The 125,675-nt window shown below is 40.9% G+C and overlaps 3 protein-coding genes and 1 long non-coding RNA gene across 5 annotated transcripts; 3 read left to right on the top strand and 1 right to left on the bottom strand.

Annotated features, from left to right (window-relative positions):
- Window positions 1-24,020: 24,020 nt before the first annotated feature.
- On the top strand, window positions 24,021-81,986 carry tinagl1 (tubulointerstitial nephritis antigen-like 1). 2 transcript variants are annotated; one of them, XM_034160206.1, is made up of 12 exons: window positions 24,021-24,170; window positions 36,426-36,736; window positions 40,841-40,907; window positions 53,991-54,083; window positions 54,329-54,443; window positions 60,298-60,424; window positions 60,885-61,035; window positions 61,124-61,310; window positions 64,479-64,524; window positions 66,541-66,663; window positions 76,478-76,524; window positions 78,905-81,986. In XM_034160206.1, exons 2-12 carry the CDS (start codon window positions 36,433-36,435, stop codon window positions 79,046-79,048), a joined length of 1,404 nt encoding a protein of 467 aa, XP_034016097.1. In that variant the 5' UTR covers window positions 24,021-24,170; window positions 36,426-36,432; the 3' UTR covers window positions 79,049-81,986. The 2 variants fall into 2 exon arrangements, with proteins under 2 accessions (XP_034016097.1, XP_034016098.1); XM_034160207.1 differs by having other exon boundaries at window positions 24,055-24,149; window positions 36,422-36,736.
- A 6,272-nt stretch (window positions 81,987-88,258) lies between these two features.
- Window positions 88,259-96,173, top strand: LOC117501354. The gene is made up of 3 exons (XR_004558021.1): window positions 88,259-88,272; window positions 93,429-93,432; window positions 96,066-96,173. It is a non-coding gene; the product is annotated as an uncharacterized LOC117501354 (long non-coding RNA).
- Window positions 94,133-97,152, bottom strand: LOC117501353 (lens fiber membrane intrinsic protein-like). The gene is made up of 5 exons (XM_034160208.1): window positions 97,076-97,152; window positions 94,953-95,161; window positions 94,705-94,854; window positions 94,490-94,624; window positions 94,133-94,372 (listed from the first exon to the last, which is right to left on the bottom strand). The coding sequence occupies exons 2-5, from the start codon at window positions 95,125-95,127 to the stop codon at window positions 94,311-94,313; spliced, it is 522 nt and encodes a 173-aa protein (XP_034016099.1). The 5' UTR covers window positions 95,128-95,161; window positions 97,076-97,152; the 3' UTR covers window positions 94,133-94,310.
- A 13,634-nt stretch (window positions 97,153-110,786) lies between these two features.
- On the top strand, window positions 110,787-123,290 carry ubqln4 (ubiquilin 4). Its single transcript, XM_034160434.1, has 11 exons — window positions 110,787-110,930; window positions 115,760-115,911; window positions 116,093-116,238; window positions 116,339-116,601; window positions 116,878-117,036; window positions 117,221-117,446; window positions 117,552-117,691; window positions 119,733-119,816; window positions 120,399-120,514; window positions 120,618-120,774; window positions 121,899-123,290. The coding sequence occupies exons 1-11, from the start codon at window positions 110,787-110,789 to the stop codon at window positions 122,049-122,051; spliced, it is 1,740 nt and encodes a 579-aa protein (XP_034016325.1). The 3' UTR covers window positions 122,052-123,290.
- Window positions 123,291-125,675: the final 2,385 nt, after the last annotated feature.

Raw genomic sequence — 125,675 nt, 5'->3', positions numbered from 1 at the left:
GTTAATGAGGGGGAAGCAAAATTATGGTTTTGGCCATATTTTTAGCAGTACCACACAGTGTACAGTTCGCATTTACACCACAAGTACCGCCATTGCATCAGAACATTTATACCATAGCCGCTTCACATTATAGTGCTCAGAGGATGTGCAAGAACTTTTGGGAAAACTGCAAATAATTGTGATTTGCATTAATTATTCATGTTTGATGCTGGGTTTTGTGGTGATGGTGTTTTTATACTACCATATCTCACGGTATTTTGTCATTCAGCATCACGAAATTGTCAGGCGGCAAGGGTGATCTGGCACAAACAGGAGATGGTCAGAAATGCAGACTCACAAATGAAGGTGTTGGATTGTTCAAAAGGCTTTATCCAGGAAACACAGGCTGTGCAGTACACAGGTAGGCAGGCAGCGAGGCAGAGGTACCGAGGATCGGTGAGCAGAGACGAGGTCATACAACAAGCAAGGTTCAGGCAGAGATCAAGGGCAGTGACAAAAGCAAGGTCCAAAAAACAAGGCAGGCAATCAAAGACACTCCAGACAAGGCTGTGGAACAAGGCTGGAATGGAGACATAAAGGTCAAGACTAAACTAGAATGGAACTCGCATGTGACAAAAGTAAAATAAACAGATAATTTAACACATGACAAAAGTAAAACAAACAGATGATCACAGCAAGCAAGGGAAAAAACCATGACATAGACCAGGTACAGGGCAAAGCACGACAGAAATATATACATTAATCTACTGGTTCGTGATATTGTCACGAGAAGTGTCACATTTTCATAACGGGAGCACAAATTCATTTAACATTCCATGATGGGAGCACGAAATGAAAAGTAATGCGGGGGGGGGGGGGGGGGGGGGTGTTAGGAATGGTAAGATCAAAAACACCCCGCCATGAAAATGTGAATCATTTTGTGATGGGAGCACGAAAAAAACTTGTGAGATTGGGTTGGTTTTACAACCCCTGGCAAAAATTATGGAATCACCGGCCTCGGAGGATGTTCATTCAGTTGTTTAATTTTGTAGAAAAAAAGCAGATCACAGACATGACACAAAACTAAAGTCATTTCAAATGGCAACTTTCTGGCTTTAAGAAACACTATAGGAAATCAAGAAAAAAGATTGTGACAGTCAGTAACGGTTACTTTTTTAGACCAAGCAGAGGAAAAAAATATGGAATCACTCAATTCTGAGGAAAAAATTATGGAATCACCCTGTAAATTTTCATCCCCAAAACTAACACCTGCATCATATCAGATCTGCTCGTTAGTCTGCATCTAAAAAGGAGTGAACACACCTTGGAGAGCTGTTGCACCAAGTGGACTGACATGAATCATGGCTCCAACACAAGAGATGTCAATTGAAACAAAGGAGAGGATTATCAAACTCTTAAAAGAGAGTAAATCATCACGCAATGTTGCAAAAGATGTTGGTTGTTCACAGTCAGCTGTGTCTAAACTCTGGACCAAATACAAACAACATGGGAAGGTTGTTAAAGGCAAACATACTGGTAGACCAAGGAAGACATCAAAGCGTCAAGACAGAAAACTTAAAGCAATATGTCTCAAAAATCGAAAAATGTACAACAAAACAAATGAGGAACGAATGGGAGGAAACTGGAGTCAACGTCTGTGACCGAACTGTAAGAAACCGCCTAAAGGAAATGGGATTTACATACAGAAAAGCTAAACGAAAGGCATCATTAACACCTAAACAGAAAAAAACAAGGTTACAATGGGCTAAGGAAAAGCAATTGTGGACTGTGGATGACTGGATGAAAGTCATATTCAGTGATGAATCTCGAATCTGCATTGGGCAAGGTGATGATGCTGGAACTTTTGTTTGGTGCCGTTCCAATGACATTTATAAAGATGACTGCCTGAAGAGAACATGTAAATTTCCACAGTCATTGATGATATGGGGCTGCATGTCAGGTAAAGGCACTGGGGAGATGGCTGTCATTACATCATCAATAAATGCACAAGTTTACGTTGATATTTTGGACAATTGAAAGGATGTTTGGGGATGATGAAATCATTTTTCAAGATGATAATGCATCTTGCCATAGAGCAAAAACTGCAAAAACATTCCTTGCAAAAAGACACATAGGGTCAATGTCATGGCATAGGGTCAATGTCAATGAGCAGATCTGATTTGATGCAGGTGTTAATTTGGGGGATGAAAATTTACAGGGTGATTCCATAATTTTTTCCTCAGAATTGAGTGATTCCATATTTTTTTCCTCTGCTTGGTCTAAAAAAGTAACCGTTACTGACTGCCACAATCTTTTTTTTCTTGATTTCTTATAGTGTTTCTTAAAGCCAGAAAGTTGCTATTTGAAATGACTTTAGTTTTGTGTCATGTCTGTGATCTGCTTTTTTTCTACAAAATTAAACAACTGAATGAACATCCTCTGAGGCCGGTGATTCCATAATTTTTGCCAGGGGTTGTATAATGTCACTGTCTAGGGTATTAAAGTGTAGAACGGCAACGTTTTCACCATGACTTTGATGGTGAATGATGGTGAATGATCTTCACCTGTCGGGTATTTTTGTTGCGTTGCATAAAAAGGTTCTCCTCAGGATCATGTGGTGTATGAGATAGGAGAGTCGGTGCCATACAACCACACGCTCTGCTGTTCTTGTGATGTACGAGGGGCACTTTTGGGAAGAGGATCGGGGTCGGGCAATTTTGAGCCCGACCCAGAAAAAGCAGGTGGTGGTTCTCCATCTTTTGCACTCTGAGAAACCAACATTTCTTGAGAATATTTGAAGTTTTGACTCACTGGGTGCAATATTGAGGAATGTTAATTTCTCAGAATGTATAAGATGGAGCACCACGCCCTATTTTTACTGGGTTGGGCTCAAAACCTCTCAATCGCCCTTCGTACAGTGCCTCTGGAAAGTATTCACAGCGCTTCCACATTCTGCTATGTTACAACCTTATTCCAAAATGGATGAAATTCCTTTTTTCCTTCAAAATTCTCCACACAATACCCCATAATGACAATGTGATTTTTTTTTATTTTTTTTTTAGAATTTTGCAAATTTATGTATATAAGAAAACAACAACAACTAAGAAATCACATTTAAATAAGTATTCACAGCTTTCACCATGAAGCTCAAAGTGAGTTCAGGTGCCTCCTGCTTCCACTGATCATCCTTGAGATGATCATCCTTAAGGTGTTTTTACAGCTTAATTAGAGTCCATCTGAGGTAAATTCAGTTGATTGGACATGATTTGGAAAGACACACACCTGTCTACATATAAGGTCCCACAGTTGACAGTGCATGTCAGAGCACAAACCAAGTATGAAGTCAAAGCAATTGTCTGTAGACCTCTGAGACAGGGTTGTTTCGAGGCACAAATCTGGGGAAGGTTACAGAAACATTTCTTCTGCTTGAAGGTCCAATAAGCACAGTGACCTCCATCATCTGTAAATGGAAGTTTGATTTCACTAAGACTCTTCCTAGAGCTGTCCGCCCATCTAAACTGAGCGATCAGGGTGAGAAGGGCCTTAGTCAGGGAGGTGACCAAGAACCCGATGGTCACTCTGTCAGAGCTCCAGCATTCCTCTATTGAGAGAGGATTAAATATAGATGATTTTTTAGTATTTTTGTGGTAATTATTCTACGGAAACAATAGCGATTCAACAGGTTATAGCCAAATTTACTGGCCGTGATTATAATAAAGTATATTTTATTTATTAACTCATATTTCAAAAATAATATGACTAAAGAAACCAAAACTTTAGTTTGTGTTATGTGGGAGATTTTATATACTTCATTCATTTAATACAAAACATTAGTAAAATACATATTTTAAGTATTTTTATTTTGGGAATTTTGACTACATTAGATCCATAGGGATTGCCGTAGTAATTCCATAAATGTGCACGCTAATATACACTAATTTCAGATTACACCATAATGTGTATTTAGCTCTTTCATTTCAGAGAACTTCCAGCTGTAGATCGGTGTCTTTCATCTTTTATTGACACTTCTACAGAATTCTTACAATCATGTTTGAGTTTCACTGATGGTATGAAGGCAGAGATGGAAAAAACATTCCCCATGTCACATGCAAGAAAAAGCTGCATGTTTGATTTAAAAATAGACTGTGCATATATGATAGGACAACGCCTTGGAAAAGCAGGCGGAAACTCGGGAAAGAGCTTTGCCTGGACTTGAAGACAATGGAAAAAACCAGCTGGAGCATTTTGATACTGAATCAATCGGTATGCAAAACTTTTCCTAATGATGTCATAGTGACTGTGAGATCTGCTCCTATTTTCTTCATGGTCCAATAGTTCAGGACCCGAGTCCCAGTGGGACTCTGATAATTGTCCATGTGTTTGTGTGCCGTTCTGTTGTTATATTGTGATGTTGACGAGCAGTTAAGTTCCACGAGGTCATCAGATAAACAGTGAACCCAACCAACCAAATTCAAGCTGCTTTTGAATTTGCTTTTTATAGATTGTGAGAACATTTTTATTGCAAATGTTTCCATACACAGTTTGAACCCAATTTTGAGGCGTTTCAAATCTGTTTGTACATTTATATTTTGAGGATACCATCAGTGCAGGGTCTGTACGTGCAGTAGAATGTACTGTTGCTTGTCCAAACTATCAATAATGAAAAGTTCCCTTTAAATTTGATAGTTTGTGTGATCAACATTCCATAAGTGAAAGAGATCATCAGCTTTTGCACTACACTGAACTGACGTAATTCCAGACGAGGCCATCACAAACTAATGTTATGTCTTTGCCTTTGTTTTACTTTTCTTCATTTATGTTTTCTCCTGACGCTGAATGATAGCGTATCTAACAAATTCTGGGAATTCTGGAGGAGCCACGCAGCAGCACACCAAGAAGGACGAGAAGAAGAAGCTGAAGGGAAATGGACCGCAGGTAAAATCACACTCCAGATAAGACCCTCACTGGCTCTGATGTTATCTGTGGGGCTTTCTGCTCCGTGTCTGCTCACCACACTCTCCCACTTTAAATGCATCCTTTTGCACAAAGTGCAGTGATGCTTAGCAGCTGATGCCACCAGATATCGGTGGTTTTAGTGGATTATTTATGTGCATTTAAGGAAGGTTTTAAATCAGTGGCCCAAGAAAAAACAAAAACACCAGACAAAATATCATGATGCGTAATTAGTAATGCTTTCGTTTCTTGCCTTTTATGGTTGTTTTCAATTCAGTTTACTTTGTATAGCACCAAATCACAACAACGTCTCGAGGCGCTTCACAGGAGTAACGTGTGAAGCGCGTGTGAACTTGCTCACATGCAACACTGGTAAGCAAAAACTCCCTCTAGTGATAATGAAGAAGAAACCTCAAGCAGACCAGACCCAAAGGGGTGAACCACTGCTTAGGCCATTCTAACAGTTACAAGGTTTTTACAGATTGCACAAGAATTTCTTAACCATCAGGAGAAACTGAAAACAGACAGAAAAACAGAGGAGTGGAAAAGACAGTCCTTAATTGAAACTAAAATAGATTCCATCTTGGGTTTCAAATACATGTTCAGCACTGGTAGGCTCCAGAGGTGATGTCCATGTCCAGTCACTGGTGCAACAGGGAGGGCATCCCAAGGTCAATCTGACACCCTTGTTGTGTGGGCTGCCAGAAGAGGAGGTACTGCTGGCCCACTACCAGAGGGCACCCTGCCTGAAGTGCGGGCTTCAGGCATGAGAGGACGCTGCCACCACGGACACAACCGGGAGTGACAGCTGTCACACATCAACTCGTGACAGCTGTCACCCATCTTCATTTCATCACTCCATAAAAGCCAGATGTCATCTCCACCTCGCTGCCGAGATGTCATCTACCTGTAGAGGTAATGACTCTCAGCCGTTCGTGTGCTTACACATAAGTCTTTGTTCTGTACGTGTTTTGCAGGAGTACCTGTTTAATCTCAGGACAGCAGGAGCTGGTGATTGGGAGCTAGGACTGCATTCCTTTTCCCCCTGAGAGATAACTGCATTACTCTGCACGTTCTTGTATTAGAGGTGGAGGTGATATTTCCACCATTGTTGTTACTGGGTGTGCACGCACCCACCTCTTACTGTTTTTGCTCCTCGCCAGCAGTACCAGATCCGACATCCGGAGACTGTGGCCACCTGGGAATTCGGGAGTTGGCGGCTCCAGTATTCTCCAGGTTCAGTGGCGGAGGAAATCGTGTGGTTCCGGTCCTTCTCAGGACAGACGTCTTCTATCCTCGTGCCTGCCCACACGTCACCTTTCTAGATTGACTGTTTGCATAAATTCTGTAATCATCTGTGTTCTGGTTGTGCTTGTTTCACAACAGTAAAGTGTTCATATTCGACTCTTTCATTGTCCGTTCATTTACGCCCCCTGTTGTGGGTCCATGTCACTACACTTTCCCAACAACCCTGGGGTGCAGGGCTAGCATCCATCCTAAGTATTGTCAGTGCCTCAAACAGAGAGAAAAAGAGCAGAATCAGTCTGCTGTAATTAACTGCACCTAAAGCTGGGTTTACACTCTGTGAATTTTTGCCCTTTTTGAGCTGATTTTTCACTCGCGCAAGAATTTTTTGGATCACTCTGAGTTTCAGCTTAATCATGCGTCCTGGATCGTATAGTATACATGGAGTAATGAGCTGCGTTTAACCTCTCACGACCACCTCCCCATCGGCAATCGTATGGTCGGATGAAAATCAAACCTGTTTGATATTCTGGTCGGCCCTCGTGAGGGTATCGAGCTGTTGAAGCAGCGCTAAGAGTGTCTACAAGCTGATTTACCTCTCGCACTGTGCATGTGCAAACACCAATGCGGAATTTGAGAGAGCATAAACCTTGATCATCTCTTTGGGAGAGAGCAGCTTCTGTTTACATTTTGCTTCTGGAAACACGAGTCCGACGTCTGGATTTTGAACGTACAATGTGAGTAGTCAGATTGCATCAGAGCATTAGGCTGTATAGTGTGAGAACATAAATTGTGCGCTCTGAACTTTTACACCCTGCGGTTTTGTCATATAGGTTGAGCTGGAGCCAAGTACAACAATTGAAAATATCGTACAGTGTCTGCCCATCTTAAATAAACAAAGCTTAAATAAACAAAGCAGTAAATCAACAAAGAAGCAGAGAGATAACTAAGGTGGTCACTGGCAGCGAGGCCTGTGCTTCATTAACAGACCCATAATTTAGATGTAATGAGGCCGAGACCTGTTCCATTGATAATAATATGAATTAAAAGGAGAGGAAGCATAGTTCCATACAACACTGGTATGCTAATCATACAAAAGGGAGAATAGATGTGTCTTTAGTCTGGACTTGAATGTCTCTACTTTTTATCTCCAGAGGGATATGATTCCACAAGGCAGGTGTTATTGTACAGGGCACAGTGAGAGCAAATAGTAAGGGAGGATGTCAATCATGCAAGGACATTCCCAGTAATCCCAAAGTGATTTTCCAACCTATCGAGTAGTATACAATGATCCACCACGTCAACCGCAGTGCTAAGATCTAATGCTAACAGAACTGTGGTGGTGTCTGAATCCATTGCAAGCAGGAGATCAGTTACCACTTTCGTAAGAGTTGTCTCTGCGGAATGGTGCGTTCTAAATGCAGGCTGCAGTGGCTCAAAGAGGTTATTCTCAGTAAGGTGGTCCATGAGCTGCTGTGAAACCACTGTTTCAAGAATCTTAGAACAAAATGATTCTCCTCCCCCACTCTCATCGTGTTCAGGCACAATCCGTACATCAACCGGCTGACTGGGACAATCACTTAGTGGAGTGAGAGGTGTCTGTCCCACTGCCTTCGATCTGCCATGCCCACCACTCTTCCCGGTCCTCATTCCTCAAATACCGTTCCTGCTGATTTGTCTTTGGTTCCCTCAGTTTATCACAAGCTTGCTCCAGTATTTAGTAAGGACAAAGCTCTATATCCCTACCACATAAATTAGATGAACACGTGTATTAATCTAACTTATTAACTTAATTTCAAAGAACTTAATTCATTTAGGTGATGCCAACTGAAGCAGTTCAATTAAGTTGGTTGAAGTATTTTCTTTTTCAGTGTAGTTTGATCTCTTAATTTTTATTTTCTTTTAATTAATTGATGAGTTAATTTTGAACATCAGTGATTCAAACTCCATCTCATTTTCAGTCCGTTCCTCCCCCTCCGGTTGTGCACCAGCGTAAGCCATTTAGACTGCACTGACAAATGCTTTTGTCAGCTGATCTTTGACCTATGATATCAGTCTGCTTTAGTCTGACCCACAAGCTGGCAACTGTGGTTTTATAAAATGGGGAAATTTAACACCGAGTGCAGGATGAAATACTTCGATCTCTGTCACTGTGACAGGTAATATTTCATTGCTTGACACTGATCCTTCTCTGTATTGTGTTTCCTCAGCAAGAATGATGTCATAGTAAAGAAGTAGAGAGATGATATAATTATGTCTTTAAGTACAGTTGGTGGCAGCACCACATCTCATGTATGCTGCAAGGATTCAAAGTTGATGACAAATTTGCCCGATTGCCTCATGTGCTCCCTTGACATTTGTGAGACTCTCATCCCATTACGAGATGCTTCTGTTTGCCTGCTTTCAGTCCCGGTCGCTGTAGTAACGATCAGTGTGCAGCAGAGCAGGCTGACGCTGGATGTTCGGCAGACGTCCAGGAATGTATTCACCAGCCTTTGGCAGTCTGCTGTAACCTCTGATGGAGACAGTATTGCTCCTGTGACACTGCTGAGCAAAACAACAAGAAGCTCTTCTCGCACAGTCGAGCGGCTGAGGGCGCTGCACAAACACAGCATGTTCACACACATGCGCCTTTCACACGCTGTGAGTCCAGTGGAAGATAAGTAGATGTAAGCAAGTTGCTGAAATCAAGGGCACAATTTAGAACTAGAAATTGGGGGGGACAAAGTGCGAGGCCCGCAGGGCCGAAGCCCATAGGCTGGGGGTCTGGGGGCCGCTTTAGGCCCCCAAAAGCCAACGGTTTCTAGATAAGCTCAGATGCATTCTGAGGATCCAGAACAGTAATTTAATGTTTTGAGAAGACCATAAAGTGGACACCATTTGACTTATGCAATTTGAAACTGTGGATATAAGTACTTTATTCTGAGAATAGCCAGCATTGATTTTATTAACATCCTGGTGTAAATAAGGTATCGCCACATGTGTACAACTCAAAAAGAATGATAGGTTGAGTTTTCATTTAAAAAAACAACAACTGCAATGTGGTAAAATGTATTCATAAATATGAAAGAACAGGCTCTTAATAATTATTAACTATCGCATACTGTATTTTTTTTTCTCAAGATTTGTTTTTGCATAAGTTTGATAAAACAACAGATCATAAGTTTAGGATAAATTACTTATCATGAATTTAATTTCCAAAGTGGCACTAATGACAACACTCATACTGAACATAATTTCACTTGCATAGACTGATTTTGGAGATCAAGCAATAATTGCAGATGGGCTTTCTGAGGTCCAAGATAGCTTTTCTGATTTCCTTTCCTAACTTTTAGAATTTAGTAAATTAGCATATGGTCCATTGATACTTATGTGTAGACACTAATCCCTAGAGGCAACTATTTTTGGTTTCAAATCTGGGCAAATGCAGTCCCAGAAAATTCTGAACGTGACAAACAAGAAACAGGTGTTGTAAACAAGTCAATGCTGCTAAAAATACAAACTTGCAGAAACAAAGATACTATTCAGACATGGTTTTGCACATAAGACTGACATGGTTTGCACATAAGACTGGCATAGCATGTTTATAGTACACACATATATGTCAGAAGGTGGGGGGGGCATACCGTATTCTGTCCCCCCTGGTTGAAAAGGTGGGGGGGACATGTCCCTCCTATCCCCCACCAAATTGCGCCCATGGCTGATGCCATAAAGTACACTCACCAGCCACTTTCAATTTAATTCAATTTAATTAGCTTATAATGCGCCTTATCACAGCAAAAGCAGTCTCAAGGCACCTTACACGAAACAATTCAACATAAAATTTAAATTATATTAATAATAAAAATTAATAATTAATAATTAAACACAAATAAAAAATTTCAAATACATAATGACAAACAGAAGTAAAAAGAAAGAGAATAAAATAGGTTTCAGTCTTGACTTAAAAATGTCCACGGACTCCGACTGCCTCACGTTCACAGGAAGACTGTTCCACAGGGTGGGTGCACGATGAGAAAAGGCTCTTTGACCTGCTGACTTCTTCACCCTGGGAACACAGAGAAGTCCCACATCCTGCAAAGCCCGGGCCGGCACATAAAGTTCCACCAGATCAGCCAGATAAGATGGAGCCAGTCCATGAACAACTTTATAAATCAATAACAAAACCTTAAAATGTGCTCTCACAGAGACAGGGAGCCAGTGCAAAGATGCCAAAATGGGTGTGATATGTTCAGACCTTCTGCTACGTGTCAAAAGTCTGGCGGCAGCCTTCTGAACCAGCTGAAGACCCCTAATGCTGGACTGTGGTAACCCTGAAAATAGAACATTACAATGGATCCTCGCTATATTTCGCAGATGGAAAAAAGCAGTCCTAGTAACATCCCTGATGTGGTCAAAAGACAGTGTGAGATCAAAAATTACCCCAAGGTTCCTCATTTTGCCCGTATGATGTATGACACACGAACCCAGGCCGAGCGCCAGCTGGTCAACTGATGCTGATGTCTCACTGGACCAAGAACCATCATTTCACTCTTATCAAAGTTTAAAAGTAGGAAGTTACTAGACATCCAACTTCTCACTGATAGAAGACAGTCCTCCAGGGATTTTATGGGAGTGAGATTTCCCACAGTTATCTGCATGTACAACTGAGTATCATCAGCGCAACAATGAAAGGCAATGCCAAGACTTTATTAGGAACACCTGTTCAATTGCTTGTTAACACAAATAGCTAATCAGCCAATCACATGGCAGCAACTCAGTGCAGGCATCTAGATGTGGTAAGGACGACTTGCTGAAATTCAAACCGAGCATCAGAATGGGGAAGAAAGGGGTTTTAAGTGACTTTGAATGTGGCATGGTTGTTGGTGCCAGAGTATTTCAGAAATTACTGGGATTATCACACACAACCATCTCTAAGGTTTTCAGAGAATGATCCAACATAGAGAAGATATCCAGTGAGCGGCAGTTGTGTGGACAAAATACCTCGTTGATGTCCAAGGTCTGCAGAGAATGGGCAGACTGGTTGAATGAGCGACTGCGTAATGCTATCATGTCAATATGTACATGATAGGACTCTCTGGGGACTGTTTCCAACAACTTGTTAAATCTATGCCATGAAGAATTAAGGCACTTCTGAAAGCAAAAGGGGGTACAATCCAGTACTAGCAAGGTGTACCTAATAAAGTAGTCGGTGTGTGTATAAGTCTTTCTTTATTGTGCTGTAAAGCTAATCCTTGGTATTACCTTATGATGTCGCACAGTTTTATCCCACCTAACCTTAGGCTGGGTTTATCTGTATAACATCAATAAGAACCTAACCTTCTCCATTATGACATCATGAAAACATTTATTACAATATTACGCTATCTATATTTGACTGTAAGTATTGTTTTTCTTTATGACATCATAAAAAATGTTGAGCCCTTCATAGGTTTATCCTCCTAGGGCCTGGCATCCACATATGTGGACATGACATTTTTGGTTGTCTAGTCCATAAACTAAGTTTTGTTTCATGAGAACCTCCAGGTCTTAGGAGGATAATATTTATTTCTCTGCATAAATGGTCAAATTACTTGGAAATACTGAAATATCTTCTTGGTCTTGAAGGCTTTTAACTGGTAGAGGATCACTTATTCAGACCTCCAGACATTTGGCAGGATGTCATCATAAATCTATATATAAGTATAAAGAGATATAGCCATCTGTTTCTTGTCATGTGTATATTATATTGGTTGACTTTTTGTTGAAGTAATTGCTAAAATCCTGGTATTGCACATTCATGAAGGGTTTCCTTATTATGTGAGGCTGAAGCAGGAGAAGTTGAGGATAAACACAGGAGAGGTGAGGAGCGCTGTTGATGCTGATGACCCCCTGAGGCTCAGTTCTGGCTCTCCAAACTATGCTCAGCTCCAACTGAAATAAAACTCTTCCTCTGGGCCAAACCCGCCTCCACCTTGTTATGGAAAACATATATGAGAAGTATCGAGCGGTATAAAAGTCCTACTGTAGTGAGTAATGTCTTTGTGTTTACTTTGGCTTGCTTATGTTATTTACAGACAAACATGAAGGTTGGTGTTGGTCCGATGACCATACTGCGCTCCACATTAATGGATGAGTGCCGTGTTGGGAGAATTGAACATGGGTGTAAAGGTGACCACAAATGGTTTAGGCCCTGTGGGATGGATGGATGGATGGAGAAACTGGTTTTGGATTATTTGAAGTGAACAGGACCACCTGAGACGTTGGTTGTGCATTTGTGTTAGTAAAGTGACATCATGAGAGAGAGAGAGAGAGGAGAGAGAGAGAGAGAGAGAGAGAGACAGAGAGAGACAGAGAGAGAGAGAGATGTTTCCTGCTCCTCTCCCAGTGGAAACGCTCCTCTAAATTCTGGCCAGATCTTGGTACAAATATTTCCTTCACCGTCCAGAGTTTCCTCCCCTTGGAGATAAAGAATCTATGTTTCCCTTCAAACAATCATCTCAATTATTATGATTTTTAAGTTGCTATTACATAAGATGAGACAACTGCAAAACCCCTTAAGGCCCAAAAGATGTGCATCTGAAAATGACATAAAAACAAAGCAGCAGCAAGCTTGTGCTCGAACCGTGAGTTAGACTTGAATTACACCGTGCAGGGTTAAATGAAGGTGTTTGATTACTTAAAGAAACACACCTGCAGGCACTGACTTTGGTTCATGATGTGTAATCTTTGGCACTGGACTGATTTTTGGAGAAACTACAAATATTAGCTATATTGAGGGATATTAGAGGGAGGTGATGGGCTAGTGGTTAAGTGTTGGGCTTGAGACCAGAGGATCCTCTGTTCAAACCCAGCCTGACCAGAGAATCACTAAGGGATATTGGGCAAGGTCCTTAATTACCCTAGTTGCTCCCACTGTGTAGTGAGTGCCTTGCATGACAGCACCCTGACATCAGTGTATAAGTGTGTCTGTGTGAATGGGTGAATGTGAGGCATATTTGTAAAGCGATTTGATCATCTGATGCAGATGGAAAAGTACAATATAAATGCAGTTCATTTACCATTAGTTAATGTCGCTAATTACATTCTGGGCTCACATGCCATTCCAACTCATTATAGAAACTAGACTAGACCAATTTATTACCACACTTGAAAAATACCAGATACCTAGTATTGCTTTACTTGTACAAGAAAAAATGTCCAACACATCCATCCAATGGCAGAAAAAAATAATTTTCTTTATTTTAAAAATTACAATCAAACTATTCATTCACAAATTGGCTCACTGTTTTTAAAATGATGAAAGCAGCAAATGAATTGAATACTTCACACAACAAGCCTTATTCTCATGGTCTTGTCCAATATTCTTGATTTTCCCTTGGTGCATATTGAAGCTTCTTCTTCTTCTTTGTCTTTCGACTGTTCCCGTTAGGGGTCGCCACAGCAGATCAATCGTTTCCATCTCACCCTGTCCTCTGTATCTTCCTCTGTCACACCAACCACCTGCATGTCCTCTCTCAGCACATCCATGAACCTCCTCTTTGGTCTCCCTCTTCTCCTCCTGCCTAGTGGCTCCATCCTCAGCATCCTTCTCCCTATATACCCTGGGTCCCTCCTCTGCACATGTCCAAACCATCTCAATCTTGCCTCTCTGACTTTGTCTCCAAACTGTCCCACCTGAGCTGTCCCTCTGATATGTTCATTCCTAATCTTGTCCATTCTTGTCACTCCCAAAGAGAATCTCAACATCTTCAGCTCTGCCACCTCCAGCTCTGCCTCCTGTCTTTTTGTTAGTGCCACCGTCTCTAAACCATACAACATAGCTGGTCTCACTACTGTTTTGTAAACTTTCCCCTTCACTCTTGCTGATATTCTTCGGTCACAAATCACTCCTGCCACCTTTCTCCACCCACTCCACCCTGCCTGCACTCTCTTCTTCACCTCTCTACCACACTCTCCATTACTTTGAACAGTTGACCCCAAATATTTAAACTCATCTACTTTCACCACTTCTACTCCTTGTAACGGCACTATTCCACTGGGCTCCCTCTCATTCACACACATGTACTCAGTCTTACTTCTACTGACTTTCATTACCCTTCTCTCCAAAGCATATCTCCACTTCTCCAGACTAGACTCAACTTGCTCTCTACTCTCACTACAGATCACAATGTCATCTGCAAACATCATAGTCCATGGGGTCTCCTTTCTGATTTCAACCTGTCCATCACCACTGCAAACAAGAAAGGACTCAGAGCTGATCCTTGGTGTAATCCCACCTCCACCTTGAATGAGTCTGTCATTCCGACTGCGCATCTCACCGCTGTCACACTATTCTTTTACATGTCCTGCACTACCCTAACATACTTCTCTGCCACTCCAGACTTCCTCATACAATGCCACAACTCTTCTCTTGACACCCTGTCATAAGCTTTTTCTAAGTCCACAAACACACAATGTAACTCTTTCTGTCCTTCTCTGTACTTTTCCAACAGTATTCTCAGAGCAAACATTGCATCTGTAGTGCCTCTTTCTCGGTATGAAACCATATTGCTGCTCACAGATCTTCACCTGTTTTCTAAGCCTAGCTTCTACTACTCTTTCCCATAACTTCATGCTGTGGCTGATCAGCTTTATGCCTCTGTAGTTACTGCAGCTCTGCACATCACCCTTGTTCTTGAAAATAGGAACCAGCACACTTCGTCTCCACTCCTCAGGCATCCTCTCACTTTCCAAGATTTTATTAAACAATCTGGTTAGAAACCTCTACTGCCATCTCTCCTAGACATTTCCATGCCTCCACTGGAATGTCATCTGGACCAACTGCCTTTCCCCTCTTCATCTTCTTCATAGCAGCCCTCACTTCTTCCTTGCTAATCTCTTTTACTTCCTGATTTACTCTCACCACATCATCCAGCCTTTTCTCTCGCTCATTTGATTTATTCATCAACTCTTCAAAATATTCCCTCCACCTTCTCAGCACACACTCCTCACTTGTCAGCACATTACAATGTCAAATATGTTTTTGAAAGTCTTGCCGTGGCAGCTTTGAGACCCCGTCACACTAGAGACCAAATGAGCCTGAATGCAGTCCGACTGTAAATTCAACCAGCGTTTGGAACATGTCGAGGTGCCTTCAGAGAATTTAGAAAGCAGTCTGCACAGTCGTCCGGCCAGCCCGAATGTGGAGCACACGCACTTAATTGTGAAGGTGCGTTCGAGGTGGAAAAACATTGAACGGCAGTCAAAGTGCAGTCTGACCACAAGCTGACTGTATTCTAAATATTTGTATAGCATGAAAACGGCATTCGAAGCATTCTGATCCCCCTTGAGGCACAGTTTGATATGATCCGCGATGTCGAATCCTGACCAAATGTCCTGACTGTGCCTGAATGCACCATGAGTGCTGCTGGAATATATTTCTTCAACCTGCACTCGGACGTCACTCGTACTGCATTGTAAGTGCACTCGTCATATTCTCACTGCACTCCTGACGCCTGTCTAGGTACTCCTACTGTGTTCCACCTACATTTGTACTGCATTCGGAGGCTAATGCGCATGGATCATTTGGGGAAGGTCAAAGACAGTCTGAGTGTTCTTATTCTTATTCCTTCCCAGATGTGCAAGAATTATTATATTATTTTTTTTACATTCCGCCAGATTTGGCTTGATTTGTACTCACTCTTGCCTTGTGCACTGTCCGTTATCACTCTGTGCTTTTGAAACAGAGCGAGACAGAGGTGCGCTGTTGATGATCTATGTGAATAAAATAGGCTCACTGCATATTTAGCGCAGTGTTAAATTGCTTTTAAAAAGTGCATCAATCAGTTTTTGTGTTTCCCACTTTCTTTACTTACTCCTGTCCTTGCCATGACGTGTTTTGTCTTGGAGATATCCAAACAAAGGCACATCCCAAAATAGAATTTGTGCTGTGTGTCACTCAACCTGAGCAGGAATGCGACAAAGTGCAGTCGGCAAAAGTTTAGCTGTATCTCGCATTTCACTCCATGTGCATCAACACCTGTGGAGATGTTTTCTTTGAGGCGATGTTGTCGATGCCTCCAACCCAGAGAACATGTGCTGCTGTGAAAAACACAACCGTTAGTGGAACAGAGGAACACAGCGTACAGTACAATCCTGATAACCTCCCAAACGTCTGGCTTCTCATCAACACTAACTTGTGGGCGTATTCATTTTTTTTTCCACAGAGCCGCTGCTAACGGGTGCAAAACGATTTCATTTCTGCACCGCACTCCATCCACACGTGAGCTGCCCCACATCCCTTCTTGTTTACGACCAACAACACTTATTCCCACAACAGGAAATTTACCGGAGAAATGGAGAGGAATATGTGTTCACTCCTCCGTGGGTCAGGAGAGCACACTTCCACCCATGACACTACGCAGCTGGGATTCCCAGCACTGCTGAGGAGCATCATGGGCAGATTATGATGTGAGGATCGACAGAAAGAGAGGAATTGTTCCTCAGGCCCACGCCGTGCGCCTCTCACAAGCTGATGTCAAACCCTGTTTTCCTGAATCTTCCTTATGTTCAAACACGCACAAAACACACTGACTTAAATGTTTACATCCACATATAAATGTGTCTTTGTTTCTCACTTTCCTCTTGCACACAATCACTCGTCTCCTCGTGTACGTACAGAGCCAGTTGTTACCACGTGTGTCCCCAGCCTCTGTGGTTCAGTCTATTTAAAAAAAAATATATAGCTCACGCACAGAATCGCTGGTGATTTATAGTGCAGCAGAGATATTTAGAGTGGAATCCCACAAATGGTGACACAAGCATCAAATTCAGCACAAATACTCCTTAGACATTCCTCCTTAAAAAACTAAACAAAACAAAAAACAACAACAACAACAAAAAAAGCGATTGGCCACTTGAATTTTTAATAGGTGTCCAGGTAGGGGTCAACTGAAGAATTACACAGGGGTCAAAATTAAAAGATGCTCCAATCATGTTGAAAACTATATCACATTATTTGTCTGATCATAAAGATTCCAAAAATGTATAGTTTGGACTATCTGTGACTGAATGTTCTGGAGTTATGAGGTAAAACAGCAAGAATGGTGACAAAGGTCAGTTTCAGTTTGTACAAGCGGTCAAAAGTTACAAGTTGCTCCAATTTGGTGAAAAGTGGTACAAATTATTGGTTTGAGTTAATGGGTTTTTAAAAGGAATAGTTTCCATCATGTATTCATGCTCAGTTATCATGTTATGGGGTAACATATGTCACATGTCATACAATCGAACTGGATGTTGATCCTGTTTGACCTTAACTTTGGAGACCAAACATTCAACACTGTCAAAACTGTTTCATTTATTAATCCTATTAGCTCAACCAATAATTTGCATCACTTTTTATCAAAACTGGAGCAACTTTAACTTTTGACCCCAGTACAAACTGAAATTGACCTTTGTCACCATTCTTACTGTTTTTACCCCATAACTCCATAACATTCAGTCACAGATACTCCAAACTATACCTTTTTGGAATCTTTATGATCAGACATGTAAAGTGATTTAGTTTTCAATTTGATTGGAGCATTTTTAAATTTTGACCCCTGTGTAATTCTTCATTTGATTCCTACCTGCCCACCAATTGAAAATTCAAGTGGCCAGTCGTTTTTTTCAAAAGGTAATATCTAAGGTGTATTTGTGCTGAATTTGGTGCTTCTATCACCATTTGAAGGATTGCTTCAGTTATCTGCTACACTATTAATATCTATTTCCTTTTTTTCTGCTGCTGCCATGAACAATTAAGTGTCACACTACAACATCTGGAGGCGTGAGTCACAGCAGGCCAGGTCGACAATACGCGTGCACGTCCCGTGCACACTCATACATGCATCTTGCAACACTCTGCTGCCTACAGATGTTGTGAAACATATACCACCCGAAGTGATTCACGCTTCTGATCGCTGAATGACTCACAAGCACGTCTGCAGACACCCTCCATCAATAATATGACTTTCTTCTCATCCTGAACTCTTGCTGATTTACTGTAAAAGAAGCGTCACACTCTGCTGCCGCTGACTCACTGGCACTGTGATAGCATTCTTTACATCTTAGTGTGCATGACCTAAGGAATAATAAGGGCAGAAAAGACAGCAAAACACAGTAAATATAGCATAGTGCACCTTTATTCAGGTGGTATCATCGGGTTGTGCAAGTCATAATTACAGTGTTGTAGGAATGCTGAAGTTATTATGCAGCACCGTGCTGACACCGGCTGTCTGCGAATGTCTCCTCTGTGTCAGTGTTTAGAACCTTTCAGATTACTGACACAGGCTGAACAAAAGGCAGATAGTTAATAAGGAGTGACAGGTCTGACTACCAGAGTGATCTTTAGTCACCCTGTGTTCACCTGTTTGCATTTAGTGATCTGATGATGGTTGTTGAATATTCAGTTTGATATTATCACTGGGAAAATACCAGAATGTGATTTGGCAGGGCAACGACAGTTTTGAGTGTTTTGGAAAATTTTGTAAGAAATCAAACAGGGCTTTGTTTTCCTTTTATCTCATTCGGTACCTCTCCTGCCTTATGACATCACAAAGATCTGATGGGGAAATGAGTCAGAGAGCAGGTGTACCCCAGCAGATGGACAAGTGCCCATTAAGTTCACAATATGCATTTTACATCTGTCTGATCTGATCTGTCATTTGGCGCGTTTATTCTGGAACAATGCCAATTCCGTGTAACCGCTCTGGAAATATAATTTGTGGGAATATTAGCAAAGCTTTGACGATTCAGTGCTTTTGTGTTTTATATATATATATATATATATATATATAAAATTATTATTATTAGTATTATTATTTTACCCTGATGTCAATATATTTGTGCTTTTCTGGTCTTCTTAAAAAATAATCCTAATAGAATTTTGGATAGCCCCACCCTCCCCGCTATTCATGCTGTCACCCCCTGCTGTGTCACACTTATTGAATCAGCCTTTAATTTATTGTCACACAGCTGCGTCTTTTGGGGCATTTTGTCAGCCTCCGTAATATACAGTCAGCATGCGTACAAAAGGGTTTCTAAACCTGACCAGAACAAAAAGCTCAAGTATGGAAAAAAAGAAAAGAAAAGAAAAAGCAATATGAATAAGACTACGAATAATGAATAACGTGTATCTCCTCTTTTGTATGTTGTCAAATTTGTGTGGCTGCTTTATTGTTTAAGTAAAAAGTGGTTGTCTTGGGATTGTGTGGTTTAGCAGTGTTTAGCACTCTTGCTTCACAGCTATGGGCGAGTCTAAAAGGTGGCCTTGGATAGAGGTGGACGGATCGATCCTAATATCGATAATATCGATACCAACACTGGTATTGATATTGAACAATCCTCATGTAAAAAGATCGATACTCAAGCTTTTTTCTCTCCCGCACGCACTGACTGCTGCGCACGCAGATTCATCAAAGTCTACTCTCTGTCTGTAAGAGCAGCGCTGCACTGTGTCACACAACACGGAGCAGCGCACCCTCCCCCCTCTGGTCTTTTGTTGTTGCGCCATCACGTGGCTCAGTGGCGCCAGCCAACAGCCATGCAAGTAGGCTCAGCCAGGTCCGCCCACTCAACGCTCTCCTCGAGTCAGCCCTCTACCTCAGGAGATTTTGTTTTAAGTTGTGTTGAGTGATATTTTTTAAACAAAAATGTTGATTGTGATAAATAAAGTATTTTGTTGTCATGTACAATGTTTGGTGAAATTCTATCCTAGGTCTTTTGGATCCTTTGGATCTATGAAGCCTAAATATGAACAAGTATTGGTATCAGTATCGATATCAGCGATACTGGGCCTGTATTAACTTGGTATCGGATCAATACCAAAATTCCTGGTATTGACCACCTTTAGCCTTGGATGCTATGAATCATCACTGGACTGTTACTGGTCTCCCTCGGTGCCACCTGATTATTGTAAACTAAGATTACACTGGTGGGGGGGGGGGGGCACAGTGGCTTAGCTATTAGCACTGTTACCTGACAGCAAGAAGGTTATGGGGTTGCTTCCCAGCTGGGCCCTTCTGTGTGGAGTTTGCATGTTCTTCTCATGTTCACGTGGGTTCTCTCAACTGGTCCAGTGTCACTTGACTGACCGGTTCCCCCATAAAAAACTGGTCCGCCCTGCCTTCAACTTTGCATGACCTGAGACTGACATCTGAGTCTGACTCTCTACACCCAAACAGATCAAAGGGAATAATCTGATTACTAACCATCATGATGATAACTTAAAAACCTCTTAAATCATTTTAGAGTCAGTTTTAAGCAGAAACAATGCGATAATTGGAAAATCGCTACTGACCTCTGAAATGACGTAGGCGCAGCGTCACGTCAGACTCAGCGAGCTGCTGTGGTCCCAAAAATGACGTATGGCGCAGTGAAGGCAGGGCGGACACAGTTTTATGGGGGAAACCGTTCGGTTGGCGACACCAACTTTCTCCTACTTCTAAATACATCAGATTTCGGTGAATTTGAAACTTTAAATTGACCATAGCTGTGAGTGTGAATGAGCTTTTTGGTCTATACGTGCCCTGCTATAGACTGTCCGGGTGTACCCTACTTTTTACCCTATGACTGCTGGGATAGGCTCCAGCCTCCGTAACCCTAGATTGTAGTAAGCGGTACAGAAAGTGGATGGATGATACGCTGGTATACAATTTTTTTTAAGTTGTCTGCTTCAGAAATAAATGGGCTATTTATTATAGATTCTAGCATGCTGAATTCAAATTTAATGATAAAAGTGGCTGATTGGCTACTGTTTCCATGATACTTCAGTTTTTACATTTTACATCTACATACCTAATTCTGTTGTGTTGATAGTAGAGTGGAGGGAGAGGGAAGGGTCCACCAGTCTTAGGGTCCACTGGTCCTAACCTCTTTATATTATTTAATGATGTATAACCTCAAACTGATTTTAAAGTTCACAAATAAATGTAATACTTTCAAATTGTTAACTAACCAGATCCAGTTTTCTTCAATTTACAAAAATAGAACATATGATTCTGTTGCCATACATCATTAATCACCTTTAATTGTACTGGTGTCTATAATTCTGTTGAATTGAAATCAACAAATAATGGCAATTCACCATAATTATTTTTTTTTAATTTTCACACTTTTGTAACATTACTTAATGTTGTGTGTTGGTGGGGGCGTGGCTGGATGTTTTGGTGTTCTTTTCTTTTCTTTGCTCTCCAGGTGGCATGAGGGCTGATTTGTCTGTGAGAAGGTGCGGCTGAAGAGTCTTCACCTCATCAACCATCATGGAAAGCACCTGGTGCTTGGTGCTCACGTGCAACCTGGACGAGCTTGCAGCTGAAGCAGATAATTGGATGGCGTTCTGCATTTAAGGTCATGTGTGATTCAAGCAGAACTGCCGGGAACTCGACCTTGGTGACCTTCGTTTTGTGAGACGCTGAGGACCGCGCCTGGTTGAGCACATCGAGCCGCGTGAAGCAGTGGAGGGGTGAGGACACATGCTGTCAGCACACACGAAAGGTAATAAGTGTTTAGGTTACTTGTTGATAGTAATTTGGTGTTTTGTTACACAGTATACTGGATTGTAAAGAGAATTGCGCAGTTTGTTCTCACTGCTGTGGCGTGAAGGATAATTGATCCTCCACTTGTTGAGAAGCTGCTCATTTGCATAAAGTAAAAAAAAGGGACACTGACCTAGTGTGTTGTTTGGGCAGCGTTTGTGTTTATAGAAGATATAGTTTTGTATCTGTTGACTTACCTCACCGTCTCTTTGCTTCACAGAGAATCAGTTTGTCGTGTCCACCTGGGGGTGTTTGGCGGTGGTAGGAAGTCCAGGAGCGCCGGCTTTAATCCTTGCGGGCGCTGGAGAGCGAGCCACGAATCACTCCACCAGAGGGACGTTGTTTTTTATGTTTTTTACACTTTTAAACACAGTGTGTATAATAAATAGTTTTTGTTGGAACCGCTTTCTGGTTATTTTTAGCGCTGGGTCCTGTCTGACGCAGGTTCGCTCCTCAATCCGCGTCGACACATAACACTTAACCTAATTTAGTGCAACATATAGCCTACCCTAATTGTAAAAACATCAGCATGCTCTCCTTAATACTAGGACTAGGACTAGTGGACTCTAGGACTAGTGGGAAGTTCCCAGAAAAAGGATGACCTGTATTATCACTCTGATGACAAACCGGAGTGTTTTGTTTTTAATCAAGCAAGCTTTTGTCATGTGATGTGCATGATTTAATATATTTTTATATATCATCCTGACAAAAATCAGTGCCCCCCCCCATTGCGGGCCCCCTCAATCACATAAATCTGTTCACGCCACTGTTCACAGCAAGAAAGTTGTGAATTTGACTCCACAAATGTCCAGTTCCTTTCTGTGTGGCATTTACATTCTTGCTGGTTTCCTCCAGTTTCTCTGGTTTCCTTCCACCTTCAAAACATGGACGTTAAACTAATCTCCCAACAGGGTGCCGGCGGTAGAACTGGCACTGCCCATACGAGTGGAGGAGCACTGTAAAAAACAAAACAAAAAAAAAACGCTGGCAGCTGTGGTTACCAGGGAATTCCTGTAAAAAATACAGCAGCACAGTAGATAACTTTATAGATATAATATGTAAATGGATTTACAGTGAATGAACCACGGCTGACTCATGTTAAAAAACTGTTAAATCCACAAAAAAAAGAGAGCCTAGTCTGAGTATCGTATCACATTAAAATTAAAAGAAACAAAGCATGCAATGATTATGACTTGACTGAACACAAGTACTTAGACTAGCGATAATAATTTCTTATAGGCCTACTCTACAAGCTGCAAATAGCCTACCTGTAGCCTATAGGCCTACCCGAATTTGCATTGTTTCATCAATCATGTTAAAGTTAGGCTACAGCATAAACTTGCAAAGTGACTTATAATTCTTGTATTTTTAAAAACAAGTGACTAAAACTATAGGTTTTACAATGTTTGCATGTCAATTTACCACAATTGTTTTGTAATGAGTATTACAGTATTTCTCAGTTTTTGTTACAAATAGTTGTAGTTTCAACAAATACATTTGATTAGAATCACATATTGTTGTTGTACATCTAACAAAAACATTCTGTTTAATAGTTTACAAAAGTCCACTGTGATTGAAACAATAAAATATGTGTTTTTGGGTTTACAATACTTTTCTATAGTAATTTTACATTGTTTTTATGTAAATTTCACAGCATTTTTTTTACAGTGAGGGTATGGTGTTAAGATATCATCCGCACAACTAAATGTCAATCTAATCTCAGAGATACTGACAAAAAGAATTAAAATCCACTTGTATGGAAACCTGTTATATCACTTTTTATGTATTTATTCACTTACAAAAAATAAGATATAAAAAAGGAAGGTACTGCAGTGAGTGACAGGTAATAAAAATGAATCAAGTGGAAGAAAATAATAACATTTTGTGCATTCAGACTATTTTTGCCTCCCTAAATTTTTTTTGGTACCTCAAGAGGCTCATTTGCAAGTTTCTAGAAGATGGGAGACTTCCAGGAGCTGTTCCAGCATTTTTTTTTTTTTTTTTTTTGGCAGTCTGAAGTGAAGCTATGCAAGCTGTGGCCACTAGGCGGTGGACAGGAAGACAACACAACACAGCAACAAGTAGATTGACCCTGAAACCAGCAGCCACAGTGACAGTGAGGGTGGAGCGAAAGGACAAGGGGCAGAGGGAAACGGCCAGAGTGCCGCTTTGGAACAAGAGGTTCTGGTGTTTGATCAGGAAGCACGAGGAGATAACGGGACCTGTCGGAGTCACACCAGCCTGTGCTGCTGGATTCAAAACAGGAGCAAGTGGAGCAAGGGGCCGGAGAGTGAAGGGGGGCCGGGAGGGAGTGGTTAGCCTGTATATAGAGGAGAAGGCAGAGCGGATCCCGGGTCAGACACAGAAACACACACAAGTGAGGCTGACTTTTCTCTCCGATCGTCTCTACCTGTGAGTGAGTGACTGCCAGAATACCCACGGTTCCTCACACCGCATCAGGTAAACAAACTTTTTGCTTGTCTCCACTTTAAACAGGCGCAACAGGCGGACAGGTGCAAGACAAACAAACTTAATAAATGTCGAACTTTTCATCTACGTACTTGATATCCGCAGAGCGGAGCTGCTTTTGTCCTCCCAGTCAGATCTGCCCTGCTGCACCTTATTTACACTCCGGGCGGGGGATCGTGTGGCACAATAATAAACCTTATATGAGTGGCAGCCTGTGAGATATAGTTGAGGTTGGCTGGGTGCCAGCGCTCCTCTTGTGTACTCTGTAATCCTTCACTCACCTGTTTGTGTTACCAGCCACTTGCATATGTCTTCTAAATGCTGACTCTGTAGAAGTCGGGGTCCGTGTCACACAGAGAACTGGAGCTGGAAAAGTCCTTTTGCAGACTTCCTGCAGTCTGCATGGCTGGTTATTTGCTGGAGATGTTTAAAAAAAAGAAGCCGAAGAAGAGTCACAGTGGTGCTCCTGTTCCTTGGATGGTGGTGGTTCATCCTGAAGGTTAGAGGAGCTCCAATTTATTTGGTGGGTGTTTTGGACAGTATGTATGTGTGGATGACTCATCTGTCCTCTACAGAGAGGTGATGGACGGCTTGTTGGTAGCAAGTGATGTGCTGTAGTGGTGGCCTTCAAAATATACTGAAACAACACTGGACTCATGCATTAAATACTTTCTGTTTAGTATGTGACATATTTCCCTTTGTCATAAAAAAATGCATCAGTTAAACAATCAGTATTAACTGAGTTAAAAGTCTGAATTAAACCCAATGGTTATATTTTATATTATAAAATAGATTTTCAAAATATCAAAAAATTATAGATTCATATCATGAAAATTTAGTTAGTTTTTTACTTTTTGCACTACTTTTAGGGATTTCAAGTTAAACAACCTCAAAGTTCCACAATTTTATGTCTGACGACAGAGAAATTGATCTAACAAGGAAAATTTAAAGGAAAAAGTGTACTTTTTAAAACAAGAAATGCCATATTAAAACAATCAAGCCTTTCCTTGTACACTGTAAAAAATAAAAAAAAAGTCTGTGAAATTAACAGGGAAATCCAGTGAAATCACAACATAAAAACTGTGAGAAGAAAACCAGTGGATTAATATTTAGTTTACAGCAATAAAGTGTAAAATGTGGAACAAAACTGAACTGTAATTTTAACAGTAGGGGAAGCCGGGGCACAATGGATCGGAAAATGTTGTTTTGGTGGCAGCATAAACACATTATGCATATGTCATTCTGTTGTGATTTAATACAGCAAGTTATTGTTTATAAGGCTGTGTTATTTATTTCTCCCCAAGTGTAATTTACAGGTGTTTAAAATCGATTTAAAATTTTTGTTTCACTGTGCCCCGGATAACTAATTTATGGGGCAACAGTGAATCAACTTAGAATATAATGAAAAAACACGTGATTATAAAGTTTTTTTCAAAATTATTAAATATATGCTGATGCATATACAAACTATAATCCAGCAAACCAGCTATGTAATGTGTGAGTGTTTTATATAGTGATACAAGTCCTTTACAAACTATTATAAATACAACTGTCATAATTTCTGTTCAAATATGAAAACAGTTGTTTATATACACAAATTATAGAAACAATTCTTGGAAATATAAATGTATAAGCTTCAACAAGTAATATTTGTCATCCACTTGAGACTGGGGCTTAGTAAATCACTTTCTAGACTGATTCTTTGTACCCTGATTCACTGTGCCCCGGGTGCATGTGACACACGAGTCATGTTATCAAATAGCTGATAGTCTGGAGAAGACATAACACATCCTCCTCATTGGACGGGGTAGTCTTCTAACTAATAACATTTTTTCAGCCACCTTTCTTCTGTTGTGAGAAATAAATACAAAGACACTGACATCCACAAATTTACTTTTGATACGAAAAAACTGACTTCACTTGCTATTTAGTTTTACCCTTAATGTATCCAAAAACAAAACACTAATTTTAAAGGGGGATGTTTTTATGCATAAAAATATGGCATAATTGCTGCAAATACATATGTAGTTTTGCAGATATAGCTACTGATTCACTGTGCCCCGGTTTCCCCTACAAATATGTTAAAATAATCATACACCATGGTGGAATTTACATATGACTGTAGTTTAAACACGGAAAAACTTTAATACCAAAAACTGTACAGTACAGTTCAATTTTACAGATGAAAATTTTCACAAATACAGTAAAATACTGATAATTAACGGTTTGAAAAAAGAGGTGATGTGCCTGTTTAAACTACATTTTGAGTATATTTAAACACAAGGTGACTGTTTTGCAGAGATTTTATCTTCTGAATAGACAATAAAATTACAACAGGTTTACACTGTAAAATTTACATTGTAAAACCATTTACATATTCACTGTAAATTTGACCAAATTCCCCTGGCAACCACAGCTGTCAGAACTTTTCCATAAAAACAAGACAGTTTTTTTTTTTTTTTTTTTTTTTTTTTTTTTTTACAGTGTATGAGGAAAATCCCCTTTTCCATAATTGCATGTCCTCCCTGTGTTCACGTGGGTTCACTCCAGGTGTTCGCGAGCTTCCTCCCAACTTCCAAACACATGCAGGTTTGGTGAACTGGTGACTCTAAATTGTCTGTAGGTGAGAGTGTGAGTGTGTTTGTTTGCCTATATGTTACTGGCGGCTTGTCCAGCACCCCCTCACCCCCTGGCCCTTAATTGGAATAAGAGGGTATAGACAATGAATGAATGAATGCATAATTAGGGGAGTTGATGGTCTAAAGATTAAAGTAGTGGCCTTTGGCTCAGCTGATTCTTGGTTCAGTTCCACATCATAGAGGAAAATCACAAAGATCCTTTACTCCTGGTGTGTGTGTGTGTGTGTGTGTGTGTGTGTGTGTGTGTGTGTGTGTGTGTGTGTGTGTGTGTGTGTGTGTGTGTGTGTGTGTGCGCGTGCGTATAGAGATCTATAGGTGCAGTCATGCAGAAAACAGCAGAGCACAGACTGTTTCCGGAACGTGCATTAGGCGTGCAGTGTCTATTGTGTTCCGAGATCTGATTGGATAATTAATGATGCTATTTATATGTGGTCAAACCCTCGCCTTTGTCCAGCTGCATTCAGGCTTTCCATTCAGTAACCAGAGACCAGCATGGACACACAAACAACTGTACACGCGTGATTTTTGTTGTGCAATGTTTGATTGTTCAATGTGCAAACATGTAAAAATTTATTCCTAGGACAAAAAGAATCTAGTTATTTCTTTTCAGTTTATTAAAACAATAACTCAGATAACACTATAATATTGTAACGTGTTAAATTAAAAGGGAATATAACAAGGACAAACACTGGGTTAATGGGTTAATTTTGACTCATCCGTTCAATCTGAAAAGCAACTTTGTTTTGACGATGCAATATGATATCCCACAGACGTCTCTGCCACGTCTCACCCCTTTTTTCTGTGCTCCCGTCACAAAATGAGTCACATTTTTGTGACATGTTTTTATTTTACTATTTCTAACACTAACCCCTTCCCTTAACCATAACCATAACCCCACAGACCCCCCCCCACACACACATCACTGTGCATTTTGTACTCCCGACACGAAGCGCATTTCATGACGGTATAAAGAACCGTAGATTAATTTACTTTTTGTAACGCCATCAAGAAATTGGCATGAGATTGTTTTGGGATTAGCAGCAGGTGTGGTTGTCAGTGAGTGTTTAAACACAGAAAAATCACAAAAGTAAACCGACTTTGCAGTTGTTCACAACTATTAGTTGTGCTTGTCAAGAAAAACTGCTGTCCTTCCATCCGCCAGTCCGTCCATCAGCACAGCAAAACCTTCCGCATCCTAAAACTCAAGAGCTATAAAACTCTCAAAATCAAAATTTTTATACATTAATGCTGGGAGGTCAAAAATCTGCCTGCTAAAGAAAAAGAAATCATGCATTTCTGTTATTTATAAATGCCTTTTCTTTAACTTTATTTTGGGTTTCAAGTAGGATATTTACAGAAGCCCTGAAATGCTCATATTACCCACTAGATGGCAACAAAAGCTGCTCAAATGTGAAGGAAGGTCTCGACTGTTTATTCATTTGAGAAGTTCACTGCTGGAGAAAATAAGATGGGCTGACAGCCAAAAATCGTCTTACAGTTGTGTCCCTTGCCCTCATGGGAAATTTACTAGTGTCACAGTGGTTACACTTTAAAACTAAAATAACACAGACATACCTCCACATAAACCCTGTAAATTTATCCTCAAGGGAGGTACACTGTGAATGGGGTCAGTGAGTGAGAGAGAGAGAGAGAGAGAGAGAGAGAGAGAGAGAGAGAGAGAGGGAGCATTTCTGCACAGAAATGTATTAAATCATAGAGAAATAAACTGTTGCTTGTGCGGGCTATCAGATTTGTAAACGATTAAACTAAACAGAATTTTAATAATCCCTTGGGAAGACTCCCTCATGAAAATTGAGGTTCCAGCAGCACATGGGGTAAGAAGCACACGGAGTATCAAAAGTAAAAGTAAAAAAAAAAAAGTAAATACAAATATAAATACCAGAGCCAGTAAGCTACTGGCTTATTGGCTACCACTGTTTCTCTCCTTCCCGTTCTCTGTATGGCTCATACATATTTCTTATCACAAAAGAAGGCAAAGCAGCATGAATCCACCACCAAGAAATGAAAACATGAAGGGAAACATAATTGTGACCAGCGATGACAAACTGCAACCTCACCACTAGATGACATTAAATCCTACACACTGTAGCTTTTAGTATCGGGACACTTTTACATTTTTCAAAGTCCATAAATATTGCTCATGCAGGCTCACGTCCATCCATGTTTCCTCATGACAGGATGTTATTTTATTTCTGACGTTGTGGTAGCATCCAAATCTTGGATGATGACACCCTCTCCAGCATACCAACTGGGTGATAGTACTGGTCACTGGTCAGTGTAGGTGGCACGATATGCTAAAGCTTGGGACTCTGGCAAGGGTGGTCACATTCCTCCTCTCTCCACTCCCCTCACCCTGGCATCCTCCCTGCCACCTCAAAGGCAGCGCTGTTTTTCTGCTGCAGCCTTCAACCCCCCCAAGCTGGGCAGCGCAGGCCCTCCTGCTGCAGCCTTCACCCACTTTGCCTCAATTCGGATGACGGACTGCCTCAAGTTTAGTGCACATAAACAATGTCAAATGTATATGTATTGTCTTTAATTCTGATGTGTGGCATTATTACAGTAAACAAGTAATAATTGTGGATTAATTGCTGTATGTTGTCTGAAGTAATTGGAGTGTAAATGTAATTTCATTGTTGTTGCACTCGTGTAATGACAATGACAATAAATCTCATATCATATCATATCATATCATGTAATGATTTTTTTGAGTATTTAAGACTAAAATTAAACAACAGTTTGAAATTTATCCTTTCCTGGTGCACAGTTACTGAAGAGATAAATATTCAGATTTTGAACTATGCAAAACTAAAAACCAGGAACATCCGGGAGATTCCCAACATCGGAGAAGAAGGAGGAAGTGGCATCACCGCCGGAACCATCATCTTAATAGCCCCATTAATTTATGGATTCATTTATTGATTTTTACAGGCTACTGACAGCCCCATTTTCACCGAGTGGTTCGGGTCAGAGCTACACGGTGTAATACATGTCAGAACAGTTCATTCTCGCTGGAAGAATCCTTTTAATTGGCAGGTGGATCACTTATATTGACGAGCTCGCATGCACGGTGTCTGCGGCTTCTCCAATCCGCACGGAGGCAAAACTGAGTATTTTCACATTATTTTTATTGTTTTGTGGCTCATGGGATAATTTTGTTGCATGTAGAGTAGACTGAGATGTTATGAGCAGATGAGGGGCTGTGAGTCTTTCAACTTGCATTGCAAAGCGGCTCACAGTGGAACAAGAGGAGGCTCCCTTAACAGCAGAGGCTCGATCCATCAGCCGCAATAACAGATTACAGCCGGTGCTGTAACCTGGCGCCAAACTCCCGTGTGACAAAGGGACTTTTCTTCAGCCAGGACATAAGGAATTGAATTATTTTCAGACGTTTTGTAAAGGTGGATAAGTTTTCATCAGACTGAAGATGATCTCACTGAAACGAACAGGTAAGACTATATTATTTAGTCCTTGTGTGAATGGTTTTAATATTTAATAACAACGTGTTACACAACTAACGTACAGTACATGAACTGTATTCAAGAAGGAAACAATATTTATTTTAAAAATAGCTATTTTCAGTCTCTCGTGTCATTTTTCAGATTTGAAATGTATGTACCTATTTCTAAGAAGAAAAAAACAAATGAACCACACTTTCTCATCACTATTTTTCTGATGTCACAGATAGTAAAACTATTTTTTTTTTATCAGTTGATTACGACCAAAGAACTAGCAAAAAATAAAAATAAAAGCAGTTTATCATCTCCACCTGCATGCCAAAATCGCCTGTATTATTTATTTATTTTGTATAATCACCACTCTGTGGTCTGAGCTCTGGCAATATCGTCACTGTTGTCAGACTGAAGGTTTTTTCTCCAAGGTTTAGTCTCCCTCATTGTCAACTAAATAAGGCTCAAAACCACAAGGCTGTGTCCTCCAACATCTTCAGACTGGACTTAAAAAAAAAGCTCCACACTAGAAAAAAATAAGTTGTCTGAAAACAGCATGACCTCCACCGTGTTTACAATTGATTTGGACTTGAATCATCAGCATTCTGGTGATGATGTAGCAACAATATGGCTGCGGCTGAGGGCTGAAATAGAGCGCAGGCTTCAGACAGCTGTTGTTTATCCTTCACCTGTGCACTTATCGACTTTTATTGTTCAGGATTTTTTTTTTTATATCAACATTTCATCATTTTTAGTGAATATTTGTGAATATTTTTTGGTGTCACCTACACTTTAAAACCACACTTTAATAAAATATATAGCATGCACACAAACAGTAGCCCTTAGGAAACGTGGAAATCTGAGAACATAAAAGAAGCTTGAGAACCAGCCAACTTTATGACCTGACACGACAGGATCAGCCAACATTTAAAAAACTCTGTCTCTATCATTAAATCCTTGTTTTAATATTTAGTTTGTCTTGGCAAATCATAAGGAAAGTAAAACAAAAACAAAAAGGCGTTCTCCCAGGGTCGCGTGTTGTTCTCATTAGCCGGTTTGCTGCCAGCTCTATTTAAGCTTACGCCTTGTCTGTCTGCACTGTACGCAGCCGTGTGGATGTGAATGAAGCAGCAGGATGCAGATGCCATGCTGGGAGAAGTCATGCACTAATTATGTTATTCACCTCTTCACCTCTCTGCCTGTGAAGTGTGTCAGCTTCATAACCGGGTTCGCTCCTTTGCTGTGGAACAGTAGGCCAACTTCTACAATCATTTTCCCCTTCAGAAAGATAATTCCAATGGATTATACTGTATTACCTTTATCCATGATGTTTCTTAAGAGTTTGACCGATATGGATTTTCTTGGGGGCCGATATCGATATGGTACAGATATTAGGGAGCAAAGAATTTACGATACAGATATATCTGCCGGTATACAACATTTCATTATAATTCCACTATATATGCTGATGTAAAACATTTCATTCATGGCATCTTGTCCCTATTCACCCTGTTCAAAAGCTAGAATTTTCTGAAATTGAAAAAACAAGTTCTAGTAAACACAGTCAGTAGCATTCAGTAGCAAAAGTTTATATTCCACTTATTTATATCCAACATGATTCCAGAGGTAATGCTGATAAGCAAACAGCCTTGTCCTCAGTAGTTTCCTCTGCAATGAGAAACTTTTGAAGATACTGTATATCAATTTTAGCTTGACGACATGGTATGGAACTTTGTACCACTGTTCCTGCAGGACTACTTTTGGAATCTAATTCTGCAAAAGAAAGTAAAAAGGATTGAGTTTGACAGATTCATTTTGGAAAATATCAAAGTTTGGCATAAAAAAACAATTGTCTATTTAACACCTTAAATAACATTCTCGACTTTTGTGCCTATTCACCCCCGAGTCCCTATTCACCCCAGTTTACGGTACTTTTTTCTTCCAATATTGATTCCTATAAGTTTGTTTCCACTCTGCAGAACAGATTGACTTAACTCAAAAGTGAAAAGTCGGAAGTCACAATCTAAAATCATATTGTAATTATAAGTAAGTAAGCAGGTAAAAATTTTCTTGTGAAATATTTGAAATTTTAATTATTCTGTTTATCTAATATGTACTGAGACATGTTCTTTGTATGTTGGGGGTAAAGAATCAAAAATGTTTCAGTAAGCTTCACTCTCAGCCAAAGGTTTGGTGTGTTTCTCCAAACTATGAAAAGCTACAAGCATCCCGTCCATATTTTTTACATTTCAGTCAGAGATGCTTACATCAAGTAACTGATCATTTATAGTAGCGAGATTTGAACTTTGGAAGAATCTATTGTTTTAGATCACTCAAACAATCTGAGCAGCACTGAGCATTTTATTACCCGAGGCCATCAAATATGGCCATCAGGTATTGTAAAGGCTTTTCATCCGTCCGTCCGTCCATCTGTCTGTCTGTCTGTCTGTCTGTCTGTCTGTCCGTCCACCTGTTCGCCTGTCCGTCTGTCTGTGCTCAGCATGAGTTCAGTCAGAGTCTTCAACTTGACAGGGAACATTCTTGGCACACAGACCTTGGACAAGTTCAAAGGCGGCTAACCTTGACCTATTTTAAGAGGTTTTTTTAAGAGGCTAAAAAGTCACATTCTGTTTCAGTCTGTTCAGTTTTGTTTTGGAGTGGCGGGTGTGACAGCCAAGTAGAGTAGATATGCACTGTAACGTCAGTGGCTAGTCTCTCCAAAACCGCTTTGTTTTGTGTGTTTATATGTTTCTCATGTATTATGTAATAGCTAATGAGAAATAAGCACTTCTAAAATTAATTACACTAATAACTAATAACACCTCTGAACTTATTTACAAGAAATTTTGCAAACGTTAGCATGGTGACATCACAGGCTGGTAGCTAGCTGCAAAACTCTGTTTTGTTTGTGTGTAAATATATCCTCTTTGTCATATGTAAAACCTAGTGAGAAATAAACGCTTCTAAAACTGAAAGTGTTGTTTTAGCAACCTGATAACACCTCTGGAGTAATATACAAGACATTTTGCAGACAGTGTGTATGCTAACTTCTGCTAACTCAAAGCTAACTTCCTATGGAGTTATGTTATATCCTATAGAGTTATATCCTGTATAAGTTATATAGGATCTTAATAATTAATTAAACAACTCCAAATGAAAAAGAACACAATGCTCATACAGCTAAGCATATTTTAGCATTGCATTTTTTTTTTTCCTGACAGATTTAACAGCGGTGGTTGACACATTTTTTTGGGAGGCAGTTGATGGCAATGATGGTTAAGGTGACCTATTCAGCAATTAACATATAGCTAACTAGACAATTTGTTCCATCACATTGTTCATATTTATCATTTAGCAAACTGTCGTTGTCTTGACAGCTCATGTAGCAATACCACCAGTAGCTATCAGATAGCAACACACCACAATGATTTGTAAAAGTCTGTTTTGAATAAAATTAAAACCATAGGATATACAATGACTGAACTGTGGACATCAACCTTGTGGGGACAACCAAAGCAATCAAATGGATTAATGGGATTATTAACCATCAGATGACAAAGTAAAACCTCTTAAGTCATTCTAAAGTCAGTTTTAAGCAGAAACAAGTCCATTTTAAGCAGAAAACGAGACGATAATTGGCAAGTCGTTACTGATGCACTCAAATGACGTAGGTGCCACAGCAGCTGCTGCTGTGCACTCTGATCGGCCCCCTGTCTTTTATTATGAAATAATGCTGAATTTATGTGTAAATGATTGTTGTACAAAAGCTTCAGGTATGTGTCGCTGAGACAGATGTTGACTGGAGTGCAGTTTTAAGCAGAAACAAGGTGATAATCAGTGAATCATTGGTGATGCTCCGAAATGACGCTGCTGAGCTCCGAAATGACGCATGCGCAGTGAAGGCAGGGTGGACTGATTTTTAGTGGGGACCGTTCGGTCTGCAACACCTGGTCCTTTTCCTGATTTCTATCCACCTTGGTATGTCAATGAGGGTTGAACCTGACATTGCCCTTAAAGACTTCATTTTGGCCAAGGTCAAGGAATTTGAATTTCAATCCAGTTTAGACCAAACACACACACTTAGGTGGATTCCAGAATTGCCCTAGCAAGGTCAGCCATGGATCAATCATTTGAGTAAAAGTCAAGGCCAATGGAGTCAAATAGACTGTTGTAGCTGTTATTGTCTTCATGCCTACAGGTACTATTACCTAAGGGTCCCTTCACACATAACACGATTGAAGCCGACTGATGCACGAAGGAGGAATTGCATGCCACTCGTGAAAAATCAGAGCTGCCTCAAACACCTGGTACAGCTGTCATCACAACCATTCACACACACAAGCGGCTGAAAGACAGCGAATGCCCTGCGAGTGCCCATTCAACCCCTCGCTCAGTAGGTGTTGGCCAAATTCCAGGTGCCACACATGAACACGCTCGCCAGGCACTTAGAAAAGATGTGGCTATTCGTGCTCCTTGCATGAGAGTAGCGAGCAGGTGACCACATTCGAGCTGTCTGTGAAAAGTGTCTAAGTGCCCCACAAGTGTGGCGTAACCTAGCAAAATACATGTGGCGCGCCAGAGTGTCAGCTCCCCCAACACGTGACGTGCATGTCTTTCGCACCCCCCTCCCCCCGCAACAAATGTGGTATGCGGGGAGGGGGGCACACTTGCATGAAATGCTGATATGTATGTACAGACATGAACACGTGGGGACTGGACAGCCGCATCTGGGCGCTCGCAGCAGGTCAAGGCGCCTCTCAGCTGATGTCCGGCCAGTCACTCACTGACAGCTGGAAATGATGGCTCAGTGCACACGCTGTGTTAAACTAACAACACAGAGAACACAGCCAAGACAGGTATATAAATAATTACTACAATAACTACATACACAATTACATTAGAAATAGAACACAGAAACAGAGAGGGACACTTTGTTCTTTGCACTGCATGAACAGGTGGGCGTGGCCTAAACAGCAGCAGTTGTTGAGATCTCCGGGTCCGTGAGTCCCAGCTGGAGAACACGCACTATGTTTAGAAGGACATGACCTTACAACTCTACGCCGTGAGGCGCGTGCATGTGCCTGCTGTCCTCGCGTGGAAATACATAAAAGCATATATCATTTTTGCCACAGGCTGGAGCGGCCGCTCAGTGCGCACACTGGCAGGCTGCTCCATCTGAAAAGGACCGTCTGATCGTGTGAACAGTCAGCTGGTGATCTGAATGTCACGTCTGCCACGTAAGCTCTGGTCCACATGACGCGTTGTCTCCTTCAGCGAGTCGCTTGCTGTAGACGCGTGCGGAGCCGGCTGGACACACGGGGCCAGCAGATGTGGACATGATAAGCACGCACTGCGTCATTCATGTCATTTCATGACTGTACGTCTATGACCATGGGTCATCTGTAGAGGAACAGAAGGATCATACTTGTATTGTCCACTCGAGAAGAGGGATTCAAAAATTTGCTGAGTTTTTTATGGTGTGTGGTTTTTATTTTTTCCCCCACAGCAGCGACGTCTGCAGACAAAGGGGGGCCTGTCCCGCTGCGACCTGGAGCCTCGAGGCGCGTGTCACTGCGGGATTTCCCTCGAGATCACTCAAGCTGCTTACTTCATCTGCACTTACACGCCTCCCTCCACATAATTACCACATGCCAACATGATCCATTAAACACTCCCTCCAAATTGGGTGGCCAATTTAATACGTACATTTCCCAGCTCCACCTCCAACTGTCAAACACGGCCACTGCTGCATCCTTGCCACTGCTGCTGCTCAGCCCCACCTCCACCCCAGCATCGACCCGTGGGCGCCTCAGATTGGGGAAATGTGTGTACCTAATCATCACTCCACAGTATGTCATAGAAGCGTGTGCGGGGAGCAACGAGGTCGGAGGCACTAAACTCCAACTATGTTCTGCTGCTGCAATAAATGTAACAAACAGAAGGGAATTGACCTCACGCTTGTGTAGAGAAGATCCTGCGCTTTGGAACAGAACCACGTACTAGTAGGGAGCAGAACAGAACACATGGGAGCTGCAGAACTTTCTGTTACATCAGCGCTGTTATTGATAGATGTTGGTATTAACTGATCCCGTTCAGTGAAAATATCTCATGTTTTGATTTCTTTTTGAACCATCTGACAGATTTATCATGAAAATCATCCTCTTGATGGTGGCAGCACTGCTCCTGGTGCTGGATGAGGGGACTGCAACCAGGATCCTGTCAAGAAGGACCAAGAGGGAGCTTGCCGGTCCGCTCTACATAGGTGCCATCAGGGATCCATTTGGCTCTTACTGTCAGAGGAGAGGAGGCTGCTGCCCCGGCAGAGACGACCTGTGCACGGTGCCATACCTGGACACCATCTGCTACTGTGACCTGTTCTGCAACCGCACTGTATCTGACTGCTGCCCTGATTTCTGGGGCCATTGTCTCGGTGTGCAGCCGCCTTTTTTTGGTAAGTACAGAAATGCAAATGTGTGTGTGTGTGTGTGTGTGTGTGTGTGTGTGTGTGTGTGTGTGTGTGTGTGTGTGTGTGTGTGTGTGTGTGTGTGTGTGTGTGTGTGTGTGTGTGTGAATCACTGTTGGCCACCTACCCCATGAATGTCACAAAAACAACCATGTCCTCTATTCAAAAAATCATAACATAGTATTGACTATTTACACAATGTTCAGTAAAATTGTAGCAAACAGAAAATTTTCTTAGTTATTACATTAAAGTAACGTGATCCAACACAGTGAGGCTTTGCCAGAGATGTAGCAGTAGGCAGCTGGATTTCAGATTTAAACCACCATTGTATAGTTAATTGAACCAAATGAACCAATTGTGTCTGAAATTTATTCAGTTTTGAAGTGCAAAATGATTTATTGTCTTAAAACCTCAACACATAAGTAAATTCAATAAATAAACAAAACAAACAATGAGCTGTTTCCACTGTTCTGGAATGCTTGAAGCACAAAATGAAACACCTGAGTCAGAAAATGTTTCAACGTTTCAATGCCTGGTGCACTTCAATGGTGACTTCAAATGAAGCTTTGAAATCCAAAGTATATTGTCAGGATTCTAGCTTCCTATTTTAATAATAATAATAATAATAATAATAATAATTTGTCCATCTGTCCATCAAACCTTCCTCTATGATAAAGTCTTGATATATTTAGTCTTGACAGGCAGAATCAAATGAATGTTTTGGGTTAGCTGTGCTCACATGAATCATCTTTAGGGCGGCACTGTGGCATATTGGTTAGCACTGTTGCTCACAGCAAGAAGGTCATGTTTTCCCCGTGTTCGCATGTGTCCCCTCCGGGTACTCCGGCCTCCTCCCACTATCAAAGACATGCAGGTTAAAATTCTACTCACAACACCCCATAATGACAACATGAATTTTTTTTTTTAATTTTTGCAAAAAACTGTGGAAAAGTGTGGAAGGTTACCGGTGTCGCAGACCGAACGGTTCCCCTAAAAATTGCCCCCCCGTTCACGGATTAACACCTCGTTTCTGCTTCAAACTGCACACCAGTCATCATTTATCTCAACAACAGATATCTGAAGCTTTTGTACAACAATCATTTCCACATAAATTCAGCATTATTTCATCATAAAAGGCAGCGGAAGCGATCATAGCGCCGCGGCTAAACAAGCTACTAGCTGATGTGTTCACTGCGCATTGGAATTCATGGAATTTCGCATTGTTTCTGCTTAAAACAGCCTCATTTCTGCTTAAAACTGACTTTACAATGATTTAAGAGGTTTTTGCCTTTATTATGTGATGTTTAATAATCCCATTAATCCATCTGATTGCTTTGGGTGAAGAGACTCCGTCTCAGACGTGCTGCTGTGGTCCGAAACGACGCATGAGCAGATGCAAAGGTAGACCGATTTTTAGGGGCAGACTATTCAGTCTGCGACACCAATTCAAACCCCACCTCTGCCACATTTCTCCATGCAATGTGGAGTTGCATCAGGAAGGGCATCCGGTGTAAATCTGTGCCAGTTCAACATGCAGATCCACCTTGGATCTGCTGTGGTGACCCCGGGTGACAACAGGGGAGTAGCTGAAGGAACTTACTTTTTAGTTGAGCATGTGGCTGTGTTTGTTTGTCTGTATGTGGCGTCCTGTCCAGGGTGTACCCCGCCTCTCGCCCTACGATTGCTGGGATAGCAATCCCACATGACCCTTAATTGGAGTAAGTGGGGATAGAAAACGAATGAGTCATCTTTCATTTTAGTTGTATCTCCCAAGTTATCATGACCCCTCTTGCAATGGCTCCACGCTCTGGAGCGCTGGGCCACCTCACAGTTTGAGAACTGCTGATCTATTGGAGCATTCCGCTGACCGTGCAGACATGTAAAATGTGTCGGTGACAGCGGAAGACTACCTGAGAAAGAAGCAGGAACAGTAGGCTTCTTATTAACCCAGACAGAGGGAGGAGGGGCAGATGGAGGGATGAATGAAGGTCAGGAGAAAGAATGCGGACTATGTGAAGGGAAAGACAGACAGGCAACAGGCACAGAACAAGAATCAGAGCGTTACATGCAGGTATTTGTTCTGTGGACGACAAGGTGGGGGCTGTTGGACGTATAGACATGAGTGCAACAGCGCGTGTTATCGCGCACAGCTCGGAGCAAAGCTCAGAGCACATTTTTGCACAGTTCTTTTATCTTATCCGTGCACTCCTGACAACTGCCCAGTGCACGCCAACATTCAAACCTGCATTCATCTGGTGTTATGTCACCATAATGCTCCTGCAATTTAACATAGAAAAGCTGCAAAGATCCCTTCAAAATAGAATTTTGTCTTTGTGCACTAACTAGAGGTGGGCGGATCGATCCTAATATCGATAATATCGATACCAACGCTGGTGTTGATATTGAACGATCCTCGTGTAAAAACATCGATACTCAAGCTTTTTTTCTCTCACGCACGCACTGACCGCTGCGCACACAGATTCAACAAAGTCTCCTCTCTGTCTGTAAGAGCAGCACTGCGCTGTGTCACACAACACGGAGCAGCGCACCCTTGTATTGTGGTTTGTCAACCCTCTACCTCAGGAGATTTTGTTTTGTGTTGAGTGATATTTTTTTAAACAAAAATGTTGATTGTAATAATAAAGTATTTTGTTGTCACGTACAATGTTTGGTGAAATTCTATCCTAGGTCTTTTGGATCCTTTGGATCTATGAAAAAGTATCGGTATCGGTATTGATATCGGCGATACTGGGCATGTATTTACTTGGTATCGGATCAATACCAAAATTCCCGGTATCATCCACCTCTAGCACTAACACAGGTGTTATACAGACCGTGAGGGGGGATGATGGGAAACATCACATTGTTCTAAATCTAAGGTGCATTTCACTCTAACACCATGTTACAATTTAAATATCCATATAACTCATAGACTGTGTTCCCAGTGTGTCAGTAAGAAAATATAGTCATCAAAAATTTGCAATGAAGCAGGCTTCAAATGGGAAGTGTCACAGCTCCCCTGATATTCTGTTTCACACTTTTCAGACCTGTGCAGTTCGTCTGTGTCTGATCACAGAGGTAGTAGATGAGCTGTTTTATTTTAAGTAGAGGTAGCAAAGTGGAGCGTGAGCTGGTTAAAGCATGACAAGAACGTGGGCAGCCTGAGAAGGCAGGAAAGGCGCTAACGCAACATTCCTCACTGGATTATACTGAAACTCAGAGCTTCTGAGACCTCACGTATTCTGAGCGCGCGCACACACACACACACACACACACACACACACACACACACACACACACACACACACACACACACACACACACACACACACACACACACACACACACACACACACACACATTGATCGGTACATGTAGACACCAAGGGGTTGCATAATAAATAAATGTTTGCACAACTTATTTGAGTTTCTGTCTCTGGATTTTTGTCATATATAACAAAGTAAAATTCTCAAGGTTGTCTATAGTGCTTCACAACACTTCACTTTTTCCACACTTTATGTTACAGCTGTATTCCAAAATGGATGAAATTAATTTTTTTTCCCTCAAAATTCTACACACAGTACCCCATAATGACAATGTGAATTTTTAAAAGATATTTTCAAATTTATTAAAAATAAATAAATAAATAAAAAAGAAATCACACGTACATAAATATTCACAGCCTTTGCCAAGAAGCTCAAAATTGAGCTCAGGTGCATCCTGTTTCCACTGATCATCTTTGAAATGTTTCTGCAGCTTAACTGGAGTCCACCTGGGGTACATTCAGATGATTTAGAAAGGCACACACCTGTCTATATATAAGGTCCCACAGTTGACAGTGTATGTCAGAGCACAAACCAAGTTCACCAATGCAGGTTAGCTGAACTGGAAATTTTAAATTGACCGTAGTTGAGAGTGTGGCTGTGTTTGTTTGTGAGTTTGTAAGAAAAAAATGGATTTAATCCATTTTGGAATAAGACTGTAACATAACAAAATGTGGAAAAAGTGAAGCACAGTGAATACTTTCCAGATACACTGTAGTTATTTAACCCTTGCTCATATGTTACGGTCATCCTCTTTGTTTCTTTTCAGGCACATGTGAGCGAAATGGAAACCAGTTTGTTACAGGACAAACTTACAAAGAGAACTGCAATTTATGGTATGGAAAAGTGATCTTTCTTCTTCCACTCTTACATGCTGATTTTACTCTTAAACTTTATTATTATTACTATTTGGCAAATTAAAGTGAAAAAAAAAAATCCTTTTCCCACCCGATCAAAATGTTTCATTGATGTGCCCCTTATCTGCTTCACTGAATCTATAAGATGCCAACACTGATTAAAACACAAATATACTTGTGCCCTGTTTTACAATAACAATGTTTCATGCCAGTTTAGCATTATTTCATTATTTTGTCCAACAATGTGTCTTTAGTAAAACATTTCTTCAATGTCTCGACAATATAATAATGGTTTGGTGCTTTTTCCATCATAAAACAGCAAATTTGATTTTAATCTTTTATGCTCACATGAGCTGCAATTACCAGAGACAAAATTAGTAACTCATTCAGCTATGTAACGACTGAAGTAGCTTCAGAGAAGAGAATATTCGTGGCCTTCAAGCTGCAGAGCTCTGGGGCCACGTGTATGTATACAAGAATGTGTATATGTGAGTCCGACGTTTTCCCGTACATAAAGTGGTGCTTATAAAAGAAGACTGCACAGTGAGAATGTGTGTACTTCATGTATACTTCAGAACATGTGTACATACATTTTTTTTTTACAGCAAGTCAAGCTTGATATGCTAATATGGATATGAAAAACAAGATTTAACATGAAGCAAAACTCTTGCAAAGAGCTTGCATTATGTGCTATCGTTTTCCTGTTCAGTAGCTTTTCTGTTTATGTGTAATTCCAAACACAAAGCCACCACATAAATTTTTTTCTCCGCTGCTCTAAGTCTCAGTTTCACATTCAGTGAAACTGTACTTCTTTTATTGGCATGTCTAATAATGTCTGATGAAATCAGGGTTTTTATATTGTACAAATAATGGATGGTAAGGAGTCCAACATAGAGAAATACTGGATGAAGAAAAGTTATATTGGACTATGTTGGACGACTTGCCATCCATCAATTGTTATGTTCTCCACCCGCCTCTCAAATTAAGCAAACAACAAAGAGTCAAGTAAATTAGATCAATTTATTTTGTTGTGAACAGCATATGAATGCTTCTAAAACGTCAGTAGCGTGCTTGTTTACCTTCTTAGTGTTTTTGGCATCCTTGGAGTTCAATATTTCCACCAGTTCCTCCTCTGTGAACTCAGCAAACCTCGCTGGCAGATGATTTTTTCTGTTTGCTGTTGTTGACATGTTTGTTGCCATGTTTTTCAACCAGCGTCTGTCAGCAAGTTCCTGACCTCTGCTACGTCGTTAGTGATGTCACCGCATGAATAATTGTATGCCGCGCTCTGATTGGCTAGCTGTTGGCAGTAAGCTCTAACGCTATTGGTCAGTGGGAACCGATCCAATATAACTTTTGGTCCTAGCTTTTTTGGATCCCTTTGGAGCAAACATAAATTTCTGGCGCCAAGCATGCCAAAATACAGGTAAATGATGGACAGAAAGGCTAATCTGTGATTGGCTATTGCAATCTGAGTGGAGAACACACACACACACACACACACACACACACACACACACACACATATATATATATATATATATATATATATATATATATACACAAGGTCTATTAGAAAAGTATCCGACCTTATTATTTTTTTCAAAAACCATATGGATTTGAATGACGTGTGATTACATCAGACATGCTTGAACCCTCGTGGGCATGCGAGAGTTTTTTCACGCCTGTCGGTTACGTCATTCGCCTGTGGGCAGTCTTTGAGTGAGGAGTCACCCACCCTCTTGTCGTTTTTTTCATTGTTTAGGAATGGCTCAGAGACTGCTGCTTTGTTTGATCAAAATTTTTTCAAAACTGTAAGGCACAACTGAGTGGACACCATTCAATAAATTCAGCTGGTTTTCGGTAAAAATTTAACGACTGATGAGAGATTTTGGTCTGGTAGTGTCGCCGTAAGGACGGCCCACGGCGCCTGACGGCGATCTGCGCTTCGAGGCGGCAGCGTCTCGCCGTTTCAAGTTGAAAACTTCCACATTTCAGGCTCTGTTGACCCAGGAAGTCGTCAGAGAACAGAGAACTTTCAGAAGAAGTCGGCATGAGGAGTTTATTCGGACATTCCATTGTTAATGGACATTTTGTAATGAAAGAACGTGCGGGCAGATTCGCATGACGGGCCGGACCCGACCGCGGGGGGTTGCGACAGGAAAAACACCTCCGTTGGAAATCTTAACGGGCAAGTTGGAACATGTCCAAGCTGTTAAACAATTTCTCAGTTACTCACTTGTTGAAAGCCATCAAAAGCCGCCTGAATTTTACAAATGGTTTTCAACACGGAGGTGTTTTTCCTGTCGCGGCGCACACAGATTCACCGAGTCGTCACAGAAACGACTCGGCGAATTTGCGCGCACGTCTTTCATTAAAAAATGTCCTTAAACAGTGGAATGTCCGCATAAAGTCCTCATGCCGGCCTCTTCTGAATCTTCTCTGTTCTCTCACGACGTCCTGGGTGAATTAAGCCTTAAATTAGGATGTTTTCAGGTTGAAACAGGCCGACGACAGCGCCTGGAAGCGCTGCAGGACGTCCCGCTCCATGGGAAGTCCTTACACCGACAGAAACACCCCATAATCTCTCATCAGCCGTTAAACTTTTCACCGAAAACCAGCTTAATTTCTCGAATAGTGTCCACTCGGATATTCCTCACAGGTCCAGAAAATTTTTTGATAAAGCAACGCGCGCCGTCTCGAGCAGTGTGTGAAACAAAGGAATTCAGCCGAGAGGGCGGGACCACATCTCACTCAAGGCCTGCCCACAGGGAAATGATGTCACCGACACGCATGCGCATGAGGGTTCAAGCATGATTGGTGTAATCGCATGTCAATCAAATCCATATAGTTTTCTTTTTTTTTTTTTTTTATAAAACTGCCGGTTAGTTTTATAAGATACCTCGTGTATATATATATCATATGCAATTGCTTATTCAATGGAGTGTCTGCATCCATTCATGGCTAAAGATGGGAGTGGAAATCAGCCACCTGCATGTGCACACAATTTTACAATTAGATAAAAAAAAAAAAAAAGAACCACATGGAAATTATATTTGTTGTTTTAAAAAAAAAATCAAGACTTCACCACCAAGCATTATAAGATTTAAATGATTTGTGTTGTTTTGTCACTATCAACTGCGTCACCATTTCTGCAGCGCCCTCTGATGGTGGCAGTTGAAAAGCCCGATCACTGTCATCGGTGTGTGTGTCCCCAGGTCACAGACTGTTTTCTGGGTCTGATAAAGAGGAAGCAAGAATCAGGAAGCTACAGTTAAAATCATACTGCCGCTGACTGTCCAAAGCTGGAACTGAGCAATACTTTTGCACTGTTGAAACAAGATTTCTTGAAATACTTATAAAGAAACAAAAATTGTTCAAACACCAATTTAACTGTACTCCGATCAGTCAGGCTTTAGGCCTGAGTGTGAACATATTTGTTGGCTTTTTTTCACATTCAAACTCTCTGGGGAAAGCGGGATGCTTTAGGGTTTAGTGTAAACTGTCTGTTGAACAAAAAGTGTTTTGCCTCTTGTGTATTCCGCTCTTATCTTTTGGCCGTGGGACAAAGTACGGTGAGGTATTTGCTGTTCTGTCTGAGTGAGGATGAGTTTGGCAGGCTGTCCTTGTAGCAGGAAAACCAGTAGCAACATGACAAAGATGAACTCAACAACAGGTCCTTTTTTGTCACTTGTGTCCTTTCAAACCTTTTCAACAATATCTCCATGTTCTCCTGCTGAGCAACACTGTAAGTGGTTGTCTTTCAAAATTATCAGAGTGCAACAAGTTCATGTCAAGTCCACTCAATTTGAGCGCACAAAACTATCCCTGGATTTAAAAAAGAGTAGATCTGAAGAGATCTACTTTGCAAAGTTGATATTTTCTACAGTTTCGTGTTAGTGGATCTACATGAAAATTAAGCTTCTAAAAATAATTACAACAGTTCTCCTTGGCACTTTTTTTCTGAGGGCAGCAGTGTAGTTTTGTTTTTCTGCTGGACATCAGTTGAGTGGGGGGTAAAACTGCTTGAATTCCTCAAGTCCTCCACATGCAGCAGTTTTTCCACATCTTTCTCATTTGCTGTCCCTGAAAGAGCTTGGACAAGTCCCCACTTCTTTCAAACACGTGCATGTGAACATGCACACTCTCAGACATGTTGGCATACGTTACCCTAAAAAGCCCCCTATTGCTCACTGTGTGTAATGGGCGCCTTGTATGGCAGCACCCTCAGATTGGGTGAATGTGAGGCATTACTGTAAAGTGCTTTGAGCGTCTGATGCAGATGGAAACGTGCTAAATAAGTGCAGTCCATTTACCATTTACCATACTTCTGGGCAGTAAAACTAATGTAAAGACTACTGTTTTATAAACAATTCCATAAGACTTGTGGATGGAAAATGGCCTTTTCAGATATATTAGGCAAAAAGCTTCACTTTTTTTTAAAAATAAATACATTATATCTGATGACACTGCATAACAGAGCCATGTCTGTCTGTTTGCATCAGTTCCGGTGTCTCTGAGTGCATAGTTCTTCTAGGGAGACACTGGGACAGAGTTAAAGAGAAATAGGGCAAGACATATCTTCCTGTGTAAGTTGAACAGGAGTAAATTCACATTTATATTTGAAACATGGTGCTACAGCTTCATGCAAAAAAAGAGATAAAACTGATTTAATTGACGCATTATTGATTTATAATGCAAACAGCATGTTAGTGATCAGAAGCTAACGAGCTAATTAATGTTATTGTACCAGGCACAAAACATGAGGGAACTGCTTTGCTTTGGCAACAGACAGGACCAGACAGAAGGTGAGACAGAGACACACAGGGAGAGACTGAGACAGTAACATAAATACAGACACCAACAGAATAAGTACAAACAAATAGAATCATGACAAGACACTGAAATAATGACTGATAAGGTCAGACAGAAACACAAAGAGAGACAGAAATAGAGACAGACATAGAAGAAGCCAACACTCTAAGAATTAAAATGTTTGATTTAATTGACAAAGTTATGTGGAAAAAGTTACCTTAACTTTATCAATTTAAATTCAACATTTTATGCCTAAGAGTGTATGTTTCATTTTTTAGAGTGAAGATAACAACACAGAGAGACATACAGGAGGAAACACAGTGCAACAAGTAAACAACTGCCAAAACTCATATTAATGTGTCATGACCCATAATGAAAAAAGGCATGTTTGAAGCACAATGGGAACTTTTTTCCTCTGAATTTCTCCCTAAATTGCTTGTAAAACTTGGGTTTTATTCTCCCGTTATAGTACAGTATATTACACCGATCATCTATAACATTGTGACCGCTGACAGGTGATGTGAATAACACTGATTATGTACAGTGAGGAAAATAAGTATTTGAACACCCTGCGATTTTGAAAGTTCTCCCACTTAAAAATCATGGAGGGGTCTGAAATTTTCATCTTAGGTGCATGTCCACTGTGAGAGACATAATCTAAAAAAAAATAAATAATCTGGAAATCATAATGTATAATTTTTTTAATAATTTATTTGTATGTTACTGCTGCAAATAAGTATTTGATCACCTGTGAAAATCAATGTTAATATTTGGTACAGTAGCCTTTGTTTGCAATTAGACATCAAACGTTTCCTGTAGTTTTTCACCAGGTTTTCACACACTGCAGCAGGGATTTTTGTCCACTCCTCCATACAGATCTTCTCCAAATCTTTCAGGTTTGGAGTTTCAGCTTCCTCCAAAGATTTTCTATTGAGTTCAGGTCTGGAGACTGGCCAGGCCACTCCAGGACCTTGAAATGCTTCTTATGGAGCCCCTCCTTAGTTGCCCTGGCTGTGTGTTTGGGGTCATTGTCATGCTGGAAGATCCAGCCATGACCCATCTTCAATGCTGTTACTGAGGGAAGGAGGTTGTTTGTCAAAATCTCACAATACATGACCCCATCCATCCTCCCTTCAATACAGTGCAGTCATCCTGTCCCCTTTGCAGAAGACCACCCCCAGAGTATGATGTTTCCACCCCCATGCTTCATGGTTGGGACGGTTTTCTTGGGGTTGTTCTCATCCTCTAAACATGGTAAGTGGAGTTGATTCCAAAAAGCTCTATTCTGTCTCATCTGACCACATGACCTTCTCCCATGCCTCCTCTGGATCATCCAGATGGTCACTGGTGAAGTTCAAATGGGCCTGGACATGTGCTGGCTTGAGCAGGGGGACCTTGCTGCCCTGCAGGATTTTAAACCATGACAGCATCATGTGTTACTAAAGTAATCTTTGTGACTGTGGTCCCAGCTCTCTTCAGGTCATTGACCAGGTCCTCCTGTGTAGTTCTGAGCTTTCTCAGAATCATCCTTTCCCCACAAAGTGAGATCTTGCATGGAATCCCAGACCGAGGGAGATTGACAGTCATCTTGTGTTTCTTCCACTTTCTAATAAATAATCATAACAGTTGTTGTCTTCTCACCAAGCTACTTCCATCCCAGCCTTGTGCAGGTCTACAGTTTAGTCCCTGGTGTCCTTAGACTGCTCTTTGGTCTTGGCTATGGTGGACAGGTTGGAGTGTGATTGACTGAGTGTGTGAACAGGTGTCTTTTATACAGGTAACAAGTTCAAACAGGTGCAATTAATACAGGTAAAGAGTGCAGAATAAGAGGGCTTCTTAAAGGAAAATTAACAGGTCTGTGTGAGCCAGAATTCTTGCTGGTTGGTAGGTGTTCAAATACTTATTTGCAGCAGTAACATACAAAGAAATTATAAAAAAAATCATACATTGTGATTTCCGGATGTTTTTTTTAGATTATGTCTCTCACAGTGGACATGCACCTAAGATGAACATTTCAGACCCCTCCGTGATTTGTAAGTGGGAGAACTTGCAAAATCGCAGCGTGTTCAAATACTTATTTTCCTCACTGTAGTTACAACAGCACAATACATTTGGCAGCACATTCACATTTTGTCATCGCAGTTGGTTTTTTTTTTTTTGGAAGCAGGAAAAATGATCTCCCAAACTGCAGCTCTTTTGGAATGTTCCCACTCTTAAGTGATCAGTATCGACCAATAGTGGTCCAAGGAAGGAAAACGGGTGAACTGGTAACAGGGTCATGGACAGCCAAGGCTCACTGATACACCTGTGGAACAAAGGATGTGCTCCAATATAATGCCCCGTTTACACCAGACTGAGACCTACAAGATCATGACATTTTGTCAACTCTCGCAAGTCTTGGCTGGTCTCCGTTGTGATCTGTTACTTGCATTTACACCATTGCATTGCGACTGAATTGTGCAAGTGAAAAATATGTTAATATCCGTGATACGAACCCATGCAGAGTTAACTGAGAGTCTATTAGGACCAATAGGATTAAACTGAGAGTGAGTTGAGACATGTGAGAGTTGATCAAGACCGACTATGGGACCCATGTATCTGTTAAATGGTCGCACAACTTGTGCGAGTGTTTTAAACTGCTCAGTACATTTGCACACCTGTTGGACACCAATGGGGAGTGATGGGGACCAAGAGGGATCATTTTCCAACCACGGTGACCCCATTGTGACCAGCCTGCAACCCATGGGAGTCAATGAGAGTAACGGCGAGCAGAGCCCATTTTTCGATTGCAAGTCGGTCGTGGACTCGGTATAAATGGGGCGTTAGAATCTGCTGCTAATGTCTTGGTGCTAGATACCACAGCACATCTTCAGATGTTTGGTGGAGTTCATGTCTTGATGGGTCAAGACTGTTTGGATGGAAATAGGGGGACCTACACAAACGGTCTGATGGGATTTAAGACATCTTGAAGAAAAAAACAAATCACCTCCTTGGTTGCACGTCTGGTATGCGAACTCTGCTGTTCTGAAAAGAACCTTATGCACAAACAGTTTCCCACATGTACGTTAAACTCACACTCAGAAAGTCTTGAAGAATTGCACCACTTCTCTGGCACAGGATGCACACCCTCCCATTTCCACGCAGACCCTCCTCACTTATTAATTTCCCAAATGTGCATCCTCCCACTTTTCAGTCTGTCTCAGCAGGACGGCTGCTGGGTGGAGGTCAGAGCTTCCGCTTTGAAATGTTCTCCCTTCTTTTCTGCCAGTATCTCATTAGCAGCGTTTTTATCTACCCTTCCTTCGTGTCTTCACTCCCCGATAACTTTAAAAAGAGAAAACAGCCATCCTCTGGTCTCAAGCCCAACGCTTAACCACTAGACCATCACCTCCCCTAACATAAAGACAGAAAACTCTGGGTGTTATACACTCCAGCTTAACATGTGGGTAGGCTCAGTCATCAAAACACTTGAGTTTATTTCCAAAACAAGAAATACCATTATTGAAAAAAGTAAATTACTGCCACCAACATGCAGTATAGTACACTGGTAATGTCACACATGCTATTAATTTTGTAACTCAAAAAAGGTACATTCTGCTAATTTTTTAATGCAAATTTTGGTTTGGTTCCAAAACAGGAAATGTGCCACATCTGTTTGCCTACAAACTGAGTTATATCCATTTCAGCATGAAAACAACATATGGATTCACATGTACAGCATTTTGACCACAAAACTAGTTTTTGGACTTTAAAATACCACAAAACTAAATAGGATTTAACATTTTTATCTAATGTGTGTTAAAAAGTGACAAATTACATTTCTATACCATAATTTACTTTAATATATACATTTATTTCCTCAAAGCAAATAAATAAATAAAAACATTTAAATAAATAAAATTTCATGAATTTCTCTAAATTAACAAAATGCATATGTTTCATCTTGGAAATCAACTTAACTTGTACAGTCTATTAAATTTTAGAGACTGATGCTGTTTGAAGCTTTTTATCAATGAGGAGGCACGTCAGTAAAAGGGTTAAAGGTGTTGCAGTCTGTTGTGTTGCTGATAACATGACAGTTATTTATTTACACCAATCACAGGCTGCATACCGCCTCCTAGCTGCATCAGTAATGACCTGAAATAGCAGCTCTCCCCCTTTTACTTTGGCAACAGCGTACAGCCTCGAGTCTTTGTAGACTGTGTGACAAATCTTGTCAGACACTGTTGTGAGGTCACTGGTGGGGCGCTGTGCGAAGGTGCACCTCCTGTCGCCCGGATGGTTGTGTATGTGTTTATATTTCCCAACACAACACTGTGTCTGTCTCTGTTTGAGACTGTGATGGAGAGTGTGAAACATGGCCTCCCGCTGGTCTCTGTTAGGTTCTTTTATTGTGGTGAGTGATCTCAAAAGGAACTGGACAGGAAACGGACTTCAAAGTTTAGATGTTGTATTGAAAAAGTTCAAACACTGATACATCTCGTTGTTGTTGCACTTGTAATGACAATGACAATAAATCCCATCCATCCATAGAGTCATCTGCAGCGCTGGGGTCTTGGACCAGATCACATGCTACATCTGGAGCAAAGAGCCCAGATTTCTTTTCGGTATAGTTCAGAAAATTGTTGGGATCTCTCATCATCTGCAGTGGTTGTTTACTGCACGGATCCAGAGTGGTGATTCCAGAGTACCTGAGACCACAAGTCCTGGAACTCCTACATCTTGGACACTTTGGAATGGAGAAGATGAAACAACTCACAAGGACTTCTGTGTACTGGCCAGGCATCAATGATGCCATTGAAGGAGTGAGCCACAGCCCACTGTTCATCCCTGGATGCTACCAGAAAAACCATGGAGCCAGATCCATGTCGATCACGCCATCAACTTCATGGGCTCTAACTGGTTGGTAGTCACGGACGCATACTCAAAGTATCCGTGTATTCATCACACCACATCAGTTGGGTCGAGAGCCACAATCGATCTTCTGGAGGAGGACTTCGCTGATTTTGGCTACCCACACACACTGGTGACTGGCAATGTGACAATGTTCGCCTCAGAAGAGTTCCAGAGCTGGTGCAAGGAACGAGGAATCACGCACCTCACAGGAGCACCCTATCATCCTGCTACCAATGGATCTGCAAAAAGCTTAGTGCAAAGCTTCAAACAGGCGCTACGCAAGTCATCTCTGTCACCAAGGAGAGCACTTCAGGAGTTCCTACTACAGTACCACTGTACACTGACATCCTGTGGATACTCGCCAAGTGAACTCCTCAACGGTTGGCAACTCAGAGCAAGGATCCATACTCTGCTACCGTCACCTGCGCACATCGCTCAAGGAAAGCAGATACGGGATGCGACCAAATTACAGGTGCAGGAATTACCCATACCCATGGACAAGCTCACTCGAAACTACCAAGTTGGTGATGCAGTCTACACAGAGTACTTTGGACCTCATCATGACCAACAGCCGAGATGGGTTCCTGCCATCATCACAAAACAACTCGGTACCAGATCAGTCAGTGTGTAGGTCATTCCTCGAGGACCCACCTGGAGATGTCACTGGGAGCAGCTACATCCCAGATACATCAATGAAGATGATGTCAACCCACCAGAGGACTTCTCTGCTGACAGAAGCATCAACACAGAAGCGGAGATTGTGATTCCACCTCCAGATCATCCAATGGAGATGGGGGTGCACCTGCCTGAGCAAGCTCCACCAGCACCAAGGTTCAAGATTCCAGCACCAGAGTACGGACCACACAACCCATGCCGTTCCAAGTGGAGACCAAAGCTCAAGAAGATGTCACTCTAGATCATCAGCCTTCAGGGGACACCTTCAGGCTCAGTGGTGAGGTGTTGTGGAACAGCCTAGAATGATTTCTTGATTAGTCTAGACCAGGGTGTTGGGAAGGTGTAGTGACACGGACCCACAACAGGGGGCGTTAATGAACGGACAATTGATAAGCCAAAAAGTAACAATTTAATGTTGTGAATTGCACAACGGAATACAGACAAAAACAACTAGAGGAGTACAGTCAAGTGTATACAAGGTGACGTGTGGGCAGGCTCGAGGATAGAAGACATCTGTCTAAAGAAGAGCCGGATCCCACACAGCTTCCACCGCCAGCGGATCTGAAGAACACCGGAGCCGCCAAGTCCCGAGCCCCAGGTGGCCACCGTCTCCAGCTGTCAGACCAGGTACTGCTGGCAAAAACAGAAACAGATAATGGTGGGTGTGTGAAGTCACACCCAGTAATCTCTTCGTACTTAGTTCCTCCGGGAGGGAGAACCTCCACCTCCAGAAACAATGTCACCCGTGCAGCTCCTGTTGGTCTCTTTCCTGGATGGAGTGAGAGGCGAAGAACATCGTCCTCTCACTGTCCGCCAATCCAGCCTCCGATAGAGCCCGCAGGAACACGGCTGCACACAGACCAATATTCTTAGACAACGATAATCACAGCAGAGAAAATTACCTTGCTTGGTAGCTGATTTCTCGGCGGGGAGGTGGAGTTGCAGTCCGGCCTTTATGGTGATGGTGAGTAGTGGATGAGTGACAGCTGGTACAGATGATGAGTGACAGCTGTCACTCCCGGTCGCTCCGACGCCCTCTCGTGCTTGAAGCCCGCACTTCAAGCAGGGCGCCATCTTGTGGTGGTGGGCCAGCAGTACCTCCTCTTCAGCGGCCCACACAACACAGGGGTGGCCAAGTTTGGTCCTCGAGAGCCACATTCCTGACACTCTTAGTTGTCTCCCTGCTCCAACACACCTGAATCCAATGAAAGGCTCATTAAAAGTCTGCCAGCGAGTCTTTCATTGGATTCAGGTCTGTTGGAGCAGGGAGACAACTAAGAGTGTCAGGAAGGTAGCTCTCAAAGACCGAACTTGGCCACACTTGGCCTAGACTGTTCTGTGGCCTTCTGGAGCTTTCCTGCTTGTTCTGTAATGTTGCTCTTAGTACTATGCTCTTCCACAAAGTTATAGAATATTCCACGGTATTCTAAGTAAACAACTTCAGCAGTATATAAGGATAAAGGATATAAGGATAAAGAATTTTCCCAGCACTTGTAATTTGAACCTTTCTTGTAAATAGCTAAGGATTTGTTAAGAAAACATTTGTTGTTGAAGACCATCTTTCTCTGTGGAATACAACAGTGGCCATATGCAATAATGTAGCATTTTTTTTTTTATTACTAACTTGCTTTTCAATATATGTCGCAGGATGTCCAAAACAACTATCCTCATCATCATAATCATCATCATCATCATCATCTTGTTGTCAATCATTAGGGTATTCATGTATCTTTATATGAAAAAGGGATCAAATCTTTGAATTAAATTTGCAAGCCCATGAAAAAACGTTGGAATTTAGCCTCTTGGTCAGGTTCTCTGTTTCTCTTATCATGACTTGGCATGTACAGTTGAGTTCATTATTACGCCTGTTTACATGGGGCATGTCTCATCAGTCACCATAATATTCATAAAATGATTTCTGCCCATGTTTGGAAAAAGCTTTACTGCATTCTACAGTGTATAATAATAAATAATACTAATTATTATTCTTATAATTATTCTTATTGTTATAGTTTATTTGCATGGAAACATTAACCAAGGGCTCTACGTCATACGAATAACTGATTTTGAAGCGGTTAAACTCTGTTTTATACCTCTCTTTGTCTCGTGTAAGCGACAAACGCGCCATGCTGTTCCTGTGTCTGTCATAAAACAAAAATCCTAAAAATTCTTCATAAAACAACTAACCTTAGAATGCATAAGCATTAGATGTAGTTTCATTTAGATCGGCACATAAAGGTAAGATATTTGAGACAGTAAAATGGAAATCATTTAAAGTGATGAAACTGAGATTAAGTGAGTCTTCCATCAGCTCCTCAACTTCTTCAGTGCCTCTGACTTCTGACTAAAAATGGATCTCAGTTCTGCAGCCTTAAAAGGCCACATGTTACCTTAACCTCCCGTCTCTATTGTTCACTCTCTCACTCTGTTCTCATCTTTTCAAGCTACTGCCTTGTCTTCTCTCATTTAATTTCTTTCTGTGGAGTCCCTCTGAGCCCCCTGCATATTTGCCCTCTATCCAGACATAATTCCTATTTTAGATGTTTCTTTATTGACGTCAGCAAATTCGCCAGCTGGAGCTCTTTTCCAGATAACTGAAGCAGAAGTTGGTGTGTAAATAAATTTAAAAAACTGTGTACTGACCGCGTTTGAATGTCTGATCTGTCTGTGTTGCAGTACATGTGGGGCTTCGGGACGTTGGGAGTGTGACCAGCATGCCTGTCTCATGGAGTCCGACATGATTCATGCAGTCAACAGAGGGAACTATGGGTAAGATACACAGCATGTGAACACATCACGTCACTTAAAATACTCACTTTTCCAAATACACTCACCTAGAAACATTCTCATTTCTGTTTTCTGTTTTTCTTTTTTACTTTTGATACTTTGTGTGCTTCTTACCCTGTGTGCTGCAGCTATACAATGCTGCTGGAACCTCAATTTCCCTGAGGGAGTCTTCCCAAGGGATCAATAAAGTTCTGTCTAATCTACTCTAATCTTCTTTGCACTTACAGGTGGAGGGCAGCTAACTACAGTCAGTTCTACGGCATGACACTAGACGAGGGGATCCGATACCGCCTGGGCACACAGAGACCCTCCAGAAACGTTATGAACATGAATGAGATCCAGGTACACAAGTTGTCCTTCTCTTGCCAGTCTTTCTGAACACTGTCGTCCTCTCATTTCTCATTTTCAATAGGTTGAGGTTGCTGGTTAGAGATCTTTCAGAGGAAATTTTTCATCACTCCGCAAACTAAAGATGAGACTGAAATAAGACGTGCTATGAACGGTGTGAAGTTGCTCATTTGTTTGTATTGTACGAGTAAAATAGTGTGTAAAATAATAATAAATAAAAATAAATAAAATAATAAATAAATAATAAATAAAATAAAATAAAAAAATAGAGTGTAAATAAAAATGGTATCAGGGAGTTGAGGCCTACCCTGTGTGCACGTAATAATACAGTGCTGTAAGACTATACTAGTCATTTCAAGATATAGCAAGACCAATAAGACAGGCGTTTCTAATCTAACCCTGTTGGCTGCAGATAAACAGGGTGAAGTTTTAATAATTGTGATGTCACTTATATCACATAATGACAAATGATTAGCTGATGCATAGAAGCTTTGAATGACCCCTGCAGGCCTATCCCATATAATGTGTTTGTTGGGCAGTTATGACATAATAAATGTTGTAGTGACACCATAATGCTGTCACTTATACCACACAATCATCAATATTATCTGCTCAATATAAGCTTTAGTCTTATTGGCTGTAGAGATATCCATGAAAATGTGTTTTTGGATGATGTTTTTGGCAACTTTGACCTTGACTGTTAATGAATATGGTCCAAATGCGAATGATCTCACGACATTAATGTCAGAATATTCCTCCCACATTCAGTGAAAATCTGTTCCCATGTCTCTGAGGTGTTTGTACACAGGCACATACAGTATGAGCTGTTGTAATACCCCATTGTGCTGCTTGAGTTTGGTAACAATAACTTATAGCTGGTATGGAAGGTCAAGGTCAACTTTATTGTCCCATTAGGGAAATTTGTCTTAGGCGTTGCACTACATTATCACTTCACAGGGCAGAGAACAATTTACAAAAGGACACAAATCACATAAAACACAAGAATTAAAATCTAGACTAAAATCAGGAAATACATTACAATGACAACACAGAGACATTCAGCTGAGAAAAGTGCCAGGTGCTAAAGTGCTGATGTTTGTTGGACGTTGTTCTGTTGCACTAGTTACTTGCATTGTTTAACAGTTTGATAGAAACTGGAACAAATGATCATTTGAGACGATTTGTTTTACACTTTGGTATACAAAATCTTCTTCCTGAAGGGAGAAGTTTATACTCTGAGAACAGTGGGTGAGTGGAGTCTGAGCAGATTTTTGTTGCCTGCGTCATAACTGACTGGTTATACAACTTCTCAATGGACTCATATTTTTTCATACCAGTTATTTTCATTGCTGTTTTGTGCATGTTAGACAACCTATTTTTAAGTTGAACTGTAAGGTTACCAAACCAGGCAGTGATGCCATATCTAATTAGGCTCTCTTTAGATAGCTTTGTAAAAGATTAGCATGATCTGATTGCTAACAAGCCTCAGTCGTCTCAAAAAATACATTCTTTGCTGCAGTTTGTTACACAAATTATTAGAACCCGACCGATATATCAGCCGGCCAATATTATCGGCCGATATAAGCCCTTTTCAAAGTGCTCACTATCGGCCAAAATTTTGCCGATAGAATGCCGATAATTTCTCATAAACAGAACAGTTACTGAAATAATGTTTGCATCGGCAGTGTAAAATGTCCTTGCACCGTTTGTCCAGTAGAGGGAGCTCTGACTTCATTCAACTGAGATCTCCTTACACCCGTGCTTAAATGTGTTAATCACTGGCCCCCGTAGTTCGCCGTCACACTGCACTGATCAGCTGACAAAAGCATACAAGCAAGTTTATAAGGATGTTGTTTGTAATAACTTTGCGATTACATTCACCCCACATTCTCCTGTTTCAGTTCAACTCAGTTTGATGAACTCAGTTTATGTAGTAATGTGTCAAATGTGCTTCATTGCGTCGGTCGCGCATTTTATTAAGCCCACGTTGTGTAGACCTTATTTCTAACATGAAAAACGTTCGTTTACTGCTAAGAGGTTGAAACATTCAGATTCACTGGTCGTCCGGAAGGGTTCTGGGAATTACTGCCATTCGCCATTAACCCTCTGGGGCCAACGCCGTTGTATACAACGGCTGGGACCAAGCTAAATTGTAAATAACTTTTTAATGATATGAGATAGAAACGTACTTTTTTGTTGCTGAAAACTCCGCGGACTTTCGATCCACCATCGGCCATTTTGGTACTCCTCATAGAAGATGTGTGATGATGTGCGCAATGTGAGTGTCCAATCAGAATTGGTTCTCTGTCACATGGTTTTCCAAAATCCAATCGTAGGGCAGATTTACCTCACGTGATATGGCAAAGATCATTTTCAGGAGTGATATCTTACTGGTTGGCCTGTTTGAATAGCCCTCTAATTGCTCCAGTTGCATTTTTGCATTTTTTGAACTTGAAAATTCTTCTCTGTTATAAAGTTAGTCAATATGAGAACAAAGCTTCAACTTTTAGCTCATACCTTTTTTGTTAAGGGTCCAAAAAGAATATTTTATTCATTTAAAAAAAATATATCGGCTGATTTATCGGCTATCTGCAAATCAGCCGATTTATCGATTATCTGCATTTTTCATCCAAATATCGGTATCAGCATCGGCCTAAAAAAATCCATATCGATCGGGCTCTACAAATTATCAATGTGTGATTTCCAGTTTAGGAAATTATCGATATGGACCCCTAGATATTTATACGTTGCCACCTGATTTATAGTTTGGTCTGAAATGACTACTGGCTTGTGTGTTGTCACTTGCCTTGGGTCAAAAACCATCTCTTGTGTTTTTGACACATTTAAAATCAGATGGTTTTTGTCACACCACTTAATAAAGATGTCAATCTCATTGTAGTAGACAAAAGGGTCCATGTCCTTATGCAAGAGGCTAACGCTTGCTGTGTCATCTGCAAATTTAAAAATAAAATTATTGGGGTGTACTTTCCTGCAGTCATTAGTATAAATTTTAAAAAGTATTGGTGAAAGCACACAGCCTTGTGGAACTCCTGTATTACAGTGTTTGATATCTGATAATGTCTGATTAAGCTTCACTTGCTGTGTGCAGTTAGTTAAACCAGGGAACTAGGGTTCTGCCACAGAATGTCAGAACCCGAGGTTCAAAAATCACAGAATTCTGAATGGCAAGTATTAATTTTCTATTGGGGACAACTGCAGCTCCTGCATTTAAAACATATAACGACAAAGAGGTGTTTGTTGATGAACATCTCTTTGGCTTAATGATGGTATCTCTGTCTGGGACATCAGTTTGCTGTGATCTGTTTAGTCTGTGTTTACGCGGAGCGCAGACAGATCACCAAACACAGAAGTAACCACAAAGATGGAAGAGATGGTGGTTATATAATAAAGAACTCCATCTGCCCAAATTTCCCTACACCTCCATGTCCATCCCACCATCCTTACAGCATTCCACAACTTTCACTGACAAGCTTCAGGACTCATCCCCCCCTGTCAGCGTGTCTCTACCTGTGCCAGGAACCATATCAGAGTCTCTGCAGCTCATTCATAAAATCTCTTCATCCCCCCCCATCCTTTCTGGATACACACTCATTTATAATGAATGTAACAAACGTGTGAATGTTGCACACCGATCTTGTGGTTATTTCTTCTCTCTCAGCTCAAGCATCAAGGTGTTACTGCGTTTTTTGACCTTGACATTCCACAGAAAGTCATCTCTGATTAGCAGCACATTCCTGTAGTTACTGTGTACATCAGGTGGTCGTCTGCACTTTGACAACCTTGCTATTAATCACAGGAATGCTGTGCAAAAGTAGGGCAGAGTTTTTTTCAAACACTAATACTGATAACTCAGCTGCATAGAGATATCCAAGGAATGATTATAATGTATTAAACAATCTGGGGAACAAATTACCACTTGTAGACAAGCACACAAACTTCAAACCATAATATTTTCTTCTTGAGTTCAACAATATTCAGTACTGTATATTCTGTATTTTAATAAACCCAGTTTTATTTGCTCGATCCACTGAAATGGGAGAGACGTTTAAAATCACTGGTTTAACAGTCTGCTCAGAATTATTCACATTAATTTTGATATTTTTAACTCCCTGAAGGCTGTTTGTTGTAAAATGGTACTGGACTGCATTTATATAGTGCTTGTCCATCTGCATCCGATGCTGAAAGCGCTTTACAATAATGCCTCACATTCACCCCAATGTCAGGGTGCTGCCATACAAGGTGTTCACTATACACCGGGAGCAACTAGGGGATTAATGAGGACCTTGCCCAAAGGCCCTTAGTGATTTCCGGTCAGGCTGGGATTTGAACCAAGGATCCTCTGGTCTCAAGCCCAATACTTACCCACTAGACCATCACCTCCCCTTACTGTTAATGTGTTCATTTCCAAGTGAAGTGTCAGATTTATTTTCATTCCATGTTTTCACCACTAACCTTACCACTGCTGATTCGTGAGTGAACTGGGTTAACAGGTTTGTGTCAGAGTTTCACTCCACGAAATTATCTTTTTTTTTCTGGTGATTTGAGCAGCAGACTTATGCAATCTGTCTGTGATCCAAGCTTCTTGCTCATGTTACTTCACCTGAGAGTATTTTAATTGCAGCCATTAAGTGCTCTGCGTGCTGGTGAAGCAGGGTTTTGTAATCAGTCCTGTGTGTGTGTGTTTGTGTGTGTGTGTGTGTCTCAGTGACCAAGATAATTAAAAATATAATGCAATGTTAAAATACCCTCGGCTATATGAGCATAAAAATAGGAAACAGAATGTGACCTTTTGACATCTTAAAATGCGTCAAGGTTAAGGTGCCTTGATACTTGCACAAATCTGAGCCCCACAGTGGCATGTAATTTAGAGTGCCAATGAGTAAACTCGTCATAAACTGTTGTAAACTGACCGTGAATTGTGCGCAGCTGCGAGCCAGTGCACAAAGAAGATTCTGAAATGTTAAAAATTTCTGGCACACATAAATTTGCCATTTGTGTGAACTAGCTGTCAACCTATTTGCTAACACGGTGTGCCACTGCGTGTCATTGCGCACAGTTAATGACAAATGAACTCACTGGGATGCAAGATTCCGTGCCAGTGCGGGGATCAAATTCAAAGTGTCAAAGTGCGTACCATCTAATGATACACACTGGTACAATGAATTGCGCGGCAGTGCGGAGCCAAAATTCATGCAAGTTTCAAGGTGCCTTTAGCCATCTTTGAACTTGTCCAAGGAATGTCCAAGAATGGTCCCTGTGAATTTGAAGACCCTGCCAGTAATAGGACTGGACCAATTTTGAGCACAGACAGACGGAATAACAGACAGACAGGCGGACGGGCAGATGGATGGACGCAAAGTCTTCGCAATACTGATGGCCATACTTTGGCCTCATCAAACTTGTTAGGAGTATTGCTTGGGCGAATATCTCAAGATTATTAACATTTGGAGATGATCGGACAAAGGTCATGGCCAAAGCTCAGCAAAAATTGGTGCAAAAAACATATTTTCTGCTATATATCTGCAACCAGTGGGCTAAAATTTATATAGATCAGCAAAATATTTGTGACTGATCAGTATAAGTGGTGTCACGATGATGTCACAAGGAAGTCATATTTGTTCAAAGCACACAAGGTTTGCATCAGGCCTCTGGTGCCTTTTATTTGCATTGTTACATATGTTCAAACATATTCAGTCAGGCCAGAATTCCCCCTGCTGCAGCTTTCTGTTCTTCATACTTACTGCTTCTCGGTCACTTGTCTGTCCAAATGAAATTCTGCACTGAAGCATGTGTGCATTTACTGTATTTTACTCCTTCCTCCTGTCAGATGAACATGGACGTTGAGAGTGAACGCCTGCCGCTTTACTTCAATTCAGCAGAGAAATGGCCGGGAAAGATTCATGAACCGCTCGACCAGGGCAACTGTGCTGCATCGTGGGCTTTCTCCACTGCAGGTAGGAGCCTAAATAGAAATACACTGCTAAGATCAGGAAGTGTCCTGATAATACAGGAAAGAACTGTAAAATTAAACATCTGCAGACTATATTGATTTAGCTTTGCTGAAACTTCCACATGTATGGAATCATTGCAACAGGGAAGATATACTCCTGATTAACGATGAAGCAGTCATGTAGTGTTGTGAAAGGTTTTGCATGAAAACTTTGTTGTTGTCCACATTCTTCTCTTAATGCCTTCATATCAATGTCAGTAATCTCTCCCTTTATATTTATATTTCTTATATTCCTTCCTTATATTCATATTTGCAAACTGTTTTTCTTTTTTCTTTTCACTTTTGTTACTCTGTGTGCTTCTTACCCTGTGTGCTGCTATACAATGCTGCTGGAACCTCAATTTCCCTGAGTGATTCTTAACCAAGGGATCAATAAAGTTCTATCTACTCTAATCTAACCTTAGCTGTGGCGTCGGATAGAATCTCCATCCAGTCTATGGGTCACATGACTCCCCAGCTGTCCCCTCAGAACCTCATCTCCTGCGACAAACATAACCAGAAAGGCTGCGCTGGCGGCCGTGTTGATGGAGCCTGGTGGTACCTCAGACGTAGAGGGTAAACACAACAACAATAAAAGAAGCATATCTGGTGACACTTTGATCACTTTTAAGAATTGCATCATGTTTGTCGCATCCTCTCACAGAGTAGTGACTGAAGACTGTTACCCGTACCTACCGCCACAGCAAACCCCGCCAGATGTGGGCCGCTGTATGATGCACAGCCGTTCTGTTGGACGAGGGAAGAGGCAGGCCACGCAACACTGCCCCAACACGCACAACTACCACAACGACATCTACCAATCCACTCCACCGTACAGACTCTCCTCCAACGTAAGCACAGACACAAATCAACACATGCGCATAAAGATACATAATGTACTTAGTGTGCACCAATTTATTATCACAGCGCTTGTTTTTTAAACTCTCGTAATGACAACAGTGGGAATCTACACATTGATTCCGTCTGATTTCAGAAGTGTCGTAGGTCTTTGGATGGGAGACTGCTTAGCAACACCAGGTGCTGTACATATGTTTCTCCATGTAGAACTGGGCCCAGTTTCATAAAGTGATCTAATCTCTAAGTCTGCTAAACTTACTTAGTCCACTATGGTTAGTCAGCCAACATTATTCATCTCGTCACTGTTTCACATCGACAGTTAAAAATGCCTCCAATGCGCGAGAGTTTTGGTTTATGTCATGTTTAACAGAGTTAAATATGCGGTTTGTCCTGGTTGAAGAACAATGAAGGTTTCACAGGAACCAACAACTTTATTGCACCTGGAACAACCAACAGGTTTTACACTCTCTGCCATCTCGGCTCCTCTCACTCTCTCCTCGGGCAGATATCTCTTTATATACATGTGACACTCGAGCGCCCTCTGTAGGTGTGGAGGGTTCATCACACCTAAAGATTTTCAAACCGTAAGTCTGTTTCCATACACCACAGTTTACTTCCAGGTTAGTCGTTGTCATGAACTATCCAGCCTTTGTTTCGTTAACTGGATTTATTAACATTTACAGACACATACAAACTGCAGAATGATGTGATTAGCTCTTAGCATAGCAGTTCTTCTTCTACATACTTACAGCACTTCCGTCAAGCCTTTTTGTGCACACAATGCTGCTCAGCCTAACAGTGACACCCAGTGGCTAATGTGAGAACTGTCACAAACACATTACGACAGTAGTCTGCTACAACCATGGCCAAAAATGGAGGAAGCTCTCCTTTTGGAGGAATACTAGTGATGTAGGGGTGCTCTTGAGTGTTCCATGAAGTGGTGGTACATGATAGCTGCCATTTTTTGAGATACGACACTGACATTTTGTCGACAAAAATAAGACTAGCCTCCTCTGTACCAGGCTAAAAACTTTAGTCGGGTAATGCAAAACTTTAGCCGACTAAGTGCTTTGTACAACAACTAACGTCAAAAAATGAGTCAACTAAATGAGTTTATTCAATTAAACAGCTTTCTAAACCAATTATATTTTTTCCATGAATCTGACTGGCTAATAGTGTGACATATCAGGCATCTAATATCTGTGGAATGGTGACCAAAGATGTATTACTCCGCGCCTTGACCAGTGTTCTGATGAGATGTCATTACTGTTGAATGTCATTCCTGTCCTCCGTGCGCAACAGCGTATGCGCGCGCAACTGTGCATGTGCAGTATTGTCAGGATGCGGAACTTTCGGGACGCACAATTCATCAGAACACTGGCTGCACGCACTGCTAGCTGTTAGCTCAAAGTGAGAGAGAGTTGCGTGCCACCATCGAAATGGGTGAATATAAGCTACCGTACGGAAGTACTGATGTGGATTCTGATACAGAATTACCATTTCATGTTTGATGGATTTTTGCATTTGATGGATTACTCCGCGCCCTGACCGCTGTTGGAGAGATGCTCACTGCTTCACAGTAAGCCTAGCCTCGAAGACCGAATTTCCTACAGAAAAATAAACCATGCAAACGATGGAAATGGATTAGAATGGGAATAACCCCCTTGTGTCTGATGATGTGTTGGACGTTCATGCTGTTATACAGTCGAAAATATCCATTTTACCGGCTCCGCTAATGTGTCGCCTCTATTTTCGACCGTATATCCCAGCATGAACGTCTGACACATCATCAGACACAACAGGGTTATTCCCTAATTAAACTGCTTTATGAAACCGGGCCAGGAGTTGTGTCAGGAAGATGGGACCCAGTCATCACCTTAGGTCACTAGTTATTATCAATTTCAATTCAATTTATTTCATTTATACAGCACCAAATCACAAAAAAAAGCTGTTTCAAGGCACTTCACAGGTGTAAGGTCTAACCTTACCAACCCCTAGAGCAACCACACAGGTGACAGTGGTAAGAAAAAACTCCCTTTGGTGATGCATCCAAGTCAGACAGAAAGCACCATGACCCTTCATTGTCCTGCAAAGATATCAGCATTGCCAAACAGTGATCTCATGACTCCATAAGCTTTTCCCAGGCATCTCCCGATCTCTAAGGTCACAGACCGAGAGGCACTACCCTCACTGCCAAGATCAAAGAACATCTCAGCAGGTTCAAACATCTTGATCCAGGACAATTGCAAACCCTGACAGTTTGAATAAATGTTGTGCTTCCTCGCCACCAAAGGCACCTAAGCTGCTGGTTTCCACCAGCACACAACCAGCAGTTCCTGAGATATGAGATAAGGTCCATAGAAGTACATGGCAGCAGACAGGCAGAAAACCGTGCACTTTATGTAAATGTAGCCAAGTTTTTACACGAGTTGTGTAAGAATATAACCTGAGGTGGATTGGTTTGTTTCCAAATATACGTACAAAGCAAAAGAACACATGCCAGAGTGATCTGTGCCCAGTTACAGGCTGCACTTAACAGCAGAAATGCCATCTATCAAAATTATCTGCTATAATTCAATTCTCTAAGTGTCATCAATTTCATTACTGTTCTATTTTAATATATTATCGCCATATTTCTACGAGCCATCAACTGATGCTCACTCACACTAATAGGTTGTGTAACTCCAAATCCCTTGGTGAAAATGGGAGCTATAGATGGGAGTAATAAAATACAGATAAGCTGATGTTCTGTTTTGAGCCACATCATTACATGCATTGGGAGTATTCATTGAGTCCTCATTAGACGGACTATCACGTAACATTGTCTGTAACTGTTTGCATGCACTTACTTGTATCGCCTCCAATTCCACGTCAACCACGGAGGCTGCAGCCAGCGTGTGGTTCATCGACCAGCATCCGTCAATGCTAAGTGGCAGCTATGCTTCTCGAGATCGTTACTGGCTGTTGCTGCCAATCTCCTGATGTCCTCTGAAGTCAATAATCCAGCATTAAAGCCGAAGGGCCCTGCTGGACCCAATCTTGTTATCTGACTTTCACATCCAGGGAGGTTGTTTGATCCTCTCAATTTCACAGACGTGTAATGATCTTTCTGTCCATCTCACTTTCCTCCGCCTATAATCACTGTGTCTCTTCTGTTTTAGGAAAAGGAGATTATGAAAGAGATTATGGACAATGGGCCTGTGCAAGGTAAGTGATGTTTCTGTTCCTTTTTTTTAAGAAACACTATAAGAAATCAAGAAAAAAAGATTGTGGCAGTCAGTAACGGTTACTTTTTTAGACCAAGCAGAGGAAAAAATTATGGAATCACCCTGTAAATTTTCATCCCCCAAATTAACACCTGCATCAAATCAGATCTGCTCATTGACATTGACCCTATGTGTCTTTTTGCAAGGAGTTTTTGCAGTTTTTGCTCTATGGCAAGATGCATTATCATCTTGAAAAATGATTTCATCATCCTCAAACAACCCTTTCAATTGTCCAAAATATCAACATAAACTTGTGCATTTATTGATGATGTAATGACAGCCATCTCCCCAGTGCCTTTACCTGACATGCAGCCCCATATCATCAATGACTGTGGAAATTTACATGTTCTCTTCAGGCAGTCATCTTTATAAATCTCATTGGAACGGCACCAAACAAACGTTCCAGCATCATCACCTTGCCCAATGCAGATTCGAGATTCATCACTGAATATGACTTTCATCCAGTCATCCACAGTCCACAATTGCTTTTCCTTAGCCCATTGTAACCTTGTTTTTTTTCTGTTTAGGTGTTAATGATGCCTTTCGTTTAGCTTTTCTGTATGTAAATCCCATTTCCTTTAGGCGGTTTCTTACAGTTCGGTCACAGACGTTGACTCCAGTTTCCTCCCATTCGTTCCTCATTTGTTTTGTTGTACATTTTTCAATTTTTGAGACATATTGCTTTAAGTATTCTGTCTTGACGCTTTGATGTCTTCCTTGGTCTACCAGTATGTTTGCCTTTAACAACCTTCCCATGTTGTTTGTATTTGGTCCAGAGTTTAGACACAGCTGACTGTGAACAACCAACATCTTTTGCAACATTGCGTGATGATTTACTCTTTTAAGAGTTTGATAATCCTCTCCTTTGTTTCAATTGACATCTCTCGTGTTGGAGCCATGATTCATGTCAGTCCACTTGGTACAACAGCTCTCCAAGGGTGTTCACTCCTTTTTAGATGCAGACTAACGAGCAGATCTGATATGATGCAGGTGTTAGTTTTGGGGATGAAAATTTACAGGGTGATTCCATAATTTTTTCCTCAGAATTGAGTGATTCCATATTTTTTTCCTCTGCTTGGTCTAAAAAAGTAACCGTTACTGACTGCCACAATCATTTTTCTTGATTTCTTATAGTGTTTCTTAAAGCCAGAAAGTTGCCATTTGAAATGACTTTAGTTTTGTGTCATGTCTGTGATCTGCTTTTTTTCTACAAAATTAACAACTGAATGAACATCCTCCGAGGCCCGGTGATTCCATAATTTTTTGCCAGGGGTTGTAGTAACGTGAATATTTTCTCAGTAATCTCATCGTATAGCTTCTTAATAATGAAACAATACTGCAGTCAGGAAAACACGTTCAGTATTCCAGAAGAATTCCCTTCTCTTTGACCCCAGTCGCCTGGTCAGAAATAATGGGGCTTCATGTCCGTGTAGTCAAGAGAGCTGATTGAACAGGGTCCCCTGTGACTGAGCCTGTGCCAGCCTCTTGATTTAATGTTTGGTTCAGGAAAACTTACTGGCATCACATCAAGTTCCCTTTTTTTCCCTTTGAATTTCGTCAACACAAAGGCATGATACGTGTTTGCTCATGCATTGTGTGTCACCGTGATTTGTTTATATGAGGGGAGGTCCCACCAGTGTTCTGGTCCGGAAGAAGAGGTACGCCTCCAGAAGTAGGAATTCCTCAGCCGTACATCCGGAGAGTTATTCCCACTGAGCTTCGGCAGGGAAGTCAGGAGTTCAGTTTTGTGGCGTACCCTGGCATAAAGTCACAATCACACGTGTCTCAAAACAATAGCCCACCTGCCGTTCATGAAGGAATCTGGAATCAGGAAATTGCTTTTCGATGAGCTGATGTTTGAGTAAGATCTTTATCTTTCGCTGCCATAACAGATCGAGCAGCAGTGACACTGTGTTCAATCCAACTACTAACTCTGCCCAACGGTTTGTTCTTGCAGCTATTATGGAGGTCCACGAGGACTTCTTCATCTATAAGAGTGGGATCTACAAACACACAGATGTCAGCTTCACCAAACCTCCACAGTACCCGCAACATGGCACGCACTCAGTCAGGATCACGGTGGTAAGGTTCCAGTGTAACAGTACAGTCTGCTAATAATCAAAAGCATCAGACAGCTGATGAATTCAGTGCATGCTGAAATACAAGTTTGAAAGAGATGACATGCATCATTTATGACTTCCGAATGACTTCACTATGACTAATTTGTACCAAATGATGGCAAACTATTTCCTATCAATATGAGCATTAGATCATCTCTGAAATATCACAAGTAAGGTTTCTGTTTTATTTTTTACTAAATATGACTTCAATATTGCGAATATTTTACTGATCAATATGAGCTTTGGATCAAATCTTTAGGCACACTGGCATCAGAGATATGAAAACATGTTTTTTGGGCTATGCTTTGTTTGACTTTGACCAATCTGTTCTGAAAGTTAATCATAAGGAGACCGTACCCCAAGCAATATTCCCAAAAAGTTTGGTGAAAGTCCATCCAGCCATTTTGTAGTTATTTTGTTAACACCGTACCGTGACCCAGAAGGAAGTGAGGTTTAGAATGGGGTGAGTGTGACAAAGGCAAGCAGATTGCTGTGCATATGTAGTCAGAAATTTAACTCAGTTTCCCTAAAGGGAGTCTTACCAATGGATTAATAAAATTCTATCTAATCTAATCTAATATAATCTAAAGAAAACATTACTCCCCAATGCCAAAAGATGCTCTAGCGACAGCTGCTATGGCCCATGGGTTTAAGTCTCATGGTTAGAGTGCCTGCCTCCCATCCGGGGGGATTGTGAGTTTGCGTCCAGGGCATGAAGTATCAAGATGCAGAATAAATAGCATGATTATTGCATGGTGCCTTGGATTGGTCACAGTTAAAGCCAACTCTAAAATGTTTAATTTCATCACACAAAGTAATGCCACAGGTGTCACAGGTTTTGAGGGAGCTTTTAATTGGCATGCTGACTGCAGGAATGTCCACCAGAGCTGATGCCTGTGAACTGAATGTTCATGTCACTACCATAAACCACCCCAAATGCTGTTTCCAACCAGTCTCACAGCTGTAGACCACATGCATCCAACCCAACCCAGAGCCACATCTCAGTTATTCACACAATAAAGATCTTTTTTCAATATCAACCACATATTTTAAAGCGAGGTTTTATTGTGACCAGTCCAAGGCACATCTGTGTAATAATCATGCTGTTTAATCAGCATCATGATGGGCCACACCTGCCAGTTGGACAAACTATGTTTGTGAAGGTGAAGTGATCTTTAATGTGGATTATAGCAAATATCAGAACAAGCTTGGAGGAAAATAAACCTTTTGTGTGCCTTTTGTAGATCGTTTACTTCAATGCATAAAAAAGAACACAATGCTAAAACACCATCGGCCAAATGGGCATTGTCTTCTTTATAAATTATACATTAATTGTTACTTACATTAATTATTAAGATCCTATTGTCTTACATACAATTTGTAAATGTTCAATAAAGCCTATCTATCAATCAGTCAATCATAAACAATATTTTATTTACGTTTTAACAGCGTCTGTAGGAGGGCGTGCTTGTGCGCATACATGAGCTTTTCACAAGAGCAGAAGTTAGTTTTCAGTTAGCAGAAGTTAGCTTGCACGCTGACGTCTGCGAAATGTCTTGTAAATTACCCCAGAGGTGTTATCAGGTTACAAAAACAACATTTTCAGTTTTAGAAGTGCTTATTTCTCGCTAGCTTTTACATAATATATGACAAAGAGGTTATATTTACACACAAACAAAACAGAGTTTGCAGCTAGCTAGACCAGCCTGTGATGTCACCATGCTAACGCCCATGAATTGTCGTGTAAATCACTTCAGATGTGTTATCAGATTCCAAAAAACAGTGTTTTCAGTTTTAGAAGTGTTTATTTCTCGCTTGCTTTTACATAATATATGACAAAGAGGTTATATTTACACACAAATGAAACAGAGTTTGCAGCTAGCTAGACCAGCCTGTGATGTCACCATGCTAACGCCCATGAATTGTCTTGTAAATCACTTCAGAGGTGTTATCAGGTTCCAAAAACAGTGGTTTCAGTTTTAGAAGTGTTTATTTCTCACTTGCTTTTACATAATATATGACAAAGAGGTTATATTTACACACTAAAGAAATAGCGTTTACATCTAAGTTGGCTCCACTCTTCCAGCCAAGGCAAAGGAGTCGGTAATGGGTTATTTGGTCACGTGACTTTAGTCAGGATTCTGATGATTCTGGTGATTGGCTGAGACATGCCACTCTCTGATTGGCTGCAGCCTTTGTTTACAACCTTTCAAAATCAAAATGGAGGCAATGCAAGGAGGATGGTAAGTTGGTTCCACTCCTCAAACCTCCATATGTATTCGGTTGCCGTGCGAATTCCAGACACACAAAGCAAATACCTGGTTTCCATTTTGGTTTGACAGGGGTTTTTCATATTTTTGTTATGCCACAGCCAGTCACACAGCGTGGTGTGATAGCCAATAGCGGCCGACGTATCAGATAGACCAATCACAGCCATGTTTTCAAAAACACGCTACCAGTCTCTTTGTACAAGAGACTGTGGTACCAGTGCTAGTTTGCATCTAGCTAAACCAGCCTGTGACATCATGGTGCTGCTCTACTCTGATTGGCTGTCACCCCTGCCCCTCAACACAATGAAATAGAGTGTGACTTTTTAACCTCTTAAAATAGGTCAAGGTTAGCCATCCCAAGAATGTTACCTGTGAATTTCAAGACTCTGGAAGTAATAGGACTGGACTTCTGCTGGGAAGGGACTGACAGACAGACAGACAGACAGACAGACAGACAGACACAAAGTCCTCGCAATACCCGAAGGCCATATTTGATGGCCTTGGGTAAACATAAGAATGAAAGCAAAACTATTGCATTTATATTTATATTTTTCTTGCATATACACACTTTGCCAATAATTCTGTCACATTCTTTACTTGTTTAAATGCGTTAACTTGTTGCATTATGTTTAATGATGTCTAGACAAACAAATCTCTACATCATCTAGACCCCAAACAAATTCACTGCTTGATCAGCAAGACGGACTTTGCCATTTCAGCAGGAAAAAGCTGAATCTGATTGGCATCGGTATCTGGTTTAAATTGTGAGATCAAAGCTTCACCTGCATGTGTCTGCACACAGACATGAATAAGCATTCCCTCCCAGTCTACTGCTCCTGCAGACACACCTTGGCTCTTTACTCCTAGACAAACCTACCCCCATCCAGTCACTGCGGCGACCACAAATATGCGAGCAGACAGATAGCCGACACACCTGGATTGCCTAAACGTGCACCCCCACCCTGCCCTGCCTTTCTGCTCCATCGTTTCTCCATCATCTGCCCATTCACCTCTCCGTCTCTGCCCCCAAAGCACGTCCGAGACAAAACAGATCTCTGATGATTCAGACAGGTAGTTTGCTGCTGTCTTTCTGTGAGAAGCCATGAGAGGTTTGGACCTGCGCGAAGCCCTAAACATGTTTTCTCACTTGAAAGAATTTGACAGGGGGCTCTTCTGTGCGAGTGGCCCAGCTGCTTTTGATGTGACAATGATATGGTGCAGCTCACTAGTCTCCTTTTATATGCAAAAAAACAACAAAAAAAAGAGCAGCTACTGTGTAAGGGGTCTATTATGGTGATTTCTAGGCTTTGGAAAACCTGAGGCATGTAGACTGTAAAATACAGTGAGAGAATAAATAGATAGTTTCTTAAAGTTGCGCCACCATCAGCTTTGGGGGTGGGGGTGGGGGGGAGACAGGGACCAGCAGCAGCTAAAATGGCGCCACCCACCACACTGAAGGGAAGGGAGGTGATGTGAGCTGAAGCCGGAGTGTAGGGTGCGTGATGGGGGGTGGGGGTGGGGGTGGGGGGTGGGAATGGATCATGCTTCAGTCCTATGAAAAACAGTTTAGTGTCTTTGTGGGTTGAGATAAGAAAACAGCCAAATAATTACCAAGGCCTGAAGACATTCCTCTGGAGGAAAACAGTTGGGCAATTTGTCCTTCAGGCTTGATAAGCCTGCCGTGTTGTGGTTCGAGCAGTGAAAAACACATTTTACAGTTCCACTTGAACAACCAAATCCCAATTATGAATTAAGAATATTCCCCGGCCTCCGAAATCTTCAGCTTCATCTGCAAGGCACGCATCTGCTCCAAGATGTCATCCAACTTGCGTCTGAGTTCAAGAGTCATCGCAGTCTGAGAATGCAATGCCTTGCCCACCTCATTAATCATGACGGACAAGCGAGGGGCCGTGGTTCTTGATGCCGCCATCTTGCCAATTTTTCAGTAGATCAGTGCAGCACATAAGCCAGAAAGTGCCAGCCCTTCTACCATAAGACCAAATATGAATAAATCCTCGACGTCCTCAACGGAGAAAGGCGCCAAGCATGCAATATGCCAAGACCCCCAGGAGTCGAGAACATAGCCCGCAGGATACATTCCATCTGGGCAGGTAGGATCCCCCGATCCTGACCTTCTTGTAGAAAAGAGGGTGTCAATAGCATTCAGAGACCAGCTGATCAATTCCATGGTTAATCCAGTAATAGTCCAATAGAACCAGTATCCAATATAATTTTAGGAATTCACAGTCTGGTGAAGTAGGGACTTGAAGGTTAAAGCAGAGAGCAGAGATAAGGGAGAGTGGAGGAGATGCGACCTCCCTCGTCGGAGTCCCAAGCTGTGTGTAAGTAATTAGATGTTGGCTGGTGTTGATGGATCAAATACAATACAAAAGGTAACTTTGATTTGCTTATGTGATAGATCATAAACCTGTCTGCTACCTACTCCGCCACCTGCTGGACATATTTGGGCTTGATGCAGGGATCAATCTTATCTTCACATGCATGTGCGGGTGAAGTTGCATATATACTCAACAAAAATATAAACGCAACACTTTTGGTTTTGCTCCCATTTTGTATGAGATTAACTCAACGATCTAAAACTTTTTCCACATACACAATATCACCATTTCCCTCAAATACTGTGCACAAACCAGTCTAAATCTGTGATATTGAGCACTTCTCCTTTGCTGAGATAATCCATCCCACCTCACAGGTGTGCCATACCAAGATGCTGATTAGACACCATGATTAGTGCACAGGTGTGCCTTAGACTGCCCACAATAAAAGGCCACTCTGAAAGGTGCAGTTTTGTTTTATTGGGGGGGGGGGGGGGATACCAGTCAGTATCTGGTGTGACCACCATTTGCCTCATGCAGTGCAACACATCTCCTTCGCATCATCCGTGAAGAGAACACCTCTCCAACGTGCCAAACGGCAGCAAATGTGAGCATTTGCCCACTCAAATCGGTTACAACGACGAACTGGAGTCAGGTCAAGACCCCGATGAGGACGACGAGCATGCAGATGAGCTTCCCTGAGACAGTTTCTGACAGTTTGTGCAGAAATTCTTTGGTTATGCAAACCGATTGTTCCAGCAGCTGTCCGAGTGGCTGGTCTCAGACAATCTTGGAGGTGAACATGCTGGATGTGGAGGTCCTGGGCTGGTGTGGTTACACGTGGTCTGCGGTTGTGAGGCTGGTTGGATGTACTGCCAAATTCTCTGAAACGCCTTTGGAGACGGCTTATGGTAGAGAAATGAACATTCAATACACGAGCAACAGTTCTGGTTGACATTCCTGCTGTCAGCATGCCAATTGCACGCTCCCTCAAATCTTGCGACATCTGTGGCATTGTGCTGTGTGATAAAACTGCACCTTTCAGAGTGGCCTTTTATTGTGGGCAGTCTAAGGCACACCTGTGCACTAATCATGGTGTCTAATCAGCATCTTGGTATGGCACACCTGTGAGGTGGGATGGATTATCTCAACAAAGGAGAAGTGCTCACTATCACAGATTCAGACTGGTTTGTGAACAATATTGAGAGAAATGGTGATATTGTATATGTGGAAAAAGTTTTAGATCTTTGAGTTCATCTCATACAAAATGGGAGCAAAACCAAAAGTGTTGCGTTTATATTTTTGTTGAGTGCTTTGAAATGAGCTTCTTTGTAAGTTTCTTTCATTTCCAAAGCGTAAATCTTGAAAATAAAACCTGTGAAATTAAGAAAAATGAACAGGACATGAATCCACATTTGAATTACTAATAAGACCTTATGGAAAAGGACATATGGTACTGAAGTTACACATACACACTCATCTTCAACCGCTTACTTCAATCAAGGGTCGTGGGGGGCTGGTGCCCATCCCAGCAGTCATAGAGCGCGATGTGGGGTACACCCAGGACAGGACGCCAGTCTGTCACAGGGGAACAAACAGACAGACAAACAAACACATTCACACCCACTCACACACCTACAGACAATTTAAAGATTCCAATCCACCTAACCCGCATGTCTTTGGATGTGGGAGGAAACCAGAGCACCCGAAGGAACCCCACGCAAACATGGGGAGAACATGCAAACTCCACACAAGAAAGGCCACATGGCGAGAACTGAACTCATGCCCTTCTCGCTGTGAGACAACAGTGCTAACCACTAATCCACCGTGCTGCCACAGAAGTTACATTAGTCTTTTAATCTACTGTGTGATATGTAGCGTGAATTGTATATCGACTACAGTTATATAGTGCTTTTTTTAAATGTTCAAAACGCATTTCAGTGATGCCTCGCTCACACATACACCAGTGTGTCAGGGTGCTGCCACGCCAGACGTTCACTATACACCAGGAGCAACTTGGGGATTAAGGACCTTGCCCAAGGCCCCTGACTGTCTTTCTAGTCTGATTTGAACTAAGGCTCCTCTGGTCACAAGATCACAACTTTAAACACTTGACCATCACCTCGTGTGGATTAGCCACTCAGTGTTGCTGGCCACAGTCTGCCGGGTTGATAAACAACACATTGTGTATGTCATGCATAAAAAATACCATAGCAACATGTCCACAGACAGCAGCGGGACAAAGACAGACATCCTCAAAAACACTAAAAACCACAGCTTTTACTAATGTTGATGCTTAGAGCAGCCATATTGGACTGTGAACTCAGGAAATGTGCAGTTTGAATGAGCTGATGAATTGGAATTCTGAGTTCAGGGGGCATTCCTGGGACACATGAAAATTACAACTTCTGAGTTCAACTGGAACTTGCACAAAGTCTCTTGTTTTTCAAATTGAATGTAACACTGACATGACACAACACAGGTAGTCAGGATGGGTTCTGAAGGTAATTAAAGGCAGTTGCATGATTGACTTTAGGGGTATACTGAAGAATGAACCAATGACTGGGCGACAGAAGAGGTGAACAACATTCTTTGTAGCGCCAACCTACAATCCATAGGCATCAGTTTGTTTGTGTTAGACCAAATCCTATTGCGGTGTGTTCCATTAAGCCCAGGCCTGGGAAAGTTTGTGGAAAGACCATTGAGGACCACTGTGGTGGAAAGGGCATTGTCTGGACTGGTGATCCTCACTGCACTAGACAGAGAGAGGGGGATCAGTCTACCAGAGAAGTGGTATGTTCATCATTGTCCTGAGGTGAACAGCTGAGCTGATTGGGTGCTCGATAAGACTGATTCTGTCTGTATCTGTCCCTACCAATAAATAAGGAGGCAGGCAGGCATGCGTATGGATACCTAGATATACATGCAGGTGTACCAACCTGTTCACTTCAAAATACTGTATCTTCTGTCTTTTGCAAGTTTTACCCTGACAGCTACTCTTTGCTCCTGGTAAATGTTACCAGCTGCATTCAGGGGCACACTAATAAACACGTGTGCTGATAAAAGGTTGGCGCTGTCTGCCAGTGTTGTGGTGGCAGCCTGGAAGAGTCTGAAACAGGCCACTTCGTTTCCCAGCATTCCCTTTGTTTAAAAAATATAACAAAGGGATTGGACGGTGGGAGTCTCTTGGGAACACACCATCGTGGAGTGCACAAACAGGATAGGAATTAGCTTTGGGGGAATGTTCTGATCAGGAGGAGCTGAAACGTCAGGCTTCTGAAAGTTGGCAGCTATACTAAGAACAAAGTGAAAAGCATGGTAGGAATTTATGGACCTTGACAGGTTTTCTGATGACAAACCAGACGAGGGAGTAACCTAAGGATATGCGTCCGCTTTTAACATGCTCAGGTGTGTTTGTGTGTTCTGAGATAAAGTGAGGTGGTGTTCACTTCCTCGCTCTCCTTTGTGCGTAATTTTCCGTGTAAGGAAAAGGGGAATTCCGTGTTCTACGAGGTCTGTCAATAAAGTATAGGTCCTTTTTATTTTTTTCAAAAACTATATGGATTTCATTCATATGTTTTTACATCAGACATGCTTGAACCCTCGTGCGCATGCGTGAGTTTTTCCACGCCTGTCGGTGACGTCATTCGCCTGTGAGCACTCCTTGTGGGAGGAGTCGTCCAGCCCCTCGTCGGAATTCCTTTGTCTGAGAAGTTGCTGAGAGACTGGCGCTTTGTTTGATCAAAATTTTTTCTAAACCTGTGAGACACATTGAAGTGGACACGGTTTGAAAAATTAAGCTGGTTTTCAGTGAAAATTTTAACGGCTGATGAGAGATTTTGAGGTGATACTGTCGCTTTAAGGACTTCCCACGGAGCGAGACGTCGTGCAGCGCTCTCAGGCGCCGTCGTCAGCCTGTTTCAAGCTGAAAACCTCCACATTTCAGGCTCTATTGATCCAGGACGTCGTGAGAGAACAGAAAAGTTTCAGAAGAAGTCGGTTTCAGCATTTTATCCGGATATTCCACTGTTAAAGGAGATTTTTTTAATGCAAGACGTGCGGAAGGATTGCAGCGTCGGCTCGCAGCCGCCGTGACGCTCCGCCACAGGAAAAACACCTCTGTTGGAAGCCTTCAGGACAAGTTGGAACATGTCCAGCTGTTAAACAATTTCTCATATACTCACTCCACTGAAAGCCATCAAAAGCCGCCTGGATTTTACAAATGGTTATCAACACGGAGGTGTTTTTCCTGTGCCTCCGCACCGCGCCGGCTGCGTCCTGACGTCTTTCATTAAAAAAATCTCCTTTAACAGTGGAATATCCGGATAAAATGCTGAAACCAACTTCTTCTGAAACTTCTCTGTTCTCTCACGACGTCCTGGATCAATAGAGCCTGAAATGTGGAGGTTTTCAGCTTGAAACAGGCTGACGACGGCACCTGGGAGCGCTGCATGACGTCTCGCTCCGTGGGAAGTCCTTAAAGCGACAGTATCACCTCAAAATCTCTCATCGGCCGTTAAAATTTTCACCGAAAACCAGCTTAATTTTTCGAACCGTGTCCACTTCGATGTGTCTCACAGGTTTAGAAAAAATTTTGATCAAACAAAGCGCCAGTCTCTCAGCAACTTCTCAGACAAAGGAATTCTGACTAGGGGCTGGACGACTCCTCCCACAAGGAGTGCTCACAGGCGAATGACGTCACCGACAGGCGTGGAAAAACTCACGCATGCGCACGAGGGTTCAAGCATGTCTGACGTAAAAACATATGAATGAAATCCATATAGTTTTTGAAAAAAAATAAAAAGGACCTATACTTTATTGACAGCCCTTGTATGTGTTGGAACATGGAATGCTGTAGGAGTACAACTAAGTGGTATCCAGCCATAAATACTTTTTCAGGATGTTAGGAACAACATGAAGGATTATTTTCGTCTGCTTAACACTATTTATACCTCTGTCCACTTTTCCCTGCAAGCGATGCCCAGAGTATCATAGGGGACCACATTCCTGAAGTGTTTATATCCAAAGGCATGTTGGAATGGCTCCATATTTTAAAAAGAGTTGTGTAACAATGACATAGCTATTTTCATCTATCTCATATTTAGGTAAATCTTAATGTTTGGGACTTTGGTTTCATCCATGCTAATGACCCTCTTCTTTATGAACCAGGTGGGGAGAAGAGAGAAGCTTTGATGGGACATCAAAAAAATATTGGGTATGTTTTTTTGTGTTTATGTGTTTTCTGTATAATCCTGATCTAATTTACTTATGTATGGATTGGTGCAGAACTAATAAAGCAGCCTCCTTGATAGTTAGATGAGTCCAATCCACTTATTCACTCTCCTTCTACAACTTTATTGATGTGTTTCTACAAAAAAGTCATTGTTTAAATAATGTCACTTACCTCAAACAATTATGCTATAGAATATATTGATTATTGTTAAATAGTTCTATATTAAATTAATGTAGGGATGCTGGCCAAGTGGTTAATGCACTTGGTTTCAGTGTGGAAGGTTCCCGGTTCGAATCCCACCCCTACCACATTTCTCCATGTAATGTGGAGTTGCGTCAGGAAGGGCATCCGGCGTAAAATTTGTGCCAATTCAACATGTAGATCCACCTTGGATTTGCTGTGGTGACCCCGAATACAAAACAAGGGAGCTGCCAAAGGGACTTACTACACTCAACAAAATATAAAAGCAACACTTTTGGTTTTGCTCCCATTTTGTATGAGATGAACTCAAAGATCTAAAACTTTTTCCACATACACAATATCACCATTTCCCTCAAATATTGTTCACAAACCAGTCTAAATCTGTGTTAGTGAGCACTTCTCCTTTGCTGAGATAATTCATCCCACCTCACAGGTGTGCCATATCAAGATGCTGATTAGACACCATGATTAGTGCACAGGTGTGCCTTAGACTGCCCACAATAAAAGGCCACTCTGAAAGGTGCAGTTTTGTCACACAGCACAATGCCACAGATGTTGCAAGATTTGAGGGAGGCGTGCAATTGGCATGCTGACAGCAGGAATTGTCAACCAGAGCTGTTGCTCATGTATTTGAATGTTCATTTCTCTACCATAAGCCGTCTCCAAAGGCGGTTCAGAGAATTTGGCAGTACATCCAACCAGCCTCACAACCGCAGACCACGTGTAACCACACCAGCCCAGGACCTCCACATCCAGCATGTTCACCTCCAAGATCGTCTGAGACCAGCGACTCGGACAGCTGCTGAAACAATCGGTTTGCATAACCAAAGAATTTCTGCACAAACTGTCAGAAACCGTCTCAGGGAAGCCCATATACATGCTCGTCGTCCTCATCGGGGTCTCGACCTGACTCCAGTTCGTCGTCGTAACCGACTTGAGTGGGCAATGCTCACATTCGCTGGCGTTTGGCACGTTGGAGAGGTGTTCTCTTCACGGATGAATCCCGGTTCACACTGTCCAGGGCAGATGGCAGACAGCGTGTGTGGCGTTGTGTGGGTGAGCGGTTTTCTGATGTCATGTTGTGGATCGATGGCCCATGGTGGCGGTGGGGTTATGGTATGGGCAGGCGTCTGTTATGGATGAAGAACACAGGTGCATTTTATTGATGGCATTTTGAATGCACAGAGATACCGTGACGAGATCCTGAGGCCCCATGTTGCAAGGATCTGTACACAATTCTTGGAAGCTGAAAATCTCCCTGTTCTTGCATGGCCGGCATACTCACCGGGCATGTCACCCATTGAGCATGTTTGGGATGCTCTGGACCGGCGTATACGACAGTGTGTACCAGTTCCTGCCAATATCCAGCAACTTCGCACGGCCATTAAGAGGAGTGGACCAACTTTCACAGGCCACAATTGACCACTGATCAACTCTATGCGAAGGAGATGTGTTGCACTGCATGAGGCAGATGGTGGTCACCACCAGATACTGACTGGTATCCCCCTCCAATAAAACAAAACTGCACCTTTCAGAGTGGCCTTTATTGTGGGCAGTCTAAGGCACACCTGTGCACTAATCATGGTGTCTAATCAGCATCTTGATATGCACACCTGTGAGGTGGGATGGATTATCTCAGCAAAGGAGAAGTGCTCACTATCACAGATTTAGACTGGTTTGTGAACAATATTTGAGGGAATGGTGATACTGTCTATGTGGAAAAAGTTTTAGATCTTTGAGTTCATCTCATACAAAATGGGAGCAAAACCAAAAGTGTTGCGTTTATATTTTTGCTGAGTGTAATTCTATTAAATTAATAGCTATGCTAGTAACTTGTTACTTTGTTGAGTTGAGCTAATTGTTAGGATTAACAGGGATGGTGGTGGCTGGTAGGACACATACTTGTACACTATGTGATAATGGCAATTTACAAAACAAAAAAACTACAAAAGTGATGATTATTAACTGATGATTGATGAGAATTCTTCTGATTTGTTTAGGGTAGAGGTGGGTTTAATTTCCTGCACTGTCACCAGCCACTAGAGGGCAATAGATACATTTTGGTTTTACTTTTGAAGAGTGCTTTGTTTTTTAAAATGGTTTGTTGACAATTTTTTTTTAATCTATTAATCTCCCCCCCCCCCCCCCCCTTTTTTTTCAGACTGCTGCCAACTCTTGGGGAAAGAACTGGGGAGAGAATGGCTACTTCCGTATTGCCCGCGGGGACAATGAGTGTGAGATTGAAACTTTTGTGATTGGTGTGTGGGGCAGGATCACAATGGAGGACATGCACAAACACCATTAGTGACAGCACAGATTTTACAACCCCACTTATTCCACGTTTAGTTGGCTGATTCCCAGGAGGAAAATCACACCAGAAGTCCCCGAATGTTGTTGCGTACATTCCCACCTACTAAGCGGCTGGAATAGCCGTGTAACTGAGCTAAAGCCGGTGCACCCTCCCCTTTTACATCCTATTTTATCCTGGGGATTAAACGTTCTCCACCTTTTCCTACTTCCTGTAAACTCATTCTTACAGCACCAAGAAAAAAAAAAAAAAAGAAACCCAGAATGAAATAATTTTTTTTTTTTAACCTTGCCAAGGTTGGTGTTAACATGCCATATTAGGCACCTCAGGTACCTACTCTTCCAAAGACCAGACTTCCCACAACTTTCAGGATCCTATCTGTTAAAATATTTTCAAGCTGAGATTTAGTGAAAATAGAATGAGACCCTCAATCTTATTGCTAGATTATTAAATTATGTGCTTCTTTGTCAATGTGTGTCTTCAGAGGACACTTGGGTACCACTGGAATGAGTTTGTGTCAATACAAACGGTGACTTGTGGACACTCAAATGAGGATTATCAGTTTCATTGTGAGGGAGTGTCGGTTACATTTTTGACCATGATGTGGTGCATTTCTCTGGGCATGATCCAGAACACAGCTGCCTCAGTGTTGAGGACCTCAGTGGCTGGAATTTTTATATCCACGTGTCACCTGAATGCGGTAGATCAATGGGGATTTCAACAGATGAGGATGGACCGGTTGCCTACTTGCCTACTTGGTTGAGATCCAGGACCCAAGGCGGTTCTGCAATGTGGTGGATGCACATGTTCTCAGACCCTCTCACTGTTGAACCCAAGACTTCTAAATCTCTAAATGATGATGCAGCATTGGCCGGTCTCCACATTCAGAAGACAGGTGTAGGTGTAGACGTTTCAGGGCTGCAGGCAGTAGTTTCTCATACATTCCGTTAACACGGGATCTCACACTGGAAACAATGGGAATTTGGTGTGAATATACAATTGCAGCACATACTTATAGATATGATATAACAGACCAACAAGCAAAACCACAGATTTTTAATACCTGTATATTTTATAAGCTTTGTCATGATGAGGACTGTCTGTAAACAACATAATGTTATACTGTACAGCCATTTGTCTTGATTGTGCTCCTTCACCAATTAAACATGTAACATTTTTCATATGAGATGATGTAAAATAACTATAGACTGAAATCTCTGTGCCATTCCTGACCCTCTTTTCAAATTAAAAGCAAAGAGGTTGAAAAAATTGCCTACAAGAATCTGTTGTTCTCACCACTGCAAAAGGTGTTTGTGCATTTTAATCTTGATTTGCTTTCTTTTATGTGCATTGTTACAATTTGAGCAGAAACAATATTTTTGTGCAGTGATATATCAGATCTTTATTTTGATACTTGTATAATTTAATGTTTGTAAGGTCTATCAGCCTCTCTACTCAGCTGCTTTGAAACATTTCCTGCTTGTGGCGTAGATTGTGTTGTGTTGCACAGTGTGTTGCTCAGTCTTTAGTCTAACGTACACCTCATATATAAAACACCTTGGGCCCTATCTTGTACCTGGCACAAAGCAGTGCACACTGCAAGTGTCATTGCTAGTTTCCAACTGATGCATTTGTTATTTTCACCCCCTTTTTATGTCAGTAGCAAGTGTACTTGTGCTTATTTATGTGGCTGTGAGAATGTTGGTCTTAAATGTGGTGTGCTAAGGACAGTCTTGGTGCTAGGTATATATAAATCGCTTTTTGAGTTAACTGTTGCTCCTGAGTTATCACGCAAACATACAAACAAACCAACAGACAAACACCTGTGAAAATTTTACCTAACTGCTTCACCTCAGGGAGAGTTGGTGGCTGCTCCCGTAAATGACCCACTCATTCACTTCTGATGTTTTGAGCGCACACCTATTTCCTCACCAGAAAACCTCTCACGTGAATCCACAATCTAAATAACAATCCACCAGGTGCCACAGCACACGTCTCTAAAAGAGAACAGCATATGATAATCTGATGGTTTTAATTTATGTGATGCCAAAAATACACCTTTTGACTAACTATAACCCTTACTTTGCGCTGCCGTTATACACCTAAATAGCAAAGTGTAGTTGGGCACACCCTAACTGTACTTGTGCTATGTGCTTTGGCACATAGGGGGGTGCTTTGTCAGGAAAGCACCCCTTGGGATTAAAGGATGTGAAGGAACCAATGCTTTGGGGTATGTTTATGGTCATTTTTCATGATGTCTTTATTTTTTAAAAATGGCAGGCTAATCGATGGATTTCTTTTTTATATATATATATATATATATATATATTTATTTATTTTTCGAGCCCTGCCGCACTTGAAATGTAAAGCATAGTGTATTATTACCATAAAATTATATTGTTCAAATGTAATTTCAACTGTAACTTTAACCCTCAAGAGACCAAGTGAGGTCATTTATGACCCCGGGCATATGTTTTTGTGCATCATTTTTCTAATTTTAATTGGGAAAAAATGTTTCCTACCATGAATTTGTCAATCTATTTGTCCTGCATTTGTTCATAGAATTTTGCAAGGATTGGGCGATCCATGTGGCAACTATAATCCAAACTTTTTTCATTCTGTTTATATGCACAAGTCACTCTGATGTCTTTGCAAAATTAAAAACATTAGCAGGCAGATATTCTCCGGGAATCCTCACGAACGGGGCACAACTTGCTTTGTGACCTGTTTTGCCTCATTTCATACTTTAAGCTATGAAATTTTTTGTAAGTCTGATATTTATTTATGCAACATATTTAACGACCACTTTGCTTGAGAGGAGCCAATCGGGAAGAGATGTGTAAGCTCGAGGGAAAAATCAACGTGGATACAGCCTGGGAAAGACAAACAACATGGATTTGTCATGAAAAAATCTGGAGTCTGTCCAAAGCTGAAACAAACTAAAAAAATAAAAAAAAAATCCATATTGCCTATTTCTAAGTCAGTTTCATAGATTGGGTCATTGTTAACTTGGACCAAAAACCTCATCAGAAATACACTGACAAATAACATTAAAAATATGTACTTTGACTATACATGTTAAAATTATGTCTTGTCAAAATGATTCAAAAGAACTGAGTACATTAAATGACAGCTTCGAGCTTTAAAGTGTATATCTGATATTCATAATTTCTATGCCTCAAGAGGCCACAGCACCACATTTTAATAAAGCCACAGAGAATTAAGATGGTTTTAATGAACTGTAAAATTCTGTCTATTCACATAAACTGATGTACTGTATTTATTTTACAACCCCAATTCCAATGAAGTTGGGACATTTTGTAAAATGTAAATCAAAACAGAATACAATGATTTGCAAATCCTCTTCAACCTATATTCAATTGAATACACCACAAAGACAAGATATTTCATGTTCAAACTGATAAACTTTATTGTTTTTGTGCAAATATTTGCTCATTTTGAAATGGATGCCTGCAACACGTTTCAAAAAGCTGGGACAGTGGTATGTTTACCACTGTGTTACATCACCTTTCCTTCTAACAACACTCAATAAGCGTTTGGGAACTGAGGACACTAACTGTTGAAGCTTTGTAGGTGGAATTCTTTCCCATTCTTCCTTGATGTACGCCTTCAGTTGTTCAACAGTCCGGGGTCTCCGTTGTTGTATTTTGCTGCATAATGTGCCACACATTTTCATTGGGCGACAGGACTGGACTGCAGGCAGGCCAGTCTAGTACCTGCACTCTTTTACTACGAAGCCATGCTGTTGTAACACGTGCAGAATGTGGCTTGGCATTGTCTTGCTGAACTAAGCAGGGAGGTCCCTGAAAAAGATGTTGCTTGGATGGCAGCATGTGTTGCTCCAAAACCTGGATGTACCTTTCAGCATTGATGGTGCCATCACAGATGTGTAAGTTGCCCATGCCATGGGCACTAACACACCCCCATACCATCACAGATGCTGGCTTTTGAACTTTGCGCTGGTAAACAATCTGGATGGTCTTTTTCCTCTTTTGTCCGGAGGACACAACATCCATGATTTCCAAATACAATTTAAAATGTGGACTCATCAGACCACAGCACACTTTTCCACTTTGCGTCTGTCTATTTCAAATGAGCTCGGGCCCAGAGAAGGCGGTAGTGTTTCTGGATGTTGTTGATGTATGGCTTTTGCTTTGCATGGTAAAGTTTTAATTTGCACTTGTACTTGGATGTAGCGACTAACTGTGTTAACTGACAATGGTTTTCTGAAGTGTTCCTGAGCCCACGCGGTAAGATCCTTTACACAATGATGTCAGTTTTTAATGCCGCCTGAAGGATCGAAGGTCACGGGCATTCAGTGTTGGTTTTTGGCCTTGCCGCTTACGTGTAGAAAGTTCTCCAGGTTCTCTGAATCTTCTGATTATATTATGGACTGTAGATGATGGAATCCCTAAATTCCTTGCAATTGAACATTGAGAATCATTGTTCTTAAACTGTTGGACTATTTTTTCACACAGTTGTTCACAAAGTGGTGATCCTCGCCCCATCTTTGCTTGTGAACAGCTGAGCCTTTTGGGGATGCTCCTTTTATACCCAATCACGACACTCATAGTTAGTGTCCTCAGTTCCCAAATGCTTATTGAGTGTTGTTAGAAGGAAAGGTGATGTAACTCAGTGGTAAACATACCACTGTCCCAGCTTTTTTGAAACATACTGCAGGCAACCATTTCAAAATGAGCCAATATTTGCACAACAACAATAAAGTTTATCAGTTTGAACATTAAATATCTTGTCTTTGTGGTGTATTCAATTGAATATTGGTTGAAGAGGATTTGAAAATCACCGTATTCTGTTTTTAATTTACATTTCACACAATATCCCAACTTCATTGGAATTGGGGTTGTAAATATTAATCTTTTTTTGGACTCTGCAGCAAACTTCTACTCATAACGTGTATTTGATGTAAAATGAACCACTCCGTATTCACCGATGTGCTGAAGTTATTTATGAAAAGATCTGTAAATTATGTACTTTTGTTCTTTGTTTTCCTGTGCAGTATGTTATTCTGTCTGTCTTGTGCATTGTGTGCACTAAATGATATACTATCACTCACTTGTGCAACACAATAAAGTCTTTTCAAAAGCACACTTTGAAAGCTTTCATTTGAATTTAGAATTACGCTGCGCCTGGAAAGTATTCACAGCACTGCACTTTTTCCACATTTTGTTATGTTACAGCCTTATTCCAAAATGGATGAAATTTATTTATTTTTCCTCAAAATTCTACACACAATACTCCATAATGACAATAGGATTTTTAAAAAGATTTTTACAAATTAATAAAAAATAAAAAAGCGAAGCAATCGCATGTACATAAGTATTCACAGCCTTTGCCATGAAACTCAAAATTGAGCTCAGGTGCCTCCTGTTTCCACTGATCATCCTTGAGATGTTTCTACAGCTTAATTGGAGTCCACCTGGGATAAATTCAGTTGGTTCGACATGATTTGGAAAGACACACACCTGTCTACATATAAGGTCCCACAGTTGACAGTCAGAGCACAAACCAAGCATGAAGTCAAAGGAATTGTCTGTAGACCTTGAGACAGGATTGTCTCAAGGCACAAATCTAGAGAAGGATACAGAAACATTTCTGCTGCTTTAAAAGTCTCAATGAGCACAGTGGCCTCCATCATCCATAAATGGAAGAAGTACGGATCCACCAGGACTCTTCCTAGAGCTGGCCGCCCGTCTGAACTGAGCAAACGGGGGAGAAGGGCCTTAATTTGGGAAGTGACAAGAACCTGATGGTTACTCTGTCAAAGCTCCAGCATTCCTCTGTGGAGAGAGGAGAACCATCCAGAAGGACAACCCTCTCTACAGCAATCCACCAATCAGGCCTGTATGGTAGAGTGGCCAGACGGAAGCCACTCCTTAGTAAAAGGCACATGGCACTGGACGGTTTCTGGGGCAGATACCACACCCATCTCTGGATGGAGCCGCACCTCAAACAGAGAGAAAAGAAAAAAGCAGAATCAAGCATCAGAAAGACAAATACAGTGTAATGTGTCAGCATTAAGTAATAACAACAAAAAAACAAAAATACGAAGGTGATCACCGGCCACTAGCCGTAAGCTTCACTAAAAGACCCAGAATTTAGATAAAGTTCAGGCCGCGGCACACTCCGTTTACTAATAAAATGAATTAGAAGAGTAAAAAGCATAGAAACATACTACGCCAGTATGCTCGCCATACGAAAGGGAAAAAAGTGTGTCTTAAGTCTGGACTTGAAAATCTCTACAGAATCTGACTGTTTTATTGATGACTATTCCACAGAACAAGGGCACGATAAGAGAAAGCTCTATGACCCACAGACTTTTTATTCACCTATAGGGACACAAAGTAGTCCTGCACCTTGAGAACACAAAGCCTGGGCTGGTACGTAGGGTTTAATTAGATCAGCTAGGTAGGGAGGTGCCAGTCCGTGAAGACAGGAAGCCAGTGAAGAGACGTCAAAATGGGTGTAATGTGGCAAACTTTCTGCTTCGTGTCAAAACTCTGTCAGCAGCATTTTGAACCAATTGGAAACTGCTAATGCTGGACTGCGGTAAACCAGAAAATAGAATATTGCAGCAGTCCAAGAGACAAACACATGAATCAGGGTTTCAGAATCAGCCATAGACAGGATGGGAAGAATCTTCGCTATATTTCGCAGGTGGAAAAAGAAGTCCTCATTATATTTCTAATGTGGAGGTCAAACGACAACATAGGATCAAAAATTACCCCAAGGTCCCTCATTTTGTCTGCATGATGTATTACACATGAGCGTAGGCCAAGCGTTAGCTGGTCAAATTGATGCTGATGTCTCACTGGACCAAGAACCATCGTTTTCAGTCTTATCAGAGTTTAAAGGTAGGAAGTTACTCGATATCCAGCTTCTCAGTGATGCAGGGCAATCTTCTAAGGATTTTATGTGGATGATATTTCCAGCAGTTATCGGCATGTATAACTGAGTATCATCAGCATAGCAGGGAAATCATCAGCATAGCAGTGAACATCCTGGATGAAAACCTGCTCCAGAGCTCTCTTGACCTCAGACTGGGGTGACTGTTCATCTTTCAGCAGGACAATGATCCTAAGCACACAGCAAAGATATCAAAGGAGTGGCTTCAGGGAAACTCTGTGAATGTGCTTGAGTGCCCCAGCCAGAGCCCAGACCGTAATCAGATTGAACGTCTCTGGAGAGATCTAAGAATGTCTGTGCCCCAATGCTCCCCATCCAACCTAATGGAGCTTGAGAGGTTCTGCAAATAGGAATGGGTAAAACTACCCAAAGATAGGTGCGCCAAGCTCGTGGCATCATATTCAAGAAGTCTTGAGGCTGTAATTGCTGCCAAAGGTGCTTCAACAAAATATTGACCAAAGAGTGTGAATACTTACGTACGTGATTTCTTAGTTTTTTATTTTAATAACTTTGCAAAAAAAATTCAAAAAAAAAAAACCTGTTTTGTTGCAAGGATCTGTACACACTTCTTGGAAGCTGAAAATGTCCCAGTTCTTGCATGGCTGGCATACTCACCGGACATGTCACCCATTGAGCATGTTTGGGATGCTCTGGACCGGCGTATACGACAGCGTGTACCAGTTCCTGCCAATATCCAGCAACTTCGCACAGCCATTGAAGAGGAGTGGACCAACATTCCACAGACCACAATTAACAACCTGATCAACTCTATGCGAAGGAGATGTGTTGTACTGCATGAGGCAAATGGTGGTCACACCAGATACTGACTGGTATCCCCCCCACAGTAAAACAAAACTGCACCTTTCAGAGTGGCCTTTTATTGTGGACAGTCTAAGGCACACCTGTGCACTAATCATGGTGTCTAATCAGCATCTTGATATGGCACACCTGTGAGGTGGGATGGATTATCTCAGCAAAGGAGAAGTGCTCACTACCACAGATTTAGATTGGTTTGTGAACAATATTTGGGGGAAATGGTGATATTGTGTATGTGGAAAAAGTTTTAGATCTTTGAGTTCATCTCATACAAAATGGGAGCAAAACCAAAAGTGTTGCGTTTATATTCCTTCCTTCCTTGTATATTTTGTACCAATCTCCGCTGTAACCTCTACTGGTGGTTGGCTCTCACTGCGGTATTGTATCACTTCCTGTTCCGGAGCACAGCGGTGTTTTGCTGTATCTGTTAGCTGTTTAATCTGCGCAGTTAGATTGATCTAGTTAACTAGATAACGATTTGTTTCACAGTGTAATCTTCACGTGCCTTAACTAAAGCACTCCCTCTGCTGAATAACCTCTAAATTATTTACACATTATTCACTTTGTGTGTTTTTAGGAATCCGCTAGCTTAGCGCAGCTACTAGCTCTTAGCCGGTTTAGCATGGCGGCTTCTCCTGTCTCTCCCGCACTTTTCTGCTCTTGCGGCTAAGCATGTTCTTCTTGAATTGCTGGCTGTCTGAGTGGTGTCCAAAAAATGAGGTGGGCTTCATAGATAATTGGCAAAGCTTCTGGGGAAAACCTGGTCTTGTTAGGAGAGACAGCATCCATCCCACTTTGGATGGAGCAGCTTTCATTTCTAGAAATCTGGCCAATTTTCTTAAATCCTCCAAACCGTGACTATCCAGGGTTGGGACCAGGAAGCAGAGTTGTAGTCTTACACACCTCTCTGCAGCTTCTCTCCCCCTGCCATCCCCTCATTACCCCATCCCCGTAGAGACGGTGCCTGCTCCCAGACAACCAACAACCAGTAAAAATCTAAGCATAAAAATTCAAAAAGAAAAAATAATATAGCACCTTCAACTGCACCAGAGACTAAAACAGTTAAATGTGGTCTATTAAACATTAGATCTCTCTCTTCTAAGTCCCTGTTAGTAAATGATATAATAATTGATCAACATATTGATTTATTCTGCCTTACAGAAACCTGGTTACAGCAGGATGAATATGTTAGTTTAAATGAGTCAACACCCCCGAGTCACACTAACTGCCAGAACACTCCTAGCACGGGCCGAGGCGGAGGATTAGCAGCAATCTTCCACTCCAGCTTATTAATTAATCAAAAACCCAGACAGAGCTTTAATTCATTTGAAAGCTTGTCTCTTAGTCTTGTCCATCCAAATTGGAAGTCCCAAAAACCAGTTTTATTTGTTGTTATCTATTGTCCTCCTGGTCATTACTGTGAGTTTCTCTGTGAATTTTCGGACCTTTTGTCTGACTTAGTGCTTAGCTCAGATAAGATAATTATAGTGGGCGATTTTAACATCCACACAGATGCTGAGAATGACAGCCTCAGCATTGCATTTAATCTATTGTTAGACTCGATTGGCTTTGCTCAAAATGTAAATGAGTCCACCCACCACTTTAATCATACCTTAGATCTTGTTCTGACTTGTGGTATGGAAATTGAGGACTTAACAGTATTCCCTGAAAACCCACTTCTGATCATTTCTTAATAACATTTACATTTACTCTGATGGACTACCCAGCAGTGAGGAATAAGTTTCATTACAGTAGAAGTCTTTCAGAAAGCGCTGTAACTAGGTTTAAGGATATGATTCCTTCTTTATGTTCTCCAATGCCATATACCAACACAGGGCAGAGTAGCTACCTAAACTTTGTGAGTGAGATAGATTATCTCGTCAATAGTTTTATATCCTCATTGAGGACAACTTTGGATGCTGTAGCTCCTCTGAAAAAGAGAGCCTTAAATCAGAAGTGCCTGACTCTGTGGTATAACTCACAAACTCGCAGGTTAAAGCAGATAACCCGTAAGTTGGAGAGGAAATGGCGTCTCACTAATTTAGAAGATCTTCACTTAGCCTGGAAAAAGAGTCTGTTGCTCTATAAAAAAAAGCCCTCCGTAAAGCTAGGACATCTTACTACTCATCACTAATTGAAGAAAATAAGAACTCCAGGTTTCTTTTCAGCACTGTAGCCAGGCTGACAAAGAGTCAGAGCTCTATTGAGCTGAGTATTCCTTTAACTTTAACTAGTAATGACTTCATGACTTTCTCTGCTAATAAAATTTTAACTATTAGAGAAAAAATGACTCATAACCATCCCAAAGACATATCGTTCTCTTTGGCTGCTTTCAGTGATGCGGTATTTGGTTAGACTCTTTCTCTCCGATTGTTCTGAGTTATTTTCATTAGTTACTTCCTCCAAACCATCAACATGTCTGTTAGACCCCATTCTTACCAGGCTGCTCAAGGAAGCCCTACCATTAATTAATGCTTCGATCTTAAATATGATCAATCTGTCTTTATTAGTTGGCTATGTATCACAGGCTTTTAAGGTGGCAGTAATTAAACCATTACTTAAAAAGCCATCACTTGACCCAGCTATCTTAGCTAATTATAGGCCAATCTCCAACCTTCCTTTTCTCTCAAAAATTCTTGAAAGGGTAGTTGTAAAACAGCTAACTGATCATCTGCAGAGGAATGGCCTATTTGAAGAGTTTCAGTCAGGGTTTAGAATTCATCATAGTACAGAAACAGCATTAGTGAAGGTTACAAATCATCTTCTTATGGCCTCAGACAGTGGACTCATCTCTGTGCTTGTTCTGTTAGACCTCAGTGCTGCTTTTGATACTGTTGACCATAAAATTTTATTACAGAGATTAGAGCATGCCATAGGTATTAAAGGCACTGTGCTGCGGTGGTTTGAATCATATTTATCTAATAGATTACAATTTGTTCAGGTAAATGGGGAATCTTCTTCACAGACTAAGGTTAATTATGGAGTTCCACAAGGTTCTGTGCTAGGACTAATTTTATTCACTTCATACATGCTTCCCTTAGGCAGTATTATTAGACAGCATTGCTTAAATTTTCATTGTTACACAGATGATACTCAGCTTTTTCTATCCATGAAGCCAGAGGACACACACCAATTAGCTAAACTGCAGGATTGTCTTACAGACATAAAGACATGGATGACCTCTAATTTCCTGCTTTTAAACTCAGAGAAAACGGAAAGAAAACGGAAGTTATTGTACTTGGCCCCACAAATCTTAGAAACATGGTGTCTAACCAGATCCTTACTCTGGATGGCATTACCCTGACCTCTAGTAATACTGTGAGAAATCTTGGAGTCATTTTTGATCAGGATATGTCATTAAATGCGCATATTAAACAAATATGTAGGACTGCTTTTTTGCATTTGTGCAATATCTCTAAAATTAGAAAGGTCTTGTCTCAGAGTGATGCTGAAAAACTAATTCATGCATTTATTTCCTCTAGGCTGGACTATTGTAATTCATTATTATCAGGTTGTCCTAAAAGTTCCCTGAAAAGCCTTCAGTTAATTCAAAATGCTGCAGCTAGAGTACTGACAGGGACTAGAAGGAGAGAGCATATCTCACCCATATTGGCTTCTCTTCATTGGCTTCCTGTTAATTCTAGAATAGAATTTAAAATTATTCTTCTTACTTATAAGGTTTTGAATAATCAGGTCCCATCTTATCTTATGGACCTCATAGTACCATATCACCCCAATAGAGCGCTTCGCTCTCAGACTGCAGGCTTACTTGTAGTTCCTAGGGTTTGTAAGAGTAGAATGGGAGGCAGAGCCTTCAGCTTTCAGGCTCCTTTCCTGTGGAGCCAGCTCCCAATTCGGATCAGGGAGACAGACACCCTCTCTACTTTTAAGATTAGGCTTAAAACTTTCCTTTTTGCTAAAGCTTATAGTTAGGGCTGGATCAGGTGACCCTGAACCATCCCTTAGTTATGCTGCTATAGACTTAAGACTGCTGGGGGGTTCCCATGATGCACTGAGTGTTTCTTTCTCTTTTTGCTCTGTATGCACCACTCTGCATTTAATCATTAGTGATCGATCTCTGCTCCCCTCCACAGCATGTCTTTTTCCTGGTTCTCTCCCTCAGCCCCAACCAGTCCCAGCAGAAGACTGCCCCTCCCTGAGCCTGGTTCTGCTGGTGTTTTCTTCCTGTTAAAAGGGAGTTTTTCCTTCCCACTGTCGCCAAGTGCTTGCTCACAGGGGGTCGTTTTGACAGTTGGGGTTTTTCTGTAATTATTGTATGGCCTTGCCTTACAATATAAAGCGCCTTGGGGCAACTGTTTGTTGTGATTTGGCGCTATATAAATGAAATTGATTTGATTTGATTTATTTTTGTTGAGTGTACATATGTGTTCGACTTGGTTACAGAATGTACTACTTTTAAAGTTAAAAATTTTCTTTTAATGGCTGCGTTTGTACTTCACACCATTCTGTGACACAATGCATATAAGTCTAAAACCAGCTGTTTCTAGATGTTTCTCAACATCTACAAACATCTCTGTTCTTTAAATTTATCATCAGACTAGACCTACCTACCACTCCTTTAGAGAGGCTTTCCTATGTAGATTTACTTGCTACAAGTATTTGTAATTACAGACAGAAGAGTTGGTAATGGTAAACAATGCAGAATAAAGCATGTCTGATGGCTAACATCACATATTCAATGTACAGGACTCCACAAAAACTTTAGGCATTCAACAATTTTTAGAAAAAACAAAAATAGTGTCTGATGATGATGATGATGATAATTGTAGCTTCCAGTCGAAATCAGTTAGCCCGGACTGATGGTTTAAGGGTTTTATTGATTTTCTGCCGTTCTCAAACCAACGTAAGAGCTATGAAAAAGGGGCAAAGAAATAAAACAATACATTAGAACACAGACTACTTATGGGTTTTAACTTAATATTCTACTCTTTACTAAAGACATAACATGCTTATTTACAACATATTCCTCGATAAATTTACCGTACCTTGTAGCCACTTTCGACTAAAACTAAACTTTCTCTCCCCGTTTGAGCTCCATCACGTTTCTCCTTGCGTTTGCTCACCCTCCTCGTTTTTTACCTTGTGTCAAGTTACCTTCCGACACTATCCTTTTCGATACACTTCCGGGTTGGAAGGAAGTACAAAAATAAAAGCACAATAAAACATCTAAAGGAAATAAACTTTACCCTTGGGTCATCACAATAATGATGATGATAACGATGACGGTTATTATTTTACTTTATTAGTGTGTGAACAACAAATTTAAAAGGTCTAAGTATTCATGCAGCAAAACTCAAATGTGATATATATTTTTCAATTTTGTAGAAAAGTACTTATCAATTATCAAGTTGCAAACCTTATTTTTTGTAGGTATGCATGAGAACGCAAAGACAGCTGCACAACAATCAATATTATAATAGCCAAGTGGCCTCTGCGTGCGTGCATGTTTATGGCTTCACTCTTGCAAAAACTGGGAAGAGCTGACGTTTGCCGACTGGTATATACTTATGAAAATTCAGTAAGGTATATCTTCTATTATACATTCCAATTCTAAGGTAGAACTCTACTAGTGTATACTAAAATATATCTAAATATCTAAAAAAAAGAAGAGTAGAGCCACTTAGGTGCCTCGTCTTGAGACCCAGGGATGGTTCTTGGTCAAGATTCAGATTCAGATTCAATTTATTATTATATACCCTTGGGTAAAATTAGTTTACAGTGAGTGAGTCATCTCGTTTGATAAACACACAGCAAAACACAGAACAAGACAAAGCAACAACAGTGCTAAAAAGCTAAAAGAACCACAAGGACGGCCCCAAAGTAGAATAAAAGCAAGATGAGTTAAAACATCAGTAGATAAAAAGTCTAAAAACATATCATACCGAGCCAAAAGGATAATAAACAAAATAAATAAATGAAAATAAAAATGTGCTGTTCATAAAAACAACGTAAAAGAGACTATACAAAAAATAAATACAAAAGTTATATTTAAGTTTCTGTTACTTGTTTACAGCACTGATGGCTGCTGGTACAAAACTGTTTTTGTAGCGTTTAGTTTTACAAGCTGGTACCCTCATTGTTTCTGCATCAGCAAGTAGTCAACGTATTTATTACTTCAGCAGCTAGTTCATTTCCTCACACCTGATAATCAGACATATTGAGCAACAAACACAACAACGTCTCACTTCTTGGAGAAGCATTGGACTAAAGGTGACCAGAAGGTCATAGGTTCACTTCCCCTGATCAAACAAGAAAATCACTGATGTGTCATTGAACAAGCCTGTGAATCCCCAAGTTGTTCCCAGTGTGCAATTGAGCACAGCTGCACGCTGACATCTGTGTGTGTGTGTGTGTGTGTGTGTGTGTGTGTGTGTGTGTGTGTGTGTGTGTGTGTGTGTGTGTGTGTGTGTGTGTGTGTGTGTGTGTGTGTGTGTGTTTGTTCTTCTTCTTCTCAGGCTTACTGCTGTACCAAAACATAAACAATCTCTCTCAACATTCTGTCTCATGTGTTCTCATCAAATATGTTGTGTAAGATTATCCTCTGCCAGAGGCAAGTCACAGCCTATAAAGATGTTTCACTGTTAGTCTGGTGGAGACGTGTTGAAACAGTGCCAAATCTAATAACACAAACATTTCAATGGATTTACCTTCAATGACTGTTTTACGCTACATATTTCCTCACTATATATGTTCTGCAACACATTTTTCATCTAGTACACAGCCTTTAATGAGGAAATTATTATTTTCATTGTCATGGATGGATGGATAATACATTTCTTTCATGCAATGAACTTGCTCATTTGATCCCAGTGCAGTGCATAAACATCTTACTATACCACTATACTGTAATATACAGTACCCTGAAGTATTGTATAAACTAGACCAGCCCAAAATATACCCTGGGAAAACCACCCAACTAGGCAACTTTAACCCAGGGTTTTGTACAATAGATATACAAACCACATTGGACAAATAATTTTGGTGGTAAGAAACTGTGGCTGAGAAAATTAGCTTTTGAATGGCAAATGGCAGTTTTCTCTTGGTTTTATGAGGGATGGCTGGGGGGAGGCTACAGCCCATATAAGTCCCATCCTAGAGCCGCCGGTGTCTTCAGTGGTGAGTTTTCATAATCAAATAAAAAAGTACTTGCACACTTTGAGAGGCGCTTTAGAGCTGCCATCTTCTGGTGGTGTCCTGCTGAAAAAAAATCACACTGGCAGTAGAGGAACACCTTTATTGAGCATGCCAATGAGACATTTTAAGTGATTTGCAAAGGAAAGTGAAATAATACTGAGAATGCTCACGGCTGAAGAACACATTTCTGAATCGTGTTGTCTTCTGTCCTATTACTTGTTTTAAAATAAAAGGACTTTGAGACCTTGATGGGCCTCCGGGAGCAGTGTGAGACATCATCTCTTCAGTAGATCAGTCCACACTGCTTTGGTGCGAGTGTCTGCCCTCTGTAGTCTGTCTCCCTCTAGCGTGGACCAGATCCTCTCCTGTTTTCACACATTCTGTAGGCACATATGTAGAAAATCCCTGGAACAGACAGAGATGGGGATATCATATAGATTTCTAAATACATTACAGATGCAATAGTAGTTCATGTTACATTTCTTTAGAAATGTCATTTTGCAGAACTTTATCCTTTATCACCTGCAAAGAATGTCATGAGCATTGCCACCCAGCCAAGTATGTAGGACCAAGAGAAGCGCCAGTCCCCAAAGCGCCTGCCCAAGAAGTTCACAGTCACCCCAGTGTAGATGGCCATACCCAGCAGAACAAAGAACGCTGAGGGGTGGATACAGCGCATCAGCTTTGCTTAGCATGCTTATCATGTTGTGTTTTAAATCAGAAGAAATGTGACTCACTGGAGATGAAAAACATGATTCCTGCAGCAAAGGAACGATTAAACTTTTCGAAAGACGAGAAGTGCGAGAAGGACATGATGCCTGCGATGATGCCTCCGAAGCACGACATCCCAGAGAGGATCATGAAGGCCCGGGTGGCATTCCAGTAAGCTGGAATCAAACAAGTCCAATATGTCATCTACTGACATGGATTCTGGAGGTCTTTTCATTGTGTTGCTGCCTGGTGCCGCAGAGTGGGGGCATCTTACCTATGCTGTCAGTCTGCATGTAGCACTTGTTGGACATGCAGTACCTCCACAGGCCCTGGTGGGCGTAATTACCAGACAGACGGTACTGCATCCAGTAGTCAGTTGCAGTTGAGACCACCAACAGGATATTAGCCACAATAGCACAGAACAGACCTCCTCCCATGAAGCTGTACATCTTGAGGCGAGATAATGGAGACACCGCAGAACAACTGTAATGTGGCAAGGATTACAAAAATAATGAATGTTAAGGCTGCTGACAGATTTGTTACTGCACTCTAAAAAAAAATTCATGAGGTTAGTTTGGATAACATAGACTGAAGAGTATTTTCAGCACGAAAAAAATAAGGTTTTTGCATATTCAAATTTAAATCTAGTTATATTTCAGAATGCACGAGTTGAGATTAAACAGCTAAAATCAACATTTACCACTTTATATACACTTTAAAAAAGTTCAGTGGTGTTATTGTGCAGCTATGTCAAAATATGTTGTTGTCGTTTTTTTTTTTTTGTTTTTTTTACATGTACATATTTTAGTAAGTTAAGATATACAAGATGTTGTTACAGAATTGCCCATGGTTTTTAATACATTTGGCATAGGTTGACAGTAGTTTTAAAATATAACGCAATGCATGATTCATAGCATAAAAATAGGGAACAGAATGTGACTTTTTACCCTCTTAAAATAGGTCAAGTTTATAGCCTTTTTTGAACTTTTCCTAGCTCTGTGTCCCAAGAATTTTCCCTGTGAATTTTAAGCCTCTGGCAGTAATAGGACTGAATTTATGCTGAGCACAGACAGACAGACAGATGGACAGACGGACGGACACAAAGCCTTTGCAATACCCGATGACCATATTTTGATTGCCTCGAGTAATAAACAGTTTGATCATAAAACTGAAATTGCTATATGCAATTTATTCAGATTTTAATAAAATTAATTGCTAATCCTCAAAAAATTAAGGTCACAATTTCCATGGACATCGATTAACACGTTTTTTTTTTTTTAATGAAATTGGTTCTTAATTTAATTTATTTTGTAGACAAAGAAAATCAAATGTGTTAACTACTTACCTAAATGTGTTAGTGAACTCTAGTTAGTTTTCCTATAAAAAGCTCATGGCATTTACTCTGTAATGACTGAGTTGGAATTACTTAAAAAGATCCATGCAAATTGTTAAATTTAATTTTTTTTTTTAAGTTGAGCCAGTGTATTCTTCTTTTAGAGTGTATGAGCTGCTTTTGGTTTTGCAAAAATATTAAACTAATTTTAAAAGGATGCTTGCAAACATAATGAAAAGCTTGTAAATATCAGTTAATTTATCATAAAGAATGCTCCTGAATTAGTTGAGTGAACGATTCATTGGTTTCACAACATCATGTTGAACATTTCAATATTCAGTTATTATTATTATTATTATTATTATTGTTGTTATGCTACCCTGTTTATTGTGTATTAATTAAAAAAATACAAAAATATAGAAAAAATAAAATTCTTTGTAACTTGTTTTTAAAATTAAACTTGTAAATTCAAAATTTGGTTGTTTACTAACATTTAAATCCTAGGATTTCTAAGACCTTTGTATTGTTTAAACTCAACAAACAACATAAGCAAACAAACAAAACACATCTCTGCTGATCATTTTTAGAACGACTCAAAAAAGTTTCAATTTCACTGAAAATAAATCACAAATTAGTCTTACGTTTTTAAAAGATGACACCAGCCAGACATTCAACATACATACAAAGAGAAACTAGTAAAGTCCCAAAGAAACATCTGAATAATTGATGAAAAGATGACTCCATAAGAACATGTAACAAGCTGTTGTTTGGCTGTTGATTTGAAATTTTAACATTACATTTGACAACATTTAAAAGAACCAGACAAGTACATCTACCTGTTCTTCAGTCGATACATCGCTGTTAAAAATTATTTGTTATTATGGCATTGCACTTTGATTTTCTCTTCCAAATCCTCTTAAATGGAGATGACCTTTTTATCTGATTTCTGCCAGCCTCCATCCAATCGCAGCCATTATGAATTCAGATGAATTTTTCTTGGATGCACAAATTTGAATAAACAACCCTCCCCGTGTGCATGCACGCACGCAAACTGGATGCCTTACCTTGTTTCTGGAAGTGCACCCTTTCAGCTTGCACACCTTTCTGAGCTGAAGACAGAGAAGGGTGGAGGGAAAGAGGGCAAGTCACACACAATACGGCCACCAAAGGGTTGTTCGCTCTTTGTTTTCTGTTGATGAAGCAAAATCCTTTGCAGGAATCAGTCATCACTGTATGGGATGCCCTGGAATGAGACGCTGCAGGGGCCACAGTGCATGTGACCCCTGACGCATGAGTGTGTGTGTGTGTAGAATGATGGTCCATCTTTTGTGTGTGTGTGTGTGTGTGTGTGTGTGTGTGTGTGTGTGTGTGTGTGTGTGTGTGTGTGTGTGTGTGTGTGTGTGTGTGTGTGTGTGTGTGTGTGCAGGGTTTGATTTGTTTTGTGTGCTCTAGAAGCACGGATGTGCAAAGGTATGCAGGACTGATGGTGTCAATGCAACATGCTGAAACACACTTTCCTTTCACCGCTGTGACGTCTATATGTGCAGCACCCAGTATAATGTCCTCTATACAGAGCACATTATACTGCCATACCATCTATAGCTTATCGTTACTGAATGTCAAACATATCATATAAATCTTTCCTTTTCTGTTTGCACATTGTAATCCAGATTTCAATTCATGTGTCTGTGTCTGTATGGTTCAAAGCTACAACATGACAGAATAAGAATGATGAGATACTGCAAAATAAAACAGTGCAAAAAGCAAATAAATACATAAATAAAATACTAGAAGATGGGAGGTCAGTGATATTAAAAAAATGTTCAAAACCCCTTGAGTGACAAAAAAACTGAGCAATTACAGAAAAAAAATTATATTATTATATTAATATTATATTTCAAGCACACAAATCTACATTTGATTCATAATGTGAGATGGTTTTTCGGTATTAGCAGAAAATAACTGTTTGCTTCCCTATGAATTTAGTGACCATTATCGTAAAAACAAAAAGACTTCTCTCTCTGGATTCCTTTCCTCCTTCTTCTCCTCAAGTTATTATGTATTATTATGTATTATTATGTATTATTGTCAAACTGGTGTTCATTCATTTTCTACACCTGCTTACTTCAATCAAGAGTCAAGGGGCTGCTGGAGCCCCCTATCCCCAGCAGTCATAGTGTGAGAGGTGGGGTACACCCTGAAGAGGACACCAGTCTGTTGCAGGATTAGTATTACAAACATTCACACTTACACCCACAGTCAATTTAAACCCACCAGTTTACTAAACCTGCATGTCTTTGAGCACCCAGAGGGAGCTCAAGTGAACATGAGGAGAGCATGCAAACTCCACACAGAAAGGACCATGTGAGAAGTGATCCCACCACCTTCTTGCAGTGGGGCAACAGTGCTAACCACTAATTCACCTTGCTGCCCAAAAGTGTTATAAAAGTAATATTAGTTTTCTAAATCTCATGTCATTATTTTACTGCTGGTCACAGGTCAGGCGCCAGTTTCCGTCACTTGTTAAGTTAAATCTGTTGAGGAGAAAGATCTTGGTGTTTTGGAAACTGCTAATTTATCTTTTTCTAAATACATAGCCAAAGGAGCTGCAAAGGCAAATAGTCTTTTAGGCATGGTGACAAGACCATATTCAGAAAATCTTTCTTGATTTTACATAAAACTTATGTAAGACCACATCTAGGATATTGTGCGCAGGCTTGGACCCTACACTAGAGGTGGTCGGATTGATCCTAATATCAATAATATCGATACCAACGCTGGTAATGATATTGAACGATCCTTGTGTAAAAAGATCGATACTCAAGCTTTTTTTCTCTCCCGCACACACTGACTGCTGCGCACACAGATTCATCAAAATCTACTCTCTGTCTCTAAGAGCAGCGCTGCTCTGTGTAACACAACACGGAACAGCGCACCCTTGTATTGTGGTTTGTCAGCCCTCTACCTCAGGAGATTTTGTTTTAAGTTGTGTTGAGTGATATTTTTTAAACAAAAATGTTGATTATGATAATAAAGTATTTTGTTGTCACGTACAATGTTTGGCGAAATTCTATCCTAAGTCTTTTGGAACCTTTGGATCTATGAAGCTTAAATATGAAAAAGTATCGGTATCGGTATCAGTACTGATATCAGCGATACTGGGTCTGCTGTGCTTATGGAATAGTTGGCCAGAGATTGAATGAATGAAAACTGTTTATTTCGAACATTTGATACAACAACAATTACAAGATAGATCAGTAAAGCCAACAACAAAAAAGTTCCTACTGTGTACCCAACATGTCCGAAAAGGGGTAGGGTGAAGCATCAGCTTATTTATCCCTACCCCTTCTTCCCCACAACCAGTAATACCCTTTGCCACATATACACATAGATTCCTACACACCTAAACCGATATCAATATACATACACATATATATACATATATACACACATATACACACACATATACATATATATACATACACATATATATATACACACATATATACACAAACATAAATATACACCTACACATACCTACTTACATACAAAATACTATATATTTACAAGCCGAAGCAAAAAACAAAAACACCCTAACCCTCATTACCCTTCCTCCTCCCTATACCTAGAAAAAAACATATTTTTGTACCGCTGTTTGAACTGGTTCATGCTTGGACATTGCTTGAGCCCCACTCCCAATCTGTTCCACATCCTCACCCCACAGACAGAAATACAGAAACCTTTTAATGTTGTTCGTGCCCACTGATGCTTTAAATTAAATTTCCCCCTCAGACTGCAATCTCCTGATCTGTTAAAAAAACATATTTTTAATATTTGCTGGAAGTAAATTGTTTATTGCTTTATACACGATTTGCACTGTTTGAAAATGAACCAAGTCTGTGAATTTTAAGAATTTGGATTGTAAAAATAGTGGATTTGTATGATCTCTATAGCCAGTATTATGAATAATTCTTATAGCTCTTTTCTGCATTACTGATAGTGATTGTGTTGTACCTTTATAAGTATTACCCCATACCTCTGCACAGTACTGTAAATATGGTAAAACCAGTGAGCAGTAAAGAATGCGGAGTGAGTTGTGGTCCAGAATATGTTTTGCTTTGTTTAGAACTGAAATGCTTCTTGACAGTTTACTTTGTATATGTTTTATATGAGTCTTCCAGTTTATCTTATCATCTATTATCACCCCCAGAAACTTATTTTCATGTACCCTTTCAATATCTACCCCTCGACTTGTAACTGAACCTGTATGTCTGTATTACAATAGCCAAATAACATGTATTTTGTTTTACTTAAGTTTAATGATAATTTGTTTCTGTCAAACCATATTTTCAATTTTCCCATTTCTATACTGATCCTCCTCAGTAACTCCTGCAAATCCCCCCCTGAACAAAAAATGCTTGTGTCATCTGCAAATAATACTAATTTTAATATTTTGGAAACATTGACAATATCATTTATATAAATTAGAAACAGTTTTGGACCCAATACTGACCCCTGTGGGACGCCACAAGCATTGTCCAAGCATGATGATGTATATTCCCCCAACTTCACAAACTGTTTTCTGTTACTTAAGTAGCTTCTCACCCAGTGCAACACCAACCCCCTAATCCCATACTGTTCAAGTTTACTGATTAATATGTTATGATTGATTGTATCAAAAGCCTTTTTAAGGTCTATAAATATTCCAACTGAATGTAATTTGTGGTCTATGGCGTTTGTGATCTCCTCAACTGATTCTATTAATGCAAGTGATGTTGAACTATGTGCTCTGAATCCATATTGACTATCGGTAAGTAATTTATGTTTATTTATGAATTTGTCTAATCTATTATTGAATAACTTTTCTAATAATTTGGAAAATTGTGGAAGCAAAGAAACAGGTCTATAATTTGTGAAGTGGTGTCTATCCCCAGTCTTATACAGCGGCACAACCTTAGCTATTTTCATTTGATTGGGAAATTTACCGGTTTGAAATGATAAGTTACAGATGTATGTTAATGGTTCTACAATCCATTCAATGACCTGTTTTACCACCACCATATCAATTTCATTTAAATCGGTAGATGTTTTATATTTACAATTATTCACAATGTCTATAATTTCTTTTCCATCCACTGCTGTGAGGAACATTGAACAGGGATTTCTTTCTATGAGATTATTATCCCAATCCTCAGGTTGGGAATTGGGAATTTTTTCTGCCAAGCTTGGTCCAATATTTACAAAAAAATTATTAAAACCGTTGACTACCTCATCCTTATTTTCGTTCTTGACATTATTATCAGTGAAATACTGAGGGTAACTCTGTTTTTTATTACCATTTTTGATAATGCTATTTAATATATCCCATATTCCTTTAATATTGTTTTTGTTATTATATGTTACTATAATATTCCTTCCTACATACCCGTATAATATTAGTTAATCTATTTTTGTATTTCTTATATCTATTTTCTGCCTCTTTAGTCTTTAGTTTTATGAATTCTCTATACAGTGTATTTTTCTTATTACATGCATTTCGTAACCCTTTCGTCATCCATGGTCGATCTTGGATTTTTTGTTTTCTGTAGTCTTGTTTAATTGGACAATTTTTATCATATAATGATGTAAATATTTGTAAAAAAGTTTCATATGCACTATCAACATCACTTTCACTGTATACCTTTTCCCAGTTTTGCTCCTGTAAATCCTTCTTTAGTTTTCCTCTGTCCGCACTCGCCTGTACTTTATTTTCTCCTCTGGCTGATTCCGCCGATGGATTGTATTATAAACGATGAAAACTGGTAGATGATCACTAATGTCATTGATTAATAATCCACTCACAGTGTTATTCTCAATATCATTGCTAAATATATTATCAATTAAGGTAGCACTATGGGATGTAATTCTGCTTGGCCTGGTGATTTTTGGATATAAACTCATACTGTACATTATACTGATAAATTCATCTGTTATTTTATGCTTATTTGGATTGAGCAGATCAATATTTAAGTCATCACAAATGAACACAGTTTTTGATTAGTTTTTGAGAACATTTTTCCCATACAGTCAGTGAATGTTTCAATACTAGATCCTGGTGCTCTATATATACAGCTGACTAATACATTTTTGCTTTTTTCTTCACATATTTCAATAGTTATACATTCTAATAAGTTATCGATCACAGTTGTCATATTGTCTACTATTTTATAATCCATGTTCTTATCCACATACACAGCCACTCCTCCTCCACTCTTATTCTTTCTGTTTACACAATTAAATTCATATCCATCCAGTTCAAAAACCATTCCTTTATCTTCATTGATCCATGTTTCTGATATAGCAATTATGTTAAATAATTTTTTAAATTGACTTAAATATTCTTTAATGTTGTTAAAGTTTGCATATAGACTTCTGCTGTTGAAATGGATTATTGATAATTTGTTATCCGTTTTAATGAGCCGATTAAACTGTTCATCTGTATAATTCAATCAGTTCAATCAATTTTTTTATATAGCGCCAAATCACAACAAACAGTTGCCCCAAGGCGCTTTATATTGTAAGGCAAGGCCATACAATAATTATGTAAAACCCCAACGGTCAAAACGACCCCCTGTGAGCAAGCACTTGGCTACAGTGGGAAGGAAAAACTCCCTTTTAACAGGAAGAAACCTCCAGCAGAACCAGGCTCAGGGAGGGGCAGTCTTCTGCTGGGACTGGTTGGGGCTGAGGGAGAGAACCAGGAAAAAGACATGCTGTGGAGGGGAGCAGAGATCGATCACTAATGATTAAATGCAGAGTGGTGCATACAGAGCAAAAAGAGAAAGAAACAGTGCATCGTGGGAACCCCCCAGCAGTCTACGTCTATAGCAGCATAACTAAGGGATGGTTCAGGGTCACCTGATCCAGCCCTAACTATAAGCTTTAGCAAAAAGGAAAGTTTTAAGCCTAATCTTAAAAGTAGAGAGGGTGTCTGTCTCCCTGATCCGAATTGGGAGCTGGTTCCACAGGAGAGGAGCCTGAAAGCTGAAGGCTCTGCCTCCCATTCTACTCTTACAAACCCTAGGAACTACAAGTAAGCCTGCAGTCTGAGAGCGAAGTGCTCTATTGGGGTGATATGGTATTACGAGGTCCCTAAGATAAGATGGGACCTGACTATTCAAAACCTTATAAGTAAGAAGAAGAATTTTAAATTCTATTCTAGAATTAACAGGAAGCCAATGAAGAGAGGCCAATATGGGTGAGATATGCTCTCTCCTTCTAGTCCCTGTCAGTACTCTAGCTGCAGCATTTTGAATTAACTGAAGGCTTTTTAGGGAACTTTTAGGACAACCTGATAATAATGAATTACAATAGTCCAGCCTAGAGGAAATAAATGCATGAATTAGTTTTTCGGCATCACTCTGAGACAAGACCTTTCTGATTTTAGAGATATTGCGTAAATGCAAAAAAGCAGTCCTACATATTTGTTTAATATGCGCTTTGAATGACATATCCTGATCAAAAATGACTCCAAGATTTCTCACAGTATTACTAGAGGTCAGGGTAATGCCATCCAGAGTAAGGATCTGGTTAGACACCATGTTTCTAAGATTTGTGGGGCCAAGTACAATAACGTCAGTTTTATCTGAGTTTAAAAGCAGGAAATTAGAGGTCATCCATGTCTTTATGTCTGTAAGACAATCCTGCAGTTTAGCTAATTGGTGTGTGTCCTCTGGCTTCATGGATAGATAAAGCTGGGTATCATCTGCGTAACAATGAAAATTTAAGCAATACCGTCTAATAATACTGCCTAAGGGAAGCATGTATAAAGTGAATAAAATTGGTCCTAGCACAGAACCTTGTGGAACTCCATAATTAACTTTAGTCTGTGAAGAAGATTCCCCATTTACATGAACAAATTGTAATTTATTAGACAAATATGATTCAAACCACCGCAGCGCAGTGCCTTTAATACCTATGGCATGCTCTAATCTCTGTAATAAAATTTTATGGTCAACAGTATCAAAAGCAGCACTGAGGTCTAACAGAACAAGCACAGAGATGAGTCCACTGTCCGAGGCCATAAGAAGATCATTTGTAACCTTCACTAATGCTGTTTCTGTACTATGATGAATTCTAAAACCTGACTGAAACTCTTCAAATAGACCATTCCTCTGCAGATGATCAGTTAGCTGTTTTACAACTACCCTTTCAAGAATTTCTGAGAGAAAAGGAAGGTTGGAGATTGGCCTATAATTAGCTAAGATAGCTGGGTGAAGTGATGGCTTTTTAAGTAATGGTTTAATTACTGCCACCTTAAAAGCCTGTGGTACATAGCCAACTAACAAAGATAGATTGATCATATTTAAAATCGAAGCATTAAATAATGGTAGGGCTTCCTTGAGCAGCCTGGTAGGAATGGGGTCTAATAAACATGTTGATGGTTTGGATGAAGTAACTAATGAAAATAACTCAGACAGAACAATCGGAGAGAAAGAGTCTAACCAAATACCGGCATCACTGAAAGCAGCCAAAGATAACGATACGTCTTTGGGATGGTTATGAGTAATTTTTTCTCTAATAGTTAAAATTTTGTTAGCAAAGAAAGTCATGAAGTCATTACTAGTTAAAGTTAATGGAATACTCAGCTCAATAGAGCTCTGACTCTTTGTCAGCCTGGCTACAGTGCTGAAAAGAAACCTGGGGTTGTTCTTATTTTCTTCAATTAGTGATGAGTAGAAAGATGTCCTAGCTTTACGGAGGGCTTTTTTATAGAGCAACAGACTCTTTTTCCAGGCTAAGTGAAGATCTTCTAAATTAGTGAGACGCCATTTCCTCTCCAACTTACGGGTTATCTGCTTTAAGCTACGAGTTTGTGAGTTATACCACGGAGTCAGGCACTTCTGATTTAAAGCTCTCTTTTTTAGAGGAGCTACAGCATCCAAAGTTGTCTTCAATGAGGATGTAAAACTATTGACGAGATACTCTATCTCACTTACAGAGTTTAGGTAGCTACTCTGCACTGTGTTGGTATATGGCATTAGAGAACATAAAGAAGGAATCATATCCTTAAACCTAGTTACAGCGCTTTCTGAAAGACTTCTAGTGTAATGAAACTTATTCCCCACTGCTGGGTAGTCCATCAGAGTAAATGTAAATGTTATTAAGAAATGATCAGACAGAAGGGAGTTTTCAGGGAATACTGTTAAGTCTTCTATTTCCATACCATAAGTCAGAACAAGATCTAAGATATGATTAAAGTGGTGGGTGGACTCATTTACTTTTTGAGCAAAGCCAATAGAGTCTAATAATAGATTAAATGCAGTGTTGAGGCTGTCATTCTCAGCATCTGTGTGGATGTTAAAATCGCCCACTATAATTATCTTATCTGAGCTAAGCACTAAGTCAGACAAAAGGTCTGAAAATTCACAGAGAAACTCACAGTAATGACCAGGTGGACAATAGATAATAACAAATAAAACGGGCTTTTGGAACTTCCAATTTGGATGGACAAGACTAAGACTCAAGCTTTCAAATGAATTAAAGCTCTGTCTGGGTTTTTGATTAATTAATAAGCTACGAGCATTCTGACAGTTAGTGTGACTCGGGGGTGTTGACTCATTTAAACTAACATATTCATCCTGCTGTAACCAGGTTTCTGTAAGGCAGAATAAATCAATATGTTGATCAATTATTATATCATTTACTAACAGGGACTTAGAAGAGAGAGACCTAATGTTTAATAGACCACATTTAACTGTTTTAGTCTGTGGTGCAGTTGAAGGTGCTATATTATTTTTTCTTTTTGAATTTTTATGCTTAAATAGATTTTTACTGGTTATTGGTAGTCTGGGAGCAGGCACCGTCTCTACGGGGATGGGGTAATGAGGGGATGGCAGGGGGAGAGAAGCTGCAGAGAGGTGTGTAAGACTACAACTCTGCTTCCTGGTCCCAACCCTGGATAGTCACAGTTTGGAGGATTTAATAAAATTGGCCAGATTTCTAGAAATGAGAGCTGCTCCATCCAAAGTGGGATGGATGCCGTCTCTCCTAACAAGACCAGGTTTTCCCCAGAAGCTTTGCCAATTATCTATGAAGCCCACCTCATTTTTTGGACACCACTCAGACAGCCAGCAATTCAAGGAGAACATGCGGCTAAACATGTCACTCCCGGTCTGATTGGGGAGGGGCCCAGAGAAAACTACAGAGTCCGACATTGTTTTTGCAAAGTTACACACCGATTTAATGTTAATTTTAGTGACCTCCGATTGGCGTAACCGGGTGTCATTACTGCCGACGTGAATTACAATCTTACCAAATTTACGCTTAGCCTTAGCCAGCAGTTTCAAATTTCCTTCAATGTCGCCTGCTCTGGCCCCAGGAAGACAATTGACTATGGTTGCTGGTGTGGCTAACTTCACATTTCGCAAAACAGAGTCGCCAATAACCAGAGTTTGATCCTCGGCGGGTGTGTCGTCGAGTGGGGAAAAACGGTTAGAGATGTGAACGGGTTGACGGTGTACACGGGGCTTCTGTTTAGGGCTACGCTTCCTCCTCACAGTCACCCAGTCAGCCTGCTTTCCCGGCTGCTCGGGATGTGCCAGGGGGTAACTAACACCGGCTAAGCTACCTTGGTCCGCACCGACTACAGGGGCCTGGCTAGCTGTAGAATTTTCCACGGTGCGGAGCCGAGTCTCCAATTCGCCCAGCCTGGCCTCCAAAGCTATGAATAAGCTACACTTATTACAAGTACCGTTACTGCTAAAGGAGGCCGAGGAATAACTAAACATTTCACACCCAGAGCAGAAAAGTGCGGGAGAGACAGGAGAAGCCGCCATGCTAAATCGGCTAAGAGGTAGTAGCTACGCTAAGCTAGCGGATTCCTAAAAACACGCAAAGTGAATAATGTGTAAATAATTTAGAGGTGATTCAGCAGAAGGAGTGCTTTAGTTAAGGCACGTAAAGATTACACTGGGAAACAAATCGTAATCTAGATAACTAGATCAATCTAACTGTGCAGATTAAACAGCTAACAGATACAGAAAAACACCGCTGTGCTCCGGAACAGGAAGTGATACAATACTGCAGTGAGAGCCAACAACTGTCATTGATATTTGAGAAGAAATTATTGTCCGGGTCTATATCGTGCTCCAAGTCCAGTACATTGTGGTCTGTGTATTTAAATGTTCTCAGTTCTACTTTTCCATGATCAGCAATCCTTTGAGTTATATCCTTCTTGTCTCCAGATGTAGATGATGTAGTAGATGAATAGGTTCCTCTGGTCTGTGTCATGGTGTTGTGATGTGTTTGTGTCCTCATACCTTATTGGTCGTATTTGTCCAGATTAGTGTCAGCTCCCAGTGTCAAGCATTAATCAGATTTGATTCAAATTTAGGTTGTAGATTTTATGATTTTATGTTTGATTTTATGTAGTCCATGGTCCATGATAATAAGGTAACAGGGCCAGAATGACAGTCTATGTAGGATGTGTGCTTTTATGCACAATGCACAAATTTTCGCACTGATAAATGACTAAAATTAATAAAAGCATTTGGATAAATATTTTTGTCCACATTCTTACAATATGGCAAATTCATAACATTTTAATGGGAAATGAAACCCACATATGTCAAGTCAAATCTAGTTGCAGCAACAATATCCCAATTATTCTGCTAAAAAAAAAAAAAAAAAAAACTAGGACTGCAAGCAGTCATATACGGGCCCTCGTTCTGCGCAACCGCCTACCCAGGCCAGTGGGTGCCCTTGTGACCACATGTGGGCATGTGCATGCAGGGGCAACCAGTCATCACATAGTTAAAATTTTAAACAAATCACACACTGCATCAAGGAGTTATGACATGTTGATTGTTCATCCACTAGGGGGCGCTCAGTGTACAAACAGAGGGGCTGGGTGTGTTCAGGGGCCAACCGTCATCATACATGTGAAGTTTCAAGTCAATCAGGCAAAGCATGAAGGAGTTATCATGATTTGATGTTCCATGGCAAAGGGTCAAAATGGTGGCACCATAGCGGCCACACCCTTCAACATGGAGAAAAGCTTTCGATAACTTTGGGTCAGTATCATCTTTGGATGTTGTCAAAGAAATTTGAAGTGCATAGGTCAAAATCCCTAGGAGGAGTTCGTTCAAATACATGTGTAAATCATTTGAAAATGAGAAGAAAATTCAAAATGGCCGACTTCCTGTTTGGAGTAGACTCATGGTGCAAGAGACTTTTGTACGTCTATGCAAGTCACACGTGTACCAATTTTCATCTCCCTACTCCAAAAAAAACCCTATGGGGAGGGTTTTTTGAAAGTTTCAAGGGGGCGCTATTGAGGCATTTTGCCCCACCCATGAATTGTAATAGGTTGTCGTGCTCGACCTGTGTATCAATTTTCATGATGATATGACAAAATTAAAGCCTTCAAAATGAAGAACGTAATTTCATGGCGAATGGGCAATATTCGGCACGCCACCACACGGACGCCGTTACTCGTAACTTCACGGCATCCATCGCCTACGTTCACCAATTTGTTCTGCATGTTTTCGATGTGGAATGAAGTTAATTGGGTTAAGTATGTGACATCAGGACCTCTTAAAGTAAAAATAGGACATTTCCCGCCACCACCGGGGGGCGCTATGGCGCAGGTGGGAACTTAAGATATGTAGACGTTCAGGGCAGAGCCCTCTTCATGTCCAGCAAGTTTGAAGGATCTACGATGAAGTATGTGGGTGTGACAGCCGTTCGAAGTGAAATGGCGTGCTCCGAAAAGCTCGCCAAACTTTGACGACCCCTAGCAGCCACGCCTTTTGACTTAATTAGAATCTTTTGATAACTTTTGATCACCATTGTGTTGTGATGATTTTGACCAAATTTGAAGACGATCAGATGAAATCCCTAGGACGAGTTCGTTCAAATGTACGAGGTCTATTAGAAAAGTATCCGACCTTATTATTTTTTCAAAAACCATATGGATTTGAATCACGTGTGATTACATCAGACATGCTTGAACCCTCGTGGGCATGCGAGAGTTTTTTCACGCCTGTCGGTTCCGTCATTCGCCTGTGGGCAGTCTTTGAGTGAGGAGTCGTCCACCCTCTCGTCGATTTTTTTCATTGTTTAGGAATGGCTCAGAGACTGTTGCTTTGTTTGATAAAAATTTTTTTCAAAACTGTAAGGCACAACTGAGTGGACACCATTCAATAAATTCAGCTGGTTTTCGGTAAAAATTTTAACGGCTGATGAGAGATTTTGGTCTGGTAGTGTCGCTTTAAGGACGGTCCACGGCGCCTGACGGCGATCTGCGCTTCGAGGCGGCAGCGTCTCGCCATTTCAAGTTGAAAACTTCCACATTTCAGGCTCTGTTGACGCAGTAAGTCGTCAGAGAACAGAGAACTTTCAGAAGAAGTCGGCATGAGGAGTTTATTCGGACATTCCATTGTTAACGGTCATTTTGTAATGAAAGAACGTGCGGGCAGAGTCGCATGTCGGGCTGGACCCGACCGCGGGGGGTCGCGGCAGGAAAAACACCTCAGTTGGAAATCTTAACGGGCAAGTTGGAACATGCCCAAGCTGTTAAACAATTTCTCAGTTACTCACTTGTTGAAAGCCATTAAAAGCCGCCTGAATTCTACAAATGGTTTTCAACACGGAGGTGTTTTTCCTGTCGCGGCGCACAAAGATTTGCAGAGTCGTCACGGAAACGACTCGGCGAATTTGCGCGTACGTCTTTCATTAAAAAAATGTCCTTAAACAGTGGAATGTCCGCATAAATTCCTCATGCCGGCCTCTTCTGAATCTTCTCTGTTCTCTCACGATGTCCTGGGTGAGTTAAGCCTTAAATTAGGATGTTTTCAGCTCGAAACAGGCCGACGACAGCGCCTGGAAGCGCTGCATGACGTCCTGCTCCGTGGGAAGTCCTTACACCGACAGAAACACCCCATAATCTCTCATCAGCCGTTAAACTTTTCACAGAAAACCAGCTTAATTTCTCGAATAGTGTCCACTCGGATATTCCTCACAGGTCCAGAAAAAATTTTGATAAAGCAACGCGCGCCGTTTCGAGCAGCGTGTGAAACAAAGGAATTCAGCCGAGAGGGCGGGACCACATCTCACTCAAGGCCTGCCCACAGGGAAATGACGTCACCGACACGCGTGAAAAAACTCACGCATGCGCACGAGGGTTCAAGCATGATTGGTGTAATCGCATGTCATTCAAATCCATATAGTTAAAAAAATAAATAAAAGGGTCGGTTTATTATCTAAGAGACCTCGTAAGTAGTGGAAATGGCCAAAAATGGCAAAAATTTGCTCAAAATCGAAACTTAAAATCAAAATGGCCGACTTCCTTTCGATATTTCACCATGACAGTAAGAGACTTTTTCGTGCGTCCTGGCATGGTAAATATGTGTACCGAATTTTGTGAGGCTACGACGAAAAAAGCCCAATGCGGAGGGGTTTTTGAAAATTTCTAGGGGGCGCTATTTCGCGATTTTTCTGCGACCATGTGCGGCGCCCCCAAAATATCGAATTTCGGATCCGGCCGGACGACTTTGGAAAGTTTGGTGAGTTTTTGAGCATGGGAAGAGGCCGAAATTTCGATTTCAAGAGTGAGAATAATAATAATAATAATAATAAACAGCGCAATTACAATAGGGTCATCGTAGGACGTTGTCTACTCGGGCCCTAATAAAAATTAATGAATAGATGTGACTAGCCGCATTCTGAAAGATTTGACCTCTCGTGACCCGGAAGCTGACGCCAAACCCGAGCTGTTCCTTCGGCCGAGCAAAGATGGCTGACAACGGCGCCGCGGATCCTGGTAATAACAACAATAATACACCTGAAGCTTCGGAGGGCACAATAATTAAGGTCACAGTCAAAACGCCTAAAGACAAAGAAGAAATCGCCATCGCAGAAGATGCTTCTGTCACTCAGGTTTGTAACGCCGAGCCGATGCTCATAACTTACAGCTAATTAGCCGCGTTAGCATGTGCGCTGACTGTTACCGGCTCGCTGTGGGCGCGTGAAAGTGAAGAACTCTCTTGTTATAAAAGTACAACTGTTTGTATCACTGTGTCGTTTGCTTTATTAACGTTTTGAACTCGTAAACGTGGTGTGTTTTGAAAACGGCTAAGCGGTTAGCCAGCCAGTGTTCACGCTTAGCTTGCTAGTTGGCTAACTCACTGAGGTTATGGAGTCAACGCACGAATCCAAACAAGTGTCAACTGACTGCTGCGCTGTTATTTGTTGGACTCATTACTGCCAGCCCGGTCAATTTTTACAACCGTACGCTTATTTTGAGTGTATATTGCGTTTAACCGGTTTGTTTCCCGTTTTAGCGCAGTCGGCCTTTAAAGTTACGAAAGCTTGCTAGAACGTTCTAACAGGAGTCATTGAGTCACAGCTTTCTGGGGATTACAGTATTCTCAGTGGTGCTGCTGGCTCTGCTACCTGATAGACTACGATCAAGATGGTGCACACAACAAGGTTAAAATGTGATTTTCTGTGTGGATGATTGCTATCTAGTTAGCTTAAAGCATTCGAAATGTCTACAGGTATGGAAGATGTACTGTATCCCAAAACATGAATTCTACAGGCATGGTAGGAGAGGTAGAGAGTTGTACAAGACACGTTTGTAGACACGGAGGTAAGAATTTCAAGTTCCATGGAGAGAGAGAGGGTTAGTATCGGGTTAGGATAAACGAATCAGACTGCATAGATGTGTCACGTGACGACGATCGGCCAGTAAGAGCCATTCCATATAATCCCAACCTTTCGATCAATACAACTGCTTTGGTTTGGCATGTTTTACGTTTCATCTGAGGGTTTTAATTGTTCAGAAGAGTGTGGAGAGATCTCTTGGCCATCAGTAGTTGGGCAGTGACTTTTTAACTTTTTGCTTCTGTACACTACCACAATAGAACTGAAGTTAAACAGTGAATATGTTAGTTTAGTGTAGACTTTCAGCTTTAATTTAGATATTTAACAAAAATATTGCATTAACCATTTAGGAATTACAGCTAGTTTTATACACATCCCTCCATTTAGAAGATCCAACTGTTATTAATACAAATAACTGTTACAGCCAGTCTTCTGTTTTTCTTTAGACAAGTCAGGGGATGGATATGTGAACATTTATGTATCATAGCTTTCCTCACACAGGTTTTGAGAACTCCCTACCCCAGACTGATTTACCACCATGGAGTTGTATATAAGAACTAGAGAGTGCAGTAGTGCTGAGCTGTGTGCTGACAAGGAGGCGTGATCGCCATTTTAATTCCGGGCAAATTAGTGATTTGCGTACATAGAAGTTCAAGAAGCAGGTGGAATATGCCAGAAAGCTGCGCATGTTGGCAAAGCCACAAACGGAGGAACAAGGGAGACAATATTTCCTTCCATAAGTAAGTGGTTTTGGTTATTCTTGTCACTTTGTCCGTGATATTTGGATGATAAACAGCTGTATGTTTCATGCCGTACCTGTGTTGCCTGATGACACAGACCATTAACTCTTCACTTATGTCTAGTTGATATTTTCCACTGCTACCAATGTCTAGTTAAAATACTTGTCGTTAGTGATTAAAATTGTTTGACAAGACGGGATTTTTTTTAATTTGCACCTTAAAATGAGATTATAATGACCCGCAATGTGCTGCTCAGTCACACCCACACAGAGATGTGTACCCACACCACTGACTTCATGAATGAAACTCAGTCAATAAAGGATAATTGTGTAACACATGGAGATATATATATATATATATATATATATATATATATATATATATATATATATATATATATATATATATATATATATAGATATCACAACAGATTTCCGTCATTTGGAAAATTTAACCACACATACCCGCGCACACGTTGTCATACGTGTTTTGGGGCCGAAATATGATACTCTCACTGTCAAAGCAACATCCCATTCTGCGCTAATGAAAACAGCAGCAATGTCAGCGTGGACTGTGGAGGAAGGGACTGTGTGAATTTTCACTCCTCTCCGCTCAGTTTTCTCCTCCCTGTCCGGGGGGGGGCTAATCAGTCGGACCTGCGGCCTGGAGGACCGACGCCCAGCCGCTAACATACGGTGGCAGCAGGAGAGAACAAGTCACTTGGAAGAAAAGCGCTTAATCAGTGAAGTTCCACAAAAACCACACATGGAGATATTTTTTTCTTTCCTTTTTTACACGAGGGGCCGTAACTTCAGCTTGTCGGTGAGCCCACGTGACACCGGTAACTCCGTGCGCATTTGAAGGAACGAGTCACGTTTCACATAACGGAGGACATTATCTTTAACTTCAGTTGATGACGTGTCATATATTAATGATCCAGTCCGGGTCTGAGGGTTGGCTGCCCCTCGGAAAAGCCACGTTAATGAGGAATGAATAAAAACTCTGGTGGGACACAGCGGACGAGCCTCGTTTATTGATCGCACCAAATCCTCGTTAGTGACTTTAATCCACAAAAAAGGTGAGTCACGATTGATATCTTTAAATGGCTTTGATGAAGTTTACTTGCGGTACGCTACGTTTGTTTTACGAGTGAGAGCATTTTACCGTTTAAATGTGAATAAGCCAGTTTCAAGTTTCTCAGTGCGCATGCAAAATTTGACTTGCTCTTTTGAAGAGCACCCCCAGAATAAATACTGTTTTTATTTCACAGTTTGAAGTGACTTTTGTTTCAGAAGGCTTCGTACCCATTAAAATACACCAGAATACACAAAATTTGACTTGCTCTTTTAAAATTTTTTTGGGGGGGAGATCCCCCAGACCCCCATAATCAATACTGTGTTTTTATTTCACAGTTTGGAGTGACTTTTGTTTGAGGGCTTCATCCCCATTAAAATTCACCAGAATACACAAAATTTGACTTGCTCTTTTAAAAAATTTCTGGGGATCTCCCCGCCTCCAGAATCAATAATGTTTTTATTTCACAGTTTGAAGTGACTTTTGTTTCAGAAGGCTTCATACCCATTAAAATACACCAGAATACACAAAATTTGACTGACTTGTTTAAAAAATTTCTGTGGGAGATCCCCCAGACCCCCATAATGAATACTGTGTTTTTATTTCACAGTTTGAAGTGTCTTTTGTTTCAGAGGGCTTCATACCCATTAAAATTCACCAGAATACACAAAATTTGACTTGCTCTTTAAAAAATGTTCTGGGGGAAGCACCCCCAGACCCCCAGAATCAAGACCCCCACCCTTTTGTGTACCTTTATGTTCAGGTTTGCATTGTTTTTATGCTTTGTCTCTATCCTTAGAGACTATTTAGAATAGATTTGTATACTGTATAATGTGTTTATTGTATTTATTGAGGAAAAAACAGTGTGTTCTCCCACTACGCCACATTTTAGGGAATTGCTGGCATTGATTTTTGCCAGGAAAAAATTTCAGTCAGATGAAAATTTATTGCTTTAACCCATTTATATATATATATATATATATATATATATATATATATATATCTCATGGGTTACATGGTTGTAGGAGCCGCGCTGCGTTGAACGCAGCTGCAGCATTGCGCCTCAGCTTAGTAGCTTGAATAGTGCAGATCCGTGTAACTTTCAACACTTAATATTTGGGAATGTGTTTGCGTCAGAGTAAGTCTAATACTTTCCTGACATAATTTAATGTGATTTAATTTTACTGGCTCGATATCTAGGTCAAAATGGCATTTTAACATGTATTTTGCGAGCATTTTTCTGAGTGTGTTCAGTCGCGAATCTCCATTGAAAGTGCATTAACATCCGGGGACTTCATCAATATTTTACCTGGTTAGGAGACGTCATGTTGCTGTCCACGAAGGGACGGTTTCGTTTAGTATGCAGCTTTGGGAGTGCGCTCTCTAGTTCTCATATACAGCTCCATGTTTACCACACAGTACAATACTGTTTGTATTTCTTAATGATGAATATAAGTGCAGTCCAAGACGGGTTCAATGACTTGAAAATGTTCATGTGTCCACCCCTGACTTATTTAAAGAAAACCAAATGCAAAAGGGATCATTTGTATTAACAATAATCCTTATACTTGTCCAGTTTGGCTGTAATTTCTAAATGCTTAATGTGATGTAATGTGGCTTTCCCATTCTGTTGAATGGGAAAGTGTGTATAGATTTTTGACTGGCACTGTACGGTGGTTGTGGAGTGAACATGTCTGTTGATGTCATGTGTTTGAGCAATCTCTGTGAAGGAGTTTGATGCCTATGTATGTACATATAAATAAAGGTGCTTTAGGCATGAGGCAGGAATATAGATTGATAGAGTTGCCATAATGTTACTTGAATAATTGTCCTAAACATGATGTGAATCATTTCATATTCTTAGCTGTATTCTAAATGGTCAAAATTGTGCTTATGGCCAAATCTGCACTGCTTGTAGTTATTTGGAATACATTGTAAGGAACAAAACATCTTTCACTTGAGGTGAAAATTACAGGTGGTCTTAGACAAAAGATAGCTATATAAAGAGATTAGTTTCTTTGTATGTATAGTGCTCTATGCAAAACTCAAAGTTTATGAATGATTAAATGGCTTATGTTGTTTTAGTCGTGATAATAGCATACATGTAGAGATTTTTTTTTGGGGGGGGGGGGGGGGGGTGGTATTGGCCCTTTACCTCTTGTGACCTGTTCCTAGATAATAAAAAAAAAAAAAAAAGGGGGGGGGGGTGTTGAGAAGTCAATTACTGAATTTCATACTGTTCTTGCAAAGTCTTGCTCTTTTTCTTTATTGTCTCTTCGTTCCTCTTAGTTTAAAGAAGAGATCTCACGGAGGTTCAAAGCCAAACAGGACCAGTTGGTTTTGATTTTTGCGGGGAAGATCTTGAAGGATGGTGACAGTCTCAGCCAGCATGGCATTAAGGATGGCCTCACAGTTCACCTCGTCATAAAGACAGCACACAAGTAAGGCGACAAAAATGTACAAGACTCATTCATTTAGTTATATGTTACCACTACAGGATGGTTAAATTTGATTTGCTGTATGTTTAGTAAGTTACTTTTGTTTATGCTTGTCCTGACTCAGGCTCACCTGATGTTATTTAGAGATACTGAATTTTATCTGGACATAAAATCATTGTTATAGGGCTGCAGATGGTGGTGCCTCCTCATCTTCTAGTTCATCAACCCATGCAGCAAGTGCACCCAGTCCGAGTCCAGGCACCAATTCCACCTCCACTGCAGGCTCAACCGGGTCCGCTCCACCACCCACACAGACACCCAACATACTAAGTGAGCCCACTTATGTCACTTTCATTTTAAAAAAGTTTTTGTTTGAGCACTACAAAAATCTTGTCTGTAACAATCGTCATCCTCACCCACCCTCTCTTAGCTGGCTTTGGTGACCTGGCTAGTTTGGCTGGACTGGGTATGGGCTCAGCGAACTTCATGGAACTGCAGCAGCAGATGCAGAGGCAGCTGATGTCCAACCCCGAGATGCTTTCTCAGATAATGGAAAATCCTCTGGTGCAGAACATGATGTCCAACCCAGATCTGATGAGACAGATGATTATGGCAAACCCTCAGATGCAACAGTTGATGGAACGCAACCCTGAGATTTCCCACATGCTCAATAACCCTGAGCTCATGAGACAGGTGAGGCTAAATGGACTGTGCACAGACCTATTAGAACCTTTAGACATATAATTTTTTTTCAATTGTTTATAGTGTGTTATGATATCAGATTGCTTTAAAAACTTTTATAAAAATTATTCTGACAGTATTAAATAATTGTAATTTCTTGTACTAGGCGCACGCATATGTTTGCTATAGTAGTGTCCACCTGCATGTTTATGTAATATAGAATCAGCTTTGTTTACCACCTTACCTGACATACCTCCTAAATTTCCATGCTTCCTGCTGTCTTCCCAGACCATGGAGCTGGCAAGGAACCCAGCCATGATGCAGGAAATGATGCGGAACCAGGACAGGGCTTTGAGCAACTTGGAGAGCATCCCAGGAGGTTACAATGCCCTGAGGAGGATGTACACAGACATACAGGAGCCCATGTTTAGTGCTGCCAGAGAACAGGTAACTATGATGGATATTGTTTTCAAATCTGTTTTTGTGTGCAGGATTTGTATGGATACATTTTTCATTTTTGTTGCTGACATTGGGCACTAATTGGGTTTGTCAGGAGTTTATTGTAGCGCACTTGGCAAACAATAATTGATGATTCTTATGTTTGGCTTGTGTTCAATGTCTTTCCATATAGTTTGGGAACAATCCGTTCTCAGCTCTAGGTGGGAACTCTGAATCTGGTGCCCAGCCATCACGGACAGAGAACAGAGAGCCCCTGCCCAACCCATGGGGCCCGCCAAACTCATCTGCTAACCCCTCTGAGAGTGGAGGTGGCACAACTGGAAGTACTGGCACAACTGGGGGTACTAACCCCAGTGTGTCTAACCCTCTTGGCATTAATGCTGCCAGTTTGGGCAATGGTAAGAAGCATGTTGCATGGGTGTTGATACATTTGTTTGTGTGTGTTTTAAGTCATTAATTTACTCATTTGTCTGTATGTACATACACCCCTGTCTGTGTTACAGGCATGTTCAACAGTCCAGGTATGCAGAGTTTACTGCAGCAGATCTCAGAAAATCCTCAGCTGATGCAGAACATGCTGTCTGCTCCTTACATGCGCAGCATGATGCAGTCACTGGCTCAAAACCCAGATTTGGCCTCTCAGGTACAGAACAGAAATACACATGGACACATCTATTACACACAAGCCATAACAAAACACATGCAGACAGCCAGTTTCTTAGGTTATATGTAATGTGTTTGATTGTGTGCTGTGAATTCTGTTATTCAGTTATAATTAACTGAACCTTGCAAGGTTTGTTATGCTATCAGCTGTTTATGCCACTTTTCCATGTGGTGAAGATACCAGAGTCATACATTAAGGTGTGATGAGAACCCAAAAACAGAGCATCACTTTAATGGGTGAATTCGATACAGTTACTCATCCTGATCACGTGCTACGGCACAGATGCTATTTTTGTAAGATTTTATTGTCTTTTGGCTAGGAAGTAACAGCAAGGAATGAGATGTGTTGTTGCTTGTGTGATGACTCAGGACGGGTAATAATTGGGTTTTATAGATACTGGTACAAATCCTCATATTCCTTATCAGTACTCATACTTTTAAATACTTTTCAGCTTTCAGTAATGATTCTGTGATGTGAACAGTGCACCAACACTGTTTGAGTAGCAGTGATGCTACATGAATGTAGGAGAAATGGTGTTGGCGGTGGGGGGGGGATTAAATTATATTTAATAAGGTGTAGTTTGGTACATTCTTACAGTAGACATTACTGTTATTGTTGTGTGAATTGATTTACATTTGTCACCTGCAGAAATGTTCTTCTATGGCCATTTTTGGTTTTAAATGGGCTCCAAACCCCACAGTAAAGCAGATATACCTTTTGTCTACACTAAACTAAAGCCTGTGTCCCACCGAATAATGAAGGATGATTAATGAGCCTCGCATGGGTGTGTCAGCGATTATTTGAAGAATGACCCACGTTTTCATCTATCACGTATCCGCTATGAAGGTGCCTCTATGTGCCTCTCTGTAGCCCACGTGCCATGCAGCAACCTCTAGTGAGCTACGACCGACCTGTCATTAGAGTCTCGAATGGCTTGCATCAGCCACACTAAGCCACGTAGTGCCATGATAGCGACATAATGCCATGTTGGCGCACGTTTAGGCATGGGTTTGGTCCAAACCTCCAGCCCTCCCACACCTTTAAAGTGTGGGTTTTCAATTCACAGATTCACAGCAGCATTTAAAAATGTCACATTTTTTTAAATGAAGTCCAAAAATAGACGCTCCAGTACAGTCCCGCGGGTGTGTGCTGTGCGCCAGGCTGCTGTCCACTTGTAATGCACCAGACCAGCTAGAACCGAACCACGGGTTCCTGGAGAGCCGCCTCTGTGCTCCTCGCTGGCTTTATTTCCTCTGTGGCATTAAACGCACACACCGTGATCCCACTATAAACTTTATGTTCGTCCGTTTATTTCTGCAAAATTGCTCTTTTGCGCCCGTGCTGCTGTTGTCCATTCCTGGACAGCTGCCTCTGTGCTCCGTGTCACTGGCTTAAATTCCATCCCTGGCTTGCTGGCCTTATTTTTTTCCCTGGCTTTAAATACAGTCATTTTTACACCGTAATCACTTTTAACTTTGTGTTCGTTCGTTTATTTCTGCAAAATCGCTCTTTTGCGCATGGTGCCGTTCTGCATACAGAATGAGGTGGCTGCTTTAATTATATACACCTGTGGATCACTTTAAAAAACAAACATATATATATGTGTGTGTGTGTATGTATATTTCTTTATTTCTTCCGCAGCTTACAAATACAGGCACTGGCACCATTTTCATTTCACTTAATCACATTTATCTCCAGTTTTGTAGATGCAGAGGAAACACGTGATCACTGCAGGGTTCGGCTGACACGTCCTGCACCAAGCCAGAGAAAAATGACTATTCACTCACACCAACCATGACTATATCTGCTAATCTTTCTTGCATTTATAAAAGAAAAAAGTGTTGGACATGATTCATGATTTTATGTATTTATTTATTTTTTATTTTTTTTGTAAGTGATGGTGTTTTGCATTGGAAAACAAAACAGTTGCTACAGTGGAAATACCAGTTTCAGTGAATGGGTAATATTTCAAGATGATGATGGTGATATTAGTCTTAACACTTGTCTTTCTCCTTCCTAGGTTTTGATGAATAACCCCTTGTTTGCTGGAAACCCACAGCTGCAAGAACAGTTTAGAGCCCAGCTGCCCATTTTTCTGCAACAGGTACTGCATAAATATCACTAACGGGGAAGTTTGGATGCCTTTGGTATTAAGTGTCTACGGACTATCCTTAGGTACCATTGGAATGACTTTGTGACAAATGAACGGTGAATTTGTGAGGCTAGGATGAGGACTATCACTTGCATTATAAGGGAGCATCAGCTACGATATTTTGGCCATGTGGGTGATAATCTAGTACATAATTTCCTCAGTGTTGTTGTCTGTGGAGAAATGGGGATGGACCAGCTGTTGGGGTGATTGACCCAAGATGGTTCTGTGGTGTGGTGGATGCAGCACCAGCACTTGCTCCCTGACTTGCACAACGATAACTAGTGGAATTGTTGAGTAGTGCCAGTTAACCTACAGATAGCAGCATAATGAGTTGTCTCAGACCTGCTCTAAAAATGATGTGGACCTACTGGTGAATAATTCAGCTTCTCAAGCTTAACATCAGATTGTCTAAAACTCTAAATGCCAGCCATATATATACTTGGTGTGTCCCCCCCCCCAATCAGTTTTTAGTTTAGTTTGTGGCTTTCTTGCTTCATGTGACTCTAGAATCATTTGTTTTTCATTTGGCTGCAGATGCAGAATCCAGACGCTCTATCCGTAATGACCAACCCCCGGGCCATGCAAGCTCTAATGCAGATCCAACAAGGTCTACAGACCCTGCAGACAGAGGCACCGGGTCTCATGCCCAGGTACTCCAACACACTGAAAACTGTAAATGTATTTTAATAGTGTGTGTGTGTGTGTGTTTCTGTATGTATTTTAAGGTTTTGTTTGTTTTCTTCTTCAATAAAGTTTGATGTCTGGTGGGATTCCCGGCATACCAGCAGCAGGGGGCATGACCACAGAAAACCCTGCCTCCTCTCCCAGCACAGGAACAAATCCTACCCAGCAGCAGCTGATGCAACAGATGCTCCAGATGTTTGCGGGAGGAGGAGGCGGGAGTGCAACGGTACATACACACGTGTACAGAAATTCCATGTTTCTGTAGTTTTGTTCTGCATATCATTTTAGACTCCTACAAAGCTCATACACACAAGCAAAAGTGGCCTTCAGTAGCCACCAGGACCCTACAGTGTCAGTCAGAATTCAGGATTGCAGAGCTGGGCATGTATTGGTTTACGTCCCCCGCTGGCTGAAGGTCTGGAGTGGGATTATGTCACGACGATTTCTGTCTACCTGTCCCTCCCTCCCTAAAAGAGTATAAGCGTTCTGAAATGAACACTCACATTTTTAGGAGGAATTTCATGAAAGTTGGTACAAGTTTTTGTTATAGGTTGGTAATATGCATATTATCATATTGTTTGAGGTGGACCCATTTTACCAGAGTTATGGCTCTTGATTAACAAATCTACTCTCAATCAGTTTCATTAGTGGGTGCCTGCATTCTGAAATCAACTCCCCTCACATTTTTAGTAGGAATTTTGGGAAACTTAGTACTCTTCCTTGTTATAGGTTGGCAATACGCATATTGTACAAGATTGACACATTTTACCAGAGTTATGGCCCTTGATTAATAAACATAGGCACTGCTAGTTTCATGAATTGGTGTCTGCATTCTGAAATCGACTATCGCATATCTTGAAATGTTATCAGTGTGTAGCTAGCACTTGTGCCAAAGCAGTATTTTCCAGTGGGGGATAATGCCAAATCTGCTATCACAGATGAGGTTTATTTTATTTCTGCTGATTTTGACAAATTGGCAAAAAATTAATTTTCCCTCTCTGTCACCTGAAAAGGCCCTGCAGTGACAGCTTGTCTTTCTGACAAGTAAAGATATTTTCAACTTAAATGCAGTCAGAGTGGCCTTCAAAGGGGGGGGGGGGGGGGGGGGGGGGGGGTCCTGCTCTGAAAAAAAGATGCTGAGTGCAGTGGCTACATTTGTATTTAAAACAAAAACCGCTGCTGTCTCCCACTGGGGAAAACTATGGACACCTTATCACACCCACTTTCTTTTCCAGTAACTGCTGTTACATTCTACATTATTTACTTTTACTTTGTTGGGTTAAGTAGTATGAGTTGTTCTGCACTGTATTTATTTATTTTTAAATAAGTATTCTTAATTTGTCCCTGCAGACCCAGACTCCTGAGGTTAGGTTCCAGTCTCAGCTGGACCAGCTGAACGCCATGGGCTTCATTAACCGCGAGGCCAATCTGCAGGCCCTCATTGCTACTGGAGGAGACATCAACGCTGCCATTGAGAGACTGCTCGGTTCACAGCCCTCGTAATGATGTGCACTACATACTGACACGTGCATACACACATATGTACTCATGAACACACCCGGCATCCACAGAGAACCCAGAGAAATTAAAGTGTATTGTTCTAAAACTTTACAGAACTTCACGGGCATGATCTGTAAGACCCTCATCTGTTTTCAGATCGGTCTCTAGTCATCATCATTATTATTATTATTATTATTATTATTTTTTTTATTATTTTATTTTTTTTCCTCTCCTTTTTTCCTTCACATCCTCAACCCAGATCTTTGACCTAGACTACTGCTTTAGAGCCCAACTGAACCACCTAGCAAGGGTGATTTAGTGCAGTGAGGTGTGGAAAGTCTCATCTGGAAAGTGAATCGTGATTATTTTTTTCTTCATTATCTGCTCATAAAGCTGGAGTCGACTTTCACAGATCAGACATAGTGGCGATGTGATCGGCTGTTTCTTCTGTTCCACACTTTGGCAATTAATAGACAGTTTGTTTGCATTTATCCAACAAATTGATATGTGAAGATATTCTGCTTTATAGACAATAACCCAGAATAAAAATATGAAGGGTTTTTTTTTTTGGGCCAGACAAGATGTTCCGCTTCTTAGCTTTATTCTCAGAATTCTGCATACAGTAAAAAGCATTTTAAGCCCTACATCCTTTACTATTTATTAACTGCTTAAAATTTTTGCCTTCCACACTTTCTTAATGTGCTCCCACTCATGGGTGCACATTTCTCCACTATGACTTCTCGGCACAGCCCGTTTCAGCAGCAACAGTGATCCACAATGAATTTTACACATCATCCAGGACACCATCCACAGTCAGGTATCGTTTTGCGGCTCTGGAGCAGAGGATGGTGTTAGAATCAAAAATGGATGAATTTAAACAAGGTTAAATTTTAATCTTTTTTTTTTTTTTTTTTTTTTGAGTTCCCGTTACTACCTAGAGAATTATTCTTTTGTCGCTTATAAAATACACATTAAATTTGAGTGATTAATGGAAAGACTTTAGGAACACGTGTGGTATGGTGTCACCGCACATTTCTAAAAATCGAGTTCTAGGTTGTCATTCTGATTTCCTCCCTTTTGAAAATCTCAGCATTGTAGTTGTGGTAACCTTGGCAACTGCTGCTATAGCTTTGCTTTGTCTGTTGACCTCAGCTGAATCAATAAAATCCATCTTCCAATTCAAAATGTTGGAACTAACTTTTAACAGTACTGTACTAAAAAATAAAACATGGTCAAAAACTGTCTGCGCCCCATGTGTCTGATTATGGGCTTGTGACGATGTCGACAGAAAACAGAGCCTCATTTTGCGAGCCTGATCGCCAGCAAGATTGAAGTATGGTGGTGGTTCTTTGTGGGAGTGAAGCTGTGTTCGTAGAAATGGAGTTGGAGTGTTCATCGGAGTGGTCCCAAATTTCCAAAGAATTTTTATCATCACTGAAAAGAGCGCTGAGTCCTGGAAGAGATGGGGCAACCTCACAAGTCCCCATTGCAACACAATCAAGCCGTTATGGGATTACACGACGGAGAAGAGCGGCGGTTAGTATTCCTTCAAAACTTTGAAGACAACCTGTAGAGTTCCTGGGTGTAGCTGTAATCAAGTCCCTTTGGCTGCACCCTTGTTTTCACTGAGTTGCAGCACCAGCTCTAAAGCTCCTTTCACACCGGGGCAACGTAGAGTTGCGTAATGTGGCGTACCGACTGCGCCGAGCTTATGCAGCCCAACGTGGCAATACGCTGAGGGATGCAAAAAATTAATCATTTTTCACTGACTTTTTTTTTTTTAAATCAGTACATACCTGCATTGCTAGATTTTATTCATCGTGTTGGACTCTGCTGAACTTTGCTGGTAGTGAAGCTTCAAAAACCACAGAAGAAGAGGTGGGCCAAGCCCCCTCCCCATGCCCCCCCTCCCCATGCACAATATATGCAGCCATTCCTGCGTACTAGATACACAGCACAATTCAACTCTACACAGGTCTAGTGTGAAAGTGGCTTAAGCTGGATCTCTATGCTGATTTGGCACAAGCTTTACACAGGATGCCCTTCCTGACGCAACTCCATGTTAAAAGGAAAATGGCCGGCAGTGAGTTTTAACCAGGAACCTTCCACACTGGAAGCAAACGCACTTAATCAATTGGCCACCACCTGTACCCCTGGGTGCAACTGCACCTCAGAGAATTCATGCTGTGTTAAAAGTAAGGGATGGTCACCTCAAATACAGGCTTGTGTGTGTTGTGGGTTATATGCTTTGTTCATTATTCATAAAGACTTAACAGTATTTTTGAAAGTGTCCTCACTTAACCTCTACACTCTCACTAAACTGCCTATGATTTATGCACATCACTATGTCTCAACTAGAGCCCGACAAAAAATGGCTGGTCAATGAGCTTTTTACAAACATTGGTATCTGTGTCATTTTTGCCAATAAAGCTTTTTATTCTACAGAATAAACCTTGCAGAGAAACACTTGGCTGGGAACCCCATCGCCCTTGGTCATATTACAACCCTTGGCAATAATTATGGAATCACCGGCCTCGGAGGATGTTCATTCAGTTGTTTAATTTTGTAGAAAAAAGCAGATCACAGACATGACACAAAACTAAAGTCATTTCAAATGGCAACTTTCTGGCTTTAAGAAACACTATAAGAAATCAAGAAAAAAAAAATTGTGTCAGTCAGTAACGGTTACTTTTTTAGACCAAGCAGAGGGAAAAAAATATGGACTCACTCAATTCTGATGAATAAATTATGGAATCACCCTGTAAATTTTCATCCCCAAAACTAACACCTGCATCAAATCAGATCTGCTCATTAGTCTGCATCTAAAAAGGAGTGATCACACCTTGGAGAGCTATTGCACCAAGTGGACTGACATGAATCATGGCTCCAACACGAGAGATGTCAATTGAAACAAAGGAGAGGATTATCAAACAAATCATCACGCAATTTTGCAAAAGATGTTGGTTGTTCACAGTCAGCTGTGTCTAAACTCTGGACCAAATACAAACATGGGACGGTTGTTAAAGGCAAACATACTGGTAGACCAAGGAAGACATAAAAGTGTCAAGACAGAAAACTTAAAGCAATATGTCTCAAAAATCGAAAATGCACAACAGAACAAATGAGGAACAAATGGGAGGAAACTGGAGTCAACGTCTGTGACCGAACTGTAAGAAACCGCCTAAAGGAAATGGGATTTACATACAGAAAAGCTAAACAAAAGCCATCATTAACACCTAAACAGAAAAAAACAAGGTTACAGTGGGCTAAGGAAAAGCAATCGTGGACTGTGGATGACTGGATGAAAGTCATATTCAGTGATGAATCTCGAATCTGCATTGGGCAAGGTGATGATGCTGGAACTTTTGTTTGGTGCCGTTCCAATGACATTTATAAAGATGACTGCCTGAAGAGAACGTAAATTTCCACAGTCATTGATGATATGGGGCTGCATGTCAGGTAAAGGCACTGGGGAGATGGCTGTCATTACATCATCAATAAATGCACAAGTTTACGTTGATATTTTGGACACTTTTCTTATCCCATCAATTGAAAGGATGTTTGGGGATGATGAAATCATTTTTCAAGATGATAATGCATCTTGCCATAGAGCAAAAACTGTGAAAA

Source organism: Thalassophryne amazonica, chromosome 20, assembly GCF_902500255.1.
Source record: "Thalassophryne amazonica chromosome 20, fThaAma1.1, whole genome shotgun sequence".
Taxonomy (NCBI): Eukaryota; Metazoa; Chordata; class Actinopteri; order Batrachoidiformes; family Batrachoididae; genus Thalassophryne; species Thalassophryne amazonica.
This window is presented reverse-complemented; position numbering and strand designations above follow the sequence as displayed.

What these genes read in the sequence shown, in the direction of transcription:
- LOC117501353 (XM_034160208.1), bottom strand. Translation starts at nt 95,127, where the DNA reads ATGTACAGCTTCATGGGAGGAGGTCTGTTCTGTGCTATTGTGGCTAAT. An exon ending in CATGCAGACTGACAGCATAG is followed by an intron (nt 94,855 to 94,952) that starts GTAAGATGCCCC and finishes GTTTGATTCCAG; the next exon opens with CTTACTGGAATGCCACCCGG. An exon ending in GCTCATGACATTCTTTGCAG is followed by an intron (nt 94,373 to 94,489) that starts GTGATAAAGGAT and finishes TGTCTGTTCCAG; the next exon opens with GGATTTTCTACATATGTGCC.
- ubqln4 (XM_034160434.1), top strand. Translation starts at nt 110,787, where the DNA reads ATGGCTGACAACGGCGCCGCGGATCCTGGTAATAACAACAATAATACA. An exon ending in ACAGACACCCAACATACTAA is followed by an intron (nt 116,239 to 116,338) that starts GTGAGCCCACTT and finishes ACCCTCTCTTAG; the next exon opens with CTGGCTTTGGTGACCTGGCT. An exon ending in GAGGAGGCGGGAGTGCAACG is followed by an intron (nt 120,775 to 121,898) that starts GTACATACACAC and finishes TTGTCCCTGCAG; the next exon opens with ACCCAGACTCCTGAGGTTAG.
- tinagl1 (XM_034160206.1), top strand. Translation starts at nt 36,433, where the DNA reads ATGAAAATCATCCTCTTGATGGTGGCAGCACTGCTCCTGGTGCTGGAT. An exon ending in GTCAACAGAGGGAACTATGG is followed by an intron (nt 54,084 to 54,328) that starts GTAAGATACACA and finishes TTGCACTTACAG; the next exon opens with GTGGAGGGCAGCTAACTACA. An exon ending in GTGGGCTTTCTCCACTGCAG is followed by an intron (nt 60,425 to 60,884) that starts GTAGGAGCCTAA and finishes ATCTAACCTTAG; the next exon opens with CTGTGGCGTCGGATAGAATC.